This window comes from Molossus molossus, unplaced genomic scaffold (assembly GCF_014108415.1).
Source record: "Molossus molossus isolate mMolMol1 unplaced genomic scaffold, mMolMol1.p scaffold_m16_p_13, whole genome shotgun sequence".
NCBI lineage: Eukaryota > Metazoa > Chordata > Mammalia > Chiroptera > Molossidae > Molossus > Molossus molossus.
In genome coordinates, this window is record NW_023425348.1 from 89908219 (window position 1) to 90030114 (window position 121896).

Genomic DNA, 121896 nt, shown 5'->3' on the forward strand with positions numbered 1-121896 from the left:
TATATTAGAAAAGAAGAACAATTGAAAAACAGTAATACAAGTTTCCACTTTAGGAAACTAGCAAAAGAAGAGAAAGTTAAAACCAAAGCAAGCAGAAGAAAAGAAATAATGAAAATTAAAACAGAAATCAATGAAATTGAAAATAAGAAATCAACAAAGAGCCCTGGCCAGTTTGGCTCAGCGGTTAGAGCATCGGCCTGCGGTCCAGAGAGGCCCGGGTTCGGTTCCCGCTAAGGGCACGTACTTCGGTTGCAGTTTGTCCCCGGCCCTGGTTGGTCGTGCGGGTGGCAGCCACTCGATGTGTTCCTTCATGTCGATGTTTCTCTCTCTCTCTCTCCCTTCCTCTCTCTCTCTCCCATTCTATCTGTACAAAAAAAAAAAAGGAAAAATATCCTCGGGTGAGGATAAAATAAAGAAATAAATAAAATAAAGAAATCAACAAAGAAAATCAGTGAAATCGAAAGCTGATTATAAAGATCAATAAAATTGATAAGCCTCTAACAGGCTAACTAAGAGAAAAAGAGAGAACACTATCAGAAGTGAAAGAAAACATCACTACAGATCCCACAGACATTAAAAGGATAATAAAGGAATAATGTGACCACCTCTAAGCCCACAAATTGGATAACCTAGATGAAATGGATCAATTATTTAAAAAACATAATGTGCCACCACTCACACAAGATGAAATGAACAAGGTGAATAGACCTTGTCTATTAAAGAAATTAAAGCAAAGCCCAGCTGGTATGGCTCAGTAGATTGAGTGTCATCCCGTGGACTGAGAGGTCCGGGTTTGATTCCCAGTCAGGGCACATGCCCGGGTTGCAGGCTTGATCCCCAGTAGAGGGCGTACAGGAGGCAGCCAATTGATGTTTCTCTCACATCAATGTTTCTATCTCTCTCTCCCTAAAAAAACAAACAAACAAACAAAAACAAAAAAATGTATGTTTTTAAAAAAGAAATAAATTGAAGCAATAATTAATAGCCTTCCAAAACAGAAAGTATCAGGCCCAGATGAGTTCACTGATAAATACTAACAAACATTTAAGGAAGAAATTATACCAATCCTCCACAATCTCTTTCAGTGACTAGAAATGGGGAATATTTCCTAACTCGTTCTATAAGGCCAGCATTAGCATATTACAAAACTAGACAAAGGCATTGCAAGTGAAGAAAACTACTGAGCAATATCTCTCATAAACAGAGACGCGAAACTCCTCAAAAAATATTAGCAAGTCAAATTCAACAATGTATAAAAAAGAACAGAAACTAGAAGCAGATTTATAGAACATTCAAACATTGCAGTAAGTAGATATGGAGTTTATCATAAATACACTAAGGAAAATAAAAGACAACGCATGTAAAGTTTGAGCAGAATTTCCATAGAGTCAGAATCTATTATCAAAAATAGACAGATATAGCCTAGCCGGTGTGGCTCAGTGGTTGAGCATCAACCCATGCACCAAGAGGCTGCCAATTCAATTCCTGGTCAGAGCACATGCCCAGGTTGTGGGCCAAATCCCCAGTGAGGGGCATGCAGGAGGCGGCCAATCAATGTTCTCTCTCATCCATGTTTCTATCTCTTTCCCTCCCCCTTCCTCTCTCTCTAAAACTCAATAAAGAAAAAATTTTATTGAAAATAGACAAATATATAATTTCTGAAATTAAGAACTCTTTAGGTGGTAGTAGTGCTTTGTGCTATGTGTTTGACTAAGATGGAATGACATATCCCCAAAACCCTTTCCCATGTCGTCCTAGGTTAAAGTTGACCCAAAGGGACAACTGTGAGAGTTTGGGAAGGCATACATGACAAAGCAGCCTTTGCACTTTGGGTAAAGATGCCAGTGGACCACAGATCATCCAGGTCTTCCTTCCAGCTGCTGGCCCTACAACCAGCAGTGGCACCCAGCCCAGCAGCAGACGCTGAGGCAGCAGCCTTCCCTGGACATCAGTACCGCTATGCTTCCTGGTCTGAATCGGGCAGCTGAGTGTGTCCGGCTTCCCAGACCTGTGGTGCCTACTCTAATACATTGCCTCTTCTCTCTCAAACTGTCCCTATAACCTCATAAGATGTTTCTATGAGCAGCTACTAAGGAAGACAAACTTTGAGCCTAGTGTACAAGCAAGCAAGCATAATACAGGGATGGGCAAAAGTAGGTTTACAGACGTATAAGAGGGTATGGGGGGCCTGGCCGGTGTGGCTCAGTGGTTGAGCATCGATCCATGCACCAAGAGGTCGCTGGTTCGATTCTGAGACAGGGCACATGCCCAGGTTGTGGGCCCGATCCCCACTGGGGGGCATGCAGGAGGTGGCCAATCGATGTTCTCTCTCATTGATGTTTCCATCTCTCTCTTTCTCTTCCTTCCTCTCTCTCTAAAGTCAATAAAGAAAATAAAAAAGAGCCCTGGCCGGTTTGGCTCAGCGGATGGAACGTCGGCCTGCGGTCCAGAGAGACCCGGGTTCGGTTCCCGCTAAGGGCGCGTACATCGGTTGCAGTTTGTCCCCAGCCCTGGTTGGTCGTGCGGGTGGCAGCCACTCGATGTGTCCCTTTCACATTGATGTTTCTCTCTCTCTCTCTCTTCCTCTCTCTCCCTCCCACTCTATCTGAACAAAAAATGGAAAGAGGATAAAAAAAAAGAGAGAAAATAAAAAAGAGGGTTTGGGGTGATAAATGGTGATGGAAAGAGACTTGACTTGGGGTGGTGAACACACAATATAATATACAGATGATGTATACTGTATTATACAGAATTGTATTATATAGAATTGTACACCTGAAACTTATATCGTCTTATTAACAAGTGTCACCCAAACAAATTCAATACAAAGTTTTAAACAATAGTTTTACGGTTGTACGTGAAACACAGAGTTTATTCTTGTATTATTATTTATTAATTATTGTATTATTTATTTGTATCACAACGGCAAACCTACTTTTGCCCAGCCCGGGATTTTGGCACTGTCTGAAATGCCAGCCACACGCTGCAGCCCCGCTCAGGGCTGGCCCTGAAAGAGAAGAAACGCTCCCAGGAGGCAGAGCCTCCAGGAGACACAGTGGCCCTGTGTTTTCTGGAAAAAGAGATGCCCAGAGGTACAGATCCATGCTCGTCCTCGAAGGGCTAATAATGGTTTGGCTGGTCAGGGACTTGGGAGAAACATATTGGAAAATTGGGAGCAAGAAGGTCTAGGAAAGAACTAGATGGATGGCCCTGGCCAGTTGCTCAGTGGTTAGAGGACTGGCCCACAGACCAGAGTCCTGGGTTCAATTCTGGCCAGGGGCATGTACCTTGGTTGCAGTTTGTCCCTAGCCCTGGTTGGGGTTGTGCGGGTGGCAACCAGTTGATGTGTTTCTCTCTGTCTCTTCCTCTCTCCCTCCTTCCCACTCATCTGAAGATAAATGGAAAAATATCCTTGGGTGAGGATTAAAAAAGAAGAAATAGGTGGATGGACCTCTCTGCAGCGGCACAACCTGTGAAGATATTTGCTCCCAGTGGGTGCTCGCTGAGAAGACAACCCACTAAAAATGAGCAAAAGACTTGAACAAGCTCACCCCCCCCCCAAAAAAAAGTATTCAAATGGCCAAGAAATGTTTTTTATTTATTTATTTTTGTTAGTCCTCGCCCAAGGATATTTTTCCATTGATTTTTAGAAAGGAAGGGAAGGAGGGGGAAAAAGAGAGAGAGAGAAAGAGAGACACTCATTGGCTGTGTCCCGCACTATCCCAAGAGGGGCCAGGGATGAACCTGCAACCCAGGAACCTGCCCTTGACCTGGAATTGAACCCAAAACCCTTCGGTTCACAGGCTGATGCTCTAACCGCTGAGCAAAACCAGCCAGAGCAGAGATAGTTTTTTAATGTGTTCAGCATCATTAGTCATTAGAGAAATGGAACTAAAAGCACAGTGAGATGCCACTGCACATGCACTAGAATGGCTCAGATTTTTTTTATCCTCACCCGAGGACATTTTTCCATTTTTGGTTCAGATAGAGTGGGAGGGAGAGAGAAGAAGAGGGAGAGAGAGAGAGAGAGAGACATCGACGTGAAAGGGACACATCGAGTGGTTGCCACCCGCATGACCAACTAGGGCTGTGGACAAACTGCAACCAAGGTACATTCCCTTAGCAGGAACCGAACCCGGGTCTCTCTGGACCGCAGACTGATGCTCTAACCGCTGAGCCAAACCGACCAGGGCTAGAAAGCCTCAGATTTAAACAACTGACTGTAAAAAGTGTTGGTGAGGACGTGGACAACTGGAATCCTCTTACACTGCTGGTGAGAGGGTAAATTAGTACAACCACTTTGAGAATACCTTTAGACGCCCGGTAAAACCAAAAATACCTATACCCTGTGACCTGTCAATTCCGCTCTTAGATGCTCAACAAAAATAAAGCACATGCCCACCAAGAGCTGTGTTCAAGAATGTTTTCCTTTCCTGGATTCAAGGTAGCTACCATGCTCGAAGCTTCTCATCTTCACATGACAATATCCCAAATAGGAAGAGGTGGGAAGAGCCTTTTCCTTGATGACCTCCCTCAGTTTCTCAGGGAGGAAAACCTTTCCCAGGAGCCCTCCAGCAGACAGCCCCTTAGATTCTCATTGGCTAGAGCCAGATCGCATGCAAAGCCATAAACCAAACCTGCAAAAGGGGTGGGATTCTCGTGCTTTGGTTAGACCAATTACGACTCATTCCCTGAGGCTGAACAAAGGGCTCTCCTTCCCCTAGCACGTTGCTGCCAAACAAAATTTGAACTCTGTTAGTGAGGAAAAGGAGGGACATGGCTATTTGATAGGGGAAGATGATGCCAAATCCCTCTTCTATAATATCATCCCAGATATCGTTTGGAAGCTCCCATACATCACTCTCGAAAAAGTAGTTCAAATGAGGTGACCTCACCCCCCAACCATCAAGAGTGGACAAGAAGAGTCACAGGGATGCTTCAAAGATGAGCACGTGACCTCGCCTCACGAATAATAGGCATCCTCTAAACTCCGCAATTTACTGGACAAGTTGCAGTCACTCTGTTGAGCTTGCTAAGCCACCAAATAACAACGAAGTCGCGATGGTGTTCATCTTTGCCACTATATTGTGGATTGTGCCTGAAAATGAAGCCAAGGCAGAAGACAGAGCCTGGAGATGGGAAAAAATGACAGTGCTGAAAATACTATGTGCCCTCCTGAATACAGCTGTGCCTGAAGCCAGTGCAGCTCAGGACTTTTCAGATACATGGGCCGATACTTCCTCTTTTTTGCTTGATTTTCTTCGTATTTGGTTTCTATCATCTGCAGCTGAAGAGCCCTAAATAATACAAGAGACAAGCAGGGGCCCAGCAGGTGTGGCTCAGTGGTTGGGCATTGACCTATGAGCCAGGAGGTCTGGGCTCGATCCCCAATGAGGGGTGTGCAGGAGGCAGCTGGTGGATGTTGATGTTTCTCTCTCTCTCATTGATGTTTCTATCTCTCTCTCATTCTCCCTTCCTCTCTCTCTAAAATCAATAAAAACATATTTTTTTAAAGAGAGAAGCAGGGACTAGATGATGGAATGCTTCAATGTGGGGCTATTAAGTTTGGATTTTATTCTGGAATAACCGGGAGACTTGGATGGGTTTTAAGCAAGGGAAAGACATGACCAGATATATGAGACATGGACCCCATTGTAGAAACCGGAGAACCCATCCCTCTGCTCAGATCCACGGCATGTTCAACTGTTTAAAGCTGAAGAATTACCAAATTCCTCAACCCCACCACTATCAACTCGATCAGAGGGAGACGCTCAAAGAATTTAATGAAAACGGATACTATGTTCTGGGTGATAAACCAAGCAGCCGTTGGAAGTAGGTATGCATTTATGACGTCCCTGAGACCCAGGCAGTGTAGGAAGGAATAGAACGATCTGAAAAGATGACTTGAACGCCATGTAAACAGGGGGGAATGTCTTAGACACACATTATACTTATTGCTTTCAGAAACTTTTTTGCGGTTTTTGAAAGACGCACTTACTTAAAAAGAAACCGAATAAGGGAACAAGCAGTTTCCGCAGCTTTCACTCTCCCAGCCGGGTCAGATCGGTGGGTCCACCACACTCGATCTTGAGGCCATTCATCACCCACAGCCTGCTGGCCTGGCAGGAAGTGAACGTCACTGTGCTTCCAGCGAAGCCCAGGACCCAGCTTTAGATAACAGGATGCAGGAAGGAACCCAGAAGCAACACCTCCTCTCTTCCTTAAGAGAGTTGTCTCACTCAGAAACTAGGAAGGAAGTTCTCGGACACACGCAGGGTGGACCTGAGGACCAGAGAGCCTAGGCACAAGAGGAGGAGCATCCTTGAAGAAGGAGATAAGGTGCAAGTCATACGATGTGTTTCTGTGTGACACCAGGAGACCTTTGAGTGAGGCAGAATCGTAATCTCTGCTCCTCTTATGACAGAAACACCTTCAGAAAATGCCCTAATTCTGCATTTTTCAAACTTTTCAGTGTGCATAGAAATAACCATAGGACTTGTTATAAATATAGATTCCTGGAATTCTAAAGATTCTGATTGAGTAGAAAAAGTTAACAGCTGTTGTTTGTACCTGTTCAGCATCCTTCGCGCCTTCTTTTGGTGTCCTTACGAAGTGGGGGACAAAATACATAAGCAGTTATTCATTAGCTCCAGTCCCCATGGGTCAATGGTGGCCCATGGGCATCGATACCACCCCCTCCTAAGATGTATGTGCTCTGAGTAGGTGCCTACGAGTGTCCCATGCTGGGTATCAGAGAAGCCCCAGAGCAAGGAGCAAGAGGTACAGGGTGTGGGCAAGGGGCAATCAAGCTGTACCTACACCGAGGTGACAAAGCCTGTTTGGAACTGTCGTGGCAGCAGTGGCTTGCAGAGGCGTGGCTCTCCGATCTACTCAGGCCTTCTATTAAGTCCAATCCATTCCAAGATGATTCATGGACTGTTCATTATCTTCCTCCTCTACCCCCACTCACGAGTTAGCCTGCGGTCCGGAGAGACCTGGATTCGGTTCCGCTAAGGGCATGTAACTTGGTTGCAGTTTGTCCCCGGCCCTGGTTGGGTCGTGCAGGTGGCAACCACTCGATGTGTCCCTTTCACATCGATGTTTCTCTCTCTCTCTCCCTCCCACTCTATCTGAACAAAAAATGGAAAAATGTCCTCGGGTGAGGATTAAAAAAAAAAAGAAAAAGAAAGAAAGATCTCTTATCCTTTAAGACGACATGGAGGGACCTGGAGAGTATTATCCTAAGTGAAACAAGCCAAATGATCTCACTTATTTGTGGAATACAATAAACAAAACAAACTGATGAATAAAATGGTCCCAGACACACAGAAGTAGTGTACAGACTGACAAACCTCAGGAGAGGGAGAGGGGAGAGATAAACCATAGAACTAATATGCATGTATGCATAACCAATGGACATAGACAACAATGCTGGGGATGGGGCAGGGCGGGGATCGGGAGGAGGGTGTCAATGGGAGAAAAAGGATAAACATCTGTAACAAAAATAAATTAATTTTTAAAAAGTAAACAAACAAAAAAAACAAACAAACCACTGTGAGATACTGCTGTGCACCCACTGGGATGGCTGTAACATAAAAGATGAACAATAATAAGTGTTGGCAAGGATGTGGAGAAATTGGATCCGTCTCACACTGCTGGTGGGAAAGCACAGTGCAGCAGCTGCAGAAAACAGTTTGGCAGCTCCTCAGTTGGTTAAATATAGAATTATGATATCACTCAGCAATTCCACTCCAAGGCATATACCCAGAATAATGGAAAACAGATGTCCAAACAAAGACTTGTACATAAATGTTCCCAGCAGCACTGTTCACAGTAGCCAAAAGGTGGAAACAACCCCCATATCTATCACTGATGAATGAATAAATAAAATGTGGCACATACACACAACTGAACATTGTCCAGCAATAAAAAGAAATGAAGGCTCTGACTGGGTGTCTCATTTGGCTGGAGTGTCATCCCCTGCACCAAAGGTTTCAAGGTTTCAAGTTCAATTCCTGGTCAGGGTACACACCTGGGTTAAGGTTGGGATTTGATCCCCAGTATGTGCTCATACAGGGGGCAACCAGTTGATATTTCTCTTTCTCTCTCTCTCTCTCTCTCTCTCTCTCTCTCTCTCTCTCTCTGGAAATCAATGATGATATATCCCCAGGTGAGGACTTAAAAAAAGAAAAGAAAAAGGAAATGAAGTACTTATACTTGTTACCATAAGAATGAACCTGTGCTAATCAAGAAAAGCCAGTCACAAAAGGCCATGCTGAGTGATTCCATTTATAGGAGAGGTCCAGATATGTAAATTTATAGTCAGAAAGTTGCCCTGGGAGGCGGGAGGGGACAATGAAGAGTACCTGCTAAGGGGTATGGGGTTTCTTTTAGGAAGGATGAAATGTTCTACAATTAGTGCGGTGATGGTTATACAACTCTATGAATATACTAAAAAAACTGAATTGTACACTTTAAATGAGAGAATTGTATGGAATGTAAATTACATCTCAATAAACCTATTTTTGAACACCCATGTCCCTGGAAAATCCCTCAATCACTTGGGAAAACCAGGAGGGTTGGTCTCCCTAATGCCATCCTCACCCATATAAAATTATTTTCAAAGAAGGAACAAGAGGGTTGGAGAAAAAAATACAGGACCTGGAGTGTTAGTCAGCTTTTCACTGTGACAATGCTGTGTAACAAACAATCCTGAAACATAGTTATTTAGAAAAGCAAACATTTATTTCTTGCTCACAGGTCTGTGGCTCAACTGAACCTCTACTCGGCCAACTGGGATCAGATAGATTTGGGTGTCTCTCATTCTAGGACTGAGGCTGAAGAAGCAGCATTTCACATGGAGAGCACAAGCAGAAGCCATGCCACATCACGCAACTATGCATAAAGCCTCAGCTAACATTTAGCTTACTGCATAGCTGCTCACACTCCATTGGCCAACAAGTCGAATTGCCAAGCCCAGGGTCAGTGGGATGGGAAAACATTCACTGCCTAATGAGAGGCACTGAGAAGTCTCAAGGTAATGGGGCTGGGCATGTAATCTTATTAGAGGGGAAAAGTGGGATACTCGTCCCCCACTTACGATAGTTCCCCCACTTACGATAGTTCGATGGTTCGACTTTATGGTGGTGTGAAAGCAAAATGCATTCAGTTGAAACCTTTGAATTTTTATCTTTTCCTAGTGTTGGAGTGACCTGGACCCCAACTAAATGGCTAAGGCAACTAAATAACTCCATTTTTATCATCAATGGACCTTCCTCAATATTTTTCCAATAATTGGTTAATTACCCCTAGAAGTAAAGGAATTTTTCCTGAGATTATAGTTGCCCCACATGTTGGGAGGCATTTGCAGTTTCCAGTACTGGTAATTGCAGGCATTAGCAGGTATTCGTGAGCCCAGTGAATAATGCTAATTTTGCCTTCTGTAATCGCTGTCACTCCCACTATTGTGCTGGTCCCCTAAGGAAGCGGGGGAGGAGGATGAGGCTTCGGTCTTTAAAATCAAACGGTCTTTAAAATCAAACGAGCAAGAAGAACGGAGGCTGCTGACCTGAGAGGAGACTGTGCCCTCCGCAGCGCAGGAGAACAAAGCGCTCCCTTACAGGTTGGCTGTGCGTCTCCGGTCATCTCGCTGACACGGTCTGACATTCGGGGGCCCCAGCGAGATTCCCTTGTGTTTTGCTACACAAAGGGCTAGATGCCTGGGACGGGCAGCCTCTCCCGATCGGCCGCCCGACCCCTATAGATCTGAGGGGAGGCGCCCCCTGAGTTCCAGGGCCCCGAAGATCCTACTTGGGTTTCCGACAAGCAGCCGGAGACGCCAAGACATCCCCAAAAAGATGAAAGGAGACCTGGCAGAAGCCTCCGGAGGTGAGTTGGGTGACAGGTCCATCTGGGTGAGAGTGAGAGAGCCCGACGGGGACGGCGCAGCCTCTCCTCTTCTGGGACTCCCCCTAAGACGTCAGGTGGGGTTCAAATCTGGCAAATTCTGTTCATTCAGACCCGCCACTGGGGCGAAAGGGAGACTGATCGCCTCCCAAGCGGCATAGGCGCCGCTCAGGATAGGGAATTTCTGGAAGGAAATTCACACGTGCATGAGTTACGGAGTCACACGACATTTGTTAGGAGCTTGTGTGAGTCCTCGCCTGTGCGGGGAGTGGCCAGGCGGACCAACCATAAGTTTCTGTCTTATGTGTCTTCCCTTGTTTGTGTCCTCGGCCGCCTCCCTACTGTGTCGCCCTCAACTTTGTCCCGGTTGGTCTAATTGTGGACAGCAGCCCTGGTGCCCAGAAGACCTCGTTGGGTCGCACAGTAAACACGCTTAGAGAAGGATTTGAGGAAGGTTCTGATCAGGGCACAAATACTGGTAGTAGGCCCCTACTACCTCTGTAGTAGGCAGAGGGAGGGCAGTGCCTGCGAGGCAGAGTTCCAGCTAAGGCCCGAACAAGTTTCTGGCCCAAACATATCCTCTTTGGGCCCCTGTTGGAGATTGCCTTGATCCTGCGCGGAAAACAAAAAGGTGGGGGAGCAAGGTGTAGTGAAAGACCCGAGGAAAGCCGAGAAAGCTACGAGTCCTTAAAAACTTCCCACTACGGCTGTGATTAATATCTGTGCTTTGAAGTCCTGGACAGAGCTCCCAACAAAAGGGAAAAATTCACGAGATTGTACATCCATCAGACAAGAACCTGAAGAGCCACATCAAGATTTTGTAGCTCAGTTGCTACAGGCAGTTAACAGAGTAGTAAGTGATTCAGGGGCGGTCCCTGCTGGTGGATGCCCCGGGCGTCCTGCATGGGGCCGCGCATCGGGACTGAGGTCCGGTGTGGAGAGCCCCTCGTCCTGGGAAACAGGGACAGCGGGTGGCCGGGCACACAGGCACTCATCCGGAGGCCACAGGGTTCCCCCCGGGAGGGCAGTCAGGCGACGGAAGGGGCGTGTTCCTTCAGTGCCAGCCCGGGCGGCTCCTCTGTCCGCCGCCCCAGGCTTGGCAGCAGCTAGTTTCCTACTGGCTTCTCTGAACTTCGGGGAGTTGAAAATAAGAATCCCAGGCGCGGGCGCGAAGTGCTCTTGGAGAGAGTTGAAAACACTCTGCCCCGCGGATACATGCGTGCAAGGAGGACGCTTCCCTTTCCTGCGTCCTTTGGAAAACCTGGGGTCAGAGGAAATTTTCCCATCCCTCTGCCCACGGTGGGACCCAAATACTGCCGGGGGTGGGGGGCTTCCTTGGACACTTTTCACCACGCTCTCCTATTAGGCCTAAAGGAATTGGTTGAAAGAGCGAAGGTGGAGGTAGCAGCCTTAAGGGAAACAGGGCCCTCGGGGAAAGATCACCTGAGGAAGGGAAACAAGAGGAAGGGTCAGGACGGCAGGCCTAGGATCCAACTAGGGAAGAACCAGTGTGTCTACTGCAAAAAAGGACATTGGAAGCGAGAGTGCCCCAGTAGAAGCACCCCAGCCGTCCTTCACTTAGAAGAATGACGTGGCCAGGGTTCCTTTCAACTCAGCCCCCGGGAGCCCAGGATCATTGCACAGGTAGGGGGCAAACCAGTTAATTTCTTAATAGATGCAGGGGCTACACATTCAGTCCTAACTGAGCCTCTGGGTCCACTAACAACTAAGAAGACCTGAGTTCAAGGAGCGACAGGTCAGACTGCCCTCTATCCTTGGACCACTAACAGAACTGTAAATCTTGGAAAGGGCACCGTTACACACTCTTTCTTAGTTATGCCTGAATGTCCATATCCACTGTTGGGGCGTGATCTCTGAAACTTACAGGCTATAATATCACTTACTGGAGAAGAAGCACACTTTACTGTAAACTCGGAACATCAGGATCGACTCCCAATTTCCCCTTCAAAAATACTTGTAACCCGCCCTTTGTCGGCGGAATATCTTTTACAGGAAGAAACCCCAGGCCCTCCAGAAACGGACCCTGAGACATCGGCTTACATGAAGTAATGACAACATCTCTTCCCTTCTGTCTGGGCTGAAAACAGTCCTCCCGGACATGCTGGCCACCAGCCACCAATTGTGGTTCAACGGCTTCCACGGCGACTCCAGTCAGGGTAAGACAATACCCCATGAGCCACGAAGCAAAGAAGGGCATTGCCCCTCATATTCGTTGGCTCCGGGAGGCTGGGATTCTGGTTCCCTGTCAATCATCCTGGAATACACTCTTACTTCCAGTGTTGAAACCTGGCACCAAAGACTTTAGGCTGGTGCAAGATTTGAAGGAATAAACAAACGAGTTGAGACCATACACCTGACGGTCCCAAACCCCTATACTGTATTGAGCCTACATCCACCAGAACACCTGTTCTATACAATTCTGGATTTAAAGGATGCCGTTTTATTATTATTATTATTATTATTATTATTATTAATTTTATCCTCACCCGAGGACATTTTTTTGATATTTTGTTCAGATAGAGTGGGAGGGAGAGAGAAGAAGAGAGAGAGAGAAACATCAACATGAAAGGAACACATCAAGTGGTTGCTACCCACACGACCCAACCAGGGTCGGGGACAAACTGCAACCGAGGTACGCGCCCTTAGCGGGAACTGAACCCAGGTCTCTCCAGACTTCAGGCCGACGCTCTAACCGCTGAGCCAAAATGACCAGGGCTAAAGGATGCCTTTAGCATCCCTTTAGCCCCTGTTGGCCAGCCTATCTTTGCATTTGAGTGGACAGACCCTTAAAGAGGGATTTTTGGGGCAATTAACCTGGACAAGGCTGCCCCAGGGCTTTAAGAACTCTCCTACTCTGTTTGATGAGGCTCTCCGTTCTGACTTACAGGCCTTCAGACAAGAGCACCCTGAATGTACCCTATTCCAATATGTAGATGACATTTTCCTAGTGGCAAAAGACAAGGAGAACTTCCAGAGAGGTACTGAGCACCTCCTGGGCACCTTACAGGCATTAGGGTACTGGGTCTTGGCCAAAAAGGCTCAACCTATATCCCAGAGGTTACTTACCTGGGATATAAAATCAGCAAGGACCAATGGACTCTATCCTCTAGCCGCATAGAAGCAATTTTGCGGATCCCAGCCCCAAAAACCAAGAAACAGGTCCAGGAATTCCTAGGGGCAGTAGGATACTGCCGCCTATGGATCCCAGGATTCTTAAGCCGCTGTATACATGTACAGTAGGGGCACTACTTTTGACTTGCACTGAGACACAACAGAAGGCCTTCGAGACTTTAAAAAGGGCCCTATGCCCTGGCCGGTTTGGCTCAGTGGTTGGAGCGTCGGCCTGAGGTCCAGAGAGACCCGGGTTCGGTTCCTGCTAAGGGCATGTGCCTCGGTTGCGGTTTGTCCTCGGCCCTGGTTGGTTGTGCGGATGGTAGCCACTCGATGTGTCCCTTTCACGTTGATGTTTCTCCCTCTCTCTCTCTTTTTCTCTCTCCCTCCCACTCTATCTGAACAAAAAATGGAAAAATGTCCTTGGGTGAAGATAAAAAAGGGGGGGGGGCTAATTTCAGCACCCACTCTTACCCTACCAGACATCACAAAACCCTTCCATTTGTATGTAAGCAAGGCTAGAGGCATAGCAAAGGGAGTCTTCACTCAAAACGTGGGACCCTGGAAGAGACCGGTAGCCTACTTGTCCAAGAGGCTAGATCCTGTAGCCACCGGACGCCGGCCTGCCTCAGAGCAGTAGCAGCTGCTGCACCCCTAGTACAGGGGCAGACAAGTTACTACCAGGGCAAGATTAGCTTTAACTGCTCCCCATGCGGTTGAAGCTCTCCCCCAGAGTGCTCCAGAGCACTGGATGTCAAACACCCGAGTCCCCCAGCTCCAGGTGCTGCTCCTCTTGGATCTACCCTGCCTCAAATTCCACAAAACGCTGGCCATCATTCCTGCCAGCCTGCTCCCTGACGATGACCTGGAGGAACCTCTACCCGACTGCCTGGAGGCAATCGATACCCTGCAGACAGCCCGGCCAGACCTCAAGGATGCCCCGCTTCCATCATCAGATGAGGTATTGTTCACAGATGGGAGCAGCTATATCCTGGAAAAAATCAGGTATGCTGGGGCAGCAGTAGTAACTCAGGACCGTGTCATCTGGTCACAGTCCTTGAATAGGGGAACTTCAGCCCAACAGGCTGAACTCATAGCCCTAATCCAGGTTCTCTGATGGGGCAAGGGGAAGTTGGTAACCACCTACACTGACAGCAGATATGCCTTTGCCACAGCGCACGTGCATAGCGCCATCTACAGGAAACAAGGGTTATTAACCTTGTCTAGGAAGGACATCAAAGAGGAAACTCCATAGGGGCACAGGGAAATCTGCTGCACCAGGAAGCTTGAGAGGCAGCCCTAAAACCAGTGGGGCCTCTCCAGATACACTAGGTCAGAAAATGACCTAGCCAAGCAGAAGCAAGCCACCCAAGAACCAAAGGGGTGATGGACTCTGCCTGATGGGAGGTTGTTGGTCTCAGAGGCTCTAGGTAGGACTTTAGTCAACCAGCTGCACCAGACTACCCACTTAGGTTGCACCAAGCTTACTGATTCCTGCGAGGCAGGTAATGTCTAGTAAGGTCACAGGGAAAGGGAGAAGGCGGAGGAAGCAGGAATGTGTGGGTCTGAGTTTGGAGGGGGAAACTGGGGGATGTGCAGACAGCAGGTGCACTGAGCAAGCTCTCAGGTTCATGTCAGGGGAAGGACTAGAAAAGTTGCAGAGGGTGGTCTATGCAAGAAATAAAAGAAAGGGACATACATATTACAGGAAGACAGGACAGTGGAGGAATCTCAAGAAGGAAAGAGAATAGGACACTGAGAGAGGGGGAGCTTGCCCCTGGTAATGGAATAACAGTCTGGGATGTAGTAAAGGGAGTGACAGGTTTAGGCTACTCCTGACCCTTAGATCAGACAGTGGCCCCACCTTTAGAGCAAAGAGATCACAGGATATCTCTAAAGGGTTAGATATAAATTGGAAGCTCAATTGTGCTTACCGCCCACAGAGTTCCAGGCAGGTAGAGCGCATGAACAGGACCTTAAAGGAAACCTGAACCAAATTTACTTTAGAAACCAGTGAAAACTGGACCACTCTGCTCCCTCTCGCCCTCCACAGATCTTGCAGACCCTGCAATCTGCCCAGAAAGCTGTCCACAAACATGTCTGTGAAGCCCTGCCGGTGCCCACCTCGGACCCTGTGCACCCCTTCCAGCCCGGGGACGCCATGTGGGTAAAGAAGTTCACCACCCAGGGACTAACTCTGGCCTGGAGGGACTATACACTGTCGTCCTGCCTGCACCAGCGGCTGTCAAGGTCAATGGCATCCCGATCTGGCAGCACCATTTCCGGCGGAGGGGAAAAAGCAAAACAGACGTTTCAGGCCTCTCCAGATAAGACTCTTGTGTTAACTGGGATTCTGATTTTTCTGGTTATGACTGTTCAGGGGAATCCTTATGGAACTGGGGACCCAATGGAACTGGGGGCTTAGAAATGGTCCTACAGAATAGGAGAGGATTAGACCTCTTATTTCTTAAGGAAGGAGGATTATGTGTTGCACAGGGAGAAAAATGCTGTTTTTATGCTAATAATTCAGGGATTATACAAGAAAGTTTATCACTAGTTAGGAAAAAATATTGAGGAACAAGAAAGAAAAAGGCGACAATCTGAAAATTGGTTTACAACTCTATTATCCGCCATTGCGGGCCCTCTCGCTGTATTATGTTTACTCCTAGCCTTTGGGCCACGTCTAATAAGCAGCCTCATAAACATTAAGTCAAGTCAACGATTTGATGTGTCAGGAAAACCAGTGGGGAATGATTTGAGCCCCGAGGCTAAGGTGACTAGCTTCCATTCTTATGTAGGCCTCTTGGCTAAGTCGACGACTAAATGACTCCATTTTTATCATCAATGGACCTTCCTCAATATTTTTCCAGTAATAGGTTAATTACTCATAGAAGTAAAGGAGTTTTGCCTAAGATTATAGTTAGTTGCCCCACATGTTGGGAGGCATTTGCAGTTTCCAATATCAGTATTTGCAGGCATTAGCAGGTATTCCTGAGCCCTGTAAATAATGCTAAATTTGCCTTCTGTAATCCCTGGCCCTCCCACTCTTGTGCTGGTCCCCTGGGGTGGGGGGGAGGATGGGGAATGGTGGGAGACTATGCTGATCTGAGGGGAGACTATGCCCTCCGCAGTCCTCCGGTGAGAATAAGCGCTCTTTTACAGTTTAGTTGTGCGTCTCTGGTTATCTCGCTGACACATTACAACAGGAGGAGATATGCGGTACGATACGCTCTCGTGATGCTGGACATGGCATGAGTCAGGGCTCCCAGTCAGCCACGCGACCATGAGAGTAAACAACCCATTCTCCACAGTGTGCCGTGTTGCCAGCACTTTTTGGATATTGTGTTTTGTGTTTGCACATCCATGATGTCTATAAGACGTGTATCTGTGTTTCCAGCTTCCGAGAAGAAGAAGGGATTGACTCTTGAAATGAAACTCAACATAACTGCCCACCTATAGGCTATTGTGTGTTCTGAGCGCGTTTAAGGTAGTCTCGGCTAAGCTCTGCTGTTTGGTAGGCTCGGTGTATCAAATGCATTTTCAACTTACGATGGGTTTATCAGAAAGTAACCTCAGTGCAATTCGAGGCACATCTGTCGTTGGAAATAACCCTGTCTTCCACAGCCACTGGGCCACATGCTTGCCATTCCTGCCCTGAGGGACATTTGTCTAACGTCTGCTGCATTAAGATATTGTTTTCTTTAATAGAAATTACTATAGTTTAATTTCTAATTATAAAAGTATAAACAACAGACAATACAGAAATCTTTAGAACGTAAAAGTTAATATCAAAATTACAGCTAAACTACAGAACAACCATCCTTCAGAACTGCCTGACATCGAGCTGAATGAAAGTCCTACAACTATGAAATTAAAGAAGCCACATCGAGACTAGTAGGAGGGGGAGGGGCAGAGGAAGGGACGGGCTGGTCCCACACCCACGTGTGGCGGATAAAAATCAGGAGCATACCTCAGCTGGGAAGGTCCTCCCTAAGGAGTGAGGGGTCCTCGTCTTACACCAGGCCCCCAGCTCAAGTTTCCAGTGCCAGGAAGAGAAGTTCCCCTCATATCTGGCTGTAAAACCAGTGGGAACTGAGGCTGAGGGAGGTTGAGGCTTCTGGAGCCCCAGGCAGTTCCTCTTAAAGGGCTCGCCATGGACTTAGTCGGACGGCTCCTTCTGGGCCCCACCATTGGGGAGGCAGCTTGAAGCTTGAAAGGCACCAGAGACATACAGGGAAGAACTGTATTTGGCCTTGGGGCAAGAGGTGGAGGGGCAGCTTTTTCCTGGACAGACTTGCTGTAGGAGGCTATTGTTCCTTTGGTGAGCCCTTCCCCGGGGCAGGAGACAGCCCCCATATCTGGGACTCCAGCAACCTGGCTCACACTGTTTGCCCCACCCTGGTGATTCCGAGGCCCTGCCCCACCCAACCTTCGGGCCCACCCGAGTTGTTTCCAGTGGCTTTACCCTAGGATTGGCCTGTCTTGGATCCTGCTTCAGATTTTCCTAAAATCTCTCAAACAAGCAGCATCTGGTCTCAGCAAGCCCCATACCTCTCGCTAAATGGTTCCAGGCCTGGCAGTAGAAGCAGCCAGCCTTGGTTCACAACTTGGCTTTTCCTGGGCAACTCCAAGCCCAGCACAAGAAGCAGCCATCTGCAGATCACTTTGTAGTTTATGCAAGGTGGCCCCAGGTAGAACACAGGCAGAGGCTGACCTTGGCCCAGAGCCAGCACACCCAGTGGACAGCTTCAGATCACATCAAAGCACCACCACCCAACCACCTCCACAAGTGACACACTCAATGAGTGGACTCAGTGGGGACCAGAGCCCTGCTGAAGTAAGTCTTGCTCTGTGTGTTGGGCCCCTACATAGCTGATCCTCCACGGGAGTCAGAGGCCAGTGGTCAGTGGGCACAGCCAGTCCTTGCAGCTGATCAGCCTGAGTAAATCCCTCCCACTGACATGCCAATAGCAGTCAAGACTCAATTGCATCAGAAAAGTGTGCAGTCCACACTAGGGAGCACCTCAGTGGCCCAGCTGGGGTGATCAGGGAGGCTGTGCCACTGGACCCTACAGGAACACCTACAATAATAGGCCACCCTAAGAAGCCTAGGAAACATGGCAACTCTACCTAATACATAGAAACAAACACAGGGTAGCAGCCAAAATGAGGAGACAAAGAAACATGTCCCAAGTGAAAGAACAGAACAAAATTTCAAGAAAAGAACTAAACAAAATGGAGATAAGCAATCCATCAGATGCAGAGTTCGAAACACTGGTTATAAGGATGCTCAAGGAACTTAGTGAGACCTTCAAGGAACTTAAGGAGAACTCCAAGGAACTTAGTGAGAACATATCAACAACATAAAAAAGGACCAGTCAGAAATGAAGGATGCACTAACTGAAATAAAGAATAATTTAAAGGGAATCAATAGAGTAGGTGAAGCCAAGAAGCAAACCATCGAATTGGAATATAAGGAAGCAAAAAACACCCAATCAGAACAGCAAAAAGAAAAAAAAGAATCCAAACAAATAAGGACAGTGTAAGGAACCTCTGGGACAACTTCAAGCGTACCAACATTTGCATCATGGAGGGTGCCAGAAGGAGAAGAAAGAGAGCAGGAAATTGAAAACCTATCTGAAAAAAATGACAAAAAATTTCCCTAACTTGGTGAAGGAAACAGACATACAAGTCCAGGAAGCACAAAGAGTCCCAAACAAGATGAACCCAAAAAGGTCCACACCAAGACACATCATCAAAATGCCAACGGTTAAAGACAGAGAATCTAAAAGGCAGCAAGAGAAAGCAATTAGTTACTTACAAAGATGCTCCCATAAACTTGTCAGCCGATTTCTCAAAAGAAACTTTGCAGGCCAGAAAGGAGTGGCAAGAGATATTCAAAGTGGCCCTGGCTGGTTTTGCTCAGTGGTTAGAGCGTCAGAGAGATGTGGTCCAGAGAGACCCGGGTTCAGTTCCCGCTAAGGGCACGTACCTCGGTTGTAGTTTGTCCCTGGCCCTGGTTGGTCGTGCGGGTGGCAGCCACTCAATGTGTCCCTTTCACATCGATGTTTCTCTCTCTCCCTCTCACTCAATCTGAACAAAAAATGTCCTTGGGTAAGGATAAAAAAAGAGAGAGAGATTCAAAGTGATGAAAAACGATGACCTACAACCAAGATTACTCTATCCTGCAGAGCTATCATTTAGAATCAATGGACATATAAAAAGTTTCCCAGACAAGAAAAAACTAAAGGAATTCATCACCACCAAACCAGTATTATATGAAATGTTGAAGGGTCTTTTAGAAGGAGAAGAACAAAAATATGAACAATAAAATGGCAATTAATACATATCTATCAACAATTGAATCTACAAACTAATGAGCAAGCAGAACAGAAACAAACCCCTAGTCTCTTTCAGCCAGGCTGAGTAGCAGAGTGCCACCATGGGCCGCGTGATTCGTGGGCAGAGAAAGGGCGCTGGCTCCGTGTGCATGTGAAATACCGCAAGGGCGCCGCGCGTGTGCGTGCCGTGGACTTCACGGAGAGGCACGGCTACATTAAGGGCATCGTGAAGGACATCATCCATGACCCAGGCCGCGGCGCGCCCCTGGCCAAGGTGGTCTTCCGGGATCCATACCGGTTTAAGAAGAGGACGGAGTTGTTCATAGCCGCCGAAGGCATCCACACTGGCCAATTCGTGTACTGCGGCAAGAAGGCTCAGCTGAACATTGGCAATGTGCTCCCAGTGGGCACCATGCCTGAGGGCACCATCGTGTGTTGTCTGGAGGAGAAGCCTGGTGACTGGGGCAAGCTGGCCCGAGCCTCAGGAAACTATGCCACTGTCATCTCCCACAACCCCGAGACCAAAAAGACCCGAGTGAAGCTGCCCTCAGGCTCCAAGAAGGTCATTTCCTCTGCCAACAGAGCTGTGGTCGGTGTGGTGGCCGGAGGTGGCCGTGTTGACAAGCCTATCCTGAAGGCAGGCCGTGCCTACCACAAGTATAAAGCAAAGAGGAATTGCTGGCCCCGAGTGCGGGGTGTGGCCATGAACCCTGTGGAGCATCCATTCGGAGGTGGCAACCACCAACACATTGGCAAACCCTGCACCATCCGCAGAGATGCCCCTGCTGGCCCCAAAGTGGGTCTCATTGCTGCTCGCAGGACTGGACGTCTACAGGGAACCAAGACTGTGCAGGAGAAAGAGAACTAGCTGGGAGCTTAATAAAGTTTGTTCTCCTGCCAAATAAAATAATAATAAAAAGAAAGAAACAAACCCCTTGATGCAGAGAACTTTTTTTGCCTACCAGATAGGAGGGGGTTGGGGGATGGGTGAAGAAGATGAAGGAATTAAGAAGTAGAAACTGGTTGTTAGATTGATGAACCTCAAAGGGAAGGGGAGAGGGAGGACAGGAAGAGATAAACCAAAGAACTTCTATGCATATATGCATAACCAATGGACACAAACGATAGTGTGCAGGAGGGGGGCGGGATTGGGGAGGAGGTGGTCAGTGGGGGGAAAAAGGGAGACATCTGTAATACATTCAACAATAAAGATAAGTTTAAAAAAACAATAAAATAGCCCTGGCTGGTTTGGCTCAGCGGTTAGAGCGTCAGCCTGTGGTCCAGAGAGACCCGCGTTCGGTTCCCGCTAAGGGCATGTACCTCAGTTGCAGTTTGTCCCTGGCCCAGGTTGGGTTGTGCAGGTGGCAACCACTCGATGTGTCCCTTTCACGTCGATGTTTCTCTCTCTCTCTCTCTCTCTCTCTCTCTCTCTCTCCCACTCTATCTGAACAAAATATGGAAAAATATCCTCAGGCGAGGATAAAAAACAAAACAAAAAACAATAAAATAAAATGTAAAAGTTAGCTATAATTCATGGTTAACTGATGTTAACAGCTTGGTATTCATTCTTTTACAATTTCTTGTATAAATTATCACATTGATATTATTTTTAACACAACCAGGATTTTATATACTGCTTTATAATCTCTATTATCACTTAAAATTTCATGAATACCTTTCAGTATAAAAATATAGATTATTGTTATTTTTAATGTTTGAATACATTTTATGGTACTTACATTTTGAATTGTGTTTATAAATATTTTTCACCAATATTTCTGTCATTATAACAGATTTATTTCCATTTTTCAGGTTTACTTCTGACCTATATCATTATTCAATGTTTCACTTCAACATAATCATAATGTGTGTTTATGGTCTTGCACACAACATTATTTCATAAGTGCCTTTCCATGTTGTTACAATCCAGATAGCTATTCTTTTGGTGCTAACACATTTAATTAGCCAATTCCTATTGTTGGGGCATTGTGGTTATTTCTAGTATTTTACTATTATAATAATTCATTCCAAAAATTCTTATTGCACCCAATTGGCTGAGTTTTTTCTGCCTTCCTTTCCACCATTCTTCCCCTCATGTCAAGGGGAGGTGGGATGGCTATTGGCATTTTCCAACTGTTGAGTTCAGTGGTAGTTTAGTAGTTGTAGTAGTTACTGGTCCTGGTTTATATAGTTCATAGCCACGTCTCTATACAATTATCAATAGCCGGCCTGAGTAGGAATGGCTTTAGGGATTTCTGTTGCCCACTAAGTTGATTCAGTTCATTTTGTGACACCAAAGTGCAAGGCCAGCAGTCATTTGATGATATGGGTGTGTCCTGCAGTCCCGCACCAGAGACACATGTGGGCAGTAGAGGAGAATAAGGTTTGAAACGTACAGAGCTAGACACTAGTCTATGGGAAAGAGTGGTCACATCTCCTGCTATATGGGACAAGCCCATCTACATGGAGAGAATAAGGTTGATTTACCAGAAGAGACAGGGACCAGGATGGAAAGAATGCCCTAGTGGCATTAGCATCCTGGGCCAGTTATTCCTAAAGCTTGTCTGGATCCCTGCTCTTCCCACGGTTGGGCAATCAGCCCTTCCTTGAAGTCCATGAGCCAATAAATCCTCCACTTTGTTTGAACAAGAGCCCTGAAGTGTAGGCACCGACTGATATTTTGACATAGATTTTTATTACACATCCCTCTTCATATACATAAAAATGAAAATGTAAGCAAAATAAATTGGTTAAGGTTGTCAAAGCTCACTGAGCAAAGACCACCAGAAACACATCTGTAATCAGAAACAGTAAAGGAGGATGCACCCTAGGGAAACCCACGGTGTCTGCTTAAATCTGGGCTTTTGTTCTGTGGTTCTGTGGAGGCATTAGGGAAGGGGGGACCAGTCCTGGATCGAATGCTGTGAAGAAGCAGGAACAATTCAGAGACTTTTTTTTTCTTTTTTTTTTTTATCCTCACCCGAGGACATTTTTTGATATTTTGTTCAGATAGAGTGGGAGGGAGAGAGAGGAAGAGAGAGAGAGAAACATCGACGTGAAAGGGACACATCGAGTGGCCGCCACCCGCACGACCTGACCAGGGCCAGGGACAAACTGCAGCTGAAGTACATGCCCTTAGCGGGAACCGAACTCGGGTCTCTGTGGACCGCAGGCCAACGCTCTAACTGCTGAGCCAAACCAGCCAGGGCCAGAGACATTTATAATGTCTATCCAGGAGGCAGGAGGATTCAAGCAGGGCCAAAGGAACCTTTGGTAAAGAAGCAGCAACCAAGACTTCCGGTCAAGATGGCGGCGTAGGTGAACGCGGTATTACATCCTCCCACAACCACATCAAAGTTACAACTAAACTACAGAACAACTATCATTCAAAACCGCCTGGAAGCAAGCTGAATGGAAGTCCTACAGCTACGGAATTAAAGCCGCAGCCACATCCAGACTGGTAGGAGGGGCGGAGGGGGGGAGGCGCGAAGCCGGTGGCGAGTCGGGCTGGTCCCACACCCACGTGTGGTGGATAAAAAACAGGAGGACACCTCGGCTAGGAAAGTCCTTCCTAAAGACTGAGGGGTCCCTGACCCACACCAGGTGCCCCGCTCAGGGTTCCAGTGCCAGGAAGAGAATCCCCATAACTTCTGGTTGGAAAAACCAGTGGGAACTGAGGCTCAGGGAAGCTGAAGCAGCTGGAGCCCCAGGCAGCTCCTTAAAGGGCCCGCGCACGGACTTATCGGACTCTCTCCCTCTGAGCTTGGAGGGGAGGCAGCTCGAGGGGCACCAGAGACATACAGGGAAGAACTGAGCTGTTTGGCACTGGAGCGAGGGCTGGAGAGGGGGCTTCCTCGGGGACAAACGTGCTGTCAGAAGCCTTTGTTCCTTTGGTGAGCCTTTCCCTGGGGCGGCAGACAACCGCCATATCTGGGACGCCAGCACATGGCTCACACTGGTAGCCCCGCCCCATGACTCCCTGAGGCCCCGCCCCACCCAACTTTCAGGCCCACCCAAGCTGTTGCCACTTGCTTAACCATAGGATTGGCCTGTCTTGGATCCTGCTTCAGGTTTTTCCTAAATTCTTTCAAACAAGCAGCATCTGGTTTCAGCTAGCCCCATACCGCTCGTTAAGTAATACACAGAAACAAACACAGGGAGGCAGCCAAAATGAGGAGACAAAGAAACAGGTCCCAAATGAAAGAACAGAACAAAACCCCAAGAAAAGAACTAAGCGAAATTGAGATAAACAACCTAACAGATGCTGAGTTCAAAATACTGCTTATAAGGATACTCAATGAACTCAGTGAGAACCTCAGTGAACTTAGTGAGGGCGTCAAGAGCATAAAAAAGGACCAGTCAGAAATTATGGATGCACAGTCAGAATTGAAGGAGGCATTAACTGAAATAAAGAATAATTTACACAGATTCAATAGTAGAGTACGTAAATCCAAGAAGCAAACCATCGATTTGGAATATAAGGAAGCAAAAAACACCCAATCAGAACAGCAAAAGGAAAAAATAATCCAAAATAATGAGGATAGTGTAAGGAGCCTCTGGGACAACTTCAAGTGTGCCAACATTCGCATCTCGCCAGAAGAAGAGCGAGAACAAGAAATCGAAAACCTGTTTGAAACAATAATGGCAGAAAACTTCCCTAACTTGGTGAAGGAAACAGACATACAAGTCCAGGAAGCACAGAGAGTCCCAAACAAGATGAACCCCAAGAGGCCCACACCAAGACACATCATCATCAAAATGCAAAAGGTTCAAGACAAAGAATCTTAAAAGCAGCAAGAGAAAGGCAGCTAGTTACCTACAAGGGAGTTCCCATAGGGCTGTCAGCTGATTTCTCAAAAGAAACTGCAGGCCAGAAGGGAGTGGCAACAAATATTCAGGGTGATGAAAAGCAAGAACCTACAACCAAGATTACTCTATCCTGCAAAGCTGTCATTTAGAATCGATGACCATATAGTTTCCCAGACAAGAAAAAGTTAAAGGAGTTCATTACCACCAAACCGTTATTATATGAAATGATGAAGGGTCTTTTTAAAGAAAAAGATAAACTATATGAACAAACAAAATGGCAATGAATACATATCTATCAACAATGGAACCTACAAACAAAATGAACAGGTAGAACAGAAACATTCTCATAAATACAGAGAACATTTTGTTGGTTGCCAGATGGAAGGGGGTTGGGGGAATGGGTGAAAAAGGTGAAGGGATTAAGAAGTACAAGTTAATTGCTAGACTGACAAACCTCAAAGGGAAAGGGGTTGAGGGGGGTGGGAAGAAATAAACCAAAGAACTTATATGCATAACCAATGGACACAGACAATAGTGTGGGAAAAGGCAGGAGGGGGGTGGGAGTAGGGAGGAGGGGGGTCAATGGGGGAAAAATGTGGAACATCTGTAATACATTCTACATTCAACAATAAAGATTTTTTAAAAAAGAAGAAGAAGAAACCACTCAGAAAAAGCGAAGTCACTTTTGTGGTCATGAAGTGGCCTCATCTGTGTCTCATTCTAAGCATGGTTTACATTCTGCTGGTCACATCACTGTCTGAATGGGATTCTTCCCAGACCTAATTCCTGTGTGTGTGTGTGTGTGTGTGTGTGTGTGTGTGTGTGTGTGTGTTGGCTTCCATACACCAACAAGCAATTCTCCTACACCAGCAGGGTGTCTGAGAATTCAACTCAATTATGACACTGTCTACCCAGGGATAGAATCAGAATCCACAGGTAAAAGGCCCAGTCCCAAAAGACCACCCTCTACTTCAGATGCCAGTCAGGCTACAAATTGGAGGTACCAACAACCCCTCAAACTCAAGGTGCGAATTGCGAGTCCAGGTTATTACTTGCATTTCTGACCAATGGGCTATAAATCAAAAGGTTGCCATGAACCCCTCCTTGGGGTTGATTACTTTGCTAGAATGACTCAAAGAACTCAGGAAAATCCGTTTACTCACTAGATTACCGGTTTATTACAAAGAATATTAAAGGATATACACCCACTGCCAGATGGAGATATACGTCGGATGAGGTCCTAAAAGGAGCTCTGTCCTGGAGCTGGGACCCTGCACCGTGGCACGTGGAAGCGCTCTGGTTCCCCAACATGGAAGCATGGAAGCTGTCCAATAAAGGGCCGACAAGATGTCCTGTTTGGGTTTTAATGGAGGGTTCATTACATAATCATGATTGAGTAAGTCACTGGCCCTTAGCAATTGATTCAACCTCCTCAAATCCTTCTTCTCTTCCTGGCAATCAGGGCCTGGGGACTGAAAGTTCCAATTCTCTAACCCCCCAGGCAGGGTCCTCATTCACACAACAAAAGACACCTTTATCACTCTTAACTCTTAGGAAATCCCAGGTTTAGGGAGCTGTGAGTCAGGAACCACACACACAGGGTGTGGCAAAAGTAGATTTACAGGTGTGAGTACAGGAAACAGAGTTCTTTTTATTCTTTTTGATACGTTTCCCTAGTGGGAACTGAACCCGGGACTCTCGGGTCCACAGGCCAATGCTCCAACCATTGAGCCAAACCGGCCAGGGCTAATTAATTTTACTATTTATAGTATTATTTAATAATTATTACTTTCCACATATACATTTTTTATTGATTTTAGAGAGAGGGAGGGGGAGAGAGAGACATCAAGAAACATTGATGTGAGAGAGGAACATCATTTGGTTGCCTCCCACATGTGCCCCAACCAAGGGTCAAAACCACAACCCAGGTATGTGCCCTGACCAGGAATGGAACCCAACACCTTTTGCTGTGTGGGACAATGCTCCAACCAACTGAACTGAACTACACCAGCTGGGGCATAAGAAATATATTTTGACCAAATATAATATATATTTATATATATTTCATTTATTGATTTTAGAGAGAGAGGAAGGAAGAGAGAGAGAGAGAGATAGAAACATAGATGAGAGAGAACATGGGTTGGCCGCCTCCTGCATGCCCCCCACTGGGGATTGGGCCCACAACCTGGTCATGTGCCCTGACCGGGAATCAGATCAGCGACCTCTTGGTGTATGGTTCAACACTCAACCAGTGAGCTACATGGGCCAGGCCCAAATATATATTTCTTATAAATCATATGGCACTGAATATCAGAAGGACCTTCTTACACTTTCTTGATATTCCTTAAACTTCACATTGATGTCCATTATAGAAACCATCCCCATTTCAAAGCTGCTAAAATGTGGGGGGAAATGTTCATCCTAGATTTGATGAAATAGGATTCTTGCTGTATTACCTTGGGCAAATAATTTAACATTTTAAGCCTCAACTACCTGCTCTGTAAAATGCGAACAATACAATCTACCACATAAGACTTGTGAGGACTAAGATAATAGTCCTGGTATAATACTGGGTGTATCATGCAGGGTTCAACCAGGAAAAGAGGAACCATTCTAAGTATGTAAAACAGAGAATTTAATGCAGGGTACTGGTGACACCAGTGGTGACCTGGGTGATGGAAGGGCTAAGAAGCCCAACAGGGAGCAACCCAGAGATCAGCAAAAACAAGAAGCTGCCCACTTCCCTTACTGGGGAGACAAATGGAGGAGATGGAATTAATGGAGCCCAGGGGTAAGGCTCACCCTTTGGAAGTTAGAACCATAGGAGCCCATCCAGTAGCAACTGGAACCACACGGGAGCCTTATCTGCTGCTGGAGACCTACCCTAGCCCAAACAAGAGAGAGAAAAAGAAGTATACTGGATTTTTCCTTCCTGTCTCCTGCCGTTGTCTCCCACTGGCCAAAACCCAGGCGTGAAGTCAGCTGCCCTAGAAGCCTGAGAAACTGCTCCCTGCAGGGCAATACAGAACAGAGCAGAAGAGCTGGGAAGGGATCAGTCACAAAGGGTAGAGGATGACTATTAAGTAGAAATCAGTTAAACCCTTGAAAGTAACAAGATTATTCACTTAAAAACATACTGTAATCTATACAGACTAGGTCATATTTCCTCTCCCGCCCCCAACCTACTACAGTTCTGTGTCGCTTTACCACAGGGACATATTCTGAGAAATGTGTCATTAGGTGATTTCATTGTTATGGGAACATCATAGAGTGCACTTACACAAACCTAGATGGTCTAGCCTACTGCATACCTTGGCTGTACAGACTAGGCTACTACTCCTGGGCTAAAAACCTATACAGCATGTTACTGAACTGAATCCTGTAGTCCAATGGTAAATAATTGTGTATCTAAACATAGTACAGTAAAAATAGGGTATAAAAGATAAAAAATGGTACATCTATATACGGCACTTACCACCAATGGAGCCTGCAGGACTGGAAGTTGCTCTGGGTGACTCAGTGAGTGAGGGTGAGTGGATGTGAAGGCCTACGACCTTACTGTACTTGACTGCGGACTTTATAAACACTGTACATTTGGGCTGCACTGAATTTATAAAAAATTATTTTTCTTTAATAATAAATTAATCTTTTTTTTTACTTTATAAACTTTAAACATTTTTTAACTTTTCTACTCTTTTGTAAGAACACTTAGTTTCAAACACAAACACATTGTACAGCTACACAAAATTATTTTCTTTCTTTACATCTTTTTCTTTTTTAATCCTCACCTGAGGGCAGTTTTGCATTTATCTTCAGATAGAGCAGGAGGGAGAGAGGGAGGAAGAGAGAGAGAGAAATATCGATGTGAGAGAGACACATCCACTGGTTACCACCCACACAACCCCAACTGGGACGGGGCCAAACCACAACCGAGGTACGTGCCCTTAGCGGGAACCGAACCAGGGACTTTCTGGTCCACGGGTTGTTGCTCTAACTGCTAAGCCAAACCAGCCAGGGCTTTCCTTACGCCTTATAAGTTTTTTTTTTTTTTTTTAATATTTAAATTTTTTTACTTTTTAAACTTTTTGGTTAAAAACTAGGACACACACAAACGCAAACCTAGGACATCACTGGCTGGTGTTGCTTAGTTGGTTGGAACATCATCCCATACACTGAAATAGGGCAGGTTCAATTCCCAGTCAGGGCACATGCCGGGGTTTTGGGTTTGATCCCTGGTCAGGGCAGGTATGGGAGGCTGCTGATTGATGTTTCTTTCTCTCTGTCTTCCTCTCTCTAGAATCAATAAAAAAGAAGAAGAAAATCTAGGACACAAACACACACATTAGCCTAGACCTGTACAGCACTGTCTTCCACCTGTACATATTTTCCCATTGAAGGTTTTTCAAGAGCAATAACAGGCAAGGAGTTGCCATCTCCTATGATAACAATGCCTTCTTCTGGAAAACCTTCTTAAGGACCTGCCTGAGGCTTCTTTTGAGGACGTGTTATTCTTTTCAGAAAGTGTTACCACTATGAAGTCAGTAGGCCACAGGAATTTTTCAGCCCCATTATAATGTTATGGGACCACTGTCATACGCAGGCAAGACTGTACATTATTCTGAATTACTACTGTGCTTGGTTTGATACGGTGGCATTTTATATTATTTTCTTATTTAGTGGGAGGCAACCAGTCAATGTGTCTCTTTCACCTCTCTCTCTCTCTCTCTCTCTCTGATACAGTGGCATTTTATTTTATTTTTTTTATCCTCACCCGAGGACATTTTTTGGTATTTTATTCAGATAGAGTGAAAGGGAGAGAGAGAGGGAGAGAAACATCCACGTGAAAGGGACACATCGAGTGGTTGCTATCCACACTACCCAACCAGGGCCGGGGACAAACTGCAACCGAACCCGGGTCTCTCTGAACCGCAGGCTGACACTCTAACCACTGAGAAACCGGCCAGGGCTACAGTGGCATTTTAAAATGGATTTTCAGTATTGGATATTTTCTCTGCAAAATCTCAGGAAGGCTCCTCCAGCACAGGGAGATATCCATTTATGTCACAGAGGAAAAAGCTCAGCGACAGAACTGTATTGCTGCAGTGTCATGACCATTGGACTCTAATCTTGGGGTTCGCAAGGATTTTTGTATGACCTTGGGCAGGGTCACAGCCCCTGGACTCACGTTTAAAATGAAATCTCTTGAGATCTTGCTTCCAGGTGTACCCTCTGGCTCAAGTAAATTATTACAAAAATTCAAAAAAATAATAAAAACTGGAAAGCTTAAACATTTGGGGTGGTTTGCATACGCCCACACTCCACTTGGTTCATCTTTTTTTTATTTTTTTTAATTGATTTTAGAGAGAGAGGGAGAGAAACAGATGAGAGAGAACATCGATTGGCCGCCTCCTGCATGCCCCCAACCGGGGATTGGGCCCATAACCTGGGCATGTGCCCCGACAGGTAATCGAACCAGCGACCCCTCAGTGCATGGGTGGATTGCTCAACCAGTGAGCCACACCGGCCGGGCTGGCTCTTCATCTTTGTGTGTCCTTGTCTGGAAGGCTCCACGATGCTTTTTCAAAGTATTAAGTATCTAAGAAAACAGATAACGTGCCAAGATCACATAGCTGGCAGATCGGAAGTAATCTCATCTCCACCCTTCCCACGTCAAGGCCGTTCCCACTATCCCACCGGTTCTTTTCCCGCCAGGGGCATCTTCTAGCGGAGGAAGGCTTGGTCAGGGAAGGGCAAAAGTGGCCCATATTCAAAGCTCTTCACGCCAGCAAAATATGCCTGAGTAGCATCTCTACGAAGAGCGACCCAGTGGACTAGTGGACTTGGCCGACGGGCTCAGGACGACCTCTTGCGCCGCTGCAGGGTCCTCCTTCACTGGCCGTGGTCCCCGCCTGGGCGCTGGAGGGCCGCCGGGAGCCCGCGGGCCCCTTTCCGCGCCCGGCGGGTCCTGGGATTCTAACGGAGCCGCGTGCGCGGGGCGGAGCCGCGTGCAATTGGCCGCGCCGGGCTCGGGGGCGGGGCCTCGGCGGGCGGTCCGGAGGGCGCCGACAATGAGGCTCCATAAAAGGGAGCGGCGGGGGGCTGGGGCCCCGGATTGAGCCCTCCCCGCCCGGGGTCCCGACGCACCAGGTCTCGGGGAGGCCCGGACGTGCCCGTCGCAGGCCGGCGGGCGGTGGGGAGGGGGCGGCGCGGGTGGGAGGCGGCCGCCGGCTGAGCGCCAGGCCAGCGCGCCGGTCCTCCAGCGACCAGTCACCTCGACATCTCCGGCTGCACCATGGCCCTGAAGGCCGAAGGCGCCGCACTTGACTGCTTCGAGGTGACGCTCAAATGCGAGGAAGGGGAGGACGAGGAGGAGGCCGTGGTGGTGGCCGTGATTCCGCGGCCGGAGCCGATGCTCAGAGGTGAGAATGGGAGGGGACTCCACTTCCGCGTCACGGTCCGGGGCTCGGGCTTGCCCCCTGCCCGGGCGCGGGCACCCCCATCCCCTCTCGGGTCTGGGATTCGGCTCCCCTCCCCCCTTCGGTTTGGGCCGGAGCGCTCTCTTGCTCCGCCCCCACCCGGGTTTGGAATCTCAGGCCTCCCTGAATTCCCCCTCCCCCTCCCATGGTCTGGAGCCTTCGATCCACTCCGGCCGAGCTCTGGATCTTCCGGTGCCCGAGCGCCCCCTCTCCCGAGTCCAGCACCAGCCGCCGGCTCCCCGGAGCCACGGGTGTCTGCGGCGGTGGTCTCCCGCCCCGCGGAGGCGGAGGCAGGCCCAGGGGCCAGGCGGTGCTGTAGGCCGAGGGGCGGCAAGGCCTCCAGGCCCGAGACTGGGCGGGGCAGCCTGGTGTCCAGAGCGGGTTCGGAGGATGGAGGTTGACACTGCCGCCTCCCGCCAAGAGGATTTTAAGGGCCCTAAAGCTTTCCAGCCCCTCCCCCCTTCCATTTCTTGGCTTTCCACTTGCACAAGCCACAGGTGTCAGATTCTAGAGCTTCAGGGGTGAATGTTATTGCTTACAGCACCCGGTTTCGGAAAAGATGTGCTTGCAATAGGGACCCTCAGCCACCCTAGAAGAAGATTGGTAGTGGGAGGGAAGGTCTGGGAACACTCACTTTCCTTCCTCCTTCACCAATTTCTTCTGTCCTCAGGACCCGGCAAACCTTAAGGAAACAAAGGGCCACCTTAATGGAAGAAATAATAGTCATGGAAATGCAAATATCTTTGCATTCCCTGATATCTCTTCTTTTTGGAGGGAAAATAACCAGAAGAGTTGAGAGGAAAGCCATTCATTTTACCTCAGGGGAACACAATGTGCCTGCACCACCTCTCACCCTTTTGAAATCAGGAGGGTTAAAAAATGAGCAAGGGAAATAAAGGCACCATCCTCAGAGCTTTCACTCCGACAGAGGGATTACTTCCCTACTTCTGCTGCTATTTACCGAGTGCTCCGAGCTGGGCTCTCAATCCTCTCAACACCTGCAAGAGCAGCCTTTTCTCTCTGTTAGGGATGAGGAACTAGAAGTCCAGAGGAGGTAATTATGGGACACCTACCACTGCCAGGCATTATTTTAGGCTAGACATACTAATGGCTATAAACGAAGATAAAACTCTGCTCTTCTGGAACACATACACACTAAGGACCAAAGGCAAACATAAATAAAGGTATGTCAGGTGGTGGTAAGTGGTTCAAAGAATATTAAAGCAAAGTAAGGAAAAAAGAGTGGGGTGAATGTTTTATTTGAAATATCAAGTCAGGAAAGGCCGCCCTAATGAGAAATTTGAGCACAGATCCAAAGAAAGTGTGGGAGTGAACCTTGTAGATAAGTGGAGGAAAAGCATTTTAGGCAGAGAGAATCACAAATACAAAAGGTCCTGAAGAGATGCTTTGAAAGGTTTGCGGTGGGAGAGAAAAAAGAGAATGAATTCAAGGTTTTTGGCCTGAGCAACTGGAAGGATGGGCTTCCCACTTACTGAGGTGGGAAGCCTATGGTGTAGGCTTGGGGAGGTTGAGAGTTCAGGTTGGAGGTTGAGATGCCTGTGACACATCCAAGTGGAGAGATCAGATAGGAAATTAGAAACACGAGTCTAGATTTCCTGAGAGAGTCTGGCTAGAGGAATAAATATGGGAATTGTCATCAGGCACGCAGTGGGACACGACCATGAGGAAGGGGTAGACAGAGAAGCGGTCCGAGAACAGAGTCATGGCATGCTCCATTGATTCCAGGTTGGAGATGGAGTCAGTCCCTCATCAGACATTTCTGAGCACTACTACATGATGGTAGAGATACAGGTATGAAGAATTGAAAGTCCATGCTGTCATGGAGCCTACAGTGTACTGGAGAGACACAGGAACAAATGTAGCACATACTGTCAGGTGGTGGTGTGTACTGTGGAGGAAATGAATGGAATACTCAGGTGGGATAGAGGGCAGCTTTCTACAGAGTGGCGGAGAAGGCCATGGTGAGAATGTGGTTCTTTAGCAATGACCTAGAAGAGGTGAGGGAGCCATGCAAGTTCCTGAGAAGAGATAATGAGGGAGGGAAATGAAGTGAGGAATTGGCAATGATGAGTGAAAAGAGCCCTGAAAAGAGGAATTGGCAATGATGAGTGACGTAAAAAGAACCAACAGAAGGTGGTACCCTGGAAGCTGAGTGACAAAAATCAAGATGGTAGAAGTGATCAGTCAAAAGATGAGGTTTAAGAATTGACTGTTGGGGTAGTGTTGATAACCTTGGTAAGAGCTGTTTTGGGAAACATAATGGGAAAGAAAGCCTGATTGCAACTCCTATCCTTGATCACATGGGGGATAGGTACAACTCAGCTTTGGACCTGGATCTTTTGAGTCCAAGCCAGTTTTCATATCCTTTTCAAATGCCACCTCTTCCTTCCATACAGTCCCCAGATGTCAGGGACTCCTATATTTGTATTTTGTCCCATCCTCTTAGGTGGGAAAGAGATGTATCTATGAGAGATCATAGGCGTACCACACAGTCCTGAGTTGCCCGCCTTTGCGAGCTACAGAGCTCCTACCCTGGCAGCTTATGGTCCATGTGCACAAAGGGCAGGTGCCAGGCAGACCAATGGGAATGAGCTGCAAATGCTCTGGGAGCACTGAAAGGAGAAGCTAGTTTTGATGGATGGTGGCTTTCTGAAGAGGCCTCAACAGGTGGAGAAGCAGGCACATTGGTCATTCACTGACCAAAGGCTTATTGAGCATTTCCACTTCTATGTGCCAAGCCCAGTAGGGACATTAAGATGATAATATTTACTCCCTGGCTGGTTTGGCGTAGCGGTTGGAGGGTCAGCCTGCAGACCAGAGAGTTCAGGTTTGGTTCCCGCTAGGGACACATACCAAAAAAAAAAAAGGTATTTACCATCTTTGTCCTCAAGAAAGTGCACTGTAGTCTGGAAGTTAGACATGCATATAATCCATTGCTAGTATTGGGAGGTCAGGAAGGCTTCCGAGGCATGAAAATTTGAGCAGGTCCATTAAGGAAGTGTAGGAATTTGCCAAATTGACTGGGGAATCTGGGCAGATGTGCCAAGGCTGAAGACATGCAGGAATATCATAGCCTGTTGGAAAAACATACATGTAGGCCTGTGGTCTGAGACCAAATCAAAAGGAGGTATGGAGGTACTCTGGTGGGCTACCAAGGCTTATAGGCTGTGTTGTTGTTTTCTGTTTTTATTAATCTTCACCTGAGGATACTTTTTTTCATTGATTGTTTTTTATAGAGAGAGTGGAAGGGAAGGAGGGACAGAGAAACATCAATGTGAGAGAGACACATTGATTGGTTGCCTCCTATACAACCCCGACTGGGGCAGGGCATTGAACCTGCAGCCTAGGTACATGCCCTTGACCTGGAATGGAGCCTGCAACCCTCCAGTGTGTGGGCTGATGCTCTAACCACTGAGCAACACCTGCCAGGACAAGGCTGTGTTTAATGTTGCTAGCACCTTACGGGTTCCAGAAAAAGAGAGAAAAAGACTGAGTGGTATCTTTTTTTTTTTTTCAGAGAGAGGAAGAGAGATAGAAACATGGATGTGAGAGATACATTGATTGGCGGCTGCCTCCTACATGTCCCCTACTTGGGCCCACAGCCCAGGCATGTGCCCTGACCAGAAATTGAACCAGGACCCCTCAGTTCATGGGACAATGCTCAGGCCACTGAGTTGCACTGGCCGAGCAAGACTGGGTAGAATTAAGCTAAAAATAAAAGGCCTACCTCTGGCCAGTTTGGCTCAGCGGTTAGAGTATCAGCCTGAGGATCAAAGGGTTGCAGGTTCGATCCCTGGGCTCAGGGCCATGTAGGAGGCAACCAATCGATGTGTCTCTCCCACATTGATCTCTCTCTCTCTGTCTCCCTCCCTCCCTTCCATTCTATCTAAAAATCAATAGGAAAATGTCCTCAAGTGAAGATTAACAAAAAATAAAAAAGCCTAAGTGAGGGGCAACAAGCATTTTTTTTTTTTTTTTTTTTGAGATCTAAAGGGAGAGCTATTTGGGCCTGGCTGATGTGGCTCAGTTGGTTAGAGCATCTTCCTGTGCACGGAAGGGTCACGGGTTTGATTCTTTTTTTTTTTTAATCCTCACCCAAGGACATTTTTCCATTTTTTGTTCAGATAGAGTGGGAGGGAGAGAGGGAGAGAGAGAAACATCGACGTGAAAGGGACACATCGAGTGGCTGCCACCCGCACGACCAACAAGGGCCAGGGACAAACTGCAACCGAGGTACGCGCCCTTAGCGGGAACTGAACCCAGGTCCCTCTGGACCACAGGCCAATGCTCTAACTGCTGAGCCAAACCGGCCAGGGCAAGGGTTTGATTCTTGATTCAGGGCACATACCCAGGTTGTGGGTTTGAACCCCATAGAGGTGCATATGGAGGCAACTAGTCACATAGATGTCTCTCTCTAGAATCAGTGAAAAACATATCCTCAGTAAGGATTTAAAAAAGAGAATAGTGAGCCCTGGCCAGTTTGGCTCAGCGGTTAGAGCATCCACCTGCGGTCCGGAGAGACCCGGGTTCGGTTCCCGCTAAGGGCATGTACCTCGGTTGCAGTTTGTCCCCGGCCCTGGTTGGTCGTGCAGGTGGCAGCCACTCGATGTGTCCCTTCCACATTGATGTTTCCCTCTCTCTCTCGTCCTCTCTCTCCCTCCCACTCTATCTGTACAAAAAAATGGAAAAATGTCCTCGGGTGAGGATAAAAAAAAAAAGTGCCCTGGCCGGTTTGGCTCAGTGGTTGGAACATTAGCCTGCAGACCAGAGTTCCAGGTTCGGTTCTCACTAGGAGCACGTACCAAAAAGAAAAAAGAGAAAGAATAGCTGTTTGGGAAATCATTGATTTAGGCAGAAACCCAAAAACGGGTGGGCAAAAGTAGGTTAACAGATATGAGTATACAAAACAGTTTATTCTTATGTTATTGTTTATTTATTATTGTATTATTAATATTCACCTACTTTTGCCCACTCTTGTAGTGCCCAACAGGAAACAAAGGCAAAGGATATTTATGAGAAAGGGAAGGAGAACAGTTATATCAATAGAAGGAAGGCATTTCTATTGGTGCAGGTAAGCTAATTAGTGATGCTAATTCTAAAGAATGTTTTTAATTTTCAGTTGAGTGGTGATCAGTCTGGTAGTCATGGTATCTGCTTTCTTATTATCCTAGCAAACAATTCTTTAGGACACATTGTTGCTTTAGGCCCAGGCCAAAGGTTATTTTGCCCCCCCCCCCTTTTTTTTGTTATTCCTCACCCAAGGCTATTTTCCCATTGGTTTTTCGATAGAGCGGAAGGGGTAGAGAAAGATCAATGTGAGAGAGGCATATCAATTGGTTGCCTACTGCACGACCCTAACCAGGGCCAGGGATTGAATCTGTGCAACCCAGGTACACGCCCTTGACTAGGAATCTAACCCACAACCCCTTGGTCTGTGGGCTGATGTTCCAACTGCTGAGCCAAACCAGTCAAGGTTATTTTGCTCTTTTAACATTCCAAAGATTTGAGGCATAAGACATGCAAGGCAGTTCCTCTGGGAAGGTTGCTCTGGCTTCATTGATTCATTTTTTACAGTGGGAATACTTCTTCTTCTGCACCACACCACCAAGTTTGGGGATTTGTGTCCTAAATAATATTGGCCATGAGTACCTTTGCTAATAACACTGGCCCCTCCTCTCCCTCCATAGTGACCCAACAGGAGAAGACCCCACTGCCCAGGCCCAGCCTGCTGGAGGCAGGCTGCAATAGCTGTGAAGAGCCCAAGCAGCAGGTGTCTTGGGAGCAGGAGTTCCTGGTGGGGAACAGCCCGGGAGGCAGCGGGCGGGCGCTGTGCATGGTGTGTGGGGCTGAGATCCAGTTCCCTTCGGCGGACACAGCGCGCGCGCACATCCTGGATCAGCATCCTCACACCCTGGACCTGAGCCCTTCTGAGAAGAGCAACATCCTGGAGGCCTGGAGTGAAGGGGTGGCCCTTTTGCAAGATGTCAGAGCTGAGCAGCCTTCCCCACCCAACTCAGGTAGTTGGGCCTGGGGTGGGGGTGGGAGAAAAGTGGACCTGTGGGAACACTCCAGTGGAACTCACAGGGCGATTTGCCCCCTTCAGACTCTGCCCAGGATGTTAGTGCGGACCCTGACTCTGCTCCAGACCCTGCCAGAATGCCAGCAGAGATTGTCGTTCTCCTTGACTCTGAGGACAGCACATCCCTTCCTAGAAGGACCCGGCCCAGGGGACTCCGCCCCCTTGAACTTCCTGGTCAGTCATGGGGAGCCATTGAGGCTGAGCTGGGGGAGAGGTGGGCACAGGTCTCTGTTCTGCGGGGAGAGAGGCTCCTGGGAAGATAGCTTCAGCAGTCCTGAGGTTACAAGGTTCAGACAGGTTCCCTTAAAAAGGTTTAAGGCCTTTTCTTTTTTGCAGCTGCCCCTGCCACAGAGCCAGTAAATAAGAAGCCCCGTGGTCAGAGATGGAAGGAGCCCCCTGAGGAAGAGCCCGTCAGAAAGAAGAGAGGCAGATCCATGACCAAAAACCTCGAGCTGGACCCAGACTCTGACTCAGGTGAAGGGGGAGGCCAGGCCGGGGGCCCGTGGGGGCTCTGGCTGTGGCTCTCCAGAAGGAAAGCCGAGCCAGTGGGGGTGGGGCAGGGCCCAGGCTGAGGGCACCTGCTCCTCACTTGAATGGTGCTCAGGCTTCTAGGTTCTGGCCTCAGTGGGGTGAGGCAGCCCAGCCTCCTGGACTCAGTTCCACTCTGTCCTCCCTTCCAGACCCCCCGTCGTCACCTGACTCAGCCACAGAGACTTTCACAGCTCCCACTGAAGTCCGACACTTCACTGATGGTAGCTTCCCTCCCGGCTTCGTCCTCCAGCTCTTTTCCCACACCCAGCCAAGGACCTCAGACAGCAAGGATGCACCCAAAGAGGGGAGAGCAGCCGAAGGAAGCCTTCCCCAGCCAGAAAGCCCCTCTCCAGGTGAGCTCCTGAGAGGGCACGACAGGGAGGTCGGTGCAGGCTGCACCCGTGGGCTCTGGCCTCCTTGAGGCTGCTCCTTGAGCTGGTTGGTTCATGGATTTCCCAGAAGATGGGGCCTGGAGCAGGCAGATTTGAAGGATAGAGGCTGGCTGTGGGCTGGGCTTTTCTGACGGGTCCTTGTCTGTGCTCCCCTAAGTTTGACACCCAGAGTTTGATTTGAGCTGGAGCCTGGGAGGTGCCCACCTTGTCCTGTTGGAGCTGGAGCCCTCCTGGAACTCTCAGCAGGAGACTAGACCAGTGGTGAACACACCTCTGGGGAGAGCAGCTCAGTGAGTTGCTGAATGATAGCAGTAAGCATGTGTTTTTGTAGCACATCCTGCCAATTTTAAGAAACTTCTATATATAGTTCACTTGGTCCTTAAAAAAGTGTCTTTTCCAGAGGAGATTCTCAGAGATAGTTCCTTCTTCCCCGTGGTGCCTGTATTGGTTTCCTACGGCTGCTATAACAAGTTACCACAAACTTAGTGGCTTACAACAACACAAATGTACTACTTTTCAGTCCAGAGGTCAGAGGGCTCACTGGGCTGAAAAATCAAGGTGTCGGCAGGGGGCAGGGCTGTGTTTCTTCTGGAGGCTCTAGGGGGAAGTCCATTTGCCTTTTCCAGCTTCTAGAGGCCGCCCGCTCCTTGCTTCGCGCCCTTCTTCATCTTCAGAGCCCACAGTGGCCAGCAGAGCCTTGCTCAGGATGCTGTCTTTGGCTGACTCATCTGCCTCCTTCTTCTCCACATAAGGACCCTTGTGACTATACTGAGCCCACCCAGATCATCCAGATGAATCTCTATCTTAAAGTCAGCTGACTGGCACCATTAATTCCATCAGCCTTAACTCTCCCTTGCGGTGGAACATACACCAAATTTGCAGGTCCTGGGGATTAGGACATGGACATCTTTGGGGGACCAGTGTTCTGTCTGTACCACAGTCACATAACCAAGCAGTAGCAGGGTTCAGATGAGACTAGAACACGTTTCGGTAGGGCAGAGGCTGAGCCTGGTTTGTCTCTTTGTCTCGCCATGCCAGGCACTGCTCGCGGCATCTTGGGCTCAGGAAATGTTTTTGAAGGAGTGAGTGAGTGACGCAGAGCGTGCCTTGTCCCAGCCTGTCTGAAATGTGCATTCAGAGTTAGAGCCCGAGAAAGATGCACATGAAAGAAAAAACAAATGTGCCCCTTCTCCAGCCCACATCACTCACCAGCAGTGACCACTCTTAAGAGTTTGCTTTGTGTTAGAGTGTCGGCCCGCGGACCAATGTGTCTCGGGTTCGATTCCAGTCAAGGGCACGTACCTCAGTTGTAGTTCGGACCAGGCCCTCAATGGGGTTGTGTGGTAGGCAACCAGTCGATGTTTCTCTCTCTCTCTCCCCCTCTCCCTCCCACTCTATTTGAAGATAAACAGAAAAATATCCTCAGGTGAGGATAAAAAAATTTTTTTTTTTTTTTTTTTAAAGAGTTTGCTTTGTAGCCTTCGGAGCTTTCACAAGCCTCTGTGTGCAGTACATTCACGTGTGCACTTTCTTCCTGCTGCCCAGGCAGGCCTCGTCCCTTCATGTAGACCATGGTTTTAACTGTCTCAAGTTTCAGCTTGAGTCACATTCCAGTCCTGCCTCCCTGAGACTGTGCTCTGCTTGGACTTGAACGTTTCCGAGTCTCGTTGTCTTCGGTGGATCGCTGCTCTAAATGGCTGACCTCTCCCCCAGTTCAGTGGGTCTTCTGCTTTCATTCTCGAAAGAGCCTTCATTTTGAGCCCTGGGGTACCTTGTGCCCAAACTCCACCTGTCTGGAGTGGTGAGTAGCTGCGAAGGGAATCCCTGAAATCTCAGGTCCCTTTGGGGTGAGTGGGAAAAACCTGAGACTTTAGAGTTCAACAAACTGATTGAATGACATGAGAGGGATGGAGGGGACTGATAAGTGTTCTTGGCAATGGCAGAATCTGTGGAGGTTGGACTTAGCCTGGAAGTCGCAGAAGACACAAAATGATGCAACAGCAAAGTGTCTGCAGCCCAGCCCCTGCAGCGAAGTGCTCTGGAAAATGAGGGAGGCAGCCTTTGTCTCCAAGAAGCTCATAGTCTGTCTGGGGACACGTGTTGGAGGCAGTGAAGCCGATAGAGTAGTTGGGCACCCGCGCTGGTCCTGTGCAGAGCCAAGGCTTTGGGCCAGTGGTTTCAAGCTGTTTCAGGATCTCAAAGCTTGGATGGATTTCTCAGAAACCTATGAGGCTTCAACTGGAATGTCTTCACTTTGAGTTTTATATATTCAAGTTCTCTGAAAACTTTGTTTGAATAAAAACACTACTACTTTAAAAGTTTAAAAATCAAGGATTTAGAAGATGGAAAAGTTCTCTGTGGTCAGGTCAGCTGAGCTGATGGATTTGAGTGTGAAGCAGTCAGGAAAGACTTTCTGGGACTTTCCAAGGGCTTTGTAGGGTGAAGGAGGGGAGGGTGCCCAGGCCAGAGGAGAAGGTGGTTCTGAGGGCCCACTCACAAACAGTGGGAAAAAGAACCTGTTTGTCTTGCTGATGATCAGTTTGAGTAGGACATAGCGATCTGGCTTCAGATATGCTGGTCAGACCCTGCGTGTTCCCAGGCTGAACTAAGGGGAAAGAAGGGTGAGTGTGTGCCTGCGTGTGTATGTGTGAGCATGTGAGCTTCATGAGGGGCGGGTCTTTGTTCACTGCTGTGATCACAGCTCGTAGGATGGTGCCAGGCACAAAGAAGGCCCTTAGTAAAGACTTATTGACAGGAGTGGATGGCAGCCGCCTTCACCTGTGATTCTGATGGTAACGTTTCCAGAGTCGCTACTCAGAGAAAAGCCTTGATGAGAAACAAGAGAAGTGGACTCAGGCCCTCCCCTCTGGAGAAGGTGTGCGCATGTACACACACATGCCCAACTGTGGAAGAAAGCAGGGAAGTTCTGGGGTTCAGTGCTGCAGGGGCTCAGCTTGACTGATAAGTCCTCTTGGCTTGCTCTGTTATAGCCCTGGGGCTCTGATCACTCAGTCTCTGAAAGGACATCTCATCACATCTCAGGCCTTGTTCTCCTGATGCTCCCCTGGTTCTACCCTCACCCCCACCCCTCTGACCTCCTTACTACCAGGAAGAATTGGCACTTAAAGAGTCCAGTATGTAGTAAGAGCTCACTAAGTTAGAGACTTCTCAACACAATAGAATGAAGTCCACAAAACCATCCTATGGGGGTGCAGTTTGCAGAGACCTTCAGGGAACATCCTTATGGTGGGATGTCTGGAGGGCCCTGACTCCCAGTTTACACAAGAGGACCCCGAGCCTCGGGAGGTAAGGCACCTTGCTCAGGGCCACTCGCCTAGTAAACATCAGCCTGTGTGTGTTTCCACTGTGCCCACACAGATGCCCACCCACAATGCCAAGAAGTACATCCACCCACTCCCTCCTTCCCTGCAGCATCCAGGCCGCATCCTCTGCCTTTCGCTCCCGCCCGTGTAACAGCTGTTCCTGCCAAGGCTAGCCCTTCTAGACCCGTCACTGAGCCCCCTCTCCCAGCCAGCAGTTCTCTGTCACAGATTTTCCTCTGGACCTGGCCCAGCGGCCTACACAAAGCTGTTATTTCTCCTTTCTTGAGCCCTCGTTTCTCTCTAGCCACTGTTCATTTGCCCGTAAACCTTTCTTCCCATTTCTGGAACGTAAGCTCCTTCAGATCATGATGTTTGCCTGTTTCATTTAATGTGATATCCCCAGTGCCCAGCACAGAGTAGGTGCTGCTTACCTACATATTTGGTGAGTGAATGAATGAGTGCCCCAACCATGGGTCAGGGTCTGTACTCCCTGGGTGACCCTGCACAGAATACAGCTTGAAATACCATTCTTGTGCACATAACTGCCTTCACCCTCAGCCCAGACCTTTCCCCTCAGTCCCAACCTCTCTTCCAGTTGCCCACATGACATCTCTACTTGGTGGTCTGGATCTTCTCCCAAAGTTGGCATGTCTGAACAGAACCCAGAGTCTCTAATCCTCACCCCCAGCCTGTCTACTTTCCCCGGTCTTTTTCTGAGGAAACTGGCCACCTTTCTTCAGTTTGCCTGGGTCTAACCCCCAGTCATCCTCTTGTCTCTCTCAAACCCCACATCAATCCATCAGCAAGTCTGTCAGCCCCACCTCCAGGTGTGTTCAGAATTCTTTGCTGCCACCACCTCCACTGCGGCTCCCCTGCTCTAAGCTGTCTCTTGCTTGTTCCTGTAACAGCTTTCCAGCTGGTCTCTGGCTTACCTTTGCCCGCTGTGGTCTGGTCTCATACAGCAGCCAGTGTCCCTATTGAGAACCCAAGTCTGATCCTGTCCCTGCTCTGCTCAGCCTTTCTGGCTGTTCCCGTCACTCTCCAGGTGCAAACACGAGTCCTCATGGAGGTGTGGTCCTCACCCCAGCACCCTTACCTGTCCCCCGCTTACTGCAGGCTCTGGCCTCACTGTCCTATAGCAGCGGTGCCCTCGCAGGGGCCCCTGCACTCGTCTTCCTTCCACCTGGAAAGCTGTTCCCCCAGCTCTCTGCAGAGCTGACGCCTCACTTCTGTCTATCTTTGCTCACATGTCAGCTTCGTGAGACCCTCCCTATCCCCTGCCCTGGTCTACTTCTTTCCCTTGGCTTCTGTTCATATATATCCTATTGCATCTTTTGTTTATTCTTGTCGATTGGCTGTCACAACTGGAACAGTGTTGGGCACAGCATAGTAGCCCAGTAAGTTATTGTTAAATTAAGGAGCAAATGAGTGGGGTTCCGCCTGCCCTCAAGGAGCTTATAGTTTGTCAGGGAGACAGACCAGCTTCTGAATACAAAGCCCAGTTGGGCTTCCACTCACACCAGGCACTGGGCTCCGGAAACAGGTGGGGTTTGCAGAGACCTTCAGAACATCCTTGTAGTGGGGTTTCTGGAGGGCCCTGACTCTGCTCTCTGCTCCCATTCCTGCCCAGCTCCCCCTCCGGGGCTTCGCGGAACACTGGATCTTCAGGTTATCCGAGTGGATGGAGGAGCCCCCGGCAGTCAGCCTACTGCAAGACTGGTCCAAGCATCCCCAGGGCACCAGGGGTGTGGGAGCAGGTGACACCCCAGATCAGTCCATGCTTTTGTCGGAATCAGCACCACTGGGGGGTGGCAAGAGGCAGGGAGTGGTGTGTAGGTTCTTGCTTTCCCCGGGGAGGGGGTGGAGGAGGCATTGTCCCCTTTTGGCTTCTCGAAGCTACCCACTCTGCCACCTGATGAAGAGTGCCAAGGCAGGATGGAGGAGAGGAAGGGGACAGCATTTGCCATTAGGGGCACAGAAAAATGTCTAACCAGCAAGGTAGGCGAGGTGGCTGAGACTGTCATGTGATAGGGCACTGGGCCTATGGAGAACAGTTACCCCGATCCTTTTGCTGACCCAGACCTCTCTGTCCCCACACCTCCTCCCACCCTCTCAGCCCCCACCATTCTCCCTTGGCACAGTGCCTTACACAAGAAAGAGGTGGTCATCACGGGGTTAGAGCTGAGTCCCACTACCTCAGGGGACGCCTCTCCTCCCCCACCTGTTCAGGCTCCTAAACCAGGAGGCCTTCATTACCTCTTCCCGCTCCATCCCTGCAGGAGGCCCAAGCAGCCCACCTGGGGGCTTCACTCACTCCTACTCCTTTTCTCCTGTTCTCCTGTTGTATATATCTCCTTTGTTGACAATAAATTATTTTTTTTATTAAGAGAGTTCCGTCTGGGCCATCATTGGGGAAAGGGGCTTGCTAGCTGGATACCTGGCCTCCTGGAGGGACCTTGAGGGGGCTGGAGAGCTGAAAGATTGTCCTGAGTAGGAGCCAGAAAGCCCCCCATCCCAGAGGTTGGAACAAGACCAGGGTAGGGCTTTGTTGGGCCAGAGGCCAGGGGCTGACTTGGTGTCAGTCACAGAAGCACCTCACCCCTTCCCCTACCCCTGTTCTGGAAATGGGGTAGAAACACTTGTACTTACTGATTCACTTGACCGACCACTGTCCAAGCAAGGCCACAGAGGGGGGTGCCCAGTGATGTCTACAGCCTAGGAGCTGAGACTTGACCTGATCTTTTTTTTTTTTTTTTTTTGGTACGTGCTCCTAGCAGGAACTGAACCCGAGACTCTCTGGTCCTCAGGCCAGTGCTCTAACCGCTGAGCCAAACCTGCCAGGGCTTTTTTTTTGGACCTGATCTTTCTGAAGTGAAATGGTTGTGGCCAGCTTGCAGCCAGAGAGATGCTCCCCTTCCCCACCCCCAATTGGGAGGTGAGCACATGGGTCCTAAATGCAGCCCGGATTCAACATTTCAGCTATATGCTTAGCCAAACAGTCCCACTCGCCTTGGTTTAATTGAACCCAAGCCTTTGCCTGGTTTCCTGTTCCCCCGACCAGCAGATGGCCCACGTTGGGTCTCTACCAGCTTCTTTTCCCTCCTAAACAATCACAGGCCAAATCATTGTGAAGCTTTGTTTTCCCTATGGCGATACGCAGGGCATGGGAGCTCCCTCAGCCCCCACACAGCACTATCCTGTTTAGAATCCAGGGTCAAGTGGGAAAAATAGGATAGTCCCCATCTGCTCCTGAGAAGTATTGTGTTCAGGGACAGGGACACAGCTGAGACTCTAGGGCAGTGGTTTCTGTATGGCACTAACTCAAGCCAGGTTTTGAGTCCATCCAGAAAGCCAATCTCTAAATCATGGAGGATCTGGGCCTGGAGCGCTGTCCTTATCTGAGTTGGTATTACCCTGGGGCAGCATGAGCCAAAGCATGACTCATGGGACATGGTCCTTTCTCCCATCGGACTCACTTGGAGTCCAGGGATATGTGGGGCCCTTGTCCAGGGGATATCAGAAGACTAGTGCTGTATAGTGGGGAGAATGCAGTGGGCGAAGATTCATGATCCACTGTGTGATGTCAGGCGGGCCTTGGGACTCCCGTCTGCTACCCTTTGTGCAGATTGGCAGAACTTACATCCTCCCTAACAGGAAGGCATAAATGATGCTGAAAATCTGGCTCTGAAACAGGAATGTGAATTATTGCAGTTGATTACTGTTCATCCTTTCGATCGTGTGACTGTGTTTACATTTATGCCAATGTGCTTTTAAACAACGTGGCTGTGTTGCTGAATGTTCACATTGAGAAAACGTATATACAAGCTCGCTGTAAAATCATGAAGCTAAATGCACCTTCACCGCTGTTAATGTGATTGATGGTTTGGCCCACCAGACTGTGAGCTCCTTCCGGGCAGGGACTAGGTAGCAGTGACTTTGTTCTCCTAGAGCCTGCATAGGGCCTGGCACATAGGTGCTCAATAAATGTTTGTCAAGTGCCCTCTTGGTGTGTATTTGTATGTGACAATTTTTCAACGTAAGCTGGTCCCTGGAGTACAGTTCTCTGCACAGGGTGGCTGCCACGTGACTGCAGGCATTCTGTGACTTCAGCTCCACATCTCAACTGGCAGGGGTCTGCCCAGCCTCTGCCAGGACTGCAGGGACTACATGAGCATGTGTGGCTGGGAGCTGCCACGGGGCACCTCTGGGCTTCTAGGGAGAGGTGGAGAGAGCATGGAACCAAGGGCATGACAATACCCAGAGTGCAGAGGGAAGTTTCTGAATGCGGGTGGCTGATTGCTAGGGTCCCTCAACTGGCCTGGAACCTCCATTCTGGAACACCAAGAAAGCCTCTCATGCAAATAGCAATGCCCCCTAGGTCTGAGAGAACCAACCATGACATGGAGTGGAGGGGTGGGGGTGAGGGTGCCACTGCTCCTGACTCCTCACACCCACGTCCCTAGTCCCCAATACTCCTTTACGCTCTGAAGCCAGCCACCTCCTGCCCCTCCTAATTGCCCTCCTTGGGGTCTAGGTCAAGGAGATTTTTTTGGAAGATAATAGCCCACAAGCAAAGCCAGTCTGAGACAAGGGAAGAAGCAGCCCCTTCCCTCCTTGAAGAGAAACTAATGTGTGGGTGTGGTTGGGAAGGGGCCAGCTGGGCCCTGTGCAGCACCCCAGTTGCATCATGGGTCTGGCCCAGGCTCTACAACTCCTCCAATCTCGCCTCCCTCTTCTGAATAAAATGCACTAGTTTCCCCCCACCCCCAACCCCACCCCACACAGTTGGGCTGCTGTGTGGCTTAAATGAGATGGCATTTTGGGTCCTTTGTAAACTGCAAAGTCCTACACACCCCTGAGGTGTGGTGGAGGGCTAGGGGCTGGGATAGGAGAGCATCTCTGATGGGATTGCAGTCTCTGTGTCTGCCCCCCACCGGATCTGGCAGGAAGGGAGTGCCCAGCTGACCTCCCCAAGGCTGCACAAGCAGGGAGGGGCTGCTGCCTGCGGGTGGGGTGACAGGTAAGGTGGCTCTGCTGCACCCAGTATGTCTGTTTTCCCACCTCCTTGGAACCAGGTGCCTCAGCCCAGAGCCTCACGTTGAATCTGGTCAGTCCCTTCCCCTGCAGGGAACAACATCATTCCTTGCAGAGAACACACCAGCCTCCAGAGAAGGAAGAAGAGCAGGACTTTTGGGCTCCCCAACACCAATGTCAGTGCCTCAGATCTCTTCGGGCCCCACCAGGAGGCCCAAGAAGCAGTAGGTAGCAGCAAGGGGCAGGGGGCGACGCCCTGTGAGCTCAGATGCCACAAACACAAGTGAAAATCGGGGCAGGAATTGCAGAGTCCAGACAGGACACCTGCCCTGTCTCCACTGTGGGTCACCCCACGTTGTGCACATTCTGCGGGTGAGGAAACTGAGGGACTGTGAGATGAACCAGGTGACTTGCCTGACATTCCAGAGCTGGTGAAGGAGCAGAGGCAGGCCATGCTCAGGTCTGACCGGAGCTGTTGTCTTCTGCACTACAGGGCCTGCTTCTGCTTTAGGAAGACTATGACATCTTCCCACAAGAGCCCATGTGGGAGACAGAAAGGTCATACACAATGACAGGCGGCAGCAGCACCCCAGTAACTCCCACTCCCCATTCCAGCATCCTGACGGTGGTGCCCAGTGCCCTCATCATCCCAATTTCCAAAGTCCCCCAGGTCCTGCACCTGCTGATCATGCCCTGTGCCTGGCAGTGCCGACTGGAGAGGTTCTCTGCAGATGTGGAAGGGTGCTCATCTCACCTGTCCCAGGTGCCATGGCTGGAACCAAGCTGAAGGCCTTGAGGGTGGAGGCCGACCAGCTCCTCGCTGGCCCCTTTTCTCTAGAAGTTGGCTCCTGGACCCCTGGGTAGGCCCTGCCCGCTGACCCTGGCCTCACTCAGCAACCTGTGACTCTGGCTCAGGTTTGGCTTGGAATTTGGAAGCTATAAAAGCAGTGACTGGTACAATGATGTCCACATGATCTTGGGCCAGTCTCAGGGGCAGGGCATTGGGGTGGTGGGGTACTTCTCCTGTCCAGACCCTGCCCTCTCCCCTCACTTACTCTCCCTGGCCTAGGTCGAGTCCTCTTGCCCACCATGACACCCACATCTTTGTGGGTGAGCAGTTTGCCTCTGAGAGACCTGTCCATGGCCCTCCAAGATCAGAACTGGTGGAGACCGCTGTATGCATGCAGTGGTTCGGAGCTCAGGCTTGAGGTGCCACGCAGACCCAGGCCCACAGTTGTGAGCTGGGTGAGCATCACATGCTGCTCCAGGTGCTGGGAGTACAGCAGTGAAGAGAGCCCGTTCCCCCGTGCCCGCTCCAGGGGAGACACAGCAAACACAGTTCTCAGTATGTCCCGCAGGGATGAGGGCTAGGAAGAAAAACCTGGCCATCATGGAGGGGCGCTTTTTCTTGTTTGCTTTTGTTCTTTTTTTGATCATGGACATTTTCAAACACACCCAAAAGAAGAAAGAGAGAATGGTATAAAGAATGCCCATGGAGCCCTGGCCAGTTTGGCTCAGCGGTTAGAGCTGCGGACCAGAGAGGCCCAGGTTCAGTTCCTGCTAGGAGCACATACCACAAAAAAAAAAAAAAAAAAATTAATAATCCCTTAATGTCATCTAATATATAGTCAATGTTCTCATTCCCCGGTTGGTCCATGAATATCTTTTAAAGGTTTTTTTAATTGTGGCAAAATATACAACATAAAACTTACCATCTTAATAACTTTTAAGTATATAGTTCAGCAGTAAGTACATTCACGCTGTGCAACAATCTCCAGATTCTTCATGAATATCTTTTCACAGTTGGTTTGCATGAATAGGATCTAAGTAAGGTCTACGCATTGCACTGTGATGTGTTCTGTAGACAGGATTGCCTCCGTTCGGATTTGGCTGGTTGCATACCCCTGCCATGGTTCAGCGTGTTTCTACACGGAGGAATGCAGAGTTGAGAGGGGCTGTAGAAGGCTTCTGCAGGAGGAGACCTCTGAGCACGCAGAGAGCCGTGCAGTTAAATAGGCAAAGGGAATTCGGGCAGAGGGGACAAGGAGGGCCAAAACCCTGTGGCTTTCATTCCTCAGGGATTCATAGACAGCCTGCTGCACGTCAGGTATTGTTTGAGGCGCCAAGGATTCTGCTGGGACGCAGAAAATGTCCCTGGGGCTGGAGAACTCAGACACTGTCCTCCGGGGCAGATAGCTAGCTGTGAGGAAAGCAGGAATGTCCCCTGCAGATACCCTGCCTGCTGGCTTCAGGAGCTACTTACTGTACAGCGTTAGGTACACTGGTGAGTCATTGCCCAGCCTGCCCCCACCTCCTCCAGGAAGCCAGTTAGAGCCCTGGACACCAGCTGGTACCAACTCTCTTCTGCCAACTCTAAGTCAGGCTGCTGTTGGCTTGTCTGACATCCTCCCCCAGATGGAAACTCCCTGAGGGCTGGTCTCTTTCATGATTCCATGGGCTGCTCCCATTCCTGCCAGTTCTTCCTAGTAGAGCTTTGCTTATCCTCACGATCTGATTCAGCTTCACTTCCTCTAACAAGCTTTCCTGCTGCTCCATCCAGTCCCCATACTTCCATAGGCCCCAGATTGTTTGCTTCGGGTATCCCCCTCTGAGCCCCATTAAAAACTGCTCATTTCTGCCCTGGTCGGCTTGGCTCAGCGGTTGGAATGTTGGCCTGCGGTCCAGAGAGACCCGGGTTCGGTTCCCGCTGAGAGTATGTGCTTCGGTTGCAGTTTGTCCCAGCCCTGGTTGGGTCATGAGGGTGGCAACCGCTCAATGTGTCCTTTTCACATCGATGTTTCTCTCTCGCTCTCTTCCTCTCTCTCCCTCCCACTCTGTCTGAATAAAAGATGGAAAAACGTCCTTGGGTGAGGATTTAAAAAAAACAAAAACAAAAACCTCATTTCTGGCCCTGGCCGGTTTGGTTCAGTGGTTAGAGCATCGGCCCACAGACCAATAAGTTGCAGGTTCGATTCCAGTCAAGGGCATGTACCTAAGTTGCAGTTCCTACAGCAGGCAACCAGTCGATGTGTCCCTCTCACATCGATGTTTTTCTCTCTTCCTCCCTCCCATACTATCTGAAGATAAATAGAAAAATGTCCTCACGCCCTGGCCGGTTTGGCTCAGCAGTTAGAGTGTCAGCCCACAGTCCAGAGAGACCCGGGTTTGATTCCCACTAAGGGCACGTACCTCGGTTGCAGTTTGTCCCCGGCCCTGGTTGGGGTTGTGTGGGTGGCAACCACTTGATGTGTCTCTCTCACATGGATGTTTCTCTCTCTCTCTCTTCTTCCCTCTCTCCCTCCTGTTCTGTCTAAAGATAAATGCAAAAATGCCCTCTGGTGAGGATAAAAAAAAAAGAAAAAGAAAAAAAAAAAGAAAAATGGCCTCAGGTGAGGATTGAAAAACAAAAAAACTGCCCACTTCTGCTTTCTCCTTTGCTTCTTACAGGGCCTCTGCCAACATGGGCCTGGCTCCCCACCCAGGATATTCAGCCTTCTCCGCAATGGGAGCAGCAGAACCTGCCCATAGACAGTGACCCTGTATGGGAGTGTGGGTTGATGCAAAAGGTACCTCCTCCCAGGAAAACAGACTGTGAAGGAGCTCTCCCTTCCTGGTGCCCCTCCCCCCCTCCCCATCCCCCTCCCTCAACGTTGGTATGCAGTGGCCTCTGTGAGCAGCCGGACCTTTCTACTGTAGAAAACATGTGAGCAAGGCTGGCAGGAACATTGTCCCCTCCATTCGAGGCAGGGTTCCAGGTCATGGCCGAGGAAAGGCAAGAGTGTTGTTGCTGGGTTAGGATTTTGGAGGATGTCTTAGTCCATTCAGGCTGCTGTCACAAAATACCATAGGCTAGTGGCTTATAAATAACAGAACTTTATTTCTCATAGTTCTGGAGGTTGGGAAGCCCAAGATCAAAGCCCTGGCAGATTCAGTGTCTGGCGAGGGCCCTCTTCCTGGTTTATAGAAGGCAGTGGGAAGGAGCAAGGGAGTTTTGTGAAATTGCTTTTCTAAGAGCACTAATCCCATTATTCCCATTAGGTCACATGGAACCCTTACGGCCTAATCACCTCCCAAAGGCCCCACCTTCTAATGCCATCACCATGGAGTTTAGGATTTCAACATATGAATCTTGGGCGGGGTCACATTCTAGCTATAGCATTCTAGAAGACCCCATAGAGAGCAGAGTCCAGCTCCCCATCATTGTACAGAGAGCCTGAGACCCAGAGGGGCAAGGGAGTGACCTAATGGCTCACTTGATCCATTAGTGACAGAGCTGGGACCAGAATGGGGTCTTACTTGTAATCCACTGTTGTTCTTCTGGGAAGTGGGGAGAATATAACAGAGAGACTGAAAAGAAGACTCTGGGAGGCTGGCTTGAGTATACTGATAACAGCAGCCCACACAAAGTGCTAGCCATCCACCTGTCTCTGTTTAAGCATGTTTAATGTGTTAACTCATTATATCCTCACAGATCAACCCCACTTTTTAAAAAATATTTTTCCTTTATTGATTTTAGAGAGAGAGGAAGGGAAGGGGATAGAGAGATAAAAACATTAATGAGAGAAAACATCAATTGGCTGCCTCCTGCATGCCCCTCACTGGGGATTTGGCCCACAACCTGGGCATGTGCCCTGACCGGGAGTGGAAGTGGCGACTTCTTGGTGCATGTCAGCCCCACTTATTATTATCCCTATTTAAGAGATGGAAAAATTAAGGTAGAGAGAAGTTAAGAAGTTTGCCTAAGATCACATAGCCACTAAGAAGCAGCCTGGCTATAATGTTCATGTGTTTGTCTTCTTCCCTACACTACGTCTCTCATGGGCTGATTCCCTTATCCCCACTCCCCTAGCAAGGGACCAAGCTTCTCTACGCTTTGATTTCCTTATTAGTAGATTGGATAATAACAGTACCTCCTGTTTATTGTAGCTGTGATAATGTCCACACAGTGCACAGCTTTCAACACGTTAGCAAAACCAGGAAATGGGGCTGAGACTGGCAGTTCCTGTCCTTGTGTAGCTCACGTCCTGATGGTGGTTGGACTGGGGGTACCGATAATAAACATTCTAGTCCATCAATTCGAAGATGCACATTTTTTTCACACTCAAACATCTCTAAAATGTTCTAGATTCAATATGGTCTATGGCAATAGTGACAAAACACATGATGGAAACTCAGAGAGAGACACCAAAAAAATAATAGGGTAAAGCGCTGCAGGATGGGACAGACTCTGGAGGACTGAGAGGGCAGGGGCGGGTCTTTCCACTTCTAGATCAGTTTCTGGACCACTCTCCCACTCCCCCCACCCCAGAGTGGCCTGCCCAGAATGAGTATGCCCTCTGGCTCCACTGGCTGGGAGAACTGAGAAGAATTGCAATGTTTCAGAGGGGTGAGAATAAGGATGTCTTCCACCCCAGCACCCTTGCCTCCCCTTCTTTCCTCCCTGCCTGCCCACAGAGGGATTGCTCCTCTAACAGCCTCTTGTGCCTGCTGGAGCCAGAAATCCCATGCCCTGCCTTCCCTGGTTCCGGTGGGCATCACAGCTGCCTGGAGCACTGGCCCTATTGTTGTTTGTATGGAAAATAATACATTCATAACTATAATACAAGAATAGCCCTGGCCGGTTTGGCTCAGCGGTTAGAGCGTCGGCCTGTGGTCTAGAGAGACCCGGGTTCAGTTCCCGCTAAGGGCATGTACCTCGGTTGCAGTTTGTCCCCGGCCCTGGTTGGTCGTGCGGGTGGCAGCCACTCAATGTGTCCCTTTCACGTCGATGTTTCTCTCTCTCTCTCTCTTCCTCTCTCTCCCTCCCACTCTATCTGTACAAAAAATGGAAAAACGTCCTCGGGTGAGGATAAAAAAATTTAAAAAAAAAAGAATAAACTCCATGTTTTGCATACTCACAACTGTAAACCTACTTTTGCCCCACCCTGTATATCTCAAATCCTACCACTTCCTCTGCTGCTGCCCTCTCTAAGCCACTGTTATCGCCTGCTTGAATGGTCATGAAAGCCTCCTTCCTGGTCTCCTGCCCCTTCACTCTATTCTCAACCCAGCAGCCGGTCAGAGCATGTCACTGCAGTGACTCTCCATCTCACTCCCAGGGAAAGCCAAAGCAGGGGCCTCTCTGCCCTCTTCCCCCACTACTCCCCCCTTGCTCTCTGTGCTCCAGTCTCATTGGCCTCTTTATTCTTTTTTATAAAATTTTTTTAATCCTCATCCGAGGACATTTTTCGATATTTTGTTCAGATAGAGTGGGTGGGAGAGAGAGAGAGAGAGAAACATAGATGTGAAAGGGCCACATCAAGTAGTTGTTACCCACACAACCCAACCAGGGCCGGGCACAAACTGCAACCAAGGCATGTGCCCTCAGCGGAAACCGAACCCAGGTCTCTCTGGACCGTAGGCCAACGCTCTAACCGCTGAACCAAACCAGCCAGGGTGGCCTCTTTATTCTTTAAATAGCCAGGCCTGCTCCTGCCTCAGGGCCTTTGCACTGGCTGTACCCTCTTTCTGGAACACTCTTCCCCAATATCTGTGGAGGTCCCTTCCTTACCTTTTTCAAGTCCATGCTCAAGTGTCACCTTCTCAGTGAGGTTTACATTGGCCACCTTAGTACTGGAACTCATTTTCCACCCCCTAACCCTGTAAATCTGATCCCCCTTATAGCTAACTCTATTTTTCCCCCATAGCATTTAATTCTTACTATTATGTTTGTTATCTGTCTTCCTCCGATTGAGATGTAAATTCCCTGACAGCAGAGATCTATTTATTTTGTTCACTAATATACCTGAGGAGCCTAAAACGATGCCTTGCACATAGCAGGTGCTCGATAGAGATTTGTGGATGAATGGATTTGCAAATTAGAGAGGGGTAAATGTTTGGCAATTAATAATTAACCTTTGAGGAGAAGTAGGTGGGTTCAGGGATTTGAGAAGGTATTAATTTGAACAGGATCTTGAAGTACACCTGGAAGGTGAGGTAGGTGACTGGCAATTGATCAGCCTGAACAAAAATCATGGAGGTGGAGAGCTTGGTGGGAGGGCAGGAGCTGGGGGGCAGCATCAACCAATGATACCTAGATGGAGAGGATATTGGCAAAGTAAGTTGAGGCCAGACTATGCAAAGCTTTAGATGCAGGCTAAAGGCTTTTCCTAATGCCAGGACTGGCTACAAAATTTGTGGGGCCCAGTGCACAATGAAAATGCAGGGCCCCTTGGTAAATACTTCAGGAGAATGACAGCAGAGCATTAAATCAAGCTCAAGGCCCTTCTCAGAGTAGGGCTTTGTGTGACTGCATAGATTATAGGCCCATGAAGCCAGCCCATGAAGCCAGCCTGCCTGTCCCACAAGGGAGCTGGTGAGAGTCTCCAGCAGGAGAGAGACGTATTTGGAGCTGAACTTTAGGAAAATTATTCTGGCATGTCTGGAGTAGGTTGGAGGGAGTCTAGGCAGGGAGACCATTTAGGCAGCCTTGTGAGGAAAGAGAGTGAAGAAGAGGGAACAGGTGGGGTGGGGTAAGGTGGGGCAAAGGGGCAGAAGGCAGGGGTGAGCACTTGAGTGAACAGAAGCATGGAAGAAGTAGAGTTTATTTAAACAAGAAGATGGGCCCAGGAAGACTTCTGCGTGCCCCTGCCTCTGTACCTCCAAACTCTTCCTCTTTTCCCTTCTTTCCAGACCCAAGCCTTTGAAATGAGATCTGGCACAGGAATTGGCAGTGCCTCTCCCTTTGGCCACCAGAGGGCAGATAATTCTCATGGATTTTTCAGGATGAATTTGGAATAGGAGGAATAGAATAGCTTCTGTCCTCACCTCTTCCTTTCTTCCTCAACTCCTGTATTTCTTCACCAACTTCTTCCTCAATGACTGGATGTCTGAATGGAGCTGGGGTGGGACATGGGGGAGTGTCCTGAAGTCTGGTACATTTACTAGGACTGTAGATGGTAACTGTTGCCTTAGGAAGTACTTTCATACCATCTTCTCTTTGCATCTGCCCAGCTGCCTATTTCTCTGGTTGACTTGGCCAAAGGCTCTGCTCAAGATACTGTAGCTGGGAGTTGGAAGTCAAGTGTCAGAAGTCCAACCAGCACTTTTCCCACAAACCCTGGGCCAGCAGGCTCCCCTACCTTTGGGGACTTATTGGTTGAACCTGGTCTCTGGTTCTTGTGAAGATTCTGGATTCTGCCCACCTTAAACTGCAAGCTGCTGTTGAGCCCCAGGGGGGTGGTTTGGATGAGAGGAGGCAAGTTCTAACATGTCCGGGGTACTATGGGTGGGGGCAGCTTAGAGTCAGAGGAATCAGACTAGCCTACTGCCTTTCCCTGGCGAGACAGTCTAGGGGAAAGTGAAGAGTGGATCCAGGTTGCCACACAGACTTCTTGTTAGAGTCAGGGGCTCTCCAAAGATGAGAGGGACCTCAGAGTTCATGAATCTAATAACCTTGCTTTATTGATGGGTAAACTGAGGCCCAGGGAAGAAAAGGACCTACTCCAGGTACGCATTCTTTGTGCCATCCTGCAGAATTCTCACTTTCAATCGGTTTCTCTTTTCTTTTCCATGAGTTTCTTTGTCTTAGAAGGGATAACTGAAATGTTCATTAAGATGAGAATGGCCCTGGCTGGTTTGGCTCAGAGGTTAGGGCGTCGGCCCAGAGACCAAAGAGGCCTGGGTTCGGTTCCCACTAGGGGTACATACCTTGGTTGCGGTTTGTCCCCGGCCCGGTTGGGTTGCAATCACTCGTTGTGTCTCTCTCATCGATGTTTCTCTCTCTCTTCCTTCCTCTCTCCCTCCCGCTCTATCTGAAGGAGAATGTAGAAATGTCATCGGGTGAGGATTAAAAAAAAAAAAAAGATGAGAATGTCTCTCCCATCTCACTTTGCAGAAGTATTTAAAAAGGTAACTGGCATGACAATATTACTATAGTCTGATGTTGTGCTATTTTGAACAATTTAAAGACTTTATTTGGGGGAAAAGAAAGGTAACTGGAATTCAAAGATGTTATTTAGAATGTAATTCTTTCAATATAGGGACGTCGAGGAGGCTAAACTCAGATAAGTTATGTGATTTTTTTCCCCAAGATCACACAGCATTTTCACTCCACAAAGCTGTGGCTGGCATGCGGGGCTGTGTCGACCTCTGCAGCCTTTCACAGCTGGGAGCCAAGGACGCAGACCTGGTGCTGGTCTGGGACCTTGACGAGAAGCCAAGATAGACGATGGCAGATGATAAATGGTAGGTAGACAGGTAATAGAATAATGCTGCATTTGACAGGTGATAGATATGTTGATAGGTTGGATGATAAACGAGATAAATTTTATGAGCTGACCGACAACGAACTGACAGGTAGGTGGAAGTTGCTTTGGAATCGCAGGGACGCCTAACAGTCTTATTTTTTATTTAGTCAAATAATAACACGCTTAGGAGATCCACGCTTCCTGCTCGAGGTTTGAAAATATCCGAAAACTGACGGAAAGAAGCGAAGAGTTAGACTCGCTACCACCCAAGGGAATGACCTGGGGTTCGCCGGGTCTCGGGTGTTGCCGGAAATGGCCGACGACCGCCGTCGGCTGCCCGGCGGGGTGGGGGCGGGGCCGGTTCTCCTCACGCGGAAAGGCTTCGGGTGTTTCCGGAAACTGCCGAGAGCCAACTGAAGTGGGCGGGGGAAGGCCTGTGGGCGTGGCTAAAGTACCTGGAGTCGCTTCGTGGATTTCCGAAAACAGAGCCGAAGCTTGGTCTTCGGAATCGGGGAGGAGCGCGCGTCCTCTGGGGTTACCTTCTTCGGGTGTTTCCGGAATTCACCCGTAGTCGGTGGCCCGGAGAAGGAGGAGAGCCGCCCTCCCGTTCCCGGCCGCTTCGGATGTTTCCGGCTGCTGCCGGCGGAAAGAGCCGAGGGCCGGCGGTGGTGGCGGCCATGTTGGGAGCAGCAGGTCCGGCGGCGGCTGCCTGTGTGCCGGGCGCGGAGCAGTGCCGCTGAGGGCAGGGGAGGAGCGAGGCGGGCGGCCGGCTGCGGCGGCAGAGAGTAGGCGGAGCGGCGCGGCCCGGCCGAAAGGCGGCACAGCCCAGCCGGGGGTCGGGGGGGTGCGGTCCGGAGCCGCTCGGAGCCGGCGCGGCCTAGCCCGAGCGGCGCATCCCCGGGCTGGCGTGAACGTCCGCCCGGCCTCCCCGCACCCCCGGCCGGGGCCCATGCGGCGGGTGCCCCTGCTGTGAGAAGCCCCGCCCGGCCGGGCTCCGCGCCTTCCCTTCTCTCCCTTCAAGCTTCTCGGTTCCCTTCCCTGAGATACCGGCGCCATGTCCAGCGCCCGGACCCCCCTACCCACGCTGAACGAGAGGGACACGGAGCAGGTAAGGAGCCCTGAGGGCTCCCCGAATTCTCTGGCTGGGCCCCTGCACCTTGCAGAGTGTTCTTCCTCCTCTGGTCTCCTCGTGCCCCTGTTGCCATCCTGCGAGCCTCAGCTGCCCTGTCATCTGTCTCGGCCCCGCACATCCCCCTCGGAGTCCAGTCCTGGGACCCACCTCGTCCTGACTCCAAGCTGCACACTTGTCTTTCTGCTGACCCCCCCTCCTCCCTCACCGCCCTCCTGCGCTCTTCCGTGTTACCTCCCCAGTTTCCCCTTCTCTTCCCTTTTTTTCTCAGGGGCTTTTCTGGTCTTCCTCCACCCACGCTTAAAGCAGCCACCCTCCGCTGCTCATCGAATAGCACCCTGCGATTTGCTCCAGATCGTTTTTCACCTCTTCCTCCGTCTTTCTAGCCTTGTTTCCCCTCCACCCGCACCGGCTCTCCCAGTCCCCGGTTATCCTTGCCCCGGAATGTGTTCGCCATCCCTTTTCCCTTCCAGTTCCCCAGCTTTTTAACGCTGCTTCCTTTTCCAAATTTTGCTCCCCCTCTTGCTCGCAACCCACCAGCTCCACTCTCATCACCTTTCCAAATCGTTCGCCTACTCTTTGCTCATCACTTTCCCTTCTTTTCTCCAGGAGCTCCCTGGTGCCTCTCGCTGGCATCTGTTGCTTCCGTGTTTCCCATACAGCTGTCATGCGCATAGTTTTTCCACAGGTTGTCTTTGGGGTTCCAGTTATCACTCCCTTCGGTCTTTGGATTCCTCGTGTTCTCTTCCCCTGGGGTTTGGCTTTTAAATCTCTTGGCCCCCTGTTTCTCACTGCGTGTGCTTTGCCAGCCTTGTTGGGCTCTTCCTACCAAGGGAAAGATGCTACTATGTCAGCCACTCCACTAACACAACCTGTTGCTGAGCTCTTTCAGGGCCTTGCTACATCACTGCCCTTGCCTTTCTGTCTTACACTGCAACACAACACAGACCATGATGCCTGCCTGTCTCTTCACTCCTGGTTCTGTCACTTTTTACAGTATCTTTATCCTTGCTTGTTGACTTGAGTGTCTCTATTCTCATCCCACCTTCCTGACTGTGCTTCTTAATCAGGATTGCCTTTCATCTCCATATTAGTCTCCTGCCTTCTTCACATATTTGTTTTCCCCACATATGGTCCTGTCCTTTCCTTTTCTATCGACTAGTCTTGGTAACTTCCCGTCCAGGCATTTTACACACTAGTTTCTTGAGCTACTCTCTCCCCATCATCCTGACAGTCACTGCTATGGTTTATCACCCAAGCCATAGCCTTTTCTGTGTCATCTCACCTCTGAGCTGAGAGGCATCCACTTTCCACCCCTCTCCTTTTTTTCACCATCTCCAATGTCCCTTGCTAACTACTCTATGGAGTGTTCCCTGCCTGTCAAACAAAAATGTTCTTGGTGGAGAACTTTATCAGGCAGAAGAAAAAAAACTTGACTTGAAAAAGGAGCCCTTCTCCCCTGGGGCCACAGTGCTTTTTGCATCCTTTTGCCTCATTACATCCTTTATGTTTTCCTCTCGTTCCCTTCTTTCTTTGTAGCCCAGTGGAGCCCTTGCTGTATTCTCTTGCATGTTAACATATTTCTCTGGAAAAATCTTTTCATAGTTCCTACATTTTTCTCTTGTTACCCTCTCTCTCTCTGTCACCTGGGCAGCCAGGAACTCAAGAAGAGTTCTGGACTGAGTTTTTCTCTGTAGTGGTTGACCCTTTTATTACTGACGGATTGATTATTTCTGGGAGTGAAGCAGGGGTTGAGAGGGAGGGATGATTGATTTCCATTTCATTGCTGGTTTTGGCAGCTGGATCTGCATGGGATTGGGTCTTTGGAAGCAGGAGCATGGTCTGCATGTCACAGCCTCTCTCTCTCCCCTGCTGTTTCTTTTCCTTGCTGGCAACCACTTTCTCTAGGCCCTCTTGAAGTTGCATGAGTTCCATTCCTTTTCCTATCACAGCCTTTGTTTTAGCAGGTAAACCCTGCTTAACCAGAGAACTTTCCCAGGCTGTTGATTATGAGCTGGTAGGAGGCAGCCAAGTGACTGACTGACACCCTCAGGCATTTGGGGAGTGGCGGTGGAGTGTCTACTCTCAGCAAAGCTATGGGGGGCATTGTGTCCAGCAAAGTAGAGTAACTGGCTGTCTCAGTGTAGTTTCTTTGTGCTGTTTACTAAATGTAAATGTATTCTTACCATGGTCTTTTTCTTGTGATGTGTGTTGATTTCTTCTCTTCCATACATGCTTAGCATAGCGCTGAGAGCATAGTAAGAACTTGGTGCACACCCATTGATTTTATGATAGCAGTTATCAGTGAACCATTTGGGTTGTAAACTGCTTTTTGATAACTTTGTCCAGAGCAGTGGCTGCACACATTGTCATGCTGTTCCAAATTATGAGGTACTCATACCATTTCTGTTCTTTATGGCCTTAGGTTCTCCTGAATCACTTCATTACTTCTGCTGGTCTCATGGTAGCCAGTCTCACTCACTATTAACTTGATAAGTGTCATCCTAGTAAAAGTGCGGACTTTGGAAAACCTTGGATACATCTATCACAGGCAGGTACCTGTATTTTTTTTAAACAAGGAAAAAGACAAGTAGCAGCTCCTTTGGTCACGAGAGCAGAGATATTGGAAGCATTGGCCTCCTTTAGAAAAAATCGTGCCACCAGGTAAGAGCTAGAATGCTCTTCTGGTCCTGTTGCAATTCTAGCTAAAGTAGTCCTGGAAACCTAGTCATTGCAATAAGCCATAATGCTATGAAACAAAGAGCAAAAAAGCTAGGGATTTGGTTGGGCTGATTCCTTCTTCCCAAAGGCCCTTTATCACCTTATATAGATTTAAATGATTTAAATTGGTTTCACCAGGAAATGCAGACGCCACTGGTTGTCTTCAAGCTTCAATCTTCTTGCTCTTCCTTTCTCCTGCTTTAAAGCATGTGGCTGATGAGAAGCTGTTTCCAGGAGCTCTTTGATCACATCTGAATTAAACACACATAAACACACACACAGAGATGATGTTGAAGCATAAAAATAAACCTTGTGTTGCAGGGAGATTGCCTGTTTGCTGTCAACTTTGCTTCCAACAATGAAAGTAGGAGATAAAAGAAAGTCAAGCCCAGGCCTGGCCGGTTTGGCTCAGTGGTTAGAGCATTGGCCTGCAGTCCAAAGAGACCTGGGTTTGGTTCCTGCTAAGGCCACGTACCTCGGTTGTAGTTTGTCCCCGGCCCTGGTTGGGTCGTGCGGGAGGTGGCCACTTGATGTGTCCCTTTCACGTCGATGTTTCTCTCTCCCTCCCACTCTATCTGAACAAAAAATGGAAAAATGTCCTCAGGTGAGGATAAAAAAAAGTCAAGCCCTGGCCGGTTTGGCCCAGCGGTTGGAGCGTCAGCCTGCGGTACAGAGAGACCCGGGTTCGGTTCCCGCTAAGGGCATGTACCTCGGTTGCAGTTTGTCCCCGGCCCTGGTTGGTCGTGCGGGTGGCAGCCACTCGATGTGTCCCTTCACATCGATGTTTCTCTCTCTCTCTCTTCCTCTCTCTCCCTCCCGCTCTATCTGAACAAAAAATGGAAAAATGTCCTCGGATGAGGATTAAAAAAAAAAAAAAAAAGTCAAGCCCTGTCTTTAACATGATTGTTGTGACACCTAATTTCAGATGTACTTTTTCACAGTCATAGACTCTTTTTCCTTTTGCTGGGGGGTTGTGACTTAGGGCTGGTAGTTTGGGGGATTCTTAGTCTGTGAGCTGAGCTTTCTGTTCACTTTTCCAAATGGCTCTTATGGCCTGGAGGCTTGGCAGTGGCGAAAGCAATCAGCAAGATGCCCGTTTGTCTTCCATCCAGCAGCAGCAGTGATAGGCAGTGGGTCCAGCTTCCAGAGTTCACCTGCGGCTGGCTAGAGCTTTCTGTGACACCTGGCAGAGGGGCTACATGGCTTCGCCTGCTCCACCTCTGAGCCTAAGGAACCATGAGAGGGCTCCTGAAAGAAAACAGGAGCCTTTCACTACCCACCGACTTCTGCTGCAGTGGGCAAGGGAGGGTAGTGCTGTCATTCTTCTAGGGAATGAGTGACATTGTTCATTATCTCAGATAGTTCTGGGAAGAGGGGTTTGGAAGTCTGGGTGAAGAGAGCAAATCTAACAGAGGATCCTGTAAAGAACAACTGAGCCACTTCAAACACACGTATTCCTTGGATCTCAGTGTTGGTTTTGGCGGAATGTTGCAGTGAATAATTTGGTTCTAGTGTCATCTAGTAGAGAGCTCAGTTAGATCTCATTTCACTCCATGCCCTGTGGAGTTGTGCAGTACTGTGTGCTGCGTGCTGGCTCTGCCCTCTGCCCTTTGACTCTGGCCAGGGGCTCCTTGATGGTGCTGCCTTCTAGAAGTCAAGGATGTGGGTAAATATCAGACCATAGATTCTCATTTTTTGCTTGGCCCTAGAATGAGGTGTTGTTAGAGCAAGGGCTTTTAGGAGTCCTGGAGTTCAGAGAATTGCCATACCATAACCTTTGAACCCAGTAAAGGTAACTACTAGTAATTTTAATAATTTCTCTCTGATCTGTGGATTTGGGGAAGTATCTAAACAGATGGGTACAAAGCAATCATTGCAACTTGGCCTGCTTCAGATAAAAATCAAGTTTGCAGAGGGATAACTAAATATTTCCGATGGTGACCAAAGATTGGGCTCACACTTTTTTTCAGGGTAAATGTCTTAAGCAGAGTTGATGCCTTTGAAGTAGGAAAAGATTGAGAATTTGTTTTCCAGAGAGGTTTGCATGGTTAGATCTCTTGAGAGTCAAAAGTTGCTCAGACTTAGACCGCTTCCCCTTTGGACAGAACAACCCAATTCTCAGTAGGCATTTGACCAGGACTAACTCATGCCTTCATGAACTCTTTCCCATTGAGCACTTAGCTACCTGGCTGGCATTTCTCTCCTCCCAGGAGCTTCCATGACTTTCCTACATATATATTATGTCGTCTTGAATGAATATTTTATGCCTAGAGTGCAGCCAAGCCTCAGACTTTGTGGCCCATTATCGACAAGTAGGATGGGGGCTGGGCGCCACCTTTGGCCTGATGATTGTGTCTCTGCTAAATGGACTCCCCCCAGCAGCACTTTGAAGCCCATTAATGGATTGGGATGAAGTAACCTCTGCAGATGGGCGAGGAGGGTAGTTGTCCTTCTTTTCTGAGACTGCCTGAGGAGGCTTTCCTATAGTAACCAGGTCCAGCCCCAAGTCCCTCTGCTTGGTTAAGCTTGTAGACTGGCTACTAGGCCTCTGCTTTGAGAGGAGGTGTGGAAAGGGTTTCATTTTCTCTTAGTTGTGGTGGTGCTGCCAGGTTTGCCACTTTCCTGTCAAAGCAGATATTGAGAGGGGTGTGGACAGGGTGGGTGGAGTTTAAACATGGCCCTTCCTCCTTCAGTGGAAGTTCAGCAAAATGACAAACCAGTTAGGTGGCTGAATTTTCTTCTCTTGATGGGAGATTCCAGCATTTGTACACTTTGCACTTGAAGCTTGGATTCTCCAGGCTTTCTCCCAGCCTTCATCAAACAGGAGTGAGTCACTAAGTGTTATCTGTCTGTCTCAGCAAAGGGAAGAGTAAGCCTTTACAAACCTTGCGGGGGAGGAAACCACCCATTTCCCACTTATGGCATGGGAAGAGGCCATCTATCCCCATGTCAACTCTGAAAGTTCTCGCTCTTGGAGCAGAGTGTTGCTGCCCCACCACACCCACTGAATGTCATTGCTCTCTTTCAGACTTTGAGATGGCACATCTGATTCTGAAACATCACCAAGAGAGATTTTGGCCTCTTGGTTTCCAGTTCAGAGGAGGAGGGATTCCAGTTCCTTCTGTTGCCCACTAGACCTGCTCCTCCTTTTGGGGGTATAAATAGGCTGAATTCCTTCATCTGAATTCTCTGTTTTTGTCTAGAGTGTTTGAAGTTTCCTGGTCTCTGGGGAATTCTTTCCACAGATGTCTGTCTTTGGGTTGGCACTCATTCCCCCCTCCCTACTTCCATGTATTTCTTTTTCTGTAAGCCAAATGATTAAATTTAGACTTAAAAACTATATAATCACAAGGTTTGGTAGACGAGAGGGTGAAGTGGACACTGATATTGGTGGCTAGGTGAATCCTGTGGGACAATGGGGGTGGGGGCAGGAGAAGAGGAGGGGTGTGTTCCATGCCTGGCTCCAAGCCATCTTTCTTTTTAACATAAGGAAGGCGGAGCAGACCAAGGCTTCTCTGTAGAACCAGTCAGGCTGGTTTTGAGCAGCCTCGGCCTATTTTCCTCTGTTCTTTGGGAAGTTGGAAATACAAAGTCTGTCTCCTCTGGGGCTCTGCTCATTGAGGCGTGAGTTTGGACGATGTCTGTAAACACCTCTCTCCCCCCTAATACTGAATAGGTCTCTGAGTTGGGACTCTCCATGTGAATGGGCTTTCTCTGCACCCCATCCACCTCAAGGCAATGTTGTCACAGGAAGCTCGAAGATATAGCTCCTTTTCTTAGGCCCCTTTTGCAATTCACAGCTTTGGCAAAAGGCCCTCAGCCTGGCCAGGAGGGAGGGACTGGGTCTGTGATGGGCTTCTCATTTGTAGATCTAGAAGGAAATGTGGGCTTCTGACTCCTGACTCCTGGCTGTCGTGATCTGGTAGCTAAATCCAGTGAGACCCAGACCTCTTGGCTCGGTGCAGTGGGACCGTCTGTCCAGGCCAGCTGGGGGAGAAAAAAGGAGAAAACAGTTTTTGGTCTTTGGCAGCAGGTAGTTCAGCAGAGGGGAACAGTTTGAGTTTGTCCCTGAACGAGGTGGGAAGGTGGGAGCCATCAGTCACCATATGTTGGCACTTCTTGAACAGCAGTAGGGAAAGGGCATAGCAGGATTCTGAGGCTCCTGTGACCATCAGTGCTGCTAATGTAGCAGGTTTTTCCAGTCTCCCACTAAGCAGAAAACCCCCAAATATGAAAGTTTGGTGATGAGTAAGTGAGGCTACCTGCAAACAGCTCCAGCCTGTGCCCTTGTCCTTGAGGGCAGGCTACTCCTGTTGCCACTACAGTGATCAACTCATTGCTTTTCCCAAGCAGCATTTTGCTGAGGTTTCTGTTTTGGTTACTGATAATCCTGTGTGCACAGTGGCCCCCTTTTCTCCACCTTCTTTAGACTCAGGGGTCAGCTGGCTTTCCCTTACCTATCACTTCCCCACCTCCCATCCACAGATGGCCATCATTTGACTGTTTTTGCATGTAGTGTTGCGAGCACTTGTGGTTGTTGCTTTGTTTTTGCCCACAAGAGTTTGAATTACTGGTTCTCCAGTCACAGGAAGTGGGGCCCCTTAGGCCCTCTTGGTCTAGCATAGCTTCTGATTTTGAGTTGAGCTTATGGTAGAGTTGAAAGGAGATCCGAGCACTTTTGGACTTCAATAAGTGGTTTTGTTGTGGTTAGAGCAGGCTCTGCAGCTTGATTCCCTGTATTGGAATCTTGGTTCAGCCCCTCCTGTGACCTTGGGCTTACTTAATTGCCCTAGGCCTGTCTGCTCCTCTGTAAAAAAAGAAGTAATAATAGTACCTATCTTGTAGGTGTAGTTGTTGTGGGTATTAAAAGAATTAATGAACATAAAGCACTTAGAATAGTGCTTGGCAGGATGTTATCATCATCATCACTCTTCAAATGAGCAATTTAGTAAATGTACCACACAACTCCAGGTCAGTATAAGGAATATGTGTTGGAATTTCTCTGCAATTAATTGAAAGAATTTGGCCTCTTCTAGCCATTGGGGTCCCAAAGGTACTTTTTCTAGCAGTACTGTTTTTTGTTTGTTTGTTTTTGGTATGTGTCCCTAGCGGGAACCGAACCTGGGACTCTCTGGTTCGCAGGCCAAGGCTCCAACTGCTGAGCCAAACCGGCCAGGGCTAAGAGCACTTTTTCATTTTTATTTTATGGTCGCCTCCTACATGCCCTGCACTGGGGATTTGGCCCACAACCTGGACATGTGCCCTGACCGGGAATCGAACCGGCGACCTCATGGTGCATGGGTCAATGCTCAGCCACTGAGCCACACTGGCCAGGTGAGTTTTTTTTTTTGTTTTTTTTTTAAGTTCATTTAGCCCTGGTTGATTTTGCTCAGTGGTTAGAGTGACGGCCCAAGGACTGAAGGGTTGTAGGCTCAAGGGCACATACGTGGGTTGCAAGTTCATGCAGTAGGCAACTAGTCAGTGTCTCTCTCTCACATTGATGTTCTCTCTCTCTCCTTCCCACCCTCCCTCCCTTCCACTCTTTCTAAGAGAATCAATGGAGAATTATCCTCAAGTGAGGATTAGCAAAATAAATAAAAAAAATAGCTCTGGCGGGGTTGGCTCAGCAGTTAGAGCGTCGGCCTGCGGTCTGGAGAGACTCGGGTTTGGTTCCCCCTAAGGGCACGTACCTCGGTTGCAGTTTGTCCCCGGCCCTGGTTGGGTCGTGTGGGTGGCGACCACTCGATGTGTCCCTTTCACATCGATGTTTCTCTCTCCCTCCCTCCCACTCTATCTGAACAAAATATCGAAAAATGTTCTCGGGTGAGGATAAAAAAATAAATAAAATAAAATAAATATAAAAATAAAATAAAAGCTTGATTATTTTCAAGTAACAATATTAGGCAATTTTATTGATTAAAGGGATAAAATAACCACTACCACCTGCCCACCCATCTTTCAGTGTTGTGAATGTTAGTGGTGGTGGATGTGTAGGCTCATCAGTATCTGGAAAGCCAGATCCAAAGTCACCAGAGCAGGGCTTTTCTGAGTGTTAGAGGAAGCTCCACCAAGTGCAGAGATTACTTTTGCCATGTTCCTTTCTTTAAGTGCAATATTTACCCTTTGGCAAAAGGAGAAGACTCTCTGTTTCTCTTAAAGACCACATGGGAACTTAGAAGCTAATGATTTTAGGTTCCTTTCACTAGCAGAGGGGCCTTCAAGCACCAGTTCTTGTACCTGTGTTGGCTCCCCTGAAGTGAGAAGATAGCATCCCCTTTGTGATACTTGAAAGGGTCACAGCCATCCCAGCTGCTGCTGTGAATTTGTGAACTTTGAATCTGGGGCTGAGATTTTGGTCTGTTAGTTCCTTGTTTATCTCGATCTCTTGCCACTTCTAGAGCCTGAATGCCTTGTCAGAACAGCAAGTTAGTTGCTTAGTTTTTTCACATTGCAGCTGAGGCCAGGGGGAAAGGTAACAGTGTCGCCTCAGAGCTCATCAGGGAATATTTCTTTCACTGTATTTTCCTCTTCCTTTTGACCCCTCTGCTGACTTGTCTCACTTCCTTTTTTTTTTTTTTTTTTTCTGTCTGGTTTCTTTGAAGTCCATTCCTTCATTATCACTGTTCATCTCGGGTTTTCATCTCTATGTCCCACTCTGCCTTACCTGTTTCTATGCCTCTTTTGTGGCATGGCTCAGGAGAGGAATTTTGATAGTCTGAGATCTCCTTGATGTATAGAATCCCAGAACCACCCAGTCCTTTCTTTCTCCTGTTTCTCTGATTTCTGTAAAGTTAAGGATTTACTGCTTTAGAAAACATTTTCTTTTTTATGTCTCTGGAGCCACCTTCCTCAGTAAAGCCAGGCTTGGCAACCTGACAACTTATTAGGGACGGCATCCCAGTTTCCCTGGTGACAGGGTCTAAGCTGTTTCCTCTGGCCTATGAGGAATGCCATAACTCTAGACCTTGTCTTGGGAGAAATCTGAAGAAGCACGTGTTAATTTTGATAGCATAATATTGAACTTGGTTCTCAAGGTGTGGTCTGGGGAACCCTAAGATGGTACATGAAGTCAAAATTATTTTCACCATAACAATGCGTCTTTGCCATTTTTTTCACTCTTACTCTCACCATTATACAGAGTTTTCCAGAGGCTGAATGATGTGTGTTGACATCATCCCTCTTGGCTAATGAAATGTATGTTTCTGTATTCTTGTGTTTTCTAGAATTTTTAAGGTAATGCTTTAAGGTATAAATATGGAAGTTTTCATTGATGAACCCAGTTTGTTCTCAGTACTTCCACTGTGCCCTTACTAGCTTTCTTTACTTGTATCTGTGTAATCTCTGTAAACCTCATTATTGTTCAATAAATCATTATTTTGAAATCCCAGCCTTTTCTTGGCACTGTCGAGGAAACACCACAGGAAGTAAGTACAACTCATAAAACTTACTTGTAATGCCATGACCAGTTTGGCTCAGCAGTTTGAGTGTTGGCCTGTGGACCAAAGAGTTTGATTCTGGTCAAGGGCATATACCTTGGTTGTCGGCATGTAGGAGGCAACCAGTCGCCGTGTCTCTCTCACATCAATGTTTCTCTCTCCCTCTCCCCCCCTCCTCTTCTCCCTCCCCCCCTTCCCTCTCACTCTATCTGAAAATGGATGGAAAAATATCCTTGGGTGAGGATTTAAAAAAAACTTGTTGCCCTGGCAGGTTTGGCTCAGCGGTTAGAGTGTCGGCCCATGGACCAGAGGGACCTGGGTTCGGTTCCCGCTAAGGGCACGTACCTCAGTTGTGGTTTGTCCCCAGCCCTGGAGGGGTTATGTGGGTGGCAACCAGTTGATGTGGCTCTCCCACATAGATGTTTCTCTCTCTCTTCCTCCCTCTGTCCCTCTTGCTCTGTCTATTAAAAAAACAAAACAAAACAAAAACCTTGTAAAAACTTTTGGGAAATTTTCTAATTTTTAAAATTTTATTTAGAACTCATTTTAGCACATAATTCTATTTTATTCTGAAAAAGAAGAAAATTTGGATTTGGATTGTTGGCTTAAAAAAGGGAGATTAGAAGATTCGCTTTCTCAACACATAGCTACTACCTCTACTGAAATGGACATATCAGTAAGTGGAAGGGAGGCATCAACTCCAAAGACACTGGGCGAAACTGTAAATAAGAAATGCAAATAAAATAAATGATATCACAATGAAAGTTTTCTTCTCACCTTTATAGATATTAATAATGTACCTATTGTGTCTTGTGCAACAGAACTTTTTTGTGTAGTATTAAAGTGCCAGTTAAGTTGCAGCATTATTTCAAGACCCATCATTCAGAGTTTAAAGAAAAAGGAATTGAATATTTTAACTGTACACACCATGAACTCTTTCAAAACCAAAATTTATCCCAGTGTTTCAACCTAGAAATGAAAAAGTCACTGAAGCCTCTTACAGGGTAAGTTAATCACATTGTTTTGGCTGGGAAACGCACTCAGTAGCTGAGAGACCAGTGAAGTCTTGAACAACTGACATTCCTGAGTGCCCACTGGATGAAAAGTTAGTAAAATTCAGGGCAGTGCCATTTCAGATGTAACTGTGACTCGTAAAATTAAAGATTTAGCTGCAAACATGAAGACTGAGTTAATATTTTGTTTACAGAATTTAACTTTCACCTTACAAATGAGCAAATTTATAGACATGGCTCAACTTGTATTAGCACCAACTCCACTTCAAAAACATTTATGTGTGAGTTGTGAATGCTCAGCAGCAGCCACAAGTGATAAAAACAACGCCAAGGGTTGAGTTTTGGTTTTTTGTGTTTTTTTTTTTTGACTCTGATGGTTTATCCCTAATAACTTTGTTTCCATTTGCTCTGTTGGTGCAACAGCAGCGGCAAGGAAGACTGCTGGCACATAACATGTCCAGGCAGCAGCGACACAAAGCTCTACTGGTGGTCCGAGTCATGGACTTCATTCTTGCTTCACACTTGTGGTTTAAAAAAACAAACATTTTCACTTAATGCCCTGGATAAAGCACTAAATATTATTCACTTTTGTGAAATCTCAACCCTCTAGCAAAGGTTTCTTTAATGTTCTGGGCAAGAAATGCAAAGTATCGATGGAGCACTGCTGCTGTGCACCTTAGTACAATGACTGGCTTGAGCAAATGCACTTGTGTGTTGGAACTGAACCAGCTGCCTGATCATCATTTTTACTTGAAAAAACAACTGATGGATAAGCTATAGTTATTCATACTTGAGTAGTTCGTGGACATTTTCTTGAGATTTAACGAAGTGAGTCTGTCACCATTGCCAGTGATAAAATTCAAGTTTTCGAGCAAAAATCAAATTTTGAAAAATTTGTATTTCTCAAAGACTTTTTAAAATGAGATCAGTGGTAAAATTAATGGAATATGATTTTTTTGAAGTGTGAAATGCCAATATTTGGAAATTCTGCATGAGTCAGTGAAGGAACATTTTCCAGATTGCCAGTGGGTAAAAGAGCCATTCAGAGTGCAAGATGACTAATGGATTTTAGTGTAAAAGTACACAAAATGTACACTGGTAAAATTTCAGATTGCACATTGCAACTAGCCTTTAAAACTACCACTTGTTGCCCTGGCTGGTATGGTTCGGTTGGTTGAGTGTTATCCTGTGCACCAAAAGATTGCAGGTTTGATTCCTGGTCAGGGCACATGCTGTGGTTACAGGCTTGACCCCTAGTAGGGGGCATGCAGGAGGCAGCCAATTGATGTTTCTCTCACAATGATGGTTTTTTTTTCCCTCTCTTCCTTCCTCTCTATCAACTTGGGGGAAAAAAAACAAAAAAAAAATGCCCTGGTTGGTTTTGCTCAGTGGTTAGAGCATTGGCCCGCGGTCCAGAGAGACTTGGATTCAGTTCCGGCTAAGGGCATGTACCTCCGTTGCAGTTTGTCCCCAGCCCCGGTTGGGGTTGTGCGGGAGGCAGCCACTCAATGTGTCCCTTTTCACTTCGATGTTTCTCTCTCTCTCTCACTCCCTCTCACTCTATCTGAACAAAAATGGAAAAATGTCCTTGGGTGAGGATTAAAAAATACCAAAAACAAAACAAAACAAAAAACCCACAAAACTGCCCTGGCTGGTTTGGCTCAGCAGTTAGAGCGTCAGCCTGCGGACCAGAGTCTCAGGTTCAATTCCGGTCAAAGGCAGTGCCTCAGTTGCAGTTCATCCGGGCCCTGGTCAGGGTCATGTGGGAAGCAACCAGTCAATGTGTCTCTCTTAAATCAGTGTTTTTCTCTCTCCCTCTCTCCCTCCCTGCCTCCCTCCCATTCTATCTGAAGATAAATGGAAAACAATAAATAACAAAAACAAAAACAAAAATCCCTACTTGTTGCCCCAGCTGAGTGGCTCAGTTGGTTGGAGCATCATCCCATATACCAAAAAGGTTGTGGGTTCGATTCCTGGTCTGGGCTCATACCTAGGTTTTGGGTTTGATTCCCAGTAGGGTGTGTATGGGAGGCAACCAGTGGATGTTTTTCTCTCTCTATTTCCCTTCCTCTCTTGCTAAAATCAATAAACATATCGTAGGGTGAGGGTTAAAAAAACAAACCACCACTTTTTGAGTTTTGGTCTAGTATCAAAGAAGAAAATCCACAGTATCTGAATGGCTAGTAGACTCCATTTTCCAACTGTAGGTCTGTGTAAAGTGAGATTTTCTTCATATCTTTGAACCAAGGCAACATACCAGAACACATTGAATGTAGAAGCTCATGTGAGAAGTCAGCTCTCTTCCATTTATCCATACTTTAAAGAGATAATATAAGAATGTAAAACAATGCAATTCTTGTCATGAATTTCATTTTGTTTTGGATAATATAGTTTCTTCATTAAGAATAGGTTATTAGTGTAAATATGTAATAGGTTTATTGTGGTTTTAAAAAAATTTTTTTCCTTATTGGTTTTAGAGAGAGGAAGGGAGAGGGAGAGAGAGATAGAAACATTGAAGAGAGAACATCAGTTGGCCACCTCCTGCATGCCCCTCCCTGGGGATGGGGCCCACAACCTGGGCATGTGCCCTGACTGGGAATCGAACCAGCAACCTCTTGGTGCATGGGTTGATGCTCAACCACTGAACCACACTGGCCAGGCTCACTAATTCTTTTCAAGAGTGTAAAGAGTTCTTAAGACCAAAAAGTAGAAAACTGTTGTAGACGAAACTTGACTTGACGGTCCCTCTTGGATTGGTTACTTGTGATGACTTCATAAAGAGCCCTAGTTTGCAATTCCAAGCCCCTGTATAATTTCTACTTCAGCCTGAGAGACTTTGACCCAAATTAATTTTCTTCTTTTAATACATGTAACATTGGGCTTGTGAGGTGTTTGTTTTTGTTGCATTATCTATGACTTATTTGTTTCTTTGCCCCCCCCCCCCTTTAATCCTCACCCGAGGATATTTTTCTATTTATCTTCAGACAGAGTGGGAGGGAGGAGAGAGAGGGAGAGAGGGAGAGAGAGAGAACCATCGATGTCAGAGAGACACACTGACTGGTTGCCTCCCACATGACCCGGACAAGGGCTGGGGATGAACCGCAACTGAGGTACATGCCCTTGACTAGAATCGAACCCGCAGCTCATTGGTCCATGGGCCGACACTCTAACCGCTGAGCCAAACCGGCCAGGGCTCCTCCTCCTTTTTTCTTTTAAATATTTGTGTTGATTTTGAGAGAGAGAGGAAGGGAGAGTGTGGGAGAGAAAGAAACATTGATGTGAGAGCACAACATGGATAGCAACATGGATCAGCTGCCTCCTGCAGGACCCCCACCAAGGATCAAGTTTCCAACCCAAGTATGCACCCTGACCAGGAATCAAACCAGCAACTTTTTGGTGCACGGGACACGCCCAACCAACTGTACCACACTGGCTAGGGCTTTTTTTTTTTTTTAACTAATTGATTTTTTTCAGACAGAGAGGTACTGCGTGAAGGAGGAAAAGAGAGAGAGAGAGACATTGATTTGTTGTTTCACTTATGCATTCACTTGTACGTGCCCTGACGGCGATAGAACCTGCAGCATTGGCATATTGGACAGTGCCCTCACCAGCTGAGCTACCTGGCCAGGACTCCTCACTTTTCTTTATTCCTGATGTTCTTTTCTTATTTTCTCTTTCTATTTATTCTTTTATTTTTAATTTTTCTCTGTTTTTATTCAATTTGTCCATTTTATTCTCTTTGTCGCTTTAGTTTGTTAATACTTGTTTTTTATTTTTTATTATTTGGTCTGGCAATTTGTTTTTTATTGCATTATAAGATCAGTTCCTTAGGTTGACTTCTTTTGGCATGTGTGAAGTTGTGCTTTGGAAAATACAGTTTGTTTTTTTCATTAAAAATAAGTAATTTTGGCCCTGGCCGGTTTGACTCAGCAGTTAGAGTGTCGACCTGCAGTCCAGAGAGACCCGGATTCGGTTCCTGCTAAGGGCACGTACCTTGGTTGCAGTTTGTCCCCGGCCCTGGGTTGGTCGTGTGGGTGGCAACCACTCGATGTGTCTCTTTCACGTCGATGTTTCTCTCTCTCTCTTCCTCTTTCCCACTCCATCTGAACAAAAAGTGGGAAAATGTCCTCAGGTGAGGATGAAAAAAAAAAAAAAAAGTAACTTTGGTTTACATGTAATGAGTTTATTAATTTTTTTTTATCCTCGAGGACATTTTTCATTTTCCTTTTTTTTTGTTTTTTTGTTTTTTGTTTAGATATTGTAGGAGGGAGAGAGAGAGAGAAACTTTGATGTGAAAGGGACACATCAAGTAGTTGGCACCCACACAATGCATCCAGGGCCAGGGATGAACTGCAACCGAGGTACATGCCATTAGCGGGAACCAAACTTGGGTCTCTCTGGACCACAGGCTGATGCTCTAACCGCTGAGCCAAACCGGCCAGGGCATATTAATGTTCTTTTAAATTCATGGATACATATCTAAATCTTTTCTCATGTTAATTTCTAATGTAGTAAATAATAGATATAATGCATATAAGCAAAAACTTCTTGGAGACTCAACCATTTTTTAAAAAAATATTTTTAGTGAACTTATTTATTTATTTATATTTATTTTTAATCCTTACCCGAGGACATCTTTCCATTTTTTGTTCAGATAGAGTGGGAGGGAGTGAGAGAGAAACATTGACATGAAAGGGACACATCAAGTGGTTGCCACCCGCACGACCCAACCAGAGCGAGGGACAAACTGCAACCAAGGTGTGTGCCCTTAGTGGAAGCCAAACCCCAGTCTCTCTGGACTGTAGGCCGACACTCTAACTGCTGAGCCAAACTGGCTAGGGTGGGACTCAACCATTTTTAATGGTACAGAGGTGTTTCTGAAACCAAAAACTATAAGAATCATGGTTGTAGACAAAACTTGAGTTAATTCTCCTTGGCTTTGGTTGATTAATTTCTTGGTTATTTCATAAAAAATCATTTTGCAATTCCCAGCCCCCATTTAGTCCTGACTGGGCCTCAGGAAGCCACTTGTTGCCTTGGTTTGCTGTCATCGTACCTGGGGATGCTGGTTCCCAGTGATCAGAGGGACTTTGACCAAACTTGGCTCATTTTCTTCCTTTGAATACGTAGCATTGGCCGTGTTTCTTTTTTAACAGTTAAGTTTTATTATTTTAATTTTGAGATCATTTTAAACTAAAGAAGAGTTAAAAAAAATAGTCCAAAGAATTCCTTTACATTCTTCACTTAGTTTCCCCCTATATTAACATACTAAGACTTAATCATGGTATAATATTATTCACAAAGTACAGAACTCATTTAGATTTCATCAGTTTTTCCACTGGTGTGCTTTTTCTGTTCCAGGGTCCAGTCCAAGATCCCACATTGCATTTATTTGTCATATCTTCATAGTTTACTCAAGTCTGTGACCATTTTTTTGTTGTTGTTGTTAATCCTCACTCGAGGATACTTTTCCATTGATTTTAGATAGAGGGGAAGGGAGGAAGGGTGGGGGGAGAAACATTGACATGAGAGGTACACATTGATTGGCTGTCTCCTACACGACCCCAGCCAGGGCCGGGAATTGAACTCACAGCCCAGGTACGTACCTTTAACTGGTAATCAAACCCACAACCCTTCATTCCTCAGGCTGATGCTCTAACTACTGAGCCAAACCAGCCAAGGCTGTGACCATTTCTTAATCTTTCCATGTCTTTCATGACGCTGACTGTTTGTTTGTTTGTTTTTTAATCCTCTCCTGAGGATATTTTTCTATTTATCTTCAGATAGAGTGGGAAGGAGAGAGAGGGAGAGGAAGGGAGAGAGAGAGAGAGAAACATTGACATGAGAGGGACACATCAACTGCTTGTCTCCCAAATGATCCCGAGCAGGGCCAGGGACGAACCACCACTGAGGTACATGCCCTTGACCGGAATCGAACCCGTGACTCATTGGTCCCTCAGGCTGATGCTCTACTGATAAGCCAGACTGGCCAGGGCGACGCTGACAGTTTTGAAGAATAGTGGTCAGTTTTTAAAAAATGTTTTTCTTTATTGATTTTAGAGAGAGAGGAAGGGAGAGGGAGAGAGAGAGAGAAACATCGATGAGAGAGGACATCGATTGGCCTCCTACATCCCCCCCACTGGGGATCAGGCTCACAACCTGGGCATGTGCCCTGACTGGGAATTGAACCTGCGACCTCTTGGTGCATGGGTCAATGCTCAACCAGTGAGCCACATCAGCTGGGCCTGGTCAGTTTTTTATAGAACATTCCTCAGTTGTGGTAATCTGAAATTTTCTCATGGCCTTTTGTTTTAATTTCTCTCCCCCCCCCCTTCATTTTGGTAAAATACACACAACTTATAATTTACATTTTAACAATTTTTTAAATGTATAGTCCGGTATCATTATGTACCTTCACAATGTTATGTGACCATCACCACTATTTCTAGAACTTTGTTATCATTTCAAACAGAAACTGTATCAGTTAAACAATAACTCCCCATCTCCCCTGTCCCAGCCTCTGGGAGCCTCTATTGTACTTTAAGTATGAATTTTCGTATTCTAGATACCTCATGTAAATGGAATCATAATATTTGTTGTTTTGTGTCTGGCTCAATTCACTTAACAAAATGTTTTCAAAAGTTAACTTGGATTTTCCCAGCTGGAGTGGCTCAGTTGGTTGAGTGTCCTGTGCACCAAAAGGTTGTCGGTTTGATTCCTAATCAGGGCACATACCTGGGTTTCGGGTTTGATCCATGGTCAGGGTGTGTTTCTCCCTCACATTGATGTCTCTCTCTCTCCCCCTCTCTCTCCCTGCATGTCTTCAGGTGAGGATTAAAAAAAAAGTTAACTTAGATTTTATTATGATATGTGTTAAGTTGATATGTTGCAAAATAATCATTAAGATGTGTAATTGTGCCCTGGCCGGTTTGGCTCAGCGGTTAGAGCGTCGGCCTGCGGTACAGAGAGACCCGGGTTCGGTTCCCGCTAAGGGCATGTACCTCGGTTGCAGTTTGTCCCCAGCCCCGGTTGGTCGTGCGGGTGGCAACCACTCGATGTGTTCCTTCACATCGATGTTTCTCTCTCTCTCTCTTCCTCTCTCTCCCTCCCGCTCTGTCTGAACAAAAAATGCGAAAATGTCCTCGGGTGAGGATAAAAAAAAAAAAAAAAAAAGATGTGTAATTGTAATGGGTATAGTAATATTTTAAGTGAATTAATAGTTTAACATTTTCTCAGTTTTAATTATAATACAGTAGTTATAACCCATATAAACAAGCTATTTGAGGTCCTTATAATTAAGAGTGTAAAGGGTTTCCAGACAGAAGTGTAAGAACTGCTTCTGTAGACAGTGTGGGGTTGATAATCCCTGGCCTTGATTGGTTGGTTACTTGCTCTGACTACATAATGAGCCTTTGTTTTGCAATTCCCAGAGTCCTGGCTGGGCTAAAGGAAGGCACTTGCTGCTTTGGTTTGCAGTTGTTCTAGCTGAGGAAGCTGGTTCTCAGTGACCCAAGGGACTTTGACCAAAGTTGGCTTGTTTCCCCTTCAAATACAGAGCATTGGCCTTTAAAGTTTTTTTTATTCCATTAAAAAGATCATTTGGCTTACTTGAATTTTATTATGACAGATTTTTTTAAAGCTTATAAATTGGCTATTGGTCCGTTCCAAATTTGAAAACTGCAGTTTGCTTAGCCTCTAACCTTGAAGAACCTTGGTGCCTACAATAGCTGAAGGCTGATAGGCTTCAGTCACTCACCAAGGCCAAAACACCCAACAGTCTGTTCCCTGGGTGGTTGTACAGCCGATACATGCTTTGTTCCTATTTATTCTGTACTTAACTCTTTGTTAGCCCTGTTTCTTTCTTTCTTTTTTTGGTTGATCCTCACCCCAGGATATTTTTTCCATTGATTTTTAGAGAGAGTGGAAGGGAAGAAGGGAGTGGCAGAGAAAGAGAGCGACATCGACTGGTTGCTTCCTGCACATGCCTGACCTGGGCTGGGGATTGAACCTGCATCCCAGGTATTGCACTTGACCTGGAATCAAACCCGAGACCCATCACTGCGCAGGCCAACACTCTAACCACTGAGCAACACTGGCCAGGGCAGCCCTGTTTCTTAATGCCTGCCAAATCCCATGCTTCTTTAGGTACACAATATTTCCTCCTGTAAGAGATAAACAGATCTGATGTGTGTATAACAGCATGTGAGCTTTATCTTTGTGTGATGAGTAAGAGACAGGTAAAGTTGCATTGGATATATAGTTCTAAACTACCTTATCATTCTCAACCTTGTCCTTTTGCTTATACTCATCCTCTGATATCCATAGCACCTCCAGCTTATAAAAGCTTCCCTTAGTAATGTTAACAGTAGACTTTTGGGTCTCTGCTAGTATTCATTTGGACCAGCTTAAAACAGATCTTTTTAAACAGATCTCATTTGCTCAGAATCACTTCTCATTGGAGTCATTAAAAAAAAACAACATATCAATTTGAGTCTACATATAGACTTGCAGGATTATAGCTCTATTTCCCATCACTCAGCAAGTCCCATAATCCTGTGCTTTTTACACAAAGCATATTTCTTTTCGGATTCACATGTGGCTTTCATTTCAATTCCAGAATTGAACTTGATGTGCTTTTTTCTCTCTTTGGCCGCTGGTCTGTATGGAAGATAGACTTTTGCTTTCAAAGGGAATTTGTTCACACTATTAGCTAAGGCAGTGACTTGCTAATGGTGCCTCCTAGTTGGCCCTACATTCCCTAAGTGCTTGGGAAACTCTTCAATGGAATGGACTGAGGACTTGAAGGGTAGACAGTGCCCCAACCCATTCGCTCTCACGGGGCATATGTACCTTGAGGCTTGTGTCTTTAGCTATAAATATAATAGCCAACATTTATTGAACACTTACTTTTTCCCAGGTACTTGTTTAGGCGTTTATATTCATTAACTTATTTAATCTTTGTGAGATAATAGGATTTACTATTTCCCCCACTTTACAGATGAGGAAACAAGGCCCAGAAATGTTGAGCAACTTGTTTAAGGTAACAAACCCAAGTGGTCTGGCATGGAACATAGATTGATCCTTCGGGATTAGCTTCCAGTCAGTGTTGAGTAAAATGTGTCTCCCAAGTTGGCTTTAGAGTCGGGCAGGGACTCCTCTACCCGACTGTTTCTTTCTGCCTTCAGTGGCCTATTGTCAAAGTGGCACAGGTAGTGGAGATACAGTGGATGCTGCTCTCTGGCTAACCTCCCTGGTCTTGACTGTGCCATACAAGTTTTCTGGGAATCAGAAAATTTATTTAATCCTGGCTCTTATTCTCCTCTTTATCTCTTCTCGTCTTCTGGAATTTCAAGAACCTCGTGAGGAAAACCAGAGCCCTGAGACCTAAAATTGGTAACCAGTAAGTACCCCAAAGCATAGGACAGTTTTTAATTCCTGAATTTGACTGTCCTGCACTGTAGCACCCATGAAATGCTGGGATTCTAGACCTCTTTTTATAAGCACTCCTTGTCCCCCCCACACACACACAAAAAAAAGGAGAGCCCTTGCTGGTTTGGCTCAGTGGTTAGAGTGTCAACCTGCGGTCCAGAGAGACTGGGGTTCGGTTCCCGCTAAGGGCATGTACCTCGGTTGCAGTTTGTCTCCGGCCCTGGTTGGGTCGTGCGGGTGGCAGCCACTCAATGCGTCCCTTTCACGTCGATGTTTTTCTCTGTATCCCTCCCACTCTATTTGAACAAACAAATGAAAAAATGTCCTCGGGCCCTGGCCGGTTTGGCTCAGCGGTTGGAGCGTCGGCCTGCGGTACAGAGAGACCCGGGTTCAGTTCCCGCTAAGGGCACGTACCTCGGTTGCAGTTTGTCCCCGGCCCTGGTTGGTCGTGCGGGTGGCAGCCACTCGATGTGTCCCTTCACGTCGATGTTTCTCTCTCTCTCTCTCTCTCTCTCTCTCTCTTCCTCTCTCTCCCTCCCGCTCTATCTGAACAAAAAAATGGAAAAATGTCCTCAGATGAGGATAAAAAAAAAAAAAAAAAAATCGAAAAAATGTCCTCGGGTAAGGATAAAAAATTAAATTAAAAAAAAGGAGAAAGCTTTTGTGTGGATCTTTTAAAAAATATGTTTTTATTGATTTTTTTAGAGAGACAGAGGAAGGGAGAGGGAGAGATAGAAACATCGATCGGCTGCCTCCTGCACACTTCTTCCTGTGGATCAAGCCCAAAAACCTGGGCATATGCCCTGACCGGAAATCGAACTGGTGATGTTTTGGTGCATGGGATGATGCCCAGCTGGGCTTGTGTGTGGTTCTTAACTATATATGTTTTATCCTTATGAAACTAACGTCTCTCTTTACAACCTTCTACGTGCCACTTACATATGCAGAGGCCCAGAGCTACTTGCTTTTAGCCTTGACTGCCAAGGGCACTGAGCATCGAAGCTGGTAGTGCCAGGCCTCTGTGTGCATTTGGGACTTAGTTCAGTCCTGGGAGCTGAACTCTGGCTATCTTGCTGTATTTCTTTATCCCATTGCTTGTGTAATATGCCATCAGTTCCTGTTTGCATTTGTTTGGTCTTTCTTTTGGTTCATGTCTCTTTGCTGAAGCTAGTCCCCATAGCTGTGCATGTGGTCCTCCTAGATATCTGTAGTTGCTTATCAGTGAGAGTGATTGCTGTGTGTGCCTCTGTGGAATTTCAGTTAACTTGAGTTTATGAGTTGATGGTTTGATTTACTTGCTTGTCTCACCCTGGCAATAGTACCTTTTCTTTTATCCTGTTAGAGGTTTTCATTTTTATTAGCAAAGTCCTAAATTTTCAAACCCATTTTAAGATACCAGCATGGGGTGAGGATAAAGGAGTGAGCTGCTGCCCTAGAAGAGAAAGAGAGGGAGTTTGACTGTATGATTGTATTTGTGTTCAAGCCTGATTCATTTTTCCACGATTACGATTATATGCTATTTCTAAATTACTTTAGAACCCATCTTTTTGTTACAGTGGAAAAACCAAGGTCCACGTAAATTACTTTGACAAGCACAGCTTCCTCATGAGTGATTCTCCCCCTCCCCATTTCCATATCGGCACATTTTTATCTCAACAGAGGTAGCTGCTGTTCACACAGGTATTCTTCAGGGATGCGGGCCACTGCTTCCTTGGAGAGTGCATGGTGGCGTTTTCTTGCTAATGAAAAGGCTGTCATAATAGGTTAGGTCCACAGGGGCTCTGCCCTTCTGTACTTGTATTCCCAGGGAGAAAAATCTCTACCTTAATTACCACATCACACTGGCAGAGAGGTGTGGCTGCTAATTGATTAGATGGTGGTCCTTTGTGTTGGTGTGGAACTGTTGGGGTTGTTTTGTTTTTAAACAAACAGATTTGAGCCAGGTAAATTTACTTTGGAGAGATGAAGATCTGTATAAGGATTTCCCTTTATTAGTCTCGTTCTTTTTTTTTTTTTTTTTTTGTACGTGCTCCTAACGGGAACCGAACCCGGGACTCTATGGTCTGCAGGCCAACACTCCAACCGCTGAGCCAGACTGGCCAGGGCTAGTCTCATGTCTTTAGTGCCATTTCTATGTCCTTATTTTCTCACTTGGTAGTAAGAAGCACTCAGTTAGCTTTTGTTGCCATTTTGGTGCAGGTGATGAATAACATGGGCATTATTCTCTCCTCCCAAGCACCTCTGGTTTGCTCCCTTCTGTGTGATAGCACAAAATTCCTTTATTTGGTTTGGCTTTCGTTTGCTCCTCCTATCTGTTGTGGAATGGTTGAATCCTATTCTGAAATATATTTTTCAGATAGTGTTTAAAACAGCCTGCCTTTCTTAAAACCACAGAAACTGCTTGTGAAACAGCCAATAGGGCAAGCTGCTAAATCCACAGTGTTAAAACCAATCCTCAGTGACAAAATATCAGCCACTGATGCTAAGCCTTCATTAAGATCGGGGTGTGAGGGTTCTCAACAATAAATGTTTAGGTGCTGAGCTCCCAGTTTCCCATTCAGCATGCTTACGTCATAAAATGTATGTGGTGAGCCATTCCAGAACAGTCTTGGGAGGCTAATCTGCTGTTGACTGTACAGTAAAATTTTTAAACAAACCAATTCCCATTCCCCCTCACCCACTTTTTTCTTTTTTAATTTCAGGAAGTGGTTTCCTTTTGAGGTGATATTTGGACCAAGCCTCTCACCAGCTTTTCCCATTTTTAAGATAGGTTTAGCTTCAAAATTGTTTTTGTCCCCAACAGAGGAGGACTTGGGCCTTAATCTTGATCCCTGGGCTCTGAATTAACTGACTTTTTTTTTCCTTTTAAGATGGCATAGAATCTTCTGTTTGTCTAGGGAATTTTCTGTCTTTTCAAGTACTTTCAGGAATGAGTTATTCTTTCCTCCCTACCACCTTCCAGAAGAGCTCTGACATTGCTGATAGCCTGATGGGTAAGGGCACAGTGGATTATCAGCCCAGTGGATTGAGCATCGACCCAGGGACTGAGAGGTCCTGGTTCCCTGTGAGGGCACATGCCCGGGTTTCAGGCTCGATCCAAAGTAGGGGGCGTGCAGGAGGGGGCGTTTCTCTCTCTCTCTCTCACCCCTCTCTCCCTCCCCCCCTTTCCCTCTTTCTGAAAAAAATCAATAAAAATAAAAACTGCTATCAGTGTGCACTGAGCCATAACACTGATTGGGAATTAAGGAAGGAGACCCGGGCTGACAACCAACAATTGGGAAATAAAAGCAAAACTATATAAATGCGGTGCTTCCAACTCTTCCCCTCTCCTGTTCTGTTGCTAGGGGCTTTTTCTGACTTCATTTCCATGAACTAAGTCCTGAGCAACTTTTTGACTGTGTTTACACTCTTCCCATGTCATCTTTGCCTGCATAGTGGGCTTGCCCCTAGTTTCCAGATTGGGGTGAGATGAGGAAGGCTAAATGATTGATTCTTCAGTGTGTTTCCTTGGGTTAGCTTTCTCTTATGTCAGCATGGCACAACTCTCACCATGGTAGTTCAGCGGATGGGCGTCCCCATTCATTGAAGCCCCAGGGTTCAGGCAGGGCCTTGGCAGCACTCCTGGTCCTAGCTAGAGTGAGACCTGGGATCTTCAGATCTCTCAGTTTATGCATGGTTCCTCTGAAAAATAACAGAAGCCACAGAGTTCCAGCAAGTTGGGGGAAATAAGTAGATTGTAACTTTAGTTCCTGGATTTAGTCCCATATTGGACTGAGGATTTGTACTTATATCTCCTGCTAGATAATCAACTCTTTTGAAGGCTGGGCTGTATTTTATTCTTCTCTGTATCCCTTCCTCCCCCAGAGTCTTCAGAGTGCTTTATGTGTGGTCATCTTTCAGTTATTTGTGAAATAAGAAAAATTGTAACACAGGCATTATTCTCCACTTGAAACCACTGTTGGGGAAATGTGTCCATATTGATTTGAAAATCAGACATCTACCCAATTTTTGGCCATATAAGTCACAAATGTCTTAATAGGTACATTAATGACTAAAAAGAACTTTTCAGGATGAGGGGGAAGGTTTACACTATTACTGGGCTATGTTAAGAACTCAGAGAGGAAAGCACAGGGAGAGAACACACTGCTGAGGAAACCCTGTGTGGCTTTTCCAAGTAGGGACCAGAACTGGAAAGCCAAGCACCTGGTTTTGCTGAGTTCTGTTCTTGCCCTGACCCATAGCACCTCTGGCCTCTGGTTAAATTGGCCTCTTCCTTCCCTTATTTATGATGGGTGGATTAGAGGTACACTGAGTGGTGGGAATTTTGTCTGGAGTTAGAGAGGTCATGTGGTGTATCCAAGGGCTGGAGTTGTTTATAGTGGGAAGAATGCTCAGCAGCATGTGACTGGGAAAAACTGCGTTCATAGCCCCTCAGCATCTGCTGATGGTGAGGACCCAGATTTGTCTTTGAACATCTCAGGGGAGAGCATTTGCTTTTCTGACAATAGCTGTGAGGAGATCAGGGACCATGTTTGTGGACAGGGCAAGAGTGAGAAAGATGACCGTTTTCCTGATTCCCTGGTCTTCGTGACTCAGGGTGTGAGAGCTCCACCTGACTTTTGAATCTCCTGTTTTTGAACCTGTGCAGGAGGCACCAGCTGTGTAGGGTGGTAGAAAAGGACCTGTTGAACTGGTCTGCTTGGACCCGCCTCCCCCACCCCCAACTCTGGGTAGGAAGACTGAAACTGCTGCTGGGCTTTGCCAAGTCAGTTTCTCCTCCTGGATCACCTGCCCATGGCGGGCAGGTCCAGCTCCCCACCCAGGAGAAGCCAAGCTACTGGAGAGTCAGGCTGCGGGTGGGGTAGATATGAGGTGTGCCACTGACCCTAGCAGGCGCTGCGCCTGCTCAGAGCAGCTCAGATTGAGGCTACAGAGCCTTGGGGCCTGCTGGAAATAGACTCTGTGTCATGGTGCCTTTCCCTGCGCCTTGTGGCCACATTCATGGTATGCAGAGAGCTGGGAAGGTGAGGAGCTTGTAAATTGTGGGTAAATGAAGTTTAGGGAGAGAAAGGATCTTTCCCTAGGGCGCACTGGGTTCAGGATTGTAATGTTGCTAAGTCTGGCGTTGTTCACACAGGTTAATGTTCATTTTTTTAGCCCTAGGCAGAAGAAATTTTCCAGTGTGTGAGCCTGATGTCCAAGGTATGTTAGATGAGGTTTACCTATGGTGCCAGACTTTTTGGCAGGTTGACCAGATATAAACTAAGCTCAGGCAGGATGTGGTCTTCAGGACATGCAGACTATGCCCACTTCCTGCTCTAGTCTCAGGGACAGAGCTGGAAGACTTGTGAGTGCAGAGGCACTGAGAGCCCTCACATCCACGTAGGACAGACTCTCAGAGCTCATCTCCAGCCCCTCATTTTACAAGTGGAGAAGCACGGTCCCAAGAGGATGAATGACTTGCTCAAGGTTATGTAACTTGTTTGGGCGGAGCTGGGTCTAGAATTGTACTCTCTTGGGGACCTTGGCACTATACCCCGATTGCTTCCACTTCAAAGGCATTCCTGTTGCTTAGAAGGCCTAAGTGGGGGTTACCTGTAGACCTCATGGCAGATGGGAGGCTGGGAAGGGACAAGTAGAAGGGCACACAAACCCTAGCTCCACACACTGGAAATGAGTTCTGAAATCCTGCGTGCCAGAAGGCCCTAGGCAATGGATTTAAAGCAGTGGGCACTGCATTCTATCTCTGACCCAGGTTGGAGGAGGGGTCACGTGGAGCAGTTGTGCTAAGAGCTACTAGGTGAGGAGTCACTTTGAAAAAAGACGCTGACCCTGACTTTCCCTCATGAATTAGGAAAGCCCTTCTTCAGAGCCTGTTAGGTACCAGGCCCTGAGAACACAGAGATGACTTAAGTCCTAGAAAGTTCCCTTAGGCTGCTCTCAGTTGGGTATATTGGTGAACAAGACAGTCATCAAGAGCTGTGAAGGAGACAGGCCATTCAGCAGGCAGTGAAGTTCTAACTAGTACAAAAAGGGCTGACCTGCAGATACCTGGAGACACACATCTTCGGGGCTTTGTAAAATCAGAGGGATGGACCAGGGAAAGCTTCCTGCAGGAAGTAATATCTGAGCTGAGGCTAACCAGGAAGAGGAGTGGGAGCAGATACGGGAGGGAAAGGGTTCTAGGCAGTAGGAGGCTATAGCAAGGGCCTGGAGGTCTGAGAGAACTTTCTATATTTGAAGACAGCTGGTGGGAGCCCAGAGTGAGACTCTGGGAAGGGACAAGGGCTGGGGCTGCAGACAGGGAAAATCAAGGAACCATGTGGGTCTGAAAATTAGTTTTACACGTCTATGTGTATATGCATACATAGACATGTACATACATATGTGTACATGTATACACAAATACATATATCGTGTGTGTGTGTGTGTGTGTGTGTGTACACTCATGTGTACATTTAAGTGGTACTTTGAATAAGAAGCCATCACTTCCTGTTCCCAGTGAGGGTTGGGTGGAGAGTAGGCTGTTGTTCTAGGTGTCTGTCCTGGCAGGGGAACTGGTTTTAGCTTTGGAGCAGGACTGGCTAAGGACACTATGGGGTTCTGCAGCCCTAGGGATCTGTACCAACTTCCCTATTCTCATCCAGGGAGTAACTCACAACCCATTGCTGCCACCAGAGGTTCTGTAGGCTTTTCAGAGGCAGCCTGTGGAGGCCGATGGTAGCAAGTGGTGAGAAAGAGGAAGTACCTGGTGGCCGTCCCTCTTGCCTCTCCTGACAGACATTTCTCTCACTAAACAGCACCTCTCTGTGGCAGCCTCAGGCGCTGCTCTGACAAAGGAGGCACTCTCCTAAACCCATGGGAGGGGCCATCATCTGTGGCTTCTGCTCTGCCCTGGTCACAGACCAGGTTGCACAACACAGACAGTGAGAGTCCCCCTTCCCTCCTGTCATTGGCAGTCAGAGGCACGTGCCTGAGAGGGTTGTAGAAATGACTATGCTCCAAACTGCAGGGTTCAGGGCACAACAGCAAAGCGTGCCTCGGGCATAATGGGACATCGTTTTACTTCTGACTGTACACGGATGTTGCCCTGTAGACAGTTGGGCTGTCCGCTCTCCTGCCAGGGAGCAAGTTTTGTTCCCATGCTAGTCTGGGTTTTACTGTTTCCCCTCCTGCCTTTCCCCAGGGACCATTAACCTGCCCACCTCCTGTTATGTTCTAGTTCTGATAGGAGTACCATTGAAAGTTCTTGGCAGGAGACCAACCCACTTCTACCCGGGTTGGTTCCTCTCCATTTCCCAGCGTGTTTGATGTGTACGTTCCCCAGAGTTCTTATACAGCTGGTTGGCTCTATAGTGCCCAGAGATTGGAGCTCTCCTGAAACGGGAACCCAGCTGCTTCCCTCCCTGGTTTTAGGGGCGGGGCTTGAAAATAGAGAATCATAATCTCCCTTCCCCCTCCCCCCACTCTACAACATTGCGGAGCAAACTGGAGTGACTGGCTCTGCAGCCGGACTCAGGGACTCAGCCCCACCACTCTGCATGACAGCAGCGATCTGGAGGAAGATTAATGGGCGTGTGAGTATGTGAGCTCCAGCACATTGCTGTCTCGGCCTGCTCTTCTGTGGCAGGGAGACCACGGCTCTTTAGAGGAGAAGATGACCCAGCCAGATGTGTACGTGTCTGCCTAAGGCCACCTTGTTATCTAATACTTGGAGAAATGGAAAGCGTTCTAAATGCCCCTGCTCTTCAGAAGAGCTTTCTGGGTGGTCAGAGAGTTGATTCTTGGAATCTCCTGCTGCACAATATCCCTTTTTTCCTAAGCCAGTTGCTTTAGTTCCTAAGCTGGACTTACTACGTTCAGTTTTCTTAGGAAGGTTAGGAAAGTGGTAGCTGCTCCGTTACTAGAAAGGGGACGTTGGAAAAAGGAGCACAGGTGGCCAGCGGGTATATCATGTTTCCCCTCTGGCTGGCTAGAGAAGGGACACCACTGTCACCCTCTTCTGCTGACCTCTTCAGCCAGCCACAGAAATACCCACATGGAAACATCCTCTTGCTGTTAAGGCTTTTAGTGCCTAAGGCACAGACCAGACCAAAGCAGCCCAAGCTTGTTGAGAGTGGAGGATTGGCTGTTTAGGGGCTGTAACAGACGGTTTTGCAGAGGAACAGGGAAGGAAGAATAATTCTGCAGAGCCAGGGGCCAGCATCTGCAGCATTGCTGTGGATAACCTAGACTGCCTGGAGCCACAGGCTCAGGTGCTGACCGCCTTCTCCTCTTCCTGTGTCTCCTGCCTAGTGCTGTCATTGTCAGGCTGACCTGTGGTTAGAGAGGACACCCTGACCTGGTCTCTGGACTCCCTGAGCCCCTCTGCCCTGGAACTGTACCTAATTTGTCTCCCAATTCTGACTTTGAGTAGGGCAAGAAATGGTCATAGGAAGTTCTGTTTTGACAGTTGGACTTCTGACTGGGCATTCAGGCATCTGGAAACTGAGTGCTTTCTTTATCCAAATATACCCTTGAAAATACACTCTTTCTTAAGCTCTACACCACATTTTTTGGTGGGCCAGGAAGGCTTTGCTTGGGTATTAATTTAATTTGGGGCCTTTATAGGGTCCTGTGTTGCTTATTCCTGTAATCTCCCCCACCCCCTAACAAATCCAAACCTTTCTTACAAAAAAGATTGGAAAAATGAACAGTGCCTCAAGGTCACTGGATCATAAGTGGTATTTGGCATACTTAGCTAGTTTGGTGTTTGGTGAGAGATTTCTGCTTTATATTTGAGCAAAAGATTTCTTGGCGGGAGGCTCTGTGCTGTGTTCCCAGTGCTTGCCCTGTGTACAGGGTTTGCCCCCTTCCCTCCCCTGACAAGTTGTTTTAATCCTCTTGCCTATAAACAAGTACAGGAGAATGTGTCGGGCCAGCTCACATGACCTTCATTATCTCTTCATGGGGTAACCAGCATCAACTTTAGACACCACAGTCACTTGATGTGGTAGAGCTGTCAGGGCCAAGTGGAAATGCCAGGAGGAAGCCTGGGTCTGCCCAGAAAGGTAAATGCGAGTGAGCATGATCCTGAGTGAGGACCAGGTAGGAAAAGTCAGCTGCCATTGACAGGAGTAAGAAGAAGACAGCTGGACAGTTTCATTCCATCTTGCCTTTTATCCCTCCATTTCTACTCCTGGCATCTCATTTGTCTTTCTCTCGTCTCTCACAACCTGTCTGGAGGGGCCTGGGGCATGCAGCTGTTTCAGGAAACTGCTCCTGAGACAGATGCATGCTAGTTCATGGGCTGTGAGCCCAACACCAAAAATCCCATCTTCCCAAATGGTGATCTTGTTGTGTTGAATGAAGGACAGCTGGTGGTGGAGCCTGGCAGACAGAAGGCTGTTGAGTCTCCCACCAGAGACACTCAGGAGCTGGAGGTGCAGCTCAGTGTTTACCCCCACCCCCACCCACAGGTTTCCCTTATCTCACAACTGAAGAGGCCGTGCTCTTCAGTACACAATAATCGGGGACTTGAGCCACACTGTGTATGTGTGTGTTTCTTAAATGCTAGTCACATTTCCCATTGTGACTATTGATTTGCAAAGTTTCCAGGTCCATATATCTAGAATATCTTGGCACAATTGCTGGCATTGTATGTCCCAAGAGCCGTGTTGTATACTCTGGATTTTCCTAGGGTGGGATGTGTAGATTTAAAGTGCTTTTTATCAGGGGAGAGTAGAGTGGACTTTTATGGAAGAGGTAAAACATTTGAGCTGCTGGTGACTTTTCTGGTTCTGCAAGAAACCCAGGTTCAATATGAGCTGTGTGAATAGATGACCATAACTTGACTTTTGACTCTAGAGCTCTTGCAGGCCAGTTCAAAAAGATCCATCGCTTTTTACAGATATAGAGTGTTTGGTCGTCTTTGGGTAAATAAGTTAAAGCCCAAAGCCATTTTTTTTTTTTAATCCTCACCCGAGGATACTTTTCCATTTATCCTCAGATAGAGTGGGAAGGAAGGAGGGAGAGAGAGAAACATCAATGTGCGAGAGAGACATCGACCGGCTGCCTCCCGCATGATCCTGACCAGGTCTGTGTACCAAACCCCAACCGAGGTACATGCCTTTGACTGGAATTGAACCTGCAACTCCCTGATCCGCGGGCTGACACGCTTAACTGCTGAGCCAAACCAGCCAAGGCTCAAAGCCATTTTTTTAATCCCTCCTTCCCCCATATAACTTTCTGGCAACCTACAGAATAAGTTAGGAAAGCATATGGAAATATAATAATAATAGCTAGCATGTCGTGAACATTTGGTATATCCCAGGCATTGTTCTAAGTGTTTTGGATGGTGTTGGATGTACAGTAATTTCTGACTTTTATAAAACCTCTGTTTTCTCTTGATAGAGACCCCTTTATGCCTGTGGGGTCTTTGTCCTTGTTGGACTAGATAGACCAACAGAATGGGTAGCAGTGGATTTCTGCTGCCCAGCTAGATTCTTCTAACCGGAGGTATCCTGGGTGGTTATTTTCCCCTCAATATTCCCGTCTTTATTTAAGCCACCATGCCTATTGGCAATTAGAGCTGCCCTTCAGGATTTTTTGGGAAGGATCTGTATTCCTTTTGTAGCCTTCTCCCCTGCCCTCTTTGGAGGTGAAGAGCTACAGACTTGGCTGTTTGCCTCCTTCAGAATAACCAGCATTCTCTTGTCTGCAGTCTGTGTAATAGTACATCTAACAATGCCCCAAAGTGGCCCTCTTTCTCCCCAGCACCACCTCTTACTTTGTGGTCCTACTTCCTGAGGGCTTCCACCAATACATGAGCTAATTTGTACCAAAGATCCCTGCTCCCAGGTTCATATCACAGGGGTCAGAATCCTCACATACTTCAACCCACGTCTGTCTCCCTGCTGCCTTGGCCAGGGCTAAGCTGGCCTTCTCTGGACTACTCACTCCCTTCTCTTAGAGACTCTTCCTAGGACTCTCTCTGAGAAGATGAATTAACTATAAAAAGTGCTGTTTAAAAAGACACTTGTAATGGAAAATGGCAGTCATACTCTACTCCTAGGCCAAGTACACAGACAACTAGGGCACCCTGGAGTAGAACTGTCATTGCCACCAGAAAGTGAACAGTGTATGGCTTCGGGGGCAGCCTAGGCCTAACGCCAGAAGCTGACATGTACTCAGTCTCACTGAGAAGCTTGTGCTTTCCAATCTTCTCCACCTAACTTCTGACCAATGAGCCCTCCTCCATTTATCTGGCAAACTAGCCAAGGCATCTGCCCATGGCATGCCCACTTAGTAACAGGATCCAGCAGTCCCTGCCCTCGTCCCAGGGTCGAGACTGCAGTGGCAGTGACAGACTGGGTGAGGTGGATAGGAGGCATATCCTCGCTTCTGTTGCCAAGCAGAGGAGACTGCTGTAAAGAGCATTTGCTCCTGATACGTCAGGGGACTGCCCGAAGCTCCCTTTTGTTCTCTCTCTAGCTGGAAGTTCTACCTGGCCTTGCTTAGTGAGCCCTTCTCTCCTCTAAGGCAGTACCCTATTCCGTTTCTCCAGCCTCATTCCTCACCTCTACCTGGATTCATGTCTCCTTACCAGCGGTTCTCAACCTGTGGGTCGCGACCTCTTTGGGGGTCGAACAACCTCGTCACAGGGGTTGCCGAAGACATAACAGTAGCAAAATTACAGTTATGAAGTAGCAACGAAAATAATTTTATGGTTGGGGGTCATCACAACATGAGGAACTGTATTAAAGGGTCACGGCATTAGGGAGGTTGAGAGCCACTGCCTTAGACCTTTCGTCCAACTCAGCCACCCCAAATACTTTGAATAACCCTCTCTCGCCTCAGGTCCTCTTGTTTCAAGCCATCACCCAGGGTTTGAAGGTTACGGATCCCCCGTTTCTGCTGCCCATACTGCTTGCAAAACAAAAATATGTTTCTACTTTCCATGTGGGAACACTGAATTCATTGCCCTGTTCTGGACTATGGTTAAGATCTTAGTGTGGTTAATAAACTACAGATACAACGATAGGCCCTCATGAGCTGGCCTGGGAATACAACCTCCATTTGTAACGTGTTTCTATGGATAAATAGTTCCTTCTCAGAGCAGAACTTTTGGTAAGTTGGGGATTTCTTATACGCTGCAGAAGATTTGCATGTGCTTGTGGAAGTGTTCTCATTATTTTGTAGTCACAGCACTATCTATCACAAAAGTTGTCCTTCTATATGCAAATGACAGCAACTGAAAGAAAAACACCACTTCCTACCCAGAAAGGTTGCCAGAAAGCTGTGCTCCTCTCCTGTGACTGTTCTGAGGGACAGGTGAGACTGGACTCTCACTTTTGGCCGATTTGACCTGTTGTCAGGTAGCACTGGAAACAGGTGCCCTCACCTGCTTAGTTTGTAACGCTCTGCTGTGGGAGGAAGATAGCACCTCTGCCTGTGAGCAGGGGCAGCCCAATGGATTTTTAATGGTCCCTAAAGTGAAGCAGCCACATTGCAGCCTAGCTAGGTGGGAACATTTCTGAGGAGAGTGGCAGTGATGGCCTCAGGTGGTGTCTGTTCTTCTGTTGAGCTCTGACCTCTGACCATGGTGACTTCTGGGGCAGCAAACTTTGTCCCAGTATTTTTTCTGACATTTCCTCCTTCTTCAACTCCCTGTGTGAAACTGGAGGAGTAGGACAGCAATATTTCTTCCACTTCCAGAGGAAGATGCAGTGGACGGAGGCATGTGTCTTATTCAGCACCTCTCAGTGTGGAGCTCGACTAGGTAGGACCTGGAAGGCCCTTGTCCCAGTGCAGGGCTAGGTCTACTCCCAGCTCAGTGTAAGTACCAGTTAAGGAAACAACACTGGGAAGGGCAGAGACAAAGGGTTAAATCTGCACCCAGGTGGAAAAGCTGTTGCAAAAACGCTGAGAGAGGTTTTTTGTTGTTGTTGTTATTTTTTTGGTGTGCTTTTTTAAAGATCTCATGCTTCTTTTTTACTTTGTGTTGGCAAAAACCCTTGGAGAAGATGGGAGATTCTGGGAGGAGATGATTATGCTGGGTGAGTCAACTGAGCTCCCCAGCTGCTGTTTTTAGTTTCTTTGCTTTGCTGTACCATGAGGCAGTTTGGAGAGGGGTGAAGGGCAGGGTGGGATTGCTGATTTGCATAGCAGGACAGGAGGCAGGTGTGTATGGGTGACATTTTTTGGCCCTCTAGGGCCTTACAATCAGTACATTGATTCGTGGAAGAAATATTAAAGCAGAGTCTCAGTGTGGCAAACAGTAAATAAATGTTTCCTACAAATCACGGTCGCTTTCCCAAATCAGTACCTCTTAGAGGGCTCCAACAGCATTGCCTTGTCACAGCAAGACCCAGTGGGTTTGATAGCAAAGCAGTGGAAGGATTGAATAAGAGAAGCAGAGAGAACTGTCTGTGAAGTGGGAGAACCTGGTGATGGTTGGGCAGCAGGAAATTTGGAAGAGAGGGTTCCCCTCTGTGATAAAATGAGGGCTTGCTTGGGCTCGTGGGCCAGAGCTGAGGGTGTGTGTGGAGTGGGCCTTGCTAGTCCTGGGCTGTGCCTGTACCTGAATCTATCTCCACTTCACCTTGGTCAACCACCTTTGCCTTGAGCTTTGTGTCAGGAGGGAGCACCAAGGCCTATACCCTCCACCCCCACCCCCTGAGAAAGCTTGTTAGTGGAACTAACGTCCCATAGATGTCTGTCCATGGGAGAGCGGGATCTCACAACCACTGCCCCCTGGAAGTTGTCTGCACAATACACTGGTGACACCCCAACACAATTTCTCGTCTATTCATTTGTACACATTTATTTGTTCAGTACTTCATTGAATAGTTCTACTCTGTGCTTAGGCATTGTTGTGGACCATGAATAAGATAGACCAGGGTTCCTCTCTTTGTGGTATAGTCTAGTGGGAAGGGCAGGCAGTAACCAACCAACTTCAAAGGGCAACAGATATTTTAAAAGAGGGGAAAGGGATCTTGTGGCAAGAATTTGTTGTTGTTAATCCTCACCCTGAGGACACTTTTGCATTGATTTTTAGATGGAGTAGAAGAAAGGGAGGATAGGGGGGAGAGAGAGAGAGACATCAGTGTGAGAGAGACACATGGATTGGTTGCCTCCTGCACGGGGATCAAACCTGCAACCCAAGCATGTGCCCCTGACTAGAAATCTAACCTGCAGCCCTCTGGTGCATGGGCAGATGCTCTAACCACTGCCAAAGCAAAAGGTTTGTTGTTGTTTTTTTTTTTATCCTCACCCGAGGATACTTTTCCATTTTTTGTACAGATAGAGTGGGAGGGAGAGAGAGGAAGGGAGAGGGAGAGAGAAACATCGACGTGAAGGGACACATCGAGTGGCTGCCACCCGCACGACCAACCAGGGCCGGGGACAAACTGCAACCGAAGTACGTGCCCTTAATGGGAACCGAACCCGGGTCTCTCCGGACCGCAGGCCGACGCTCTAACCGCTGAGCCAAATTGGCCAGGGCAGCAAAAGGTTTTGATCTTCCTTTCTCTGCCCTTGTCTTATCTCCTGGGGGGTAGAGGAGTAGGGTGACTTTGAGGACCAAAATGTTGTACCACTTTGTTTCTGTAAATATGTTAACGTGGGCCAGCAAGGTGCCGGCACTGTTAGGTACTGAGGGCATACAGAGGTAAGCGAGACACTGTCTCTGATCGCTCAGAGCTCATGGAAACACAAAGTCAAGCAACGAACAGGTCCAGATAGGGTACTGTGAGGGTCCAGAACAGGGAGAGATCACTTTCAATTAAGGTGTCTGAATAATTCTTTGAACAAAAGGGATAAGAAGGTTTACTTACCTGGACCACTTAAAAGAAGACCTTATGTGATAGCTAGTGCTTGTTTTGGTGTGTATCTGTTGTAGCTCTTTATATCACAGCCCGATCCCTTTTCTACACTGCAGCCGGAGTGGTGGAGCTGGGGTCCTACTGCAGGCCTGTCCAACTCCAGAGGACGCCCTTGACTGCGCACCAGATACAGCCAGACAGTGTGCTAAAAACAAATGACTTGCAAAGAAAAGGAAGCTAGAGGAAGGCCCAGGCACCTCAGCTGCACTGGTTAGTCTCCATCAGCTCCCCACAATCCTCTATAAAATGAGCCAAACCTTTCTGCTACAGGCTGCCTTCTGCCTCCCCCAGAGCGCTGGGCTGCTGGCAGGCTGGTTCTCCTGTGATATGGAGGAACTTGTTGGTCTCCATGGTTACAGTAACCCACTGGTACGGGAGGAGCTGAATGGAGTGTGAGGCTGACAGTGTGAGCTTCCCCCAGCCCTTGGCACCATGTGGTACGGGTATGTCGGCTGTTTCTTGAGCCTTTTCTGGGAGAGAGGAGTTAAGGAACTGATGAGGAAGGGAAGAACAGGCCCACTTTCCCCTCCTCTGGGCTACTCAGAGGGCAGAGTCATGGCTGCCTTCTCACTCACCCACTCCCCTTGGTAGGAGTGGTTTTGTGTTAGGAAAGGGTCTTTTCTAAGTGACAGCCAGCCATGGTAGAATTATGACTCCTTGATTCTAGAAGGAATACCAGCTTTGCTACTCTTGGAGATTATAGCTCTTCTTAGGACTCAAAGAACCCCTTGAGATGAGAAAAAAAGGTTCCTAATTGAAAGTAAAATCATGGAAACATTGTTGAGACCTTATCCTGCACCTGGCACTATGGCAAGTCAACACTGAGTAGATTTCCTCATGTCACAGTCACACGAATTCTGTGAAGTGTGTACAACTACTGTCCTCATGTCACAGGTGACGAAACTGAGACTTGGAGAAGTCAAGTAATCTTGCTTAGTCAGCTCATTCAGGTAAGAAGCAAAGGCAGGGCTCGTGCTCAGGTCTGGCTGCCTCCAGAGCCTTTCCTCCCCTAGAACAGAGATGCTGTAGGAGTCTAATGTACTGTTCCTCTCCTCTAAGTTTCTAGAAGGCGGGAACCAGATCTCTCCAAACTTTGCCAATGGCCCTGGCTCCAGAGGTAGGCACTTAACCAATATTTGCTGAATCGACAATAGTAGTTGGGGAATGAGATAGAGGGCAGACTCCAGTGAGCAAACTCTCAGGGCCGAGGTGGCACTGAAAGCTTCTGAAACCCTGGTTGCCCAGTAGAATCTACTGTGTTTGAAGAGGAGCCCAGCATTTCAAGTGACTCTGGTGACAGGAGGTTGAGGGGGTACTCATTGTAAGGTGGCTTCAGTGAACGAAAGGGAGTGAGCTGGAGGTGGCTGAGTTCTGATCATGCCAGGTCAGGTCTTGCCTGCTGGTCTTCCCAGGCAGGCCCTGGCTTTGGCCGTGGCTGCTTTGAGGCCCGCAGGCTGCTCCCCTCATGGCCCAGGCTGCAGTGCTGATCGCCCTGCCGTGGGCAGAGGCTTGTAGCCCAGAGAGCTAAAGGGAGACCTTGCCCTTGCTTTTGACTTTGTGCTTCAGTTTCAGGCTCTGCATGTCTCCTTTTGTCAGGGAGGCACCTACTCTGGCTGGAAAAAAGGAGTAGCCCTTTGACAGTTTGATACAGCTTCACCTCCTCTCTGCAACAGGATCTTAAGGAAGGGGTGAGGGGGAATCCCCCAGGTGGAGCCATCATAGCTAATTTCAGGGGTGTGGGGGTTGCACCCAGCCTCTCCACTGGTCAGTGCCTACCACAGCTTTACAAGGTCTCTCCTACCCAGAATGCTCTACTGATTTATTGCCTCTTGGCAGTTGAGAGTGACAGTTACTCAGGATCAAAGGATGCAAAGAAAGGTCTTGGATGCAGTGAAGAAGGAAGAATTAAAGAACTAGTAACTTGCCAGGGCCATGTGACTTGCAGGTCAAGCCTACCCCATCTTTCCCAGCCTCTCTTTGAGGTCAGTGCTTGGTACTTCCTCAGTGTAGAAAACCCCTTACCGCCTCCCGCAAATAGGATTGAGGAAACAATCTTTCAGGCGCACTCCAAAGCCCTAGAGACTAGAAAAATAAAGCCCTTTGATCCTACTCTGACTGAGTAAAGGGGTAGGTGGTCCCAGGCTAGCCTGAGCCCAGGGTCCAAAATAAACCCTGACCTCTTCCTCTGAGGTGAAGGCCCACTTTGGGAAGGAGTGAGAGGAAGGATTGCTATGGGACCTCCTGGGTAGGCCTTTAAAACAGCCCTCCACTACGGAGCGGGCGTCGGCATTCCTGTGGTCCCAGGTACCTTTCCTGCGTCTCACATCTTTACCCATCTTGTAGGCTGAGGAAGAGCCAGATACTTACCTTCTTTTGGGGCAAGTAAGAGCAGATTAGGCATCAGGAAGGGCTGATGACCTGGCAAAGGGGACAATAGAGTACTTAAGTGACCACAAAAGCCCTGGGCCCTGGTCCTAGCTCTGCATGGGGCCTTGGGCAAGTCTCTTCACCCTATGCTTCGATTTCTTATCTGCAAAACAAGGGTCCTACCTGGTCCTACCTGCCTCGTCGGCCCGTGTGGAGAACACAGGCAGTACATGCTGGCAGATGGTGGTATGAGAAATATCTAATTTCTTACATAAGGCAAACTGAAATGGTATGAGCTCCAGGTGTCTGCTCAGGTGCTGGGAGGGTATAGAGGAGGCTTTGCCCTTTCCTGGGACGGACTATGGCCTGCCAGCATGGGATCTTTAAAGAGTTGCTTCATGGGAAAAATCCTACCCTAGTGTAGTGGAATGAATGGGAAGTAGATCAGGAGCCAGAAGAAAGGCCAGGACCAGAGCACAGAGCACAGACAAGGTCAGCTGGGGCTTTGCAGGAGCAAGGTGTGAGGAATGGCTGCCTCTGCTGCCCCTGACCCTCAGAGTATCTAAAGAGAGCAGCGTTGTTGGGGGGTGAAGAGTGATAGACACTGGAGGTGGGCGGGAACCTAAGGATATTTTGTTCTCCAGCCTTTGGGCAAAATGTAGGATTAAACATCTCGTTCTCTATCAGTGACAAAGGTTCTTAATCTAGAACCCACAGGCCTCTAAGAGGGGCTTCACTGGATCCTCAGACCTCCTGAGATTATGTCCAAAATATTTTGTATGTAAGTCGGATATGCATTTTTTTAAGGTGAAACACTACTTTTTGTGGACTAGGGGGTTCATCTGCCACTGTCGGATGACTGGTTTCTGCCTACCTGCTCCCACACTTGTTCTTGGTGGGTGGTTTGCTGGTCTTGCCCCTCTCTGGGTCAGCATGTCTGATTCACATACACTCCTCTCCGCCCTGCCAATGATTTTAGCCCTTTCCCAGGTCCCACCTGCTGCAGGTGAGATAAGGACTTTATGACAGCCCAGGCTGGAGTGAGTCTCCTCCTCACCCTGTTCCAGCTGTTACCCAGCAAAGCACCTTGGGGAGGGTGGGGCAGCCCACTTCCGGGGAGGGGGAGGGGAAGGGAGAAGGAAGTTGATCTAAACCCGCCTCTTTCTCTCTCAGTCTCCCTCCCTTCCTGTTCTCCTCCTGCCCCTTTCCTCCCACCTTGCTCCTGGTGTAGTGTGTCCTGAATGCATGTATTTCCTGGCTACCTGGCCCTGGGCTGCAAGAAGCTGCCGGCTCTGTCCCCAGTGCTCTCCTTGCCAAGCCTGGTCTCTCTGCTAGTGGTGGTTTCGGTTGCGACACAGTCCAGGTTCCCAGGCAGGAGCCGCTGGGCCTGGCTGCTTCGTTCCTTTTCACTGAGGAGGTGGTGGAAGGTGTCGCCTGCTTCGGCTGAGTAAGGGTGGCTGGCGGAGCAGCCCCCGCCCTGGGCCTGGCTCTTCCCGGCCTCTGTACTTTGCCCTCGCTGCCTGACAGGTTCTGCTGTGGCTCTGCTGAATGGACGTTGCTGGTAGTCCCTGTCCCTTTCTCCAGCCGGGTATGTTTCCCCTTTTTTTTTTTGCTCTGGGATTGCCCTTTTCTCTGCTTCCCCTCCCACCCAAACACAAGATCTTTAAAGAATTATTACATGGAGCCAGGCCTAGCACAGGGTAGTAAAATTCATGGGAAGGGTGAAGAGGCATTGGCTGGGAAAGGAAGATCCACCACCAAGAGAAGTCTCCTTTAGATCGAGTCAGCAGACTCACCGGAGTGAGGAAGGGCTCTCCGGTACTACAGTGGGGAGACTGGGATTGGGTGGTCGCCCAGGGCTAGTGCCCAAGGGACACTTTTCCTTCTACTCCAGTGTCTAGGCTTACTGTGCCCCTGGCCAGGGAGTGCCTGCTTGTCACCCCTCCCAGTTTGGCCTCTTCCCAGCCCTGGGGAAGCCTCAGGATACTTGAATGCAGAGCCCCAAAGCGGAGCTTTTCTGGAGAAGAACTGGTGGTAGGAGCCTTAGGGAAGGGGCCCTGCCTACCTGAGTCAGCATTGGGCCTCTCGGGTGGAGGCTGTCTTCTGGGCAAGCCTGGCAGCCGCCTAGGCCAAGTTATAACATCCCAGGTTGAAGGACCCACTGGATGGAAGGTTCTTTTCCTTTTATTCCCATGTCCTATGTTGTCTTCTCTCTGTCGAGGACCCTGAAGCTGTTGAAGCCCTACTTCTGAACCAGGTCTGCCTAGTAACCTGCGTGGTCTACCATTTGGTTCCAAGTACTGCCTCAAAGGGTGACCCCCTTGTTCTTTCTGAAGGCTGCCTGAGCACCATGGGGTCTGCTTTTAGCACACTTCCTCAGACCATTGGGGCCGGCCTGGGGTGTGATGTCAGCCAAAGTTTTAGGAATGTCTGGTGTCCATGTCTTAACTGTAAGCAAGGAGGATAGAGAGAGGTGGAGGGAGAGTGTGGCCTTAGCTAGATTCTGTTTAGTTGACCCACAAAGGCAGCTAGTCCTCAACCCTCCACCCTGTTGGTAAGATCTGGATCCAGGCTGAATGGGCCTCGTCAGAGCCATAGGAGGGACTCTCTTAGGTCCTCTCTGGCCTTCCTGGAAGCCTCCTCACGAGGGGCCCGTGTCCGGGAAACATTTTCTACAGGAGACTTTTCTCCTTTCTGGACTTCTCCTCGTGGGCTTCCTCATCCTGTTCCGCATCCCTGCTGTGGGAAACAGTACAGCTTACAAGAGGCCAAGGGGGTGAGACAACTACACTTTGACTCCTGAGAGTTGAAAGGGGAGTGGGTAACTTTTGGGGCATGGGATCAACAAGCACACGCCAGTACTCTCTGCTTTTCTGGGTCCTAGACAAGCAGAATCTTCACTCTTTTGTCATCCTGGATACCCAGCTTGGAACCAGCCCTTCCCAGCTGCCCTGTCCAGTCCCCTCCTCGGAAGAGTAGGGGAGCTGGTGTAGGCCGGCAGCAGGAGCTGGAGGGGAGGGCGACTGGTGCTCAGCCTGAACCTCTCTCCAGTGGGACGAGCCATAGCATCTCTTTGCAGCTTCCGGCTGGGCTGCAGCCGGCTCAGGAGGACTCGACTTAGATGAGGAAGTCTTGTTGACAAGACGACTTCTGGCTTTGTGGACAGTAGTATTTGAGAACTAAAAATAATAATAGTTGCTCTTTGCTGATTGTTGAATAAAGCATTTTATGTATATTCTCTCACCTACCTGATGTGAGGTAGAGAAGGTTTTATTGCCACTTCACAGATAAGGAAGCTAATGTTCGTATGTGGCGGGTGGGGGGTGAGTTCTATTGGACAGAGCTCCTCGACATCTACCAGACCATCTCCTGGCACAGATGTGTGGGGTCACCCCACACCATTCATCTTTTGGGTGATTTCCTTCCCACTTTGTAATAATCTCTTCTTCCTCTTAAGGATGGTGTTGGTAACAATAAAGTTAACTTATGTGAAGTGGCTGATTTAGAATTTGGACTCAGGCAATTTGTCTCTGGCACCTATACTCTCCCCCCCAGCCCCCCCGCCTGCGTGCCGATGCTTTAACCTCTGAGCCAAACCGGCCAGGGCTTTTTTTTTTTTCTTTATTGATTTTAGAGAGAGAGTAAGGGAGAGGGGTAGAGAGGTAGAAACACTGATGAGAAAGAACATCGATAGGCCGCCTCCTGCATGCCCCCGATTGGGCCCATAACCTGGGCATGTGCCCTGACCGGGAATTAAATCGGCGACTTCTTGGTGTATGGGTCGATGCTCAGCCACTGAGCCACGCCGGCCGGGCTGGCACCTATACTCTTAAGCCCCTCTTGTAGTTGTTGCTTGAAGTCCAGCATGCAGCTGAGCCTTGTAGGGAATGCTGTTCTGCTAAGCCACCCAGACCAGCCCCTGGGCACCAGAAACACCAGGAGGTATGGGCAGAGCAGAGTGACAAACTCAGGAGGTGAATTAGAGATTGCCAAGGAAACGTTTTTGCCCATTTTTGTCTCAGGGAGTTGGGGCAGAAGGAAGGGCCCTCGTAGGCAGTCTAGCAGCACCCACAGGGCAGTGGAGCTGAGAAGCAAGCTGTGGAGGTGAGGCCTTCAGGACTCTGAGGGATGGGACTTGCAGTGTCCTTTGGCAGACAGAGCAAGTACCATCGGGGGCCTAGAAATGTCCTTCTCTCCAAAGGGTATGAACTGGAGAGTTCCTTTTGGAGGGAACAAAACAAGTATTTGAAAATCTACTGGACTACCAAATGCTGTTTGAGGACCAACCAGGCGCCCTGGCCGGTTTGGCCCAGCGGTTAGAGCATCAGCCTGCGGTCCGGAGAAACCCGGGTTCGGTTCCCACTAAGGGCACGTACTTCGGTTGCAGTTTGTCCCCGGCCCTGGTTGGTCGTGCGGTGGCAGCCACTCGATGTGTCCCTTCACGTCGATGTTTCTCTCTCTCTGTCTCTTCCTCTCTCTCCCTCCCACTCTATCTGTACAAAAAATGGAAAAATGTCCTCGGGTAAGGATGTAAAAAAAAAAAAAAAAAGGAGGACCAACCAGGCTTAGGTGAGCTTTGGGATATCTGTACACCAGAGGGCAAGGGAGCTTTATAGGCGGTAGTGGACAGACAGCAAAGGCTTTGGGGACTTTGATTTGCAGAAGAGATAACACTCTCTGAAAGGCCAAGGAGGTTAAAAGGGACTCTGGTGAGATGTCAGGGACTCCCCTTTCAGAGCCTACCACGCACATGAGATCTTTTCTCCTCGAAGGTTCGACCCTATGAGCTTCTGGGATCTGAGTCAAGCCACTCACCCCAAACAAGCCAGCAGCTGCTATGCAGAGTGAAAGGAAAGCCCTCCACTGACACCGTGAAGAAGGGGGAAACTGCTATCAGTAGCAGATACTCACTTTGTGTTCTTACTGTTTTTCTGCCTGAAAAGCATCTGGTTGGGGAAGCTCAGGAACCCTGGACAGTTCCTTGGTGGTAGCAAGTCATTCCTTTCCTCTGTGGTTTTTGTGGGTTGCTTCACTTACAGCCAGAAGGGGCTGTGAAAGGAAGAACTTTTACTCACACTCTTCTGGTCACCCTGCTCCCCTCCAAACTGTCTCCTTGGATTTTCCAAGGCAGCTGTGGGTGGTTCTGGGATGAGGCTCTGGCAGCCGGCTCTGCCCCAGTGTGCTTAAGTAATGGCGCCAGGTGTTCTTTGCGAGGTATATCAGGGCTCTCGACCAGACTTAGACCACACTCATAACAGTTCACTGAGATACAGTTCACATACCATACAGTATACCAATTAGGTATCTTTTAGTAAATTCACAGAGCTTTATATCACCACAATCTCCTCACCCTCCTCTGCCCTCCTTAGTTCTTGAAGAATCTGTCTGAATCCATAGATTCTCCTCTTCTGGACGTTTCATCGAAATGCAGTCATACAATATGTGGGCCTTTGCTACTGGCTTCGTTCACTTAGCATCATGCTTTCAAAGTCCATTTGCATTGTTGCATGTGTCAGAATATTTTTTAAAATTGACGGTGAATTTTGTGCTGTGTGGATAGTCCACAGTTTGTTTACCTGTTTACCAGTTGATGGACATTGTATTGTTTCCACTTTCTGGCTATTATGAATATGGGAGATTTTGAATGAACATGCATATACAAGTTTTTGTGTGGACATACATTTCCATTTCTCTTGGGTGTGTTACCTATGAGTGGAATTACTGGGTCACAGCCCTTTGAGGAATGTACAAGTCTTCGTACGTTTCCATCTGGAGCATACACATTTTGCATTATGTTTATATACCTGTTCAGTGCCATTGTTGTTATTTCTGCTTCCTCATACCCTTATTTGAGCGATGGAGTGTCTAAGAAGGGCAGGCCGTTACCTTGCTCAGACTGTCATTCAGTCATTCATTGTAAAGAATTCATTGAGCAGTCCTGGCCGGTTTGGCTCAGCGGTTAGAGCGTCGGCCTGTGGTCCGGAGAGACCCGGGTTCGGTTCCTGCTAAGGGCACATACCTTGGTTGCAGTTTGTCCCCAGCCCTGGTTGGGTCGTGTGGGTGGCAACCACTCAATGTGTCGCTTTCACGTCGATGTTTCTCTCTCTCTCTCTCCCACTCACTCTATCTGAACAAAATATCGAAAAATGTCCTCGGGTGAGGATAAAAAAAATTAAAAAAAAGAAAAAAGAAAAAAAAAAGAATTCATTGAGCATCTACCATAATCCAGTCTGTCTAGTTGCTGAGATGTAACAGTTAGTAAATAGTCTTCTTCTCGAGCATTCATGCCATCCGGATAGACCACAGATCAGTGCAAAGTGAGAAATAATAAAGGTAAATGTAAAGTGCTGGGTGGCAGTGAGGACGCTGAAGTAGTTCTGACGGTGTTGTTCCTGCCTTTGAGATGCAGCATTCTCACAGTGTGAACAGGTGACAGGGCACATGTGGGCAACTAGAAGGGCAGCGTGCTTACAGATGTACGTGTTCCTCCCCTGCAGCCCACCTTGGGACACCTCGACTCCAAGCCCAGCAGTAAGTCCAACATGCTGCGGGGCCGCAACTCAGCCACCTCTGCTGATGAGCAACCCCATATTGGCAACTATCGACTCCTCAAGACTATTGGCAAGGGGAACTTCGCCAAGGTGAAGCTGGCTCGGCATATCCTGACTGGGAAAGAGGTAAGCGCTGGGGTGGGGAACATGGCAGCACCTCCCAACTGTTGGCACCCCCGTAGGTAGTGGTGGGACTCAACCACAGCCAACCTCTTGTTTACCAGACAGAAATGTGATCTGAACCAACAGGAGTGGGGTGAAAAGGAAGTAGAAATAAAAAGGAGGCGGTAGATTCGAGTCCTGGGTTTAGCTTGGTCAAAGAAGTGATCTTGGGCTTTTTGTTTCATGTTCAGGTAGCTGTGAAGATCATTGACAAGACTCAACTGAACTCCTCCAGCCTCCAGAAAGTAAGCATACACACCTCCCTTTCTAACCCTCTCTTCAGGGGTCAGTAGATCATTTGGATCTTCTCTTGAATCCCTAGTTGAAACTCTGGTCATTTGACTGTCTCCAGTATCCCTCTCCATGGCTTTACTACCTGTAGGGCTTTGGCTGGATCCCGTGTTGACTACTCCTGATTGGCCTTCCTGGCCACAGGCCCTGGCTCTGTAGAAGTCTTTCTGCCCCTTTCCAGCCCCTTGGCCTACCTATCTGACCTACTTCCTGCATCTTGTTATCTTTTGGCCTTTGGCCAGCCCTATGCAAAAACACGTTTGTGGGCATTACTAGAAACACATTCCAAGATCTGGAAGGATGGAAGGTGGGTCACTCTGGAGGTACAGGGGTAAGAGGAGGCAGGAACCTGCCACTGAATTCTATGCCAGCTGCATTAGAGAATGGGTATTGAACACGGGATTTAGAAGCTAAGCTTGTTTCACACCTGTGACAGTGAGTGCATACCAAGGACAAGTACTCCTAGTTTTCCTTCTCATTCTAGGTTCCTGTTGGCTAAAAGTCCTACAGGGTCATGTGCATGTAGTCTTGGTTAGACAAAGTTGGACTTATCCTTCCCTCCTTGACTTACAGTGGAAAACTAAGGTCTCACTTAGCAGGTTGGGGACATCCTGCAGGTGGGAACACATACCCCCTGCTCAAGAAACCATGAGAAGCTAGTAGGAGGCAGAAAAGGAGACTTTCCTTTGCAGGAGGGGCAGCTTGCTAGTGACTGGTTGTGGTGGAGCTGGAAACTGCCCTGTCCTTGCATCCCGGGCTCCGGCAGTGAAGAGAAGGACGAAATTGCCCATCTGGCTTCCAAAACTGGCTGCCCTATTCAGGTCTAGTCAGATTCCTTTGTGTCCTCATACTCCAGCTGACCCTGGTTCCAGTTTCTCACCTGGATTAACCTGGTACTTTTCATCACATGGCAGGTTGGAGTTCTTTCATGAACACACAGTGTCAGCTGCAGCGACACTGGGAGGCTTGGGACTAGGAGCTGGGGCTGTTATTGAGAGAGATGCTCTCGGAATTAAGAGTGTGTGGGTTGAGGTGCCCTGACATGCTGACAACCAAAACCAAAGTGTTTTCTATTTTTTGTTACCCGTGGGATCCCCTCAAGGTTCTTTGGTTCAGAGGAAACATTGCTGTCATCACTAGGACTTCCCTGCTTAGCGCTTTTCAGAAGGAAGGGAAAGAGGGCTACTCTTGACATGTTGGCTCAGACCCCACAGAGTAGAAGCCAGCTTGGCGTGAGCCATTTGGTCTTTGGAGCAGTCCTGTCTGCTGTCACCGTGACTGCCAGAGTCTGCCCGGCCATCTTATTTCCCACCTCTCTTTTTCTACCAGACAAATGTAGCCATTTTAAGAGCCTTTTTATGTCCTCTGTTACCAAGGCCAGTCAGATTCTGGCCAAATTACTCTCTTTAAATGTTATCCCAGCAGTGATCCCTAAAGGACGAACACTGAAGAAGCTAGTCCCTCAGAGTTCTAGACAAGCCCAGAAAACTCCATGCTCTCCCAGGAGAATGCCCTTCCAGGCCAGGTGCTCACCCTCAGAGAAAGAACCCTGGCAGCTGCCTCTGGGCCCCGTTTTAGTGCTGCTTCCCATCACTGCCCCTGAGGTGGGGTCCAGGATTTTTTTTGCTTCATCCAAGACAACTACTGGACCAGGGAAGAAAGCAAGAGAAACCTGGGCTCTAACAAGAAAAGGGAGCCAGGATCAGAATCAGGTTCCTGAAGAATGAATAGCCTGTCTCGACTTCTTTCCAGCTCACAAAAGTGCTGGGCTTTCATTAAAGGAAAAAAAATGTGTTCACTTTATTTCATAAACTATAATGCAGACCTCACCCACCCTCCACCCCAAGAAAACCAGTTTTGCTCTTTGTGCAAATGGTGAGGCCAGGAAGTCACAAAAACCCCACGTCCAGTTCTCTGGGTCCCGCAAAGAGAATAGAGTTCATTTCTTCTGTCATCTTTCTTTATGGAAATGCATGGTTTGGAGTCCCTGATTTTGTTTCACAAAGAGAGCATGAATCTGTGGAGGTGGATTTGATTAAAATTGGCACCAGCTATATATATGGCTTCTTTTGTCCCCACCCCACAGGCCCAAGAGAGAAAGGCCTGCTCACTAGTGCAGAGCCCTGGTACTTGTGTAAGTCAGGTGATGGGACCCCTTTAGCACTCCCCCACCCTTCACACAGACCAGCCTGGAGTCTTTTTTGTCACTGAACTTTAGTATTGAATATTCATGCACACGGTTCACAATCCCTCCTTCAGAGGCACGCAGCCAAAATCCATCTGCTGCACGGGGGCAGGATTTGGGTTGAGTACAGCAGAGGTGCAGCCGGCTTACCCAGGTGCTGAACCTCAGGGTGCAAGCCACTGACCCTTCCTGTCCTCCTCCTCCCTCACCTACTTCTCAGCCATCAGGGGTGGGCATGGATGATGCAGACAACTGCCCTGTTTCTTTTCTTTGCTCATTTTCTTTTTTGGAAAAAGAATCCTAGCAGTGACTGTTGGAGGGGACCTGAGGAGAGCAAGCTGAGCAAGCGTGACCCCTAGTATTTTATTTTTCAGCTATTCCGGGAAGTAAGAATAATGAAGGTTTTGAATCATCCCAACATAGGTGAGAACCATTGTCATTCTGTTCTTTTCCCCCACATCAGGGCTCTGCTGCCCAGCCATGGCCCTCCTCCCCTAGGCGCTGTCTTCCGAGGCTGCCGTCTTCAGGGTGCCTCTGCCTCTGGCACACGGACTGTCCTCAGTAGTGTGGCCTCTCTGAGAGGGACTTGTCTTTGGGAAGAGGGAGTGTGAAAGGGGGACTTTCATCCCTAGGATGCTCCTGTACATGTTGGGGCTCGATGTGTGGCCCCTCCTACATTTTTGACTCATGGCTTGGCCTTTTCTCTTGTAGTTAAATTATTTGAAGTGATCGAGACTGAAAAAACTCTCTACCTTGTCATGGAGTACGCCAGTGGAGGTAGGTATGGAACTGCCTCCTCCTGCCGTGGGCCCAAGACCTCACCACAGCCAGCTCTGACCTAGACTTGTGCCTCTCTCTTGCAGGAGAGGTGTTTGATTACCTAGTGGCTCATGGCAGGATGAAAGAAAAAGAGGCTCGAGCCAAATTCCGTCAGGTGGGTGTGACTCCCCCTGGAGGATGGGTCTGACCTTGGCCTTTTGGGGTCTGGCCTACAGGAAAGGACTGCCTTTCTGTAAGGGGCTTTTTAAGGGTCCTTCAGGCTTTGTTATCTATGTGTCAGCTTAGAACAAGGTCCTGGGGTCATAGCTCTGCCAGCCCCTGTGCCCTACCCCAGGTGGCTTTGGGCTAACCCTTCTTCCTTCCTTTCAGATAGTGTCTGCTGTGCAGTACTGCCACCAGAAGTTCATTGTTCACAGAGACTTAAAGGTAGGCCTGCTCTCCCCCTGCACCTCTGAGTCAGGGCCAGGTTGTGCACCCTCCATTCACCGTGACGTAACCATCAGGCTTGAGTATTCAAGGAAACACCAGCCTTCAATACTTGGGAGACGATGAGGAAGCCCCGAGGGCTGCTTCTAATGTAGGCCTTACAACTGGACTCAGGATCCTCCTGTTCCAGCCAGTGGGCAGAGGCTCTCGGCCATCACCCCCCAGTGCTGCCAGGCGGCTGGAGCGCTCCAGACTTTGCTGGTGGCCGACTGAGGGGAGAGTGTTGACTGTCCTCACCTCTGCAGCACAGCTGCTTTGCAGATGTGCGCACACACTGAGATGTTAGAATGTGAGACTGCCTATGGGTCTCCTGGCCCCCGAGTCCTTGCAGACATGACTGTGATGAACTGGGGCCTGACACAGGAGCCTTCAGATCCCAGCTCTCACATGGCTCCCTGTGTGAGGAGTGGCCTGTGCTGCCCTCCTCCATCTCAGCCTGTTCATGCTAATTGAAGGCCTGCCCTGAAGTTGGTAGAGAAAGTTCTAAGACTGGAGATGCCTTCCTGTTTGTTTTCCCATTCCCCTCAGCTACTTCCTGTCCAATGCCTTAGGATGGTCCGCTTGGTTCCCTGATGTTTTCCATCTTACCTCCCAGGCAGAAAACCTGCTCTTGGATGCTGATATGAACATCAAGATTGCAGACTTTGGATTCAGCAACGAGTTCACCTTTGGGAACAAGTTGGATACCTTCTGTGGCAGTCCCCCTTATGCTGCCCCAGAGCTCTTCCAGGGCAAAAAGTATGACGGACCCGAGGTGGATGTGTGGAGTCTGGGAGTCATCCTGTACACACTGGTCAGCGGATCCCTGCCTTTTGATGGACAGAACCTCAAGGTGGAGTGAAGCACAGGCTGAGATCATTTTATTCTCATTTCCTCTCTCAGCCTCTGATCTTACCCCTGACCTCTCACCTTTGCCACCCACCTCTCTACATTTCTCCCACAACAGAGCTTCACAGAAGGGCTTGCAAAAGGTAGCAGTTAAAGGTCTTCTGCACCCAGTGTAGTAACCTCAGTTCTTTTCTGGAGAGATGGGATCAGTTGTGTGTCCATTCATCCCCCAAAGCACTCAGGATTGCAGGCCTCAGGCTGGTCAGGCCAGAGGACTCTGGGTATTTGACTTCACCACCTCTCTGGGAAGGGCCCGTGTTTCTGGATCTCAGCCTCCTACCATACTTCATTTATATCTTCCTGACCAGTGTTAAGCTCTCAGGAGCCTGGATCTTAGGTTTCTTCCCTTGGCTTTGGGATGATTTCAATTTCCCTCCTGCAGGAACTGCGGGAGCGGGTACTGAGGGGAAAGTATCGTATTCCGTTCTACATGTCCACCGACTGTGAAAACCTGCTTAAGAAATTTCTCATTCTCAATCCCAGCAAGAGAGGCACTTTAGAGGTGAGCAGCTGAGAGCCCAGCTGGCCGGAAGGTCCCGGGTTCCCAAGGAAACCTTCAAGCTGAGTCTCCTTCCTCTCTGCCCTTCCCCTTCGCTTTGTTCCTCAGCAAATCATGAAAGATCGATGGATGAATGTGGGTCATGAAGATGATGAGTTAAAGCCTTATGTGGAGCCACTCCCTGACTACAAGGACCCCCGGCGGACAGGTGAGGCTGGGCTGGCCCGTGAGGTTGAGCCTGCCTAGGACTCGGGACCAGCCTTAACTATATGTCCCCCTGTGCAGAGTTGATGGTGTCCATGGGTTACACACGAGAAGAGATCCAGGACTCTCTGGTGGGCCAGAGGTACAACGAGGTGATGGCCACCTATCTGCTTCTCGGCTACAAGAGCTCCGAGGTGTGTGCCCCTGCTCCATTCCCCGGTCTGGCCAGCCCTGCTGGCAGTGGAACCCCGTGCTTTTCTACCCCGTTGGGGACAGTTCATCTCTGAGGTGTGCTGTCTCTGCTGATGAATTTTAAGCTTCGGCTCTAGTGGCCAAGGTCCCCTGGTCTTTGCTTTCACTGATCTCCTTCAGTGAATAAATAGGGAAGCTGATGGGGTCTGGGCCTGGGTCTGGGTTTCCATATAGGTGAGTATATGGCTCGGTCTTTGTTGGTTATACTGGGTCTAAGTCAGTCTGGCTAGGTCAGTTCTGTATTGATCTAGAAATTTTATGTCCCTGTGTTTGTCTCTCTCTGTTCAGGGAAGTGTACATCTCTGGGTCTGTGGGTATGTGTTTTTCTTATGAGTCTCAAGTCTGTGTGCTGCTGCTGCTACCTGGTGCTTGTGTCTCAGTATGTGTAGTTGTGTGCATGTGTGTCCATTCTCATCTGTGCATTTGGAGGCTTGGTGAGTGTTCTGCTCGTCTGGGTCATCATGTCTTATGTCTGAGTCCATAGCTGTCTGTGGGTGGGGTCTTGGTCTCCATCTGTGTGTCCTGGTGTTTACTCATGGCCTCTCTATTCTGCTCTCCCCCTGGTGGTGTTGGGCTCCCTCTCTTGGTTCTTGCCTTACCCTGCTCAGGAGGTTTACAAGAGGTCTCTGTGTGGATCTTCATTCCTGTGGGCATGTGTATCCCTGGCTGAGGGTGGGAAGTGGTCTCTCTCTCTCTCTTTTATAGGGTCTGTGTTGGGTACGTGTTTCCTCAAGAGTTTAGTTGCACACTGGTCTTGCAGGACCTGGTCAAAGGAGCCCGGGGGTGGATTTGTGGATCCCTCCCTGACTTCTGCCTCCCTTTTCTTTTCTTGCAGCTGGAGGGTGATACCATCACCTTGAAGCCCCGGCCTTCAGCTGATATGACCAATAGCAGTGCTCCTTCCCCCTCCCACAAGGTACAGCGCAGTGTCTCGGCCAACCCCAAGCAGCGGCGCTTCAGTGACCAGGGTGAGTGCTTTTGGAAGTTGCAGGTGAGGGATTCACCCCTTTGCTGAGAGGTCACAGGTTCTGGAGGCTTTGGATGACACAGCTGAGTTTTACTCCCTTTTTCAGCCACTTATTAGTAGCATGGCCATGGGCAGGTCCCATTCATCAGCCTCTGTGAAGTAGTGTTTGCTGGATTGCTGGCAAGACTAGGAGAGCACCGTGCATGACGTTGGGCACTCCATGGGCCCTGTCCTTACCTATTCCCATTATCACTCTGGCCTAGCAGCTGGTCCTGCCATTCCCACCTCAAATTCCTATTCTAAGAAGACTCAGAGTAACAACGCAGAAAATAAGCGACCTGAGGAGGACCGGGAGTCAGGGCGGAAGACCAGCAGCACAGCCAAAGTGCCTGCCAGCCCCCTGCCTGGCCTAGAGAGGAAGAAGACCACCCCCACACCCTCCACGGTGAGCTACGCTGTGCCCTCCTCCCCATCACCCTCCTGCCTATCCTCTCCAGGCAGCTTAGTCCAGACCCACTCCCTTGGCTCCCTACCTGACCTTTCCTCCAGGACCACTTTTGCATACTGTACAAAGCCTCACCCCCAGAGGAAAAGCAAAACTATTTTCCCCTACCTGTGCCTGCTCTTGGTGGAAAGTGGAGGGAAAGCAGGTGCTCTGATCCTGCCGGTAAAACGCTCTGGCTTTCTGTGACCCAGCCTTGTTCTCTATTCCCCACAGAACAGCATCCTCTCCACCAGCACAAATCGAAGCAGGAATTCCCCACTTTTGGAGAGGGCCAGTCTTGGCCAGGCCTCCATCCAGAATGGCAAAGACAGGTGAGCAGGCCTGGGCCCTGCCTGACACGCTCCCCACGAACCACCTCTTACAGCAGTGACATCTGTCAGCAGCGCCACTTCCTTCCCTGCTCCCCGGAGTTCCTTCCTGGCTCTGTCCAGTCTAGCTTTCCACACTCCAGCCTCTTCCCTGCCCTCCACTCCCCCACCCCACCCCATCTCCTTTTCCCTGTGCTCCTGAAACCACTCCTAGCGGTGTACAAAGTGTGACTCTGGTCATCTCGGCTGCCTTCTCGCTTCTGGACTGCAGCCAGGGCATAGCAGCCCCGCTCCTCTAGGCATCGGTGCTGAGGCTTTGTTCTAGGGCCCCAGGCTCAGGGCAGGGCAGATTGGAGATGCCCATCTGAGGGGTCTGCACACTGAAGGTGGTTCCAGCTGTGCCTATGAGAGCAGAGCTCCAAGATCCTTGACCATCAGCATCTCTTATTGTGTTGCATTTCTGGCTCCGCCTCTTCTGAGCTTAATGAAAATTCCCTTAGCAACACCCTGCTCTTTCTGGTGAGGAAACATCCTTGTTCTTAGAATTCCTAGGAGACCAGTGCAGCTTGAAGGCAGTTGCCTCCTGTTGTCTTTCCTGCACTTTTGGTTTCCTCCCCCAGGCCCTGGCCCACCTCACCTTCCTCACCCTGCCCTCCACTTCCCAGCTCTGCCTTCCTCAGCTCTGACTAGTGTCCCTGCTGCTGCTGCTGCTGCTGCTGCCTCCCCCCACTTAGGGCTGACCTGCATCCTGCTGAGCTCTCAGCTCTGGCCCTTCCTGCTCTGCCCTTGCTTCCTAACCCTAGCCTCCTGCCCCCACCCACCCCTAACCCAGCCCTCTCCGCTGCTTTTGTCTCCTAGCCTAACCATGCCAGGGTCCCGGGCCTCCACGGCTTCTGCTTCTGCCGCAGTCTCTGCGGCCCGACCCCGCCAGCACCAGAAATCCATGTCGGCCTCCGTGCACCCCAACAAGGCCACTGGGCTGCCCCCCACGGACAGTAACTGTGAGGTGCCGCGGCCCAGGCAAGTGTGCTGGGGCAGCTGGTGCACCTGCTGCCCTCCACCTGCCCCACCCCCTGCCCCCAATAATTTCTTCCCACCTGGGTCCTGCTCTGTTCTTGTCATCTAGCCACATGAAATGGCTTTGTCCCCTGTAGCCAGGAAGTGGAAGGAACAAAAAATAGCTTAATGCCACTCTTTTCCTCCAGTTCTCCCCTCAGAGCAGATATGCCAGAAGCCATCCCGAGGCTCCAGAAGGAAGCCTTTTTTGTTCTGAGCCTTCCTGGATTTCCTTAGGACCCCAGGGACAGTCAGCATCACAGGGACTCAATCCTTGAGGGTTGGTCAACATTGTCCCCTTGAGGTTCCAGTCTGCCTAGCTCCCAAGGAGCCACTTCTCTCTAGTCTGTACTGCTCTCCACACATGTATCCCTCCTTGCCTCCCTCCCTCCCCCAAACCATCCCCTCTCACCTCACCTAGATGTCCTCCTTACCAGTGTCCTCAGTGGTCACACCCTTCCTCCTGTGTCCTCTGTGATGGCTGCCTCTGCCCTAGCATCTTCCTTCCCTGTTTCCACCCCAGGGCTCCAGATGCTTGGTGGTGATGAGTTCCTCGCGTCCTGACACATTTTCCCCATCCCCGTCTCTTTTCCCACAGCACAGCCCCCCAGCGTGTCCCTGTCGCTTCCCCCTCCGCCCATAACATCAGCAGCAGTGGTGGAGCCCCAGACCGAACTAATTTCCCCCGGGGTGTATCCAGTCGAAGCACCTTCCATGCTGGGCAGCTCCGGCAGGTGCGGGACCAGCAGAATTTGCCCTACGGTGTAACCCCAGCCTCTCCCTCTGGCAACAGCCAGGGGCGGCGGGGGGCCTCGGGGAGCATTTTCAGCAAATTCACCTCCAAGTTTGTACGAAGGTGAGTAGGGGCCTTAGGGTGGCAAAGTGTAAGTCCAGGTCTTCCTACCTGCCTGGGAGTGGGGTCAGGGATACCTGGAACTGGGCTTGGGTCCTGGGGTTAGAAGAGGTTTCTAGAAGCCTAAGAAATTGGATTCTTGTCAGCACCTCAGGTGCCCAGACCCTTCTCGTCCCTCAGGTCTCCTCAACTCCTTATACATAGCCCTCATTCTCTGGCCCAAGCAGATGGCCAATGCTGATGCCGCCTCCTCTCTAGGAGAGTGTGAACTCAGATGCTAAAATAAAAGCCCCCTCTTCTCCTGGGTTCCCATGGAAACTTATATTTGGTGATGCAGCTGCAAAGTCATGAGGCCTGAGCCAGGCTGGGCCAGCAAGGAGAGTTTTTTTCTGGTCTCTTGTCTTGCCCCCTCTGACCTCCTTTCCCCCGGCCCAGTTGGTTAGATCTGGCCGCAGCTACTCCCCTCTGCCACAGCCATGTTCTTCTGCCCAGGGTTGCTGGAGTGAAGGCCATAAATGTAACAGTTGGTGGGGGGCCCAGGGCAGCCTCCTTCCTTGCAGCCTGATGCGCTGATTTTCTTGTGGGGACCAGGGTAGGGATTTTCTTCATGAGGTTTGTCACACCTGGCTCCCCACTACCCCAAAGGGACAGTTTTGATTCTTGAGGTGCATCCAGCAATTCGGCCTCTTGGGGTATTCCCTGTGTCTTCCCGTCCCTTCCTCACTCACTCAGTATAGCTCAGGGAGCAACAGGAAGCTCGGAGAAAGCAGGCGTGCCTGCCCTTCCTCCTGCACTTCAGCCTGCTCAGCGGGCGTAGGCAGAAACCATGCCCCTGTCCAGCCCTGGAACGTAGGTGCGGGGCTGCAGGCTGGGCGGGAGCAGATCCCATGTCTGGGACTCTAGTCTCGCTGAGCGGCTCTTCTACAAATGGGGTGACCCTTGAACCTGTGAAGCCCACTCCCTACCTGCTTATCCACATACCGTCTTGTTGTTTTTTTGTTTTTTTTTTTTATTTCTTTTTTTTGTTTGTTTGTTTTTTTAGAAATCTGTCTTTCAGGTTTGCCAGAAGGTAGGCGTTGAGCCCGCTGTGTGTATGTGTCTGTGTCCTGTGTCCTGCCTCTGTCACTAACTCCCCTTTTCTGGCTCTTGCTCTTGCCTCCATTTGCTAACCACGGCTATGTGGCCCTCTCTGCCATCTTAAAGGGATGAAGACTGCTCTGATTGGGCAGTTGCATGAGGCCACATTTGCCCACTCAGGGCAAATAGCTTTGAAGATTATGGGCCTGTCCCCAAGTAAGGGGGAATCTTCTCAGGGAATTCTCCCTTTAAGATTGTCTCCTCCCCCAAACCCTCCACCTCTGGGTTTTGGTCTTTGGTCATTGGGTTTCTTTTTCTGGCCCTTCTGTGCATGCGCTCTGAAGAGGTTCTCCCCGCCTAGATCGAAAGTGCATCTGGGATGGTATCTCGTTCTGGGTCTCCTGGCTTCTTCTTCTCTGGTCCCCGAAACTTCAGGGCTCTGTGACCTCTTGACCCTGTCCTTTGGGATGGTAGCACTTGGGAAATACTCCAGGGACACTGGGGTCCCAGGGCTTCAGTCTGTAGCCTCCTGACCCAAGGAGCCTTTGCCTCACAAGCGGGGCACAGCACCCCCTTCTGGCAGCTCCTGCAGAACTATGCCCACACCCACCCCAGCACACCACCTGCTTCCTGCAGGGTCTGGGCAAACCAAGCCACCTCTCCTCTGGGCTGTGTTCCAGATCGGGCCTGTTGTTTCCAAAGAGCCAGGAGCTGCAATGTTCTAGGGCCCTGCAAAACAATGGGAGATCCCCCTTCACTCAGGCATCTCCCTTCCTAGGCCGGATCCTGGCTTTGCTATCACCCCTGGCCCTCTCTTCATCCTCTCTGGAGGCCTGGGTGGGCCAAATACCAAGCTGAAGACCAAGAGCCAGGTTGAGAGCCCTGGTTTCTCAAGGTGATCAGCCCAGGCCCTGTGCTCAAACACCTGACAGGCACGTTGGTGCCCCAGCTGACAGAAAAACAGCCAAGACAGGGTCTTCGGGATCCCCCTTCCACCTACCTAACCCCACCCAGCTCTTCACTGCATGGCTGGCTGTTGACTCATGGGGCCCTAGTGGGGGCCTGCCCTGCAGGGCGCCTCCACCCACAGGGCAAGAGCCAGGTGGGGCTGGAGAGAGCAGCCAGGCTCCTTCCCTTGCACAGCCCAGGCTCCCAGCTCGAAGTGTGCTTGTCTGCATTTGTGTGTCTGTGATGTCTTTGTGTTCCTTTTACATGTGCTGCTGCTGCTGCTCTCTCTCCCTCTCTCTCACCCCTGCCGTCCTCTGCAATCCCCAATTTCCCAGCTCCAGGCACCCATCTTCCAGCCAGGAGCTGGAGAAGCCGCTCAGCGGGGCCAGACCTCTTCCCCCACTCCCGCAAGGTGTCTGCCCTGCCCTGCCCTTCGTCCTCTCTTCTGTATAATTGGATGGCCTGGCAGCCTGGCAGGCAGGGGGGGCGGAGGTGCTTGTCTGGGGCCCTTCTCCTTCTCACCCATCCCCAGGCATATCAGAGCAGTTCCAGAGCTTGGCCCTTTCAGCCTCCTGAGAGAGGCCTCTGTTTACCCCCAGCCCCTTCCCTCCAAGAGGACTATGGTTCTGAGGCCCGGTACAGAAGACCCACGTACAGCAGGAGCCCTGGCTGTGGGCCAGTGGGGACTCTGCCTCCAGCTGTGACTGTGCACTCCATGCGTGTGCCTGCACCTCCACACCCTCCTCCTTCCCCAGACAGAGGCTCCTTCTCCCCAGCACACATCTCTGGGAGTGTGGGGAGGGACAGGGCTCCCTGTTGGAAAGGGACAGTCGAACTGCCAGTGTGAGGTGTCGCAGAGCCCTGTTGGCCTGCCAGGTGGTGGGAAAGTGGCCTTTGGGCTTGGGTCCCGCCTGCCTCCTGGTGGCACCTCCCTGGACTGCCCTCACCTGGGTCTGCGGCGGTGGAAGGAGCAAGAGGTCCCAGCACTAAACTCTCCCTCGCTCTGTTTTTTGAGGAACCTGAATGAACCTGAAAGCAAAGAACGAGTGGAGACACTCAGGTGAGAGGGCTGGAGCCAGCACTGGCCCTGCCCTGCGCCGCCTCCTGCTCCTCTCCTCCTGCCCCCTGTTGCCGCCCTCCTGAGGCCTCCCTTTTCCTCAGAGAATCCCCACAACCCACCCAGCTCCGGGGTGGGCCCTTCTCAGATCTGGTGTATTCTGGAAGGAGCCCTGGTCACCTGCCTACGCCTCACCGGCTTCCTCTGTCCAGCTCAGGGCTACTGAGCACGTGTTCCCCTTTATTCCCGCCCTCCCCCTCCCTCTCCAAGGAAATCCTGGAACTGTTACCCCTGCCCCCAGGGGCTGGCTTCTCCTCGCCTCTGCCTAGAGACGCAGGTGCAGGACTGCCCACACCTCTCACCCACCCTCTGCTCTCCTCTCTGGTCTCAGGGTCCATGTGCCAGGGTGGCTGCCCCGTGGGTGGGGTGCCTCGGCCCCCGCTGACGCCGCCTCTGCCCTCTCCGCAGACCTCACGTGGTGGGCGGTGGAGGTAATGACAAGGAAAAGGAGGAGTTCCGGGAGGCCAAGCCACGCTCACTCCGCTTCACGTGGAGCATGAAGACCACGAGCTCCATGGAGCCCAACGAGATGATGCGGGAGATCCGCAAGGTGCTGGACGCGAACAGCTGCCAGAACGAGCTGCACGAGAAGTACATGCTGCTGTGCATGCACGGCGCGCCGGGCCGCGAGGACTTCGTGCAGTGGGAGATGGAGGTGTGCAAACTGCCACGGCTCTCTCTCAACGGGGTGCGCTTTAAGCGGATATCGGGCACCTCCATGGCCTTCAAAAACATTGCCTCCAAAATAGCCAACGAGCTGAAGCTTTAACAGGCTGCCAGGCATGGGGGGGCGACAGAGGCGGCCTGCTGGACTTAGCTGCTGGGCCGCCACTCCAGCCCACCTGGGCGAGACTGCAGAGATGGATTGGCGTGTCTCCCCTGCTGGCACCTCCCTCCCTGCCCTGCTCAATTTTTTCTTCCATGTTTGTGGGGATGGAAGATGGTTCTTTCCCCCCACGTTTACCCCGCCCAGATATTCCCCTTCCCCCCTCTTTCCCACAGGAGGTGAAGGAAGGGAGGAGGGGTAGCGGGGCAGGGCTCCCCCTCGGTACTGCGGTTGCACAGAGTATTTCGCCTAAACCAAGAAATTTTTTATTACCAAAAAGAAAAAAGAAAAAAAAAATCCCAGCGGCCACCTTTCCTCCCTGCCCCATTGGGACAGTCGAGACTGGATCTGTGGGGTTTCCCAGGAGGGTGGCTCAGGGCTGGAACACTCTCAGGCAAGAGTGGTGGAGTTCCCTGTCAGGCCCTCCGCCAGGCCCACTTTGGGCTTCTCCCCTTTCCTCCCCTCCTTCCCCTCCAAGCAAACCACCAGAGGTGGCCTTCCCCTGACCTCAGGCCCCCGGGCTGGAGCCTGGGGGGCTAGGGGCTGGGGTGGGGGTGCTGTGCAGCCCTGAGGTGGGTGGGCTGGCAGCAAGGCGTGGGGCTCTGGCCTCCCTCCACACTGTATCCTTTGCCCCCCTTCCCCAGAGCTGGGCATTTCCTTCCACAAGCTGCTGTGGGGACTTTTGTTCCCCCCCCTCAAAAGTCTGTGCCATCTTGTCCCACCCCCTCCCGGGTAGAAGGCGGGGCTGACCTTAGGGCTGGGAGAGGGGAGGGACTGCAGGGCAGATGGGCTCCTGGGCCCCCAGGGGGCCGCCTGGGCTGCTAGTCTCAGAACAGAGACGCTGGGCGTTCTCCCATCGCGGGTGAGCCTTTGTCTGAAAGCACGGCCCCGCTCACCGTTCCTCTTCCCTCTTCCCTCTCCCCTCTCCCTGCTCCCGTCATTGGCATTAATCTGGGCACCAGCTAGTTCCCTAACAGTGACTTCCCTCACCACTCATCTCTGGGCCTTGCCTTTTCTTACTGACACTGTCGCCCTCCTCTCAGGAGACACTGCCCAGAGCCCCCAGGGCCACCTGGCAGGAGGCTGGCTAGGGCAGCAGGGCCGGGAACCTCTGCTCTCCACCGGGTGGGGGGACAGATAAGCCAAGTGACTCCCAGCTTGCTAACCTCCGTGGCCAGTGCGGGAGTGGCTGGTTATGGGCGCTTAGCTGGTGGCGGCCGCTGCATCCCTTAATTTATTTCTCTGCTGTTTCTGTTCTTGAGAAATTGGGGGAAGGGGTCCTGCACAGAGGCTGCCCCTACTCTCACCTGAGTTGTACATTTTTTTGTGATGGGTTTTATTTTTTATTTTATTATTTTATTTTATTATTTTTTTTTTGATTTATGATGACTCCACCCCTACTCATCACCCCCACTTTCAGGCCAGGCTCCATGGCAAATAAAGCCCTTGGGTCCCAGGAAGGGGCCTTGCCAACCTCAGTCCTGCCTCCCAGCCCAATTTGGGGCTCGGCTCTGCCCAAGGGCTTTCCCTCCTTTCCCCTCCCCCCTCCTGCCCTGTGGAACAGCCCTGGTGCTCCGAGGGGCTGGGAGGGCATGGCTTGGCTCCCAAAGGGGGTGGTGGTGGCTGGGGGGCTCCCAGGCAAGGTGGCCCCTCCCCACTCAGTCCCCCACTCCTGCACTTAGTTTCTCCTCTGGATCAAACACGTAATAAAGAGAATGTTTGGAATCTGAGCTACCTCCTCCTCTTTCTTCCAACTGGGCAGGCACTTGGCCCCTGTGGGCAAGATGTAGCCCAGCTGCCTCCCTTGCAGGAGAAAGGATTCCTGTCTGGGGCCAGCGGCCCTCCCTCCCACCCTCATGGCAGCCAGAGCCCAGGGTCCTTACACCTAAAGAGAAAGAGGACTGAGTGAGCTTGGAAGGTTTTATTTTATTTATTTTTTAAAAACATTGAAAAATAAACCCACGTCTGCATATGTTCCTTTCTGTAAGCTTTTGGGCGGTGAGTATAGTGGGCACCCTCCGAGCTCCTCAGCACTTCCCACGTAGTGGGCACCCTCAGAGCTCCTTGGGAGAGCTGTCCCTTAAGCCCCAGGGGACCTCTCTGCCCACCTCCCCCTCCAGCCCCCTCCCTACCTCACCCCAGACTTATTGCTAAAAGAAGGGAAAGAGGAAGAACAGCCAACAGGCCAAAATGTCCTCTCCCCCGCCCCCCAAGCTACGGATCACGACCCCCTCTACACAAAGGGTCCGGCCACCCCGCCAAACCCCTGCAGACTAGGAGGCAGCCATTCCAGTCCCATCCAGGAAGAGAAGTACCCTCAGGCCAGCTCAGAAGGCCCCTGAGTCCCAGCCCCTGGCTGGGGGAGTAGAAGAGATGGGCTCAGCTGCCAGAAACAAGGTCAGAACTGTGTCGGTCTTCTGCCCAAGGCGGTCAGCAGCTCTGGATCTTCCAAAGACCTGGCAAGAGCTCTAGTCCCTTCTGTCTTCGGTGAAGCCAGAGGTGCCCAAACACATCCAGCAAAGGTGTTCTGGAGCCTCTGAATGGTGGAGGGCCTCAGGACTCAGAGTGAGGGTGCTGGAGGTTCCAGGGGGGCTCCAATCAAGGTGGGTGGGGGCTGAGGGCCAGGGCGGGCACTGTGGCGGGAGGCGGCCAGGGCAGGGCGGATGAGAGGTGGGGGGGGCTGGTTCGGGGCCAGCCGGGGCTGGAGGAAACGGCCCTGCTGTAGTGGAGGTGGCTGGCGAAGCAGGGTAGGAGCCGTGGGCAAGGGTGGCCTCAGCAGTGGGGGGGGCTGGGACAGCGAGGTGGGAGGTGGAGGAGGGGGTGGCGCAGGGGGCACTGATCGGGGCATAGATGTTGAGACGGATGTAATCTGGACCTGAGAGGAAAGAGACATGTGAGAAATCAGGCTCTGCCACACCCTAAGCCCAGCCAAAAGGACACAGGCGGTTCCTTTCCTCTCTTCTCTGAAGGGTTTCTCTCACCCCTTCTCACCTCATCATCTTCTTCTAGGGCTGGGGCTGGCAAGGGGGCCCCTCTCCTAGCCTCCTCCATGGGAACCGGGGCTCCAGGGGCCCCATCCTGCTCAGCCTCCCATTCCTGCAGCACCTCCTCCAGATTGAAGCGGCGCCGGTAGCTCACAAAGAAGGTCTTCACCTGGGTCAGAGTCTTGTTCCCAATCACCTCTGCGATAGCGCCAAAGTCTTTGCCATACCTACGGATGGCTGCAAGAGTCAAAGGGCAGCGGGGTGAATACCTCAGAACTAGTTACTTCCTGATGCCTCCCCTCTGCCCCAGCTCCTTGGAGGGCGGGAGAGAGATTCCTGGGGCCCTCTGTCCTCCGCCGAGTCCAACCCACCTTGTACAGCCAGAAGCTGCTCATCTGTGGTCCAGCGGGAGTTGAACTTGGTGTTGGCCTGGAGAGCAAAGAATATATATATATCCCTTATACTCAAAAACATAAAGTTGGAGGCCCTGCTCTCCCAGCAGAATGCCCCTTTCTGCTCTGCCTCCAGAGAGAACCCCAACTCTAAGAGCAGCCTTACCTCAGGGGGACGGAGCGGATCAATGCCGCCCTCCAGGGCCTGGCGGAGGCTGCTATTGGTCTGCTTCATGCTTTGTACCTGGGAAGGCCGGGAAATGAAGGAATATCAAACTCTTCATGCCAGGGAGATCGTCAGTACCAACCCTCGCCAGAGTTCTACTGCAGACACCAGTGCCACTTCCCAGCAAAGCGTTTTGCCACCCACCATCTAGCTCATTCCGCCCTCACAACCACTCAGAAGGAGACACTGTGCTTCACTCCTTTTCACAGACCAGTTTTTTTTTTGGTATGTGCCCCTAGTGGGAACTGAACCCGGGACTCTCTGGTCCGCAGGTCGACGCTCCAACCGCTGAGCCAAACAGGCCAGGGTGAGTTTTTTTTGTTTTTTTAAGGCCCAGGAAAAAACGCCGAGCTACCCAGAAGCCTAGAAGGCAGGGCAGGGGCAGAAGCAGGCTTGGCACCTGCCCCATCCTTACACCTCAGCTGCCCCAGTCATAATTCCCAGCTGCTGACTGCTCCCTCTGTGTGGCCCCTTCTTTTCTTGGGCCCCCACCTGGCGCTTGAGGGAGATGAGCTGGGAGTCAAGGCCTCGAAGCGTGAGGTTGGCGAGATCTGGGCTTCCTGACACGGCAGTGAGGCCCTCTGGGCTCAGGTACATGCCCTTGGGTGGGCGCCGCCGGGTTCTCAGCGGGTGGTGGCGGTACTGAGATCCCTGGGCCTCCTTCTTCCCAGGGCCCGGCCGGGCATTCAGGGGCCGAGAGGGCAGAGGCTGCCAGAGAAAGGAGAGGAAGAGTGGTGCAGAGCCCAAGGAGAGGGCAGGCAGGTGGGCCAGACCGGCTCTGGGACCTCACCTCTCTCTTGGGGTCTCCAGCATCTGGCTCCCCCTCACTGACGGCTCCTCGTCCCTCCTCAAGCTCATCACTGCTGACACAGGGGCCAGGGAAGGAGTGAGGCAAGGGCAGGGCCCCCCAGGAGCTCAACTCGCTCCCACCCCACTGGCTCGCTCCTGGACCCCCACCTCTCTTCTTTGTCCTTTCGGCCCCCCAGCCGCCGAGCCTGTCTGTCCATCACGCTGGTCCGGCTGCGGGTCTTCTTCCAAGAGTAGTAATACTTCACCAGGCTGGGGATCAGCTTGTCGGGCAGCTGGAGGGGCAACACCAAAGGCTGGGGTCACCCAAGAGTCTGGGCCCCGGGCAGGCTCATCAGAAAGGTGGGGCTGAGGAGCGATGGCGGGGGTGGAGGGCTTTACCATCTGCTGGATCCGCTGGAAGCACTTGCCATGGAAGCCAAAGGCCTGTTCAAACAACACCTTGTCCTCTACGGTCCACTCGTCAGGAAACGGGGTGAAGTTGGCCAGGTCGGCCAGTGACTTCTCCACGTCGTGCTTATGCCACAGGAGCATGCCCAGTGCCTGGCCCGGGAGAGGGGACAACTCGGGCTTAGCCACCCCAGCACTGTCTGGTCTGCATCCCAAATCCTTGTGAGGCTAAGACTCACCTGCTCAATGTTGTAGCCATGCTTCTCCTTGGCCATCGCAATGTACTTGTCAACTGCAGGGGTGGATTGGGCCAGGTCTTGGATGAGGGATTACAACTCCTAACCCAGGCCCCGCTAGACAGGGGTACACCCCAGAGCCTGAGCCCCAGGGCAGGAGTTGAACCCATACCTCAGCCTCCAGCCCACTTCTAAGGCAGACTCGCATGAACCCCAGCCCCCAGTTCCCAAGGATATGCGTGTACCGAGGGTCCCACCCACTCACGCTTGGCATCTGACACACAGTGGTTGGGTGACCACACCAGCATCCCCTTCAGCTCCTTGTTGCTGTAGCGTGCAGGGCTCTCTGAAAGGCAGAGAAGAGGAGGGAAGACACTCAGATCAGCCTAGCAGCGCTGGCCTGGACCCATGGCCAGAGGGCAGCAGAGGAGTGGGGCCTATGAGGTGAGGCCCAGAAGGGAGGAGGGGCAGAGACCCAGACAGGAAGGCAGAGCAGGAAAACTAACCATGCCATGGGGCCACCCACCCCCGCCTGCCCGCCTGGCCTGACCTTCCAGTGGGCGCCAGCCAAGGGCTCCCCCAGGTGGGGCTCAGGGCCAAGCCATGGGTCCTCTGCTCCCCTCCCTGTGCAGCCTGTCCTGCCACTCACCAGGCTTGCACTCCGGAATTACGGCCTGGTAATTGGTTCCAACGCGGATCATGCTGTCTGTGAAGCCAGGGGGAGGCAGTCAGGACTCCAGGGAGGGAGGGAGGGAGGGAGGATGGGAGGATGGGGCGGGGGAGGTGGCTGGCCTGGAGTTCTTTCTGAGCACCCAGGGCCCCCACCTTCCAGGAGGCTCACTTTTCCCTCATCTTTCCCCTCAGTTACCCTCAGCCATAGAAGGAACTGGAAGAGGAAGAGACCCTGCCTAGTCATAGCCTATGAGGGGGCTGGGGGGGGGGGGGCAGAGGACAAGGGGCTAGTTTTAGAGCCCAGACCAGGCAGAGCCCTTTGTTCTGGCTGGGGGGTGGGGGGAGGTTGGAGGGCTGCCCCTAGACCTGGACCACAGCCCTGCAGGGAATCCAAGGCTCCTCCCCACCACATGAGCTTCACAGCTTGGTGTGGAGGTGTCTTTCCAGCCCCTGCCCCAGTCAGACCTCAGTCCCCTGCAAGGTGGCAAGGTATGAAGGGGCTCAATCTGGATGGGAGGGTCGCCCTAGTCCCTCAAGGACTGAGGGCAGGGCGCGGGCGGGCAGGATCTCCTCCTCAGCAGCTAGGGGCCCAGCCTCAAGATTCCCCGTGCCGGCAGCCCCAGGCTTTGGGGAGAAGCAAGGCAGAGACTCCATTCCAACAGGGCAGGAACCATCAGTATAATACGCCCGTGGTCGGCAACTCCCCTCCTCCCCGTCCCGCGCCCCCATCCGCGCCCGCGGCGGGGGGGGGGGGGGTGCGCGCTTAACCCTAGGCCGCGGGGCTCACCGTGCGAGTGCTCCTCCTCACTGCTGTCATCCTCTGAGTGGGGCTGTCCACCGTTGGGCGCCGTCTTGGCCCGGCTGCGGGACAGGATCCCAGAGCCCGCGCTGGGCTTCTCCATCACCGAGGGCATTACCCCGCCCAGCTGCCCCGGGGGGCACAGGAGCCTTTGGAGAGCAACCAGGGGTTGCCGCGCTCGCCAGGAGTGCCGTGCCCGGCCCGGCCTGGAGGGGTCGCCACTGAGGCTATGAGAGGCAGGAGGTCAGCGTGGCTAGGGTCCGGCGGGGCGGGAGCCCAGCGCTCTCTGCGACCCCCACGGGCGAGGGCGTCGGAAAAGTTTGTGTAGAAGTGGGGTGCGCAGGGGAATGAGCGAAAGGTCTGGTGCGGCTGCGGGGCGCACTAGCCCTGCGCTCTCCCCGGGACTGGGGCTCCCGGGAGAAGTCAGGGCGCCCTGCCCTCGGGGCGCCCCAGAGCCCCACCTCCCTACTGCCCACGCAGTTCAGAAAGCGGGCGCTGCAGCGCAACTGGCGCCCCCCGCGGGCTCGGTGCCCCTCGGTTGCACAGGGATGCCCCAGTCCCCGGGCGGGTACCCCTGTCCCGACCAGACCCCAGCCTGCGACCGCAGCCGGCGGGGCTATGGAGGTGGCGGCGGGACCCTGGCGGCGGCGGCGGGACGGCGCGCACGGCGCGCGGCGCTGGGGCAGAGTTGCGGGAGGCGGGCGGAGCGCAGCCGCGGGCGCCGCCTCACACGCTCCCCGGCGCGCTCGCTCTCCCTCTTCCCGGCGCGCTCGGGCTGCTGCTCGCTCGCCCGCCCGCTCTCCGCCGCCGCTCGCTCCTCGCGCACACAATGAAGCTGCTGGCAGGGAAGTAGTGCCGGCTGCGGCCTCAGCACCCCTCCCCCAGCCGATGCCTCCGCCAGCTGAACATCTGGCCCTGGGGTGGGAGGGAGGGCCCGGGGGGCGGGGCCTGGGGGCTGGGGCTAGACCTCCAGGGGGTGGGGTCAGGACCAGAGTGGTAAGCGCTTCCCTCCGCGGGCCCCCAGGGCTCCCAGACTTGCCCCTGGGGGAGATCTCGCTGTCCCCCAGCAGTAGCTGGGGGTCAGCCCCACCCACGGGTACACAAGTCCCATACACCAGTGGGCTCGGGTTACTGCCTCCTGCCCCGGGGACCCTGAGGCCGCCTGCCTGCCCGCCCGGGTGGAGCCCAGCTTTTCCTTCCATTTC

At 49.6% G+C, this 121896-nt stretch overlaps 3 protein-coding genes and 1 pseudogene across 12 annotated transcripts; 3 read left to right on the forward strand and 1 right to left on the reverse strand.

Annotated features, from left to right (window-relative positions):
- The first annotated feature begins 19480 nt into the window (after positions 1–19480).
- On the forward strand, positions 19481–20247 carry LOC118628270 (annotated as a pseudogene).
- Positions 20248–30460: 10213 nt separating this feature from the next.
- Positions 30461–42953, forward strand: SPINDOC (spindlin interactor and repressor of chromatin binding). The gene is given in 8 exon segments (XM_036259200.1): positions 30461–30607; positions 36373–36702; positions 36789–36938; positions 37101–37238; positions 37445–37648; positions 42641–42689; positions 42691–42803; positions 42806–42953. Coding segments are annotated over 8 exon segments (1152 nt in total). The 5' UTR covers positions 30461–30480; the 3' UTR covers positions 42847–42953.
- A 12797-nt stretch (positions 42954–55750) lies between these two features.
- On the forward strand, positions 55751–115915 carry MARK2 (microtubule affinity regulating kinase 2). Of its 9 annotated transcripts, none has more exons than XM_036259921.1 (19): positions 55933–56379; positions 100728–100907; positions 101135–101188; positions 103794–103842; positions 104131–104196; positions 104283–104353; positions 104569–104625; positions 105281–105517; positions 105956–106075; positions 106181–106280; positions 106358–106470; positions 107364–107496; positions 107759–107940; positions 108214–108311; positions 109167–109328; positions 109963–110220; positions 111260–111286; positions 113258–113302; positions 113768–115915. In XM_036259921.1, the coding sequence occupies exons 1-19, from the start codon at positions 56326–56328 to the stop codon at positions 114126–114128; spliced, it is 2367 nt and encodes a 788-aa protein (XP_036115814.1). In that variant the 5' UTR covers positions 55933–56325; the 3' UTR covers positions 114129–115915. The 9 variants fall into 9 exon arrangements, with proteins under 9 accessions (XP_036115821.1, XP_036115822.1, XP_036115823.1 ...); XM_036259922.1 differs by having other exon boundaries at positions 56205–56379; positions 107762–107940; XM_036259926.1 differs by lacking the exon at positions 55933–56379 and adding an exon at positions 95384–95818 and having other exon boundaries at positions 113768–114128.
- A 186-nt stretch (positions 115916–116101) lies between these two features.
- Positions 116102–121545, reverse strand: RCOR2 (REST corepressor 2). 2 transcript variants are annotated; one of them, XM_036259931.1, is made up of 12 exons: positions 120680–121545; positions 119870–119926; positions 119486–119566; positions 119224–119276; positions 118976–119137; positions 118745–118869; positions 118578–118647; positions 118280–118495; positions 117728–117805; positions 117541–117598; positions 117177–117406; positions 116102–117060 (listed from the first exon to the last, which is right to left on the reverse strand). In XM_036259931.1, the coding sequence occupies exons 1-12, from the start codon at positions 120804–120806 to the stop codon at positions 116746–116748; spliced, it is 1572 nt and encodes a 523-aa protein (XP_036115824.1). In that variant the 5' UTR covers positions 120807–121545; the 3' UTR covers positions 116102–116745. The 2 variants fall into 2 exon arrangements, with proteins under 2 accessions (XP_036115824.1, XP_036115825.1); XM_036259932.1 differs by lacking the exon at positions 117177–117406 and having other exon boundaries at positions 116567–117060; positions 120680–120806.
- Between the last annotated feature and the right edge of the window lie 351 nt (positions 121546–121896).

What these genes read in the sequence shown, in the direction of transcription:
- MARK2 (XM_036259921.1), top strand. Translation starts at nt 56,326, where the DNA reads ATGTCCAGCGCCCGGACCCCCCTACCCACGCTGAACGAGAGGGACACG. An exon ending in TGTGAGGTGCCGCGGCCCAG is followed by an intron (nt 109,329 to 109,962) that starts GCAAGTGTGCTG and finishes CTTTTCCCACAG; the next exon opens with CACAGCCCCCCAGCGTGTCC. An exon ending in TCTTTCAGGTTTGCCAGAAG is followed by an intron (nt 111,287 to 113,257) that starts GTAGGCGTTGAG and finishes CTGTTTTTTGAG; the next exon opens with GAACCTGAATGAACCTGAAA.
- RCOR2 (XM_036259931.1), bottom strand. Translation starts at nt 120,806, where the DNA reads ATGCCCTCGGTGATGGAGAAGCCCAGCGCGGGCTCTGGGATCCTGTCC. An exon ending in CTGTGTGTCAGATGCCAAGC is followed by an intron (nt 119,277 to 119,485) that starts GTGAGTGGGTGG and finishes CCACCCCTGCAG; the next exon opens with TTGACAAGTACATTGCGATG. An exon ending in ATCCGCTCCGTCCCCCTGAG is followed by an intron (nt 117,599 to 117,727) that starts GTAAGGCTGCTC and finishes TTTGCTCTCCAG; the next exon opens with GCCAACACCAAGTTCAACTC.